The 144,179-nt window shown below is 51.1% G+C and overlaps 2 protein-coding genes across 2 annotated transcripts in view; both read left to right on the plus strand.

Moving 5' to 3' along the window:
- The first annotated feature begins 8,960 nt into the window (after positions 1 to 8,960).
- On the plus strand, positions 8,961 to 56,531 carry LOC141272637 (uncharacterized). Its single transcript, XM_073683557.1, has 11 exons — positions 8,961 to 9,097; positions 15,781 to 15,921; positions 16,028 to 16,210; positions 34,878 to 35,001; positions 49,123 to 49,220; positions 49,303 to 49,381; positions 49,483 to 49,580; positions 49,664 to 49,742; positions 49,841 to 49,920; positions 50,338 to 50,464; positions 54,072 to 56,531. The coding sequence occupies exons 2-11, from the start codon at positions 15,838 to 15,840 to the stop codon at positions 55,718 to 55,720; spliced, it is 2,601 nt and encodes an 866-aa protein (XP_073539658.1). The 5' UTR covers positions 8,961 to 9,097; positions 15,781 to 15,837; the 3' UTR covers positions 55,721 to 56,531.
- Positions 56,532 to 135,463: 78,932 nt separating this feature from the next.
- The window catches only part of LOC141272758 (uncharacterized), a 22,072-nt gene continuing 13,356 nt past the window's right edge, over positions 135,464 to 144,179 (plus strand). The window contains exon 1 of the mRNA XM_073683797.1: positions 135,464 to 135,592. The gene's annotated coding sequence lies outside the window, so the exon portion shown is untranslated. The remainder of the gene's footprint in view (positions 135,593 to 144,179) is intronic.

A 144,179-nucleotide genomic window follows, 5' to 3' on the forward strand; every position in this document is an offset into this window, starting at 1 on the left:
TTACAAAGTATAATGCCTCCTTTGTGTGCTCTAGAAGGTAAAACTGCCCCATGAAAAAATGTATGCCCTGTGCAAGTGCCCTAGAAAACAGTGTCCACATTTTGACCCATAGAAAGTAATAATGCCCCCTGTGTATCCCTTTTGACGGTCACAATACTCTGAGTGCTTCTATAACAATAATACTTCTTAAGTGTCCACTTAACATTTAATAATGTTCCCTAAGTCCCCCCATATACAGCTATATAGATACAGCATGATGCCTCCACAGCTCCCCTATACACACTATGATGCCCCCCAAGCAATATGATGACCCCACAGTAGCCCCCATGCTGCATAATGGCACCTTAGTAGCCCTTACACGTTATGAAGGCTGCCAAAGTAGTCCCCACTCTATAGGATGGCCCCCACACTGTATAATAGCCCCTTAGTAGCCTCCTAAGTACATGATGGCCCTACAATAGTTCCCACACTGCATGATGCCCCCACAATAGTCACCATGCTGTATGATTGCACCCGTAGTGGCCCCCAAGCTGTATTATGGTCCCCTTTGTAACATCCACTCTTTATGAGGACCCCCTTAGTAGCCCCCACAATGCTTGAGGGTCTATTTCGTAGCCCCACTCTGTATGAGGGTCTCCTTAGTAGCCCCCTCTATGCATAAGGGCCCCTTTAGTAGCCTTCTCACTATATGAGAGCCACCGTAGTAGCTCCCACACTGTATGATGACCCCATTAGTAGTCCACACTCATGGGCCTCACACAATATTAAAATAAGAAAGAAAGATACTCGCCTAACCTCGTCCACTGACAGCGGCAAGACCTGGACGGACCAATGCGGAGATATCGCTCTGGGACACGCACAAGATGTCAGAGTCCTAGTGAGATGACATAAAATCACGTCTGCCAGGACCTGCCATTCTGCAGGCCCCAGGTGTGAAGCAACCAATGGCCCAAGGAATGAAGAGCTGTAGTGCAGTAAGACCATGTCTTACTGATCTGCAGAGTTTAACTGTATTAATGGTTGCGGTCGATCCAGGTGGGCCCCTCCAACCCACACTACTGGGCGTTCGTTCAATGGCTGTGGAAGGTTCATGTACATAGGACATCTGTGCCCTAAGGTTTCCAATGTGCCAAGTCCTCTCTTATAATGCACCTTCTCGCGTGCTTCACCATCAACCTTGTGCCCAGCCGGAACTGAGGCTTTGTGGATCCACTGTTATGTTCTGCTACCAAAGCTAAGGAAAGAGAGGAGATCTGTCCCTACTATAAGACTCAGCTGAATCCCTACGATGTAACAGGGAACCTGATCCTGCGATCAGACCTGCTAAAGTCCTAATCTAGTCTGTACGAAGACCTATAGATGTGGGGAGGGAATCCCTACAAGTACTAAGGACTGGGAGGAATATGGGACACCTCCTAACAGAAATAGTAGCAGACAGACGAACAAACGAAATAGATAGAACATAGAGGTCCGTAGACCAAGCAAACTAACAGAGTTAGATACAGAGCACAGGCTAGCTAGAAAGTAGATATACAATGAAGTCCAGCAAAGCCAGAAGGGCGGAGCAGGATTAAATAGGCCAACAAAGTCATGTGACCAGCAAAGGAAAAAAAACCTAACAGCAAGGTTCTAACATCCACATCACAAGTGGAGCATAATAGAATCCTAAGACCATGAATTCCAAAGGTGCACTGGCTACAACACCATTGCCATGGGATATGGACGATTTGATTGGACTGTTTTTTTTCAACTTGCTATCAGCTATCAAGAGGCAAAGGAATGCTAATGGAATGGACGGGGAGAATTTCAAAACACAGTTGATTGACCTTGACTGAAAAGTTAGAGCTCCCCACCCCCATGACTGAATCCCAAGGTATGTGGTGCAAACATCAAAGTCTAAAAAGTGATTTGTGCGCTAAATACTGGGACACTTTACTTGAGACAAACATGTTAGTGATGCAATAGGCATCACTAACAAGACACTGGGGGCAGCTTAATAGCCATGAAGGACGTGTCAGGTTCCCTTCAAACAATGATCTGGGGGGGGACTCGGGAACGTAATGTCGTGGTAGCCCCTTCCAAGAAAAGCTAATTTGGGTTGAGATACAAACGATCTCCAGATCTGCCATTATTTGTTCAAATTAAATAAAAAAAAAACATGATGCAACGGAGAAGTCCTTGAAATCTGGCTCTGTCCAGTTTCCTTCTGTTATAAAGAAAGCTTAACACAAATACACCTCTATATTAGAGACAACACACTGTGTTACTACTTTTATGAATAACATTTATGAAGCTAATACTAAAATACAAAATTATCAAAGATATATAGGTAGATTTAATTGTCTAAATAATAATCAAAGCAAAGTATAAATATTGACTATAACACTATGCATATGGGTTGGAAAATGTGGCGTCAGCATCTCTGCCTCCTGCCCAGCAGAGACGCCGATCCACTTACCGCCGCAACCCCAGTCCGGCGTCTTTCACCTCTCTGTCTCACTCCCTCGCTGCGTGTGCCCGAGGTGCATGCCCGAGCGTGCGCGCTCCCTGCCTCTTAACTGGGCCTCACGCGCCGTCCTAAAATGTCCCCGGAGGACTTCTCTTATTTAAGGCACCTCTTCCAAAATGGAGGTGCATGTGCAAAGTTGTTGTTAGTGTTCTTACACTTTCTCCAGCCCTCAGGCTCCAGTGTTGTACCGCCAGCCTATCAGCCGTGCCCGCCAGCCTGTCTATCAGTCATGCCCGCCAGCCTATCTGCCGTGCCCGCCAGCCTGTCTATCAGCCATGTCCACCTGTCAGTCTGCCAGCCAAGCCTGCCTGTCTATCTGCGCTGCCTACCAGCCGTGCTCATCTGCTGTGCCTGTCGGCTTCAGCTGTCAGTCCCATGGGAGTCGCCTGCTCTCACACGATGTCGGTCCCAGAGTGGCACCTGATCCACCTTCCCGCTCCCTCCTTGGGTCATGGAGTCGACTAAGCCGCCGTAGGCCGGGTAGGCACTTAGTTACGTCCCTCTGGTCCCTCCTTGTAACACAGCACAGTGGTTCCACCACCCGGACCCGTAACAGTTTGCACAGAACATGGAATCCGGTGGCTCCCAGGCTCCCCCGCTTTCAGACCTGTACCAAGAGTTCTCCCGCCAGAGATCTCAACAGGATACAATCCAGTCCTATCTACGGACTGTTAACTCCCCCTTGGATGCACTGTCCACCCTGGCAGTACCTCAACATAGTAGTGGCGTGGTACCCAACTCAGGACCTGGATTTTCTGCTCCACCACGCTTCGGCGGTGATCCCGCTCTATGTTTGGGCTTCATCAACCAGTGCATGCTGCACTTTGAGCTCCTGGCTCATCAGTTCGCTTCTGACTGGGCTAAAGTGGCATTCATCATGTCTCATCTCACCGGAGAAGCGTTGGCGTGACTCAACCCCCTATGGGAGAGAAGGGATCCTCTGGTGTCTAACCTCCAGGCTTTTCTTGCGGCCTTCCGGAGGGTTTTCGATGAGCCTGGCCGCACATCTTCTACTGCCTCCTCTCTTCTTCGTCTACGCCAAGGAAACCTCACAGTGGGCCTGTACGCTGTGTGTTTCCGTACCCTCGCGTCCGAACTAGCCTCGAACAATGAGGCCCTGGTGTCTACCTTTTGGGAGGGCCTTTCTGGGGCGGATCAATGACGAACTGGCCAGTCGTGACATTCAAACCTCTCTGGACGACCTGGTGTCCTTGGCCACACGGATCGACATCAGGTTCCAGGAGCGTCCTAAGGAGGTGATCCGTGAGAGAAAATCTCTGCGCCTAGCACCAACCTTCCGAAGGCCAGTCTCTCAACAAGCCTCTGCCTCGGCATCCACCGCAGAGGCTATGCAGATAGACCAGATCAAGATGGTCAAGTCTCGCCAGGCGGTCCGCCGCACCGAGGGAGGATATTTTTACTGTGGCAGCTCGGAGCATCTAATCTGCTCTCGTACAGAGAGACCGGGAAACTCCCGTGCCTATGATCGCTTGGAGAGGTCGTCCTGGGCAAAAAAAAATTTCTCTCCATCCTTGACTCTGTATCGATAACCTGTGGTAAGATACATTTTTTCAAGACTGCCTATCTGGATTCCGGTGCCGCAGGGAACCTGATCCAACAGGCCATTGTGGAGCAGTATCAGATCCCTATTCAACAACTTTCAGATCCATTAGCGGTTTCTTCGGTGGATGGGAGACCCCTTTCAGAGTCCATCTTGTTCAATAGGAATGCTACACTCAGAGAAAATCTACTTCTACATGCTGTCCGGCCTCTCTCACTCTATACTGTTTGGACTGCCCTGGCTTCAGACATACGAGCCGGTTTTGGATTGGAGTTCGGGTGAGGTGCTCGTTGGGGCCAAGAGTGTCACAAGACCTGCTTGGTTCGTGTCTGTCCTGCTCGACCTCCGTCCATTCCAGCTAATTTGCCTGGTTTGCTGACACCGTACTGGTCAGACTGACGTCTTTGACAAGAAGGAGGCTGAGACACTACCTCCTCGTAGGCCGTATGACTGTCCTATCGACCTCATTCCTGGTGCTTCTCCACCCCAAGGTCGAATTTACCCCGTCATTGGCCGAGACCCGTGCCATGTCCGAATACATCGAAGAGAATCTTGCTAGGGGACTTATTCAGAAATCCATCTCTCCGGCTGAAGGATTCTTCTTCGTTGAGTCGCCCTTGTATTGACTATAGGGACCTAAATCAGATTACTATTAAAAACAAGTATCTTCTGCCTCTCTTCTCCTAGTTGTTTGATCGCCTTAAAGGCGCCAAGGTCTTTACTAAGCTCGATCTCGGTGGCATATTCAACCTGATCCAGATTTGCCAGGGGGGCGAGTGGAAGACAGCATTCAACACATGGGATGGCCACTACGAGTATCGCGTGATGCCCTTCGGACTCTACAACGCACCAGCAGTCTTCCAAGAACTGGTGAATGACATCTTCCGAGATCTTCTATATTCACATGTGGTAGTGTACCTGGATGATATCCTGGTGTTCTCTTCTGATCAGCCCTCACATCGAAGAGACGTTCGACAGTTATTGCAGAGACTATCATGAAGAATCTTCTATATGCCAAATTCAAGAAATGCGTTTTTGAACAGACTTCTCTTCCCTTCCTGGGATACATTATCTCAGAAACCGGGCTAAAGATGGATCCCGAGAAAGTGTCTGCCGTTCTAAAGTGGCCCCGATCTGAGGGGTTGAAGACTATTCAGCGGTTTCTAGGGCTCGCTAATTATTACCGCCTGTTCATTCCTCATTTTCCTCCCGGACTGCTCCCATATCCGACCTGACCCACAAAGGGGTTAATCCCAAGGAATGGACTCCCGAGGCGGAAAGTGCCTTTGTATCCTTGAAACAAGTATTCTCTTCTGCCCCGGTGCTTCACCGTCTTGACTGTAACAAGCAGTTCTTCCTGGAGGTTGACGCGTCTTCCTCTGGGGCCAGAGCAATTCTCACCCAGAAGTCCTCGTCCGGGCGAATGGTGACCTGCAGCTTCTTTTCCAAGCTCTTCACTCCTTCAGAGTGCAATTATTCCATTGGAGATCGTGAACTGCTTGACATCAAACTGGCGCTGGAGGAGTGGCGGTTCTTGCTGGAGGGGACCTTCCATCCGGTGGTCATCTACACGGACCACAAGAATCTCGCCTACTTGCAGTCCGCTCAACGACTTAATCCTCGTTAGGCCAGATGGTCTTTGTTCTTTGCTCGCTTCATCTTTACTCTCAACTTCCGTCCAGGAGACAAGAATATTAAGGCAAACACGCTCTCCCGATCTTCCCTGTCTACCGACCAAGAGGAGGAGCCTTTACACATCATTGAGCCCTCCAGAATATTGACTGTCACCCTTTTTACCTGTCTCATCTTCCTCCTGGTAAGACCTTTGTGGCACCTCCAGATAGGAGGAGGATCTTACTCTGGGGTCATTCGTCCAAACTGGCAGGTCATGCCGGTCAGAGGAAGATGCTTCTGCTAATTTCCCGATATTATTGGTGGCCGACCCTGCGCAAGTACGTCGCGGATTTTGTCTCTGCTTGCTCTTCCTGTGCCCGAAACAAGATGCCTAGGCAGCTTCCGACTGGTCAACTTCTTTTTCTACCTGTGCTTTCCACTCCGTGGCAACATATTGCAATGGATTTCATCACGGATCTTCCTGTATCGACCAATTGTACTGTCATTTGGGTGGTCACTGACCACTTTTCCAAGATGGCTCACTTCATTCCCTTGCCGAGTCTTCCTTCTGCGCCAGTGCTGGCTAAAGACTTTATTCTTCACATCTTCTGCCTCCATGGCCTACCTCTTCATATTGTCTCAGATAGAGGAGTTCAGTTTACTTCTCGCTTCTGGAGAGCCACGTGTAAGCTGCTGAATGTCACATTGGATTTCTCTTCGGCTTATCATCCTCAGTCCAATGGTCAGGTTGAGTGTATCAATCAGATCCTCACTAGCTTCCTTCGGCACTTCGTCAACGCTCACCATAGCGACTGGGTGGAGCGTCTGCCTTGGGCTGAATTTTCCTACAATAACCATGTTAGTGAATCCTCAGCCAAATCTCCGTTCTTTGTGGTATATGGACAGCATCCCAATATTCCGTTTCCGGTTTTCACTTCTGTTGACAATCCTGCTGCGGAGTCTCTCATCTAAGAGTTTTCTGTGATTTGGGAGGACACTAAAACTGCGCTGCTGCAGTCCTCTCAGTGGATGAAGAGACATGCCGACGAGAGACATCTGGACCCGCCTTTATTCTGTCCGGGGGACAAGGTCTGACTATCCTCCAAGTATGTTCGTCTCAAGATACCTTCATACTAGTTGGGTCCACAGTTCATTGGTCCTTTCGAGATTCGGAGCCAAATAAATCCAGTGGCATACAAGTTGAAACTCCCTCCCTCGTTATGGATCCCAAATTCTTTTCACATGTCTCTCCTCAAGCCTGTAGTCCTCAATTCCTTCTCTGATGATCCTGATACCACTCCAGCTCTAGTCTCCACTGAGGATGTTTTTGAGGTAGAGAGCATTTTGGCTACCAAAAGGGTAAGAGGAAAGACTTTCTTTCTTGTGGATTGGAAGTGGTTTGGCCCTGAGGCGAGGTCATGGGAGCCCAGGGAGAACATTCATGCTCCTCTTCTTCTGGAGAAATTTCTTGTGGGCTGAATAATAATCTTTTTATTTATATAGCGCAAACATATACCGCAGCTCTTTACAATTCAGACAATTTACAGACATTATTGGCACTGTCCCCATTGGGGCTCACAATCTACATTCCCTATCAGTATGTCTTTCAAGTGTGGGAAGAAACCAGAGACCCCGGAGGAAACCCACGCAAACATGGCGAGAACATACAAACTCCTTGCAGATGTTGTCCTTGGTGGGATTTGAACCCAGGACTCCAGTGCTGCAAGGCTGCAGTGCTAACCACTCCGGCGTCCTCCACCTCTCCGTCTGAAGTGACCTTTGAGTATTAAAACTTTTATTTCTTTCATACAGTGTCCCCAGCCAGAGAAATGTTTTCCCACAGGTGTGTACAGTTCATTCTTAATTGTGTGTCTGTGTAAATTCATTCTCGTTTGCAGTTTTTGCATCGTTTCTCCAATATAAACTCCTTCGTCTGAATTTACAGACACACAATTAAGAATGAACTGTACACACCTGTGGGAAAACATTTCTCTGGCCGGGGACACTGTATGAAAGATATAAAAGTTTTAATACTAAAAGGTCACTTCAGAGGCAACAGAGAAAGAAAAATTTGGGAATTCAAATTGATAAGAATGTTCAGTTCACTGACAACAGGACTAAATCTAACACCTGGGTTTATGACTCACTACATGGACACAATTCACACCTTCAGATAATTAAACATTCCCAAGGCCTCTCATTTTGCAACCAAAAAACTAATTTGATGTCCCTACCTTATCAGTAGGAAGCATCACAACTTAAGCCTCATGAACAAATGTCTTGTTGTAACATCTCTCAAATGTTGTGTCTTTTGTCCTATGAATTCATTTGTAATCTTGCCTGACGAAGGAGCCTCTGTGCTCTGAAAGCTTGCACATACAGTACAGACCAAAAGTTTGGACACACCTTCTCATTTAAAGATTTTTCTGCATTTTCCTGACTTTGAAAATTGTACATTCACACTGAAGGCATCAAAACTATGAATTACCACATGTGGAATTACATACTTAACAAAAAAGTGTGAAACAACTGAAAATATGTCTTATATTCTAGGTTCTTCACAGTAGCCCCCTTTTGCTTTGATGACTGCTTTGCACACTCTTGGCATTCTCTTGATGAGCTTCAAAAGGTAGTCACCGGAAATGGTCTTCACTTCACAGGTGTGCCCTGTCAGGTTTAATAAGTGGGATTTCTTGCCTTATAAATGGGGTTGGGACCATCAGTTGTGTTGTGCAGAAGTCAGGTGGATACACAGCTGATAGTCCTACTGAATAGACTGTTAGAATTTGTATTATGGCAAGAAAAAAGCAGCTAAGTAAAGAAAAACGTGGTGTGTCCAAACTTTTGGTCTGTACTGTATATATATATATATATTATTATTTTTTTTTTCTGGTTACCCAATAAAGGTATCACTCTGAGAATACTTTTGTCATTTTTGGCATAAAAGTATTTACATAGATTTATTTTCCTGGCTAACACGGTAACACACTACAACTTAATATTGTACATCATTAAAAAATTATGGAAAATTCTGTAGGGCTCACAAACTTCCAAACAACGTTGTACATAGCTCTCTACATATAGAGAACAGATAGATGTGCATCTCCTGCAAACATTTCCCTGAAAAATGGCTGATAACAAAGAAATCAAGACAGCTCCGCCCCCTGATCACATGGCGGTGACGTCACCACAGGTCCTTCACCACTTCTCTCCTGAGCTCCGCCCCCTGATCACATGGCGGTGACGTCCCACAGGTCCTTCACCAACTCTCTCCTGAGCTCCGCCCCCTGATCACATGGCGGTGACGTCACCACAGGTCCTCCCGCTCTCAGTGCAGCAGCTCCGTCCTGGTTGTGCGCAGCTCTTGCTCTCTGGTATCAGCCAGCAGCAGGTTTCCGCTTCCCGCCATTCCGGTGAGATTACAGGGAGGGTTTGTGGTGAATCTGTGAGAGGAGAGTGTGGGGTGAGATCAGAGCTGTTCCTGTGGAGGCTCCTGCTCCATGTGACTGCGGCTCCTCAGTGTTGTATGGGGGATGTGCAGCGGCTCCTCCTCACCTCACCGCCCCCGCTGGAGGTGGAGTTACCACGGTGACCGTCCCCCGCTGGAGGTGGAGTTACCACGGTGACCGTCCCCCGCTGGAGGTGGAGTTACCACGGTGACCGTCCCCCGCTGGAGGTGGAGTTACCACGGTGACCGTCCCCCGCTGGAGGTGGAGTTACCACGGTGACCGTCCCCCGCTGGAGGTGGAGTTACCACGGTGACCGTCCCCTGCTGGAGGTGGAGTTACCACGGTGACCGTCCCCCGCTGGAGGTGGAGTTACCACGGTGACCGTCCCCCGCTGGAGGTGGAGTTACCACGGTGACCGTCCCCCGCTGGAGATGGAGTTACCACGGTGACCGCCCCCGCTGGAGGTGGAGTTACCACGGTGACCGTCCCCCGCTGGAGATGGAGTTACCACGGTGACCGTCCCCCGCTGGAGGTGGAGTTACCACAGTGACTGGCCTTTGTAGACGAGGCTGAACATGACAGGTCAGATCGGGAGCATATCAAATCCATAGAACCTTAGTTACAGGATCCATCGCTCGTGGTTGGTGACGTCTTGTAGATGTGATCGGAGCTTTAGTTACAGGATCTATCGGTCGTGGTCGGTGACGTCTTGTCGATGTGATCGGAGCCTTACTTACAGGATCCATCGCTCTTGGTCGGTGACATCTTGTAGATGTGATCGGAGCCTTAGTTACAGGATCCATCTGTCGTGGTCGGTGACGTCTTGTAGATGTGATCGGAGCCTTAGTTACAAGATCCATCGGTCGTGGTCGGTGACGTCTTGTAGATGTGATCGGAGCCTTAGTTACAGGATCCATCGCTCGTGGTCGGTGACGTCTTGTAGATTTGATCGGAGCCTTAGTTACAGGATCCATCGGTCACGGTCGGTGACGTCTTGTAGATGTGATCGGAGCCTTAGTTACAGGATCCATCTGTCGTAGTCGGTGACGTCTTGTAGATGTGATCGGAGCCTTAGTTACAGGATCCATCGGTCGTGGTCGGTGACGTCTTGTAGATGTGATCGGAGCCTTAGTTACAGGATCCATCGCTCGTGGTTGGTAACGTCTTGTAGATTTGATCGGAGCCTTAGTTACAGGATCCATCGCTCGTGGTCGGTGACGTCTTGTAGATTTGATCGGAGCCTTAGTTACAGGATCCATCGGTTGTGGTCGGTGACGTCTTGTAGATGTGATCGGAGCCTTAGTTACAGGATCCATCGGTCGTGGTCGGTGACGTCTTGTAGATGTGATCGGAGCCTTAGTTACAGGATCCATCGCTCGTGGTTGGTGACGTCTTGTAGATTTGATCGGAGCCTTAGTTACAGGATCCATCGCTCGTGGTCGGTGACGTCTTCTAGATGTGATTGGAGCCTTACTTACAGGATCCATCGCTCGTGGTTGGTGACGTCTTGTAGATTTGATCGGAGCCTTAGTTACAGGATCCATCGGTCGTGGTGAGTGTCGTCTTCTAGATGTGATCGGAGCCTTAGTTACAGGATCCATCGCTCGTGGTCGGTGATGTCTTGTAGATGTGATCGGAGCCTTAGTTACAGGATCCATCGCTCGTGGTCGGTGACGTCTTCTAGATGTGATCGGAGCCTTAGTTACAGGATCCATCGCTCGTGGTCGGTGACGTCTTCTAGATGTGATCGGAGCCTTAGTTACAGGATCCATCGGTTGTGGTCGGTGACGTCTTGTAGATGTGATCGGAGCCTTAGTTACAGGATCCATCGGTCGTGGTCGGTGACGTCTTGTAGATGTGATCGGAGCCTTAGTTACAGGATCCATCGCTCGTGGTCGGTGACGTCTTGTAGATTTGATCGGAGCCTTAGTTACAGGATCCATCGGTTGTGGTCGGTGACGTCTTGTAGATGTGATCGGAGCCTTAGTTACAGGATCCATCGGTCGTGGTCGGTGACGTCTTGTAGATGTGATCGGAGCCTTAGTTACAGGATCCATCGCTCGTGGTTGGTGACGTCTTGTAGATTTGATCGGAGCCTTAGTTACAGGATCCATCGCTCGTGGTCGGTGACGTCTTCTAGATGTGATTGGAGCCTTACTTACAGGATCCATCGCTCGTGCTTGGTGACGTCTTGTAGATTTGATCGGAGCCTTAGTTACAGGATCCATCGGTCGTGGTGAGTGTCGTCTTCTAGATGTGATCGGAGCCTTAGTTACAGGATCCATCGGTCGTGGTCGGTGATGTCTTGTAGATGTGATCGGAGCCTTAGTTACAGGATCCATCGGTCGTGGTCGGTGACGTCTTGTAGATGTGATCGGAGCCTTAGTTACAGGATCCATCTGTCGTAGTCGGTGACGTCTTGTAGATGTGATCGGAGCCTTAGTTACAGGATCCATCGGTCGTGGTCGGTGACGTCTTGTAGATGTAATCGGAGCCTTAGTTACAGGATCCATCGGTCACGGTCGGTGACGTCTTGTAGATGTGATCGGAGCCTTAGTTGCAGGATCCATCTGTCGTAGTCGGTGACGTCTTGTAGATGTGATCGGAGCCTTAGTTACAGGATCCATCGGTCGTGGTCGGTGACGTCTTGTAGATGTGATCGGAGCCTTAGTTACAGGATCCATCGCTCGTGGTTGGTGACGTCTTGTAGATTTGATCGGAGCCTTAGTTACAGGATCCATCGCTCGTGGTCGGTGACGTCTTGTAGATTTGATCGGAGCCTTAGTTACAGGATCCATCGGTTGTGGTCGGTGACGTCTTGTAGATGTGATCGGAGCCTTAGTTACAGGATCCATCGGTCGTGGTCGGTGACGTCTTGTAGATGTGATCGGAGCCTTAGTTACAGGATCCATCGCTCGTGGTTGGTGACGTCTTGTAGATTTGATCGGAGCCTTAGTTACAGGATCCATCGCTCGTGGTCGGTGACGTCTTCTAGATGTGATTGGAGCCTTACTTACAGGATCCATCGCTCGTGGTTGGTGACGTCTTGTAGATTTGATCGGAGCCTTAGTTACAGGATCCATCGGTCGTGGTGAGTGTCGTCTTCTAGATGTGATCGGAGCCTTAGTTACAGGATCCATCGGTCGTGGTCGGTGATGTCTTGTAGATGTGATCGGAGCCTTAGTTACAGGATCCATCGCTCGTGGTCGGTGACGTCTTCTAGATGTGATCGGAGCCTTAGTTACAGGATCCATCGCTCGTGGTCGGTGACGTCTTCTAGATGTGATCGGAGCCTTAGTTACAGGATCCATCGGTTGTGGTCGGTGACGTCTTGTAGATGTGATCGGAGCCTTAGTTACAGGATCCATCGGTCGTGGTCGGTGACGTCTTGTAGATGTGATCGGAGCCTTAGTTACAGGATCCATCGCTCGTGGTTAGTGACGTCTTGTAGATTTGATCGGAGCCTTAGTTACAGGATCCATCGCTCGTGGTTGGTGACGTCTTGTAGATTTGATCGGAGCCTTAGTTACAGGATCCATCGCTCGTGGTCGGTGACGTCTTGTAGATTTGATCGGAGCCTTAGTTACAGGATCCATCGGTTGTGGTCGGTGACGTCTTGTAGATGTGATCGGAGCCTTAGTTACAGGATCCATCGGTCGTGGTCGGTGACGTCTTGTAGATGTGATCGGAGCCTTAGTTACAGGATCCATCGCTCGTGGTTGGTGACGTCTTGTAGATTTGATCGGAGCCTTAGTTACAGGATCCATCGCTCGTGGTCGGTGACGTCTTCTAGATGTGATTGGAGCCTTACTTACAGGATCCATCGCTCGTGCTTGGTGACGTCTTGTAGATTTGATCGGAGCCTTAGTTACAGGATCCATCGGTCGTGGTGAGTGTCGTCTTCTAGATGTGATCGGAGCCTTAGTTACAGGATCCATCGGTCGTGGTCGGTGATGTCTTGTAGATGTGATCGGAGCCTTAGTTACAGGATCCATCGGTCGTGGTCGGTGACGTCTTGTAGATGTGATCGGAGCCTTAGTTACAGGATCCATCTGTCGTAGTCGGTGACGTCTTGTAGATGTGATCGGAGCCTTAGTTACAGGATCCATCGGTCGTGGTCGGTGACGTCTTGTAGATGTAATCGGAGCCTTAGTTACAGGATCCATCGGTCACGGTCGGTGACGTCTTGTAGATGTGATCGGAGCCTTAGTTACAGGATCCATCTGTCGTAGTCGGTGACGTCTTGTAGATGTGATCGGAGCCTTAGTTACAGGATCCATCGGTCGTGGTCGGTGACGTCTTGTAGATGTGATCGGAGCCTTAGTTACAGGATCCATCGCTCGTGGTTGGTGACGTCTTGTAGATTTGATCGGAGCCTTAGTTACAGGATCCATCGCTCGTGGTCGGTGACGTCTTGTAGATTTGATCGGAGCCTTAGTTACAGGATCCATCGGTTGTGGTCGGTGACGTCTTGTAGATGTGATCGGAGCCTTAGTTACAGGATCCATCGGTCGTGGTCGGTGACGTCTTGTAGATGTGATCGGAGCCTTAGTTACAGGATCCATCGCTCGTGGTTGGTGACGTCTTGTAGATTTGATCGGAGCCTTAGTTACAGGATCCATCGCTCATGGTCGGTGACGTCTTCTAGATGTGATTGGAGCCTTACTTACAGGATCCATCGCTCGTGGTTGGTGACGTCTTGTAGATTTGATCGGAGCCTTAGTTACAGGATCCATCGGTCGTGGTGAGTGTCGTCTTCTAGATGTGATCGGAGCCTTAGTTACAGGATCCATCGGTCGTGGTCGGTGACGTCTTCTAGATGTGATCGGAGCCTTAGTTACAGGATCCATCGCTCGTGGTCGGTGACGTCTTCTAGATGTGATCGGAGCCTTAGTTACAGGATCCATCGGTTGTGGTCGGTGACGTCTTGTAGATGTGATCGGAGCCTTAGTTACAGGATCCATCGGTCGTGGTCGGTGACGTCTTGTAGATGTGATCGGAGCCTTAGTTACAGGATCCATCGCTCGTGGTTGGTGACGTCTTGTAGATTTGATCGGAGCCTTAGTTACAGGATCCATCGCTCGTGGTTGGTGACGTCTTGTAGATTTGATCGGAGCCTTAGTTACAGGATCCATCGCTCGTGGTCGGTGACGTCTTGTAGATTTGATCGGAGCCTTAGTTACAGGATCCATCGGTTGTGGTCGGTGACGTCTTGTAGATGTGATCGGAGCCTTAGTTACAGGATCCATCGGTCGTGGTCGGTGACGTCTTGTAGATGTGATCGGAGCCTTAGTTACAGGATCCATCGCTCGTGGTTGGTGACGTCTTGTAGATTTGATCGGAGCCTTAGTTACAGGATCCATCGCTCGTGGTCGGTGACGTCTTCTAGATGTGATTGGAGCCTTATTTACAGGATCCATCGCTCGTGGTTGGTGACGTCTTGTAGATTTGATCGGAGCCTTAGTTACAGGATCCATCGGTCGTGGTGAGTGTCGTCTTCTAGATGTGATCGGAGCCTTAGTTACAGGATCCATCGGTCGTGGTTGGTGACGTCTTGTAGATGTGATCGGAGCCTTAGTTACAGGATCCATCGGTCGTGGTGAGTGTCGTCTTCTAGATGTGATCGGAGCCTTGGTTACTGGACCCATCGCTCGTGGTTGGTGACGTCTTATAGATGTGATGGGAGCCTTAGTTACAGGATTCATCGGTCGTGGTCGGTGACGTCTTGTAGATGTGATCGGAGCCTTAGTTACAGGATCCATCGCTCGTGGTCGGTGACGTCTTCTAGATGTGATCGGAGCCTTAGTTACAGGATCCATCGCTCGTGGTCGGTGACGTCTTCTAGATGTGATCGGAGCCTTAGTTACAGGATCCATCGGTTGTGGTCGGTGATGTCTTGTAGATGTGATCGGAGCCTTAGTTACAGGATCCATCGGTCGTGGTTGGTGACGTCTTGTAGATGTGATCGGAGCCTTAGTTACTGAATCCATCGCTCGTGGTTGGTGACGTCTTATAGATGTGATCGGAGCCTTAGTTACAGGATCCATCGCTTGTGGTTGGTGACGTCTTGTAGATGTGATCGGAGCCTTAGTTACAGGATCCATCGATCGTGGTCGGTGACGTCTTGTAGATGTGATTGGAGCCTTAGTTACAGGATTCATCGGTCGTGGTCGGTGACGTCTTGTAGATGTGATCGGAGCCTTAGTTACAGGATCCATCGCTCGTGGTTGGTGACGTCTTGTAGATGTGATAGGAGCCTTAGTTACAGGATCCATCGGTCGTGGTCGGTGACGTCTTGTAGATGTGATCGAAGCCTTAGTTACAGGATCCATCAGTCGGTGACGTCTTGTAGATGTGATCGGAGCCTTAGTTACAGGATCCATTGGTCGTGGTCGGTGGCGTCTTTTGTAGATGTGATCGGGTCCTTAGTTACAGGATCCATCGGTCGTGGTCGGTGACGTCTTGTAGATGTGATCGGAGCCTTAGTTACAGGATCAATCAGTCGTGGTCGGTGACGTCTTGTAGATGTGATCGAAGCCTTAGTTACAGGATCGGAGAACCTGCTTCTCTCGCTGCTCAGTGACTGCGGTTCTTTATCTCACGTTATATTGTCCCCTGTGATCTCCATCTTCTCCTTTATCATGAAGACGTCTGCAGAACGAGATCCCTCCAGCTGATCCAGTTTTCATCCCTTCTTTTCCTGAATGACCCCAAAGATGGATGAGGATGAGACCACCAGAAGATTATTACACTTCACCCTGGAGATCATCTCCCTGCTGAGCGGAGAGGTAACTCCTCTACATTTCTATCAGTAGGATTTTTACCAGCATTTTATTATACAGCTGAGATTTAGTGTTTTGCGATATTTTCCTAAGTGTCTCTCTCCATACACAGAATTACACAATAGTGAGGAAGACATCGGGGGAGGGTGTGACTCCCATCATCCATCTCCAGGAGTCAGGAGGGCGGAGCCCGGGCCCCATCACAGAGCCTCCCCCGCACCCCACAATACATGAGAGGAAGAAGAAGAAGATCCTAGAGCTCAGCAACAAGATGATTGAGCTGCTGGGCGGAGAGGTGACTGCTGGGACATTATACAGGACAGCACTGGAGGATTCTGGGTGATGACCGGAGAGGTGACTGCTGGGACATTATACAGGGCAGCACTGGAGGATTCTGGGTGATGAGCGGAGAGGTGACTGCTGGGACATTATACAGGGCAGCACTGGAGGATTCTGGGTGATGAGCAGAGAGGTGACTGCTGGGACATTATACAGGACGGCACTGGAGGATTCTGGGTGATGAGCGGAGAGGTGACTGCTGGGACATTATACAATACAGCACTGGAGGATTCTGGGTGATGACCGGAGAGGTGACTGCTGGGACATTATACTGGACGGCACTGGAGGATTCTGGGTGATGACCGGAGAGGTGACTGCTGGGACATTATACAGGGCAGCACTGGAGGATTCTGGGTGATGAGCGGAGAGGTGACTGCTGGGACATTATACAGGGCAGCACTGGAGGATTCTGGGTGATGAGCGGAGAGGTGACTGCTGGGACATTATACAGGACAGCACTGGAGGATTCTGGGTGATGAGCGGAGAGGTGACTGCTGGGACATTATACAAGACGGCACTGGAGGATTCTGGGTGATGAGCGGAGAGGTAACTGCTGGGACATTATGCTGGGACATTATACTGGACCACACTGGAGGATTCTGGGTGATGAGCGGAGAGGTGACTGCTGGGACATTATACGGGACAGCACTGGAGGATTCTGGGTGATGACCGGAGAGGTGACTGCTGGGACATTATACAGGACAGCACTGGAGGATTCTGGGTGATGAGCGGAGAGTTGACTGCTGGGACATTATGCAGGACAGCACTGGAGGATTCTGGGTGATGAGAGGAGAGTTGACTGCTGGGACAATATACAGGACATCACTGGAGGATTCTGGGTGATGAGCGGAGAGGTGACTGCTGGGACATTATACAGGACAGCACTGGAGGATTCTGGGTGATGACTGGAGAGGTGACTGCTGGGGCATTATACAGGAGAGCACTGGAGGATTCTGGGTGATGAGCGGAGAGGTGACTGCTGGGACATTATACAGGACAGCACTGGAGGATTCTGGGTGATGACTGGAGAGGTGACTGCTGGGGCATTATACAGGGAAGCACTGGAGGATTCTGGGTGATGAGCGGAGAGGTGACTGCTGGGACATTATACATGATAGCACTGGAGGATTCTGGGTGATGAGCGGAGAGGTGACTGCTGGGGCATTATACAGGGAAGCACTGGAGGATTCTGGGTGATGAGCGGAGAGGTGACTGCTGGGACATTATACATGATAGCACTGGAGGATTCTGGGTGATGAGCGGAGAGGTGACTGCTGGGAAATTATACAGGACAGCACTGGAGGATTCTGGGTGATGAGGGGAGAGGTGACTTCTGGGACATTATACAGGGAAGAACTGGAGGATTCTGGGTGATGAGCGGAGAGGTGACTGCTGGGACATTATACATGATAGCACTGGAGGATTCTGGGTGATGAGCGGAGAGGTGACTGCTGGGGCATTATACAGGGAAGCACTGGAGGATTCTGGGTGATGAGCGGAGAGGTGACTGCTGGGACATTATACATGATAGCACTGGAGGATTCTGGGTGATGAGCGGAGAGGTGACTGCTGGGACATTATACCGGACAGCACTGGAGGATTCTGGGTGATGAGGGGAGAGGTGACTTCTGGGACATTATACAGGACAGCACTGGAGGATTCTGGGTGATGAGCCGAGAGGTGACTGCTGGGACATTATACTGGACAGCACTGGAGGATTCTGGGTGATGAGCCGAGAGGTGACTGCTGGGACATTATACAGGACAGCACTGGAGGATTCTGGGTGCTGAGCGGAGAGGTGACTGCTGGGACATTATACAGGACAGCACTGGAGGATTCTGGGTGATGAGCGGAGAGGTGACTGCTGGGACATTATACAGGACGGCACTGGAGGATTCTGGGTGATGACCGGAGAGGTGACTGCTGGGACATTATACACAACAGCACTGGAGGATTCTGGGTGATGACCGGAGAGGTGACTGCTGGGACATTATACAGGACAGCACTGGAGGACTCTGGGTGATGAGCGGAGAGTTGACTGCTGGGACATTATACAGGACAGCACTGGAGGATTCTGGGTGATGAGCGGAGAGTTGACTGCTGGGACATTATACAGGACATCACTGGAGGATTCTGGGTGATGACTGGAGAGGTGACTGCTGGGACATTATACAGGACAGCACTGGAGGATTCTGGGTGATGACTGGAGAGGTGACTGCTGGGGCATTATACAGGACAGCACTGGAGGATTCTGGGTGATGAGCGGAGAGTTGACTGCTGGGACATTATACAGGACAGCACTGGAGGATTCTGGGTGATGAGGGGAGAGTTGACTGCTGGGACATTATACAGGACATCACTGGAGGATTCTGGGTGATGAGCGGAGAGGTGACTGCTGGGACATTACACAGGACGGCACTGGAGGATTCTGGGTGATGAGCAGAGAGGTAACTGCTGGGACATTATACTGGACCACACTGGAGGATTCTGGGTGATGAGCGGAGAGGTGACTGCTGGGACATTATACGGGACAGCACTGGAGGATTCTGGGTGATGACCGGAGAGGTGACTGCTGGGACATTATACGGGACAGCACTGGAGGGTTCTGGGTGATGAGCGGAGAGTTGACTGCTGGGACATTATGCAGGACAGCACTGGAGGATTCTGGGTGATGAGAGGAGAGTTGACTGCTGGGACATTATACAGGACATCACTGGAGGATTCTGGGTGATGAGCGGAGAGGTGACTGCTGGGACATTATACAGGACAGCACTGGAGGATTCTGGGTGATGACTGGAGAGGTGACTGCTGGGGCATTATACAGGAGAGCACTGGAGGATTCTGGGTGATGAGCGGAGAGGTGACTGCTGGGACATTATACAGGAGAGCACTGGAGGATTCTGGGTGATGAGCGGAGAGGTGACTGGTGGGACATTATACAGGACAGCACTGGAGGATTCTGGGTGATGACTGGAGAGGTGACTGCTGGGGCATTATACAGGGAAGCACTGGAGGATTCTGGGTGATGAGCGGAGAGGTGACTGCTGGGACATTATACATGATAGCACTGGAGGATTCTGGGTGATGAGCGGAGAGGTGACTGCTGGGAAATTATACAGGACAGCACTGGAGGATGCTGGGTGATGAGGGGAGAGGTGACTTCTGGGACATTATACAGGGAAGAACTGGAGGATTCTGGGTGATGAGCGGAGAGGTGACTGCTGGGACATTATACATGATAGCACTGGAGGATTCTGGGTGATGAGCGGAGAGGTGACTGCTGGGGCATTATACAGGGAAGCACTGGAGGATTCTGGGTGATGAGCGGAGAGGTGACTGCTGGGACATTATACCGGACAGCACTGGAGGATTCTGGGTGATGAGGGGAGAGGTGACTTCTGGGACATTATACAGGACAGCACTGGAGGATTCTGGGTGATGAGCCGAGAGGTGACTGCTGGGACATTATACAGGAGAGCACTGGAGGATTCTGGGTGATGAGCGGAGAGGTGACTGGTGGGACATTATACAGGACAGCACTGGAGGATTCTGGGTGATGAGCGGAGAGGTGACTGCTGGGGCATTATACAGGGAAGCACTGGAGGATTCTGGGTGATGAGCGGAGAGGTGACTGCTGGGACATTATACATGATAGCACTGGAGGATTCTGGGTGATGAGCGGAGAGGTGACTGCTGGGAAATTATACAGGACATCACTGGAGGATGCTGGGTGATGAGGGGAGAGGTGACTTCTGGGACATTATACAGGGAAGAAATGGAGGATTCTGGGTGATGAGCGGAGAGGTGACTGCTGGGACATTATACATGATAGCACTGGAGGATTCTGGGTGATGAGCGGAGAGGTGACTGCTGGGGCATTATACAGGGAAGCACTGGAGGATTCTGGGTGATGAGCGGAGAGGTGACTGCTGGGACATTATACCGGACAGCACTGGAGGATTCTGGGTGATGAGGGGAGAGGTGACTTCTGGGACATTATACAGGACAGCACTGGAGGATTCTGGGTGATGAGCCGAGAGGTGACTGCTGGGACATTATACTGGACAGCACTGGAGGATTCTGGGTGATGAGCCGAGAGGTGACTGCTGGGACATTATACAGGACAGCACTGGAGGATTCTGGGTGCTGAGCGGAGAGGTGACTGCTGGGACATTATACAGGACAGCACTGGAGGTTTCTGGGTGATGAGCGGAGAGGTGACTGCTGGGACATTATACATGATAGCACTGGAGGATTCTGGGTGATGAGCGGAGAGGTGACTGCTGGGGCATTATACAGGGAAGCACTGGAGGATTCTGGGTGATGAGCGGAGAGGTGACTGCTGGGACATTATACCGGACAGCACTGGAGGATTCTGGGTGATGAGGGGAGAGGTGACTTCTGGGACATTATACAGGACAGCACTGGAGGATTCTGGGTGATGAGCCGAGAGGTGACTGCTGGGACATTATACTGGACAGCACTGGAGGATTCTGGGTGATGAGCCGAGAGGTGACTGCTGGGACATTATACAGGACAGCACTGGAGGATTCTGGGTGCTGAGCGGAGAGGTGACTGCTGGGACATTATACAGGACAGCACTGGAGGTTTCTGGGTGATGAGCGGAGAGGTGACTGCTGGGACATTATACAGGACGGCACTGGAGGATTCTGGGTGATGACCGGAGAGGTGACTGCTGGGACATTATACACAACAGCACTGGAGGATTCTGGGTGATGACCGGAGAGGTGACTGCTGGGACATTATACAGGACAGCACTGGAGGATTCTGGGTGATGACTGGAGAGGTGACTGCTGGGACATTATACAGGACAGCACTGGAGGATTCTGGGTGATGAGGGGAGAGTTGACTGCTGGGACATTATACAGGACATCACTGGAGGATTCTGGGTGATGAGCGGAGAGGTGACTGCTGGGACATTATACAGGACGGCACTGGAGGATTCTGGGTGATGAGCAGAGAGGTAACTGCTGGGACATTATACTGGACCACACTGGAGGATTCTGGGTGATGAGCGGAGAGGTGACTGCTGGGACATTATACGGGACAGCACTGGAGGATTCTGGGTGATGACCGGAGAGTTGACTGCTGGGACATTATACAGGACATCACTGGAGGATTCTGGGTGATGAGCGGAGAGGTGACTGCTGGGACATTATACAGGACAGCACTGGAGGATTCTGGGTGATGACTGGAGAGGTGACTGCTGGGGCATTATACAGGAGAGCACTGGAGGATTCTGGGTGATGAGCGGAGAGGTGACTGCTGGGACATTATACAGGAGAGCACTGGAGGATTCTGGGTGATGAGCGGAGAGGTGACTGGTGGGACATTATACAGGAAAGCACTGGAGGATTCTGGGTGATGACTGGAGAGGTGACTGCTGGGGCATTATACAGGGAAGCACTGGAGGATTCTGGGTGATGAGCGGAGAGGTGACTGCTGGGACATTATACATGATAGCACTGGAGGATTCTGGGTGATGAGCGGAGAGGTGACTGCTGGGAAATTATACAGGACAGCACTGGAGGATGCTGGGTGATGAGGGGAGAGGTGACTTCTGGGACATTATACAGGGAAGAACTGGAGGATTCTGGGTGATGAGCGGAGAGGTGACTGCTGGGACATTATACATGATAGCACTGGAGGATTCTGGGTGATGAGCGGAGAGGTGACTGCTGGGGCATTATACAGGGAAGCACTGGAGGATTCTGGGTGATGAGCGGAGAGGTGACTGCTGGGACATTATACCGGACAGCACTGGAGGATTCTGGGTGATGAGGGGAGAGGTGACTTCTGGGACATTATACAGGACAGCACTGGAGGATTCTGGGTGATGAGCCGAGAGGTGACTGCTGGGACATTATACAGGAGAGCACTGGAGGATTCTGGGTGATGAGCGGAGAGGTGACTGGTGGGACATTATACAGGACAGCACTGGAGGATTCTGGGTGATGAGCGGAGAGGTGACTGCTGGGGCATTATACAGGGAAGCACTGGAGGATTCTGGGTGATGAGCGGAGAGGTGACTGCTGGGACATTATACATGATAGCACTGGAGGATTCTGGGTGATGAGCGGAGAGGTGACTGCTGGGAAATTATACAGGACAGCACTGGAGGATGCTGGGTGATGAGGGGAGAGGTGACTTCTGGGACATTATACAGGGAAGAACTGGAGGATTCTGGGTGATGAGCGGAGAGGTGACTGCTGGGACATTATACATGATAGCACTGGAGGATTCTGGGTGATGAGCGGAGAGGTGACTGCTGGGGCATTATACAGGGAAGCACTGGAGGATTCTGGGTGATGAGCGGAGAGGTGACTGCTGGGACATTATACCGGACAGCACTGGAGGATTCTGGGTGATGAGGGGAGAGGTGACTTCTGGGACATTATACAGGACAGCACTGGAGGATTCTGGGTGATGAGCCGAGAGGTGACTGCTGGGACATTATACTGGACAGCACTGGAGGATTCTGGGTGATGAGCCGAGAGGTGACTGCTGGGACATTATACAGGACAGCACTGGAGGATTCTGGGTGCTGAGCGGAGAGGTGACTGCTGGGACATTATACAGGACAGCACTGGAGGTTTCTGGGTGATGAGCGGAGAGGTGACTGCTGGGACATTATACAGGACGGCACTGGAGGATTCTGGGTGATGACCGGAGAGGTGACTGCTGGGACATTATACACAACAGCACTGGAGGATTCTGGGTGATGACCGGAGAGGTGACTGCTGGGACATTATACAGGACAGCACTGGAGGATTCTGGGTGATGACTGGAGCGGTGACTGCTGGGACATTATACAGGACAGCACTGGAGGATTCTGGGTGATGAGCGGAGAGGTGACTGCTGGGACATTATACAGGATGGCACTAGAGGATTCTGGGTGATGAGCGGAGAGGTGACTGCTGGGACATTATACAGGACAGCACTGGAGGATTCTGGGTGATGAGCGGAGAGGTGACTGCTGGACATTATACAGGACAGCACTGGAGGATTCTGGGTGATGAGCGGAGAGGTGACTGCTGGGACATTATACAGGACTGCACTGGAGGATTCTGGGTGATGACCGGAGAGGTGACTGCTGGGACATTATACGGGACAGCACTGGAGGATTCTGGGTGATGAGCAGAGAGTTGACTGCTGGGACATTATACAGGACAGCACTGGAGGATTCTGGGTGATGAGCGGAGAGTTGACTGCTGGGACATTATACAGGACGTCACTGGAGGATTCTGGGTGATGAGCGGAGAGGTGACTGCTGGGACATTATACAGGATCGCACTGGAGGATTCTGGGTGATGACTGGAGAGGTGACTGCTGGGGCATTATACAGGACAGCACTGGAGGATTCTGGGTGATGAGCGGAGAGGTGACTGCTGGGACATTATACAGGACTGCACTGGAGTATTCTGGGTGATGACCGGAGAGGTGACTGCTGGGACATTATACGGGACAGCACTGGAGAATTCTGGGTGATGACCGGAGAGGTGACTGCTGGGACATTATACTGGACAGCACTGGAGGATTCTGGGTGATGAGCGGAAAGTTGACTGCTGGGACATTATACAGGACAGCACTGGAGGATTCTGGGTGATGAGCGGAGAGTTGACTGCTGGGACATTATACAGGACATCACTGGAGGATTCTGGGTGATGAGCGGAGAGGTGACTGCTGGGACATTATACAGGACAGCAGTGGAGGATTCTGGGTGATGACTGGAGAGGTGACTGCTGGGGCATTATACAAGACAGCACTGGAGGATTCTGGGTGATGAGCGGAGAGGTGGCTGCTGGGACATTATCCAGGACAGCACTGGAGGATTCTGGGTGATGACTGCAGAGGTGACTGCTGGGGCATTATACAGGGAAGCACTGGAGGATTCTGGGTGATGATCGGAGAGGTGACTGCTGGGACATTATACATGATAGCACTGGAGGATTCTGAGTGATGAGCGGAGAGGTGACTGCTGGGGCATTATACAGGGAAGCACTGGAGGATTCTGGGTGATGAGCGGAGAGGTGACTGCTGGGACATTATACATGATAGCACTGGAGGCTTCTGGGTGATGAGCGGAGAGGTGACTGCTGGGAAATTATACAGGACAGCACTGGAGGATTCTGGGTGATGATCGGAGAGGTGACTGCTGGGACATTATACAGGACAGCACTGGAGGATTCTGGGTGATGACCGGAGAGGTGACTGCTGGGACATTATACAGGACAGCACTGGAGGATTCTGGGTGATGAGAGGAGAGGTGACTGCTGGGACATTATACAGGACAGCACTGGAGGATTCTGGGTGATGAGCGGAGAGGTGACTGCTGGGACATTATACAGGACAGCACTGGAGGATTCTGGGTGATGACCGGAGAGGTGACTGCTGGGACATTATACAGGACGGCACTGGAGGATTCTGGGTGATGACCGGAGAGGTGACTGCTGGGACATTATACAGGACAGCACTGGAGGATTCTGGGTGATGAGCGGAGAGGTAACTGCTGGGACATTATACAGGACAGCACTGGAGGATTCTGGGTGATGACCGGAGAGGTGACTGCTGGGACATTATACAGGACAGCAGTGGAGGATTCTGGGTGATGACTGGAGAGGTGACTGCTGGGGCATTATACAAGACAGCACTGGAGGATTCTGGGTGATGACTGCAGAGGTGACTGCTGGGGCATTATACAGGGAAGCACTGGAGGATTCTGGGTGATGATCGGAGAGGTGACTGCTGGGACATTATACATGATAGCACTGGAGGATTCTGAGTGATGAGCGGAGAGGTGACTGCTGGGGCATTATACAGGGAAGCACTGGAGGATTCTGGGTGATGAGCGGAGAGGTGACTGCTGGGACATTATACATGATAGCACTGGAGGATTCTGGGTGATGAGCGGAGAGTTGACTGCTGGGACATTATACAGGACATCACTGGAGGATTCTGGGTGATGAGCGGAGAGGTGGCTGCTGGGACATTATCCAGGACAGCACTGGAGGATTCTGGGTGATGACTGCAGAGGTGACTGCTGGGGCATTATACAGGGAAGCACTGGAGGATTCTGGGTGATGATCGGAGAGGTGACTGCTGGGACATTATACATGATAGCACTGGAGGATTCTGAGTGATGAGCGGAGAGGTGACTGCTGGGGCATTATACAGGGAAGCACTGGAGGATTCTGGGTGATGAGCGGAGAGGTGACTGCTGGGACATTATACATGATAGCACTGGAGGCTTCTGGGTGATGAGCGGAGAGGTGACTGCTGGGAAATTATACAGGACAGCACTGGAGGATTCTGGGTGATGATCGGAGAGGTGACTGCTGGGACATTATACAGGACAGCACTGGAGGATTCTGGGTGATGAGCGGAGAGGTGACTGCTGGGACATTATACAGGACAGCACTGGAGGATTCTGGGTGATGAGCGGAGAGGTGACTGCTGGGACATTATACAGGACAGCACTGGAGGATTCTGGGTGATGAGCGGAGAGGTGACTGCTGGGACATTATACAGGACGGCACTGGAGGATTCTGGGTGATGACCGGAGAGATGACTGCTGGGACATTATACAGGACGGCACTGGAGGATTCTGGGTGGTGAGCGGAGAGGTGACTGCTGGGACATTATAGAGGACGGCACTGGAGGATGCTGGGGGATGAGCGGAGAGGTGACTGCTGGGACATTATACAGGACGGCACTGGAGGATTCTGGGTGATGACCGGAGAGGAGACTGCTGGGACATTATACAGGACGGCACTGGAGTATTCTGGGTGATGAGCGGAGAGGTGACTGCTGGAACATTATACAGGACAGCACTGGAGGATTCTGGGTGATGAGCGGAGAGGTGACTGCTTGGACATTATCCAGGACAGCACTGGAGGATTCTGGGTGATGAGCGGAGAGGTGACTGCTGGGACATTATACAGGACAGCACTGGAGGATTCTGGGTGATGACCGGAGAGGTGACTGCTGGGACATTATACAGGATAGCACTGGAGGATTCTGGGTGATGACCGGAGAGGTGACTGCTGGGACATTATACAGGACGGCACTGGAGGATTGTGGGTGATGAGCGGAGAGGTGACTGCTGGGACATTATACAGGACAGCACTGGAGGATTCTGGGTGATGACCGGAGAGGTGACTGCTGGGACATTATACAGGACAGCACTGGAGGATTCTGGGTGATGACCGGAGAGGTGACTGCTGGGACATTATACAGGACAGCAGTGGAGGATTCTGGGTGATGACCGGAGAGTTGACTGCTGGGACATTATACAGGACAGCACTGGAGGATTCTGGATGATGAGCGGAGAGGTGACTGCTGGGACATTATACATGATAGCACTGGAGGATTCTGGGTGATGAGTGGAGAGGTGACTGCTGGGAAATTATACAGGACATTACTGGAGGATTCTGGGTGATGAGCGGAGAGGTGACTTCTAGGACATTATACAGGACAGCACTGGAGGATTCTGGGTGATGAGCGGAGAGGTGACTGCTGGGACATTATACAGGACTGCACTGGAGGATTCTGGGTGATGACCGGAGAGGTGACTGCTGGGACATTATACGGGACAGCACTGGAGGATTCTGGGTGATGACCGGAGAGGTGACTGCTGGGACATTATACAGGACAGCACTGGAGGATTCTGGGTGATGAGCGGAGAGGTGACTGCTGGGGCATTATACAGGGAAGCACTAGAGGATTCTGGGTGATGAGCGGAGAGGTGACTGCTGGGACATTATACATGATAGCACTGGAGGATTCTGGGTGATGAGCGGAGAGGTGACTGCTGGGAAATTATACAGGACAGCACTGGAGGATTCTGGGTGATGATCGGAGAGGTGTCTGCTGGGACATCATACAGGACAGAACTGGAGGATGCTGGGTGATGACCGGAGAGGTGACTGCTGGGACATTATACAGGACAGCACTGGAGGATTCTGGGTGATGAGAGGAGAGGTGACTGCTGGGACATTATACAGGACAGCACTGGAGGATTCTGGGTGATGAGCGGAGAGGTGACTGCTGGGACATTATACAGGACAGCAGTGGAGGATTCTGGGTGATGAGCCGAGAGGTGACTGCTGGGACATTATACAGGACGGCACTGGAGGATTCTAGGTGATGAGCGGAGAGGTGACTGCTGGGACATTATACAGGACGGCACTGGGGGATTCTGGGTGATGACCGGAGAGGTGACTGCTGGAACATTATACAGGACGGCACTGGAGGATTCTAGGTGATGAGCGGAGAGGTGACTGCTGGGACATTATACAGGACGGCACTGGAGGATTCTGGGTGATGACCGGAGAGGTGACTGCTGGGACATTATACAGAACAGCATTGGAGGATTCTGGGTGATGACCGGAGAGGTGACTGCTGGGACATTATACAGGACGGCACTGGGGGTTTCTGGGTGATGAGCGGAGAGGTGACTGCTGGGACATTATACAGGACGGCACTGGAGGATTCAGGGTGATGACCGGAGAGGTGACTGCTGGGACATTATACAGGACAGCACTGGAGGATTCTGGGTGATGAGTGGAGAGGTGACTGCTGGGACATTATACAGGACAGTACTGGAGGATTCTGGGTGATGAGCGGAGCGGTGACTGCTGGGACATTATACAGGACGGCACTGGAGGATTCTGGGTGATGAGCGGAGAGGTGACTGCTGGGACATTATACAGGACGGCACTGGAGGATTCTGGGTGATGAGCGGAGCTGTGACTGCTGGGACATTATACAGGACGGCACTGGAGGATTCTGGGTGATGAGCGGAGAGGTGACTGCTGGGACATTATACAGGACGGCACTGGAGGATTCTGGGTGATGAGCGGAGAGGTGACTGCTGGGACATTATACAGGACAGCACTGGAGGATTCTGGGTGATGAGCGGAGAGGTGACTGCTGGGACATTATACAGGACAGCACTGGAGGATTCTGGGTGATGACCGGAGAGGTGACTGCTGGGACATTATACAGGACGGCACTGGAGGATTCTGGGTGATGACCGGAGAGGTGACTGCTGGGACATTATACAGGACAGCACTGGAGGATTCTGGGTGATGACCGGAGAGGTGACTGCTGGGACATTATACAGGACAGCACTGGAGGATTCTGGGTGATGATCGGAGAGGTGACTGCTGGGACATTATACAGGACAGCACTGGAGGATTCTGGGTGATGACCGGAGAGGTGACTGCTGGGACATTATACAGGACAGCACTGGAGGATTCTGGGGGATGAGCGGAGAGGTGACTGCTGGGACATTATACAGGACAGCACTGGAGGATTCTGGGTGATGACCGGAGAGGTGACTGCTGGGACATTATACAGGACAGCACTGGAGGATTCTGGGTGATGAGCGGAGAGGTGACTGCTGGGACATTATACAGGACAGCACTGGAGGATTCTGGGTGATGAGCGGAGAGGTGACTGCTGGGACATTATACAGGACGGCACTGGAGGATTCTGGGTGATGAGCGGAGAGGTGTCTGCTGGGACATTATACAGGACAGCACTGGAGGATTCTGGGTGATGAGCGGAGAGGTGACTGCTGGGACGTTATACAGGACAGCACTGGAGGATTCTGGGTGATGAGCGGAGAGGTGACTGCCTGGGACGTTATGCAGGACAGCACTGGAGGATTCTGGGTGATGAGCGGAGAGGTGACTGCTGGGACGTTATGCAGGACAGCACTGGAGGATTCTGGGTGATGAGCGGAGAGGTGACTGCTGGGACATTATACAGGACAGCACTGGAGGATTCTGGGTGATGAGCAGAGAGGTGACTGCTGGGACATTATACAGGACAGCACTGGAGGATTCTGGGTGATGACCGGAGAGGTGACTGCTGGGACATTATACAGGACCGCACTGGAGGATTCTGGGTGATGAGCGGAGAGGAGACTGCTGGGACATTATTCAGGGCAGCACTGGAGGATTCTGGGTGATGAGCGGAGAGGTGACTGCTGGGACATTATACAGGGCAGCACTGGAGGATTCTGGGTGATGAGCTTAGAGGTGACTGCTGGGACATTATACAGGATAGCACTGGAGGATTCTGGGTGATGACCGGAGAGGTGACTGCTGGGACATTATACAGAACGGCACTGGAGGATTCTGGGTGATGAGTGGAGAGGTGACTGCTGGGACATTATACAGGACGGTACTGGAGGATTCTGGGTGATGAGCGGAGAGGTGACTGCTGGGACATTATACAGGACAGCACTGGAGGATTCTGGGTGATGACCGGAGAGGTGACTACTGGGACATTATACAGGACAGCACTGGAGGATTCTGGGTGATGACCGGAGAGGTGACTGCTGGGACATTATACAGGACGGCACTGGAGGATTCTGGGTGATGACCGGAGAGGTGACTGCTGGGACATTATACAGGACAGCACTGGAGGATTCTGAGTGATGAGCGGAGAGGTGACTGCTGGGACATTATACAGGACGGCACTGGAGGATTCTGGGTGATGACCGGAGAGGTGACTGCTGGGACATTATACAGGACAGCACTGGAGTATTCTGGGTGATGACCGGAGAGGTTCCTGCTTGGACATTATACAGGACAGCACTGGAGGATTCTGGGTGATGACCGGAGAGGTGACTGCTGGGACATTATACAGGACAGCACTGGAGGATTTTGAGTGATGAGCGGAGAGGTGACTGCTGGGACATTATACAGGACAGCACTGGAGGATTCTGGGTGATGACTGGAGAGGTGACTACTGGGACATTATACAGGACGGTACTGGAGGATTCTGGGTGATGACCGGAGAGGTGACTGCTGGGACATTATACAGGACGGCACTGGAGGATTCTGGGTGATGACCGGAGAGGTGACTACTGGGACATTATACAGGACGGCACTGGAGGATTCTGGGTGATGACCGGAGAGGTGACTGCTGGGACATTATACAGGACAGCACTGGAGGATTCTGAGTGATGAGCGGAGAGGTGACTGCTGGGACATTATACAGGACAGCACTGGAGGATTCTGGGTGATGAGCGGGGAGGTGACTGCTGGGACATTATACAGGACGGCACTGGAGGATTCTGGGTGATGACCGGAGAGGTGACTGCTGGGACATTATACAGGTCAGCACTGGAGGATTCTGAGTGATGAGCGGGGAGGTGACTGCTGGGACATTATATCGGACAGCTCTGGAGGATTCTGGGTGATGAGCGGAGAGGTGACTGCTGGGACATTATACAGGACAGCACTGGAGGATTCTGGGTGATGAGCGGAGAGGTGACTGCTGGGACATTATACAGGACAGCACTGGAGGATTCTGGGTGATGACCGGAGAGGTGACTGCTGGGACATTATACAGGACAGCACTGGAGGATTCTGGGTGATGAGCGGAGAGGTGACTGCTGGGACATTATACAGGACAGCACTGGAGGATTCTGGGTGATGACCGGAGAGGTGACTGCTGGGACATTATACCGGACAGCTCTGGAGGATTCTGGGTGATGAGCGGAGAGGTGACTGCTGGGACATTATACAGGACAGCACTGGAGGATTCTGGGTGATGAGCGGAGAGGTGACTGCTGGGAAATTATACAGGACAGCACTGGAGGATTCTGGGTGATGAGCGGAGAGGTGACTGCTGGGACATTATACAGGACAGCACTGGAGGATTCTGGGTGATGAGCGGAGAGGTGACTGCTGGGACATTATGCAGGACAGCACTGGAGGATTCTGGGTGATGAGCGGAGAGGTGACTGCTGGGACATTATACAGGACAGCACTGGAGGATTCTGAGTGATGAGCGGAGAGGTGACTGCTGGGACATTATACAGGACAGCACTGGAGGATTCTGGGTGATGAGCGGGGAGGTGACTGCTGGGACATTATACAGGACGGCACTGGAGGATTCTGGGTGATGACCGGAGAGGTGACTGCTGGGACATTATACAGGACAGCACTGGAGGATTCTGAGTGATGAGCGGGGAGGTGACTGCTGGGACATTATACCGGACACCTCTGGAGGATTCTGGGTGATGAGCGGAGAGGTGACTGCTGGGACATTATACAGGACAGCACTGGAGGATTCTGGGTGATGAGCGGAGAGGTGACTGCTGGGACATTATACAGGACAGCACTGGAGGATTCTGGGTGATGAGCGGAGAGGTGACTGCTGGGACATTATACAGGACAGCACTGGAGGATTCTGGGTGATGACCGGAGAGGTGACTGCTGGGACATTATACAGGACAGCACTGGAGGATTCTGGGTGATGAGCGGAGAGGTGACTGCTGGGACATTATACAGGACAGCACTGGAGGATTCTGGGTGATGACCGGAGAGGTGACTGCTGGGACATTATACCGGACAGCTCTGGAGGATTCTGGGTGATGAGCGGAGAGGTGACTGCTGGGACATTATACAGGACAGCACTGGAGGATTCTGGGTGATGAGCGGAGAGGTGACTGCTGGGACATTATACAGGACAGCACTGGAGGATTCTGGGTGATGAGCGGAGAGGTGACTGCTGGGACATTATACAGGACAGCACTGGAGGATTCTGGGTGATGACCGGAGAGGTGACTGCTGGGACATTATACAGGACAGCACTGGAGGATTCTGGGTGATGATCGGAGAGGTGACTGCTGGGACATTATACAGGACAGCACTGGAGGATTCTGGGTGATGACCGGAGAGGTGACTGCTGGGACATTATACAGGACAGCACTGGAGGATTCTGGGGGATGAGCGGAGAGGTGACTGCTGGGACATTATACAGGACAGCACTGGAGGATTCTGGGTGATGACCGGAGAGGTGACTGCTGGGACATTATACAGGACAGCACTGGAGGATTCTGGGTGATGAGCGGAGAGGTGACTGCTGGGACATTATACAGGACAGCACTGGAGGATTCTGGGTGATGAGCGGAGAGGTGACTGCTGGGACATTATACAGGACGGCACTGGAGGATTCTGGGTGATGAGCGGAGAGGTGACTGCTGGGACATTATACAGGACGGCACTGGAGGATTCTGGGTGATGAGCGGAGAGGTGACTGCTGGGACATTATACAGGACAGCACTGGAGGATTCTGGGGGATGAGCGGAGAGGTGACTGCTGGGACATTATACAGGACGGCACTGGAGGATTCTGGGTGATGACTGGAGAGGTGACTGCTGGGACATTATACAGGACAGCACTGGAGGATTCTGGGTGATGAGCGGAAAGGTGACTGCTGGGACATTATACTGGATGGCACTGGAGGATTCTGGGTGATGAGCGGAGAGGTGACTGCTGGGACATTATACAGGATGGCACTGGAGGATTCTGGGTGATGAGCGGAGAGGTGACTGCTGGGACATAATACAGGTCGGCACTGGAGGATTCTGGGTGATGAGCGGAGAGGTGACTGCAGGGACATTATACAGGACGGCACTGGAGGATTCTGGGTGATGACCGGAGAGGTGACTGCTGGGACATAATACAGGTCGGCACTGGAGGATTCTGGGTGATGAGCGGAGAGGTGACTGCTGGGACATTATACAGGACGGCACTGGAGGATTCTGGGTGATGACCGGAGAGGTGACTGCTGGGACATTATACAGGACAGCACTGGAGGATTCTGGGTGATGAGAGGAGAGGTGACTGCTGGGACATTATACAGGACAGCACTGGAGGATTCTGGGTGATGAGCGGAGAGGTGACTGCTGGGACATTATACAGGACAGCACTGGAGGATTCTGAGTGATGACTGTAGAGGTGACTGCTGGGACATTATACAGGACGGCACTGGAGGATTCTGGGTGATGAGCGGAGAGGTGACTGCTGGGACATTATACAGGACAGCACTGGAGGATTCTGGGTGATGAGCGGAGAGGTGACTGCTGGGACATTATACAGGACAGCACTGGAGGACTCTGGGTGATGAGCGGAGAGGTGACTGCTGGGACATTATACAGGACATCACTGGAGGATTCTGAGTGATGAGCGGAGAGGTGACTGCTGGGACATTATACAGGACAGCACTGGAGGATTCTGGGTGATGAGCGGAGAGGTGACTGCTGGGACATTATACAGGACAGCACTGGAGGCTTCTGGGTGATGAGCGGAGAGGTGACTGCTGGGACATTATACAGGACAGCACTGGAGGATTCTGGGTGATGAGCGGAGAGGTGACTGCTGGGACATTATACAGGACAGCACTGGAGGATTCTGGGTGATGACCGGAGAGGTGACTACTGGGACATTATACAGGACAGCACTGGAGGATTCTGGGTGATGAGCGGAGAGGTGACTGCTGGGACATTATACAGGACAGCACTGGAGGATTCTGGGTGATGAGCGGAGAGGTGACTGCTGGGACATTATACAGGACAGCAGTGGAGGATTCTGGGTGATGAGCGGAGAGGTGACTGCTGGGACATTATAGAGGACAGCACTGGAGGATACTGGGTGATGACCGGAGAGGTGACTGCTGGGACATTATACAGGACAGCACTGGAGGATTCTGGGTGATGACCGGAGAAGTGACTGCTGGGACATTATACAGGACAGCACTGGAGGATTCTGGGTGATGAGCGGAGAGGTGACTGCTGGGACATTATACAGGACAGCACTGGAGGATTCTGGGTGATGACCGGAGAGGTGACTGCTGGGACATTATACAGGACAGCACTGGAGGATTCTGGGTGATGAGCGGAGAGGTGACTGCTGGGACATTATACAGGACAGCACTGGAGGATTCTGGGTGATGACCGGAGAGGTGACTGCTGGGACATTATACCGGACAGCTCTGGAGGATTCTGGGTGATGAGCGGAGAGGTGACTGCTGGGACATTATACAGGACAGCACTGGAGGATTCTGGGTGATTAGCGGAGAGGTGACTGCTGGGACATTATACAGGACAGCACTGGAGGATTCTGGGTGATGAGCGGAGAGGTGACTGCTGGGAAATTATACAGGACAGCACTGGAGGATTCTGGGTGATGAGCGGAGAGGTGACTGCTGGGACATTATACAGGACAGCACTGGAGGATTCTGGGTGATGAGCGGAGAGGTGACTGCTGGGACATTATACAGGACAGCACTGGAGGATTCTGGGTGATGAGCGGAGAGGTGACTGCTGGGACATTGTACAGGACAGCACTGGAGGATTCTGGGTGATTAGCGGAGAGGTGACTGCTGGGACATTATACAGGACAGCACTGGAGGATTCTGGGTGATGAGCGGAGAGGTGACTGCTGGGACATTGTACAGGACGGCACTGGAGGATTCTGGGTGATGACCGGAGAGGTGACTGCTGGGACATTATACAGGACAGCACTGGAGGATTCTGGGTGATTAGCGGAGAGGTGACTGCTGGGACATTATACAGGACAGCACTGGAGGATTCTGGGTGATGAGCGGAGAGGTGATTGCTGGGACATTGTACAGGACAGCACTGGAGGATTCTGGGTGATTAGCGGAGAGGTGACTGCTGGGACATTATACAGGACAGCACTGGAGGATTCTGGGTGATGACCGGAGAGGTGACTGCTGGGACATTATACAGAACAGCACTGGAGGATTCTGGGTGATGACGGTGTCGTTGTTGTCAGGTTCCTATAAGGTGTCAGGACGTCGCTGTCTATCTCTCCATGGAGGAGTGGGAGTATCTAGAAGGACACCAGGATCGGTACCAGGAGGTGATGATGGAGGAGCTCCGGCCTCTGACATCACCAGGTCAGCTGATATATATATCTATCTTTCTGCCTGTTACTCTGGGCGCTGGCTGCCATGTTGAAGCCTCGCTGTGTGTACATGGCCCTTAGTTCCGTCTATATATCCATTTAGCTCTGCAGGATTATTACACTGTGGATTGTGATCATTGTGTTTGGACGGATTTCCCGCCTCTGAGCTGTAGGAACTTGAATGCTGATTGGATGAAGCAGATCAGGTGATGTGTAATGAGGGGTGTGGCCTCGGGAAGCCCCGCCCTTTATCTGGGTGTGTAGAATTATTAAGAGCTTGTTTTCCTCAGGTAAAATGGACAAAAAAATAAATTTACCTGACTGACAAGTCGAAAAATTGTTGCAAGTCCTGAAGAGGGAAGCGGCAGCCATAGTTATTGGGGCGAACGCAGAGATACCAGAAGAATTACATGTGACGTGACCAGGAGCCATTACACTCCAGAGCTGCAGCCTCCCTGGAGGCCCGAAGTACAAGGAGCTCACAGACACGGCCGAGGGGAGGAGGCTGAGCCCGACCACCACTGAGCAAGACACAGAAGTACAAGGTGCTCAGAGACACAGCCGAGGGGAGGAGGCTGAGCCCGACCACCACTGAGCAAGACACAGAAGTACAAGGTGCTCAGAGACACGGCCGAGGGGAGGAGGCTGAGCCCGACCACCACTGAGCAAGACACAGAAGTACAAGGTGCTCAGAGACACAGCCGAGGGGAGGAGGCTGAGCCCGACCACCACTGAGCAAGACACAGAAGTACAAGGTGCTCAGAGACACGGCCGAGGGGAGGAGGCTGAGCCCGACCACCACTGAGCAAGACACAGAAGTACAAGGTGCTCAGAGACACGGCCGAGGGGAGGAGGCTGAGCCCGACCACCACTGAGCAAGACACAGAAGAACAAGGTGCTCAGAGACACGGCCGAGGGGAGGAGGCTGAGCCCGACCACCACTGAGCAAGACACAGAAGTACAAGGAGCTCACAGACACGGCCGAGGGGAGGAGGCTGAGCCCGACCACCACTGAGCAAGACACAGAAGTACAAGGTGCTCAGAGACACGGCCGAGGGGAGGAGGCTGAGCCCGACCACCACTGAGCAAGACACAGAAGTACAAGGTGCTCAGAGACACGGCCGAGGTGAGGAGGCTGAGCCCGACCACCACTGAGCAAGACACAGAAGAACAAGGTGCTCAGAGACACGGCCGAGGGGAGGAGGCTGAGCCCGACCACCACTGAGCAAGACACAGAAGTACAAGGAGCTCACAGACACGGCCGAGGGGAGGAGGCTGAGCCCGACCACCACTGAGCAAGACACAGAAGTACAAGGTGCTCAGAGACACTGCCGAGGGGAGGAGGCTGAGCCCGACCACCACTGAGCAAGACACAGAAGTACAAGGTGCTCAGAGACACGGCCGAGATGAGGAGGCTGAGCCCGACCACCTCTGAGCAAGACACAGAAGTACAAGGAGCTCACAGACACGGCCGAGGGGAGGAGGCTGAGCCCGACCACCACTGAGCAAGACACAGAAGTACAAGGTGCTCACAGACACGGCCGAGGGGAGGAGGCTGAGCCCGACCACCACTGAGCAAGACACAGAAGTACAAGGTGCCCAGAGACACGGCCGAGGTGAGGAGGCTGAGCCCGACCACCACTGAGCAAGACACAGAAGTACAAGGTGCTCAGAGACACGGCCGAGGTGAGGAGGCTGAGCCCAACCACCACTGAGCAAGACACAGAAGTACAAGGTGCTCAGAGACACGGCCGAGGTGAGGAGGCTGAGCCCGACCACCACTGAGCAAGACACAGAAGTACAAGGAGCTCACAGACACGGCCGAGGTGAGGAGGCTGAGCCCGACCACCACTGAGCAAGACACAGAAGTACAAGGTGCTCAGAGACACGGCCGAGGTGAGGAGGCTGAGCCCGACCACCTCTGAGCAAGACACAGAAGTACAAGGAGCTCACAGACACGGCCGAGGGGAGGAGGCTGAGCCCGACCACCACTGAGCAAGACACAGAAGTACAAGGTGCTCAGAGACACGGCCGAGGGGAGGAGGCTGAGCCCGACCACCACTGAGCAAGACACAGAAGTACAAGGTGCCCAGAGACACAGCCGAGGTGAGGAGGCTGAGCCCGACCACCTCTGAGCAAGACACAGAAGTACAAGGAGCTCACAGACACGGCCGAGGGGAGGAGGCTGAGCCCGACCACCACTGAGCAAGACACAGAAGTACAAGGTGCTCAGAGACACAGCCGAGGTGAGGAGGCTGAGCCCGACCACCTCTGAGCAAGACACAGAAGTACAAGGAGCTCACAGACACGGCCGAGGGGAGGAGGCTGAGCCCGACCACCACTGAGCAAGACACAGAAGTACAAGGTGCTCAGAGACACGGCCGAGGGGAGGAGGCTGAGCCCGACCACCACTGAGCAAGACACAGAAGTACAAGGTGCCCAGAGACACGGCCGAGGTGAGGAGGCTGAGCCCGACCACCACTGAGCAAGACACAGAAGTACAAGGTGCTCAGAGACACGGCCGAGGTGAGGAGGCTGAGCCCAACCACCACTGAGCAAGACACAGAAGTACAAGGTGCCCAGAGACACGGCCGAGGTGAGGAGGCTGAGCCCGACCACCACTGAGCAAGACACAGAAGTACAAGGTGCTCAGAAACATGGCCGAGGGGAGGAGGCTGAGCCCGACCACCACTGAGCAAGACACAGAAGTACAAGGTGCTCAGAGACACGGCCGAGGTGAGGAGGCTGAGCCCAACCACCACTGAGCAAGACACAGAAGTACAAGGTGCCCAGAGACACGGCCGAGGTGAGGAGGCTGAGCCCGACCACCACTGAGCAAGACACAGAAGTACAAGGTGCTCAGACACACGGCCGAGGTGAGGAGGCTGAGCTCAACCACCACTGAGCAAGACACAGAAGTACAAGGAGCTCACAGACACGGCCGAGGGGAGGAGGCTGAGCCCGACCACCACTGAGCAAGACACAGAAGTACAAGGAGCTCACAGACACGGCCGAGGGGAGGAGGCTGAGCCCGACCACCACTGAGCAAGACACAGAAGTACAAGGTGCTCAGAAACATGGCCGAGGGGAGGAGGCTGAGCCCGACCACCACTGAGCAAGACACAGAAGTACAAGGTGCTCAGAGACACGGCCGAGGTGAGGAGGCTGAGCCCAACCACCACTGAGCAAGACACAGAAGTACAAGGAGCTCACAGACACGGCCGAGGGGAGGAGGCTGAGCCCGACCACCACTGAGCAAGACACAGAAGTACAAGGAACTCACAGACACGGCCGAGGGGAGGAGGCTGAGCCCGACCACCACTGAGCAAGACACAGAAGTACAAGGTGCTCAGAAACATGGCCGAGGTGAGGAGGCTGAGCCCGACCACCACTGAGCAAGACACAGAAGTACAAGGTGCTCAGAGACACAGCCGAGGTGAGGAGGCTGAGCCCGACCACCTCTGAGCAAGACACAGAAGTACAAGGAGCTCACAGACACGGCCGAGGGGAGGAGGCTGAGCCCGACCACCACTGAGCAAGACACAGAAGTACAAGGTGCCCAGAGACACGGCCGAGGTGAGGAGGCTGAGCCCGACCACCACTGAGCAAGACACAGAAGTACAAGGTGCTCAGAGACACGGCCGAGGTGAGGAGGCTGAGCCCGACCACCACTGAGCAAGACACAGAAGTACAAGGTGCTCAGAGACACGGCCGAGGTGAGGAGGCTGAGCCCGACCACCACTGAGCAAGACACAGAAGTACAAGCTGCTCACAGACACGGCCGAGTGGAGGAGGCTGAGCCCGACCACCACTGAGCAAGACACAGAAGTACAAGGTGCTCAGAGACACAGCCGAGGTGAGGAGGCTGAGCCCGACCACCACTGAGCAAGACACAGAAGTACAAGGTGCTCAGAGACACGGCCGAGGTGAGGAGGCTGAGCCCGACCACCACTGAGCAAGACACAGAAGTACAAGGAGCTCACAGACACGGCCGAGGGGAGGAGGCTGAGCCCGACCACCACTGAGCAAGACACAGAAGTACAAGGTGCTCAGAGACACGGCCGAGGTGAGGAGGCTGAGCCCGACCACCACTGAGCAAGACACAGAAGTACAAGGTGCTCAGAGACATGGCCGAGGTGAGGAGGCTGAGCCCGACCACCACTGAGCAAGACACAGAAGTACAAGGTGCTCAGAGACACGGCCGAGGTGAGGAGGCTGAGCCCGACCACCACTGAGCAAGACACAGAAGTACAAGGTGCTCAGAGACATGGCCGAGGTGAGGAGGCTGAGCCCAACCACCACTGAGCAAGACACAGAAGAACAAGGTGCTCAGAGACACGGCCGAGGTGAGGAGGCTGAGCCCGACCACCACTGATCCAGAAACAGAAATACAAGGTGCTCAGAGACACGGCCGAGGTGAGGAGGTTGAGCCCGACCACCACTGAGCAAGACACAGAAGTACAAGGTGCTCATTGCTCAGAGACAAGGCCGAGGTGAGGAGGCTGAGCCCGACCACCACTGAGCAACACACAGAAGTACAAGGTGCTCAGAGACACGGCCGAGGTGAGGAGGCTGAGCCCGACCACCACTGAGCAAGACACAGAAGTACAAGGTGCTCAGAGACACGGCCGAGGTGAGGAGGCTGAGCCCGACCACCACTGAGCAAGACACAGAAGTACAAGGTGCTCAGAGACACGGCCGAGGTGAGGAGGCTGAGCCCGACCACCACTGAGCAAGACACAGAAGTACAAGGTGCTCAGAGACATGGCCGAGGTGAGGAGGCTGAGCCCGACCACCACTGAGCAAGACACAGAAGTACAAGGTGCACAGAGACACGGCCGAGGTGAGGAGGCTGAGCCCGACCACCACTGAGCAAGACACAGAAGTACAAGGTGCTCAGAGACACGGCCGAGGTGAGGAGGCTGAGCCCGACCACCACTGAGCAAGACACAGAAGTACAAGGTGCTCAGAGACATGGCCGAGGTGAGGAGGCTGAGCCCAACCACCACTGAGCAAGACACAGAAGAACAAGGTGCTCAGAGACACGGCCGAGGTGAGGAGGCTGAGCCCAACCACCACTGAGCAAAACACAGAAGAACAAGGTGCTCAGAGACACGGCCGAGGTGAGGAGGCTGAGCCCGACCACCACTGAGCAAGACACAGAAGTACAAGGTGCTCAGAGACACGGCCGAGGTGAGGAGGCTGAGCCCGACCACCACTGAGCAAGACACAGAAGTACAAGGTGCTCAGAGACACGGCCGAGGTGAGGAGGCTGAGCCCGACCACCACTGAGCAAGACACAGAAGAACAAGGTGCTCAGAGACACGGCCGAGGTGAGGAGGCTGAGCCCGACCACCACTGAGCAAGACACAGAAGTACAAGGTGCTCTGAGACACGGCCGAGGTGAGGAGGCTGAGCCCGACCACCACTGAGCAAGACACAGAAGTACAAGGTGCTCAGAGACACGGCCGAGGTGAGGAGGCTGAGCCCGACCACCACTGAGCAAGACACAGAAGTACAAGGTGTTCAGTGCTCAGAGACACGGCCGAGGTGAGGTGGCTTAGCCCGACCACTACTGAGGAAGACACAGAAGTACAAGGTGCTCAGTGCTCAGAGACATGGCCGAGGTGAGGAGGCTGAGCCCGACCACCACTGAGCATGACACAAAAGTACGAGGTGTTCAGTGCTCTGAGACACGGCCGAGGTGAGGAGGCCGAGCCCGACCACCACTGAGCAAGACACAGAAGTAAAAGGTGCTCAGAGACACGGCCGAGGTGAGGAGGCTGAGCCCGACCACCACTGAGCAAGACACAGAAGTACAAGGTGCTCAGAGACACGGCCGAGGTGAGGAGGCTGAGCCCAACCACCACTAAGCAAGACACAGAAGTACAAGGTGCTCAGAGCCACGGCCGAGGTGAGGAGGCTGAGCCCGACCACCACTGAGCAAGACACAGAAGAACAAGGTGCTCAGAGACATGGCCGAGGTGAGGAGGCTGAGCCCGACCACCACTGAGCAAGACACAGAAGTACAAGGTGCTCAGAGACACAGCCGAGGTGAGGAGGCTGAGCCCGACCAACACTGAGCAAGACACAGAAGTACAAGGTGTTCAGTGCTCAGAGACACAGCCGAGGTGAGGTGGCTGAGCCCGACCACTACTGAGCAAGACACAGAAGTACAAGGTGCTCAGTGCTCAGAGACATGGCCGAGGTGAGGAGGCTGAGCCCGACCACCACTGAGCATGACACAAAAGTACGAGGTGTTCAGTGCTCTGAGACACGGCCGCGGTGAGGAGGCCGAGCCCGACCACCACTGAGCAAGACACAGAAATAAAAGGTGCTCAGAGACATGGCCGAGGTGAAGAGGCTGAGCCCGACCACCACTGAGCCATACACAGAAGTACAAGGTGTTCAGTGCTCAGAGACACGGCCGAGGTGAGGTGGCTGAGCCCGACCACTACTGAGCAAGACACAGAAGTACAAGGTGCTCAGTGCTCAGAGACATGGCCGAGGTGAGGAGGCTGAGCCCGACCACCACTGAGCATGACACAAAAGTACGAGGTGTTCAGTGCTCTGAGACACGGCCGAGGTGAGGAGGCCGAGCCCGACCACCACTGAGCAAGACACAGAAGTAAAAGGTGCTCAGAGACATGGCCGAGGTGAAGAGACTGAGCCCGACCACCACTGAGCAAGACACAGAAGTACAAGGTGCTCAGAGACATGGCCGAGGTGAGGAGGCTGAGCCCGACCACCACTGAGCAAGACTCAGAAGTACAAGGTGCTCAGAGACACGGACGAGGTGAGGAGGCTGAGCCCGACCACCACTGAGCAAGACACAGAAGTACAAGGTGCTTAGTGCTCAGAAACACGGCCGAGGTGAGGAGGCTGAGCCCGACCACCACTGAGCATGACACAGAAGTACAAGGTGCTCAGAGACATGGCCGAGGTGAAGAGGCTGAGCCTGACTACCACTGAGCAAGACACAGAAGTACTAGGTGTTCAGTGCTCAGAGACACGGCCGAGGTGTGGAGGCTGAGCCGACCACCACTTAGAAAGACACAGAAGTACAAGGTGCTCAGAGACATGGCCGAGGTGAGGAGGCTGAGCCCGACCACCACTGAGCAAGACACAGAAGTACAAGGTGTTCAGTGCTCAGAGACATGGCCGAGGTGAGGAGGCCGAGCCGACCACCACTGAGCAAGACACAGAAGTACAAGGTGCTTAGAGACACGGCTGAGGTGAGGAGGCTGAGCCCGACCACCACTGAGCAAGACACAGAAGTACAAGGTGCTCAGAGACATTGCCGAGGTGAGGAGGCTGAGCCCAACCACCACTGAGCAAGACACAGAAGTACAAGGTGCTCAGAGACACGGCTGAGGTGAGGAGGCTGAGCCCGACCACCACTGAGCAAGACACAGAAGTACAAGGTGCTCAGAGACATGGCCGAGGTGAGGAGGCTGAGCCCAACCACCACTGAGCAAGACACAGAAGTACAAGGTGCTCAAAGACATGGCCGAGGTGAGAAGGCTGAGCCCGACCACCACTGAGCCAGACACAGAAGTACAAGGTGCTCAGAGACATGGCTGAGGTGAGGAGGCTGAGCCCGACCACCACTGAGCCAGACACAGAAGTACAAGATGCTCAGAGACACAGCCGAGGTGAGGAGGCTGAGCCCGACCACCACTGAGCAAGACACAGAAGTACAAGGTGCTCAGAGACACGGCCGAGGTGAGAAGGCTGAGCCCGACCACCACTGAGCAAGACACAGAAGTACAAGGTGTTCAGTGCTCAGAGACATGGCCAAGGTGAGGAGGCTGAGCCCGACCACCACTGAGCAAGACACAGAAGTACAAGGTGCTCAGACACATGGCCGAGGTGAGGAGGCTGAGCCCGACCACCACTGAGCAAGACACAGAAGTTCAAGGTGCTCAGAGACACGGCCGAGGTGAAGAGGTTAAGCCTGACCACCACTGAACAAGACACAGAAGTACAAGGTGCTCAGAGACATGGCCGAGGTGAGGAGGCTGAGCCCGACCACCACTGAGCAAGACACAGAAGTACAAGGTGTTCAGTGCTCAGAGACATGGCCGAGGTGAGGAGGCCGAGCCGACCACCACTGAGCAAGACACAGAAGTACAAGGTGCTCAGAGACACGGCCGAGGTGAGGAGGCTGAGCCCGACCACCACTGAGCAAGACACAGAAGTACAAGGTGCTCAGAGACATGGCCGAGGTGAGGAGGCTGAGCTCAACCACCACTGAGCAAGACACAGAAGTACAAGGTGCTCAGAGACACGGCTGAGGTGAGGAGGCTGAGCCCGACCACCACTGAGCAAGACACAGAAGTACAAGGTGCTCAGAGACATGGCCGAGGTGAGGAGGCTGAGCCCAACCACCACTGAGCAAGACACAGAAGTACAAGGTGCTCAGAGACATGGCCGAGGTGAGAAGGCTGAGCCCGACCACCACTGAGCCAGACACAGAAGTACAAGGTGCTCAGAGACATGGCTGAGGTGAGGAGGCTGAGCCCGACCACCACTGAGCCAGACACAGAAGTACAAGATGCTCAGAGACACAGCCGAGGTGAGGAGGCTGAGCCCGACCACCACTGAGCAAGACACAGAAGTACAAGGTGCTCAGAGACACGGCCGAGGTGAGAAGGGTGAGCCCGACCACCACTGAGCAAGACACAGAAGTACAAGGTGCTCAGACACATGGCCGAGGTGAGGAGGCTGAGCCCAACCACCACTGAGCAAGACACAGAAGTTCAAGGTGCTCAGAGACACGGCCGAGGTGAAGAGGTTAAGCCTGACCACCACTGAACAAGACACAGAAGTACAAAGGGTTCAGTGGATGGATGAGATGAGACGACTCTGGACGGAGCAGATAGATGGGCCGGGGCTGGTTCAGTACCGGGCACCGACCTCCACTTTCCTTCAGACGCCAGCTAGGTGGGGGTGGGCATTGCTATGGGTGGGGTTATTACAGAGGAGCTCATTGGAACTATTGGGACTGAATATAGACTCAAAATCAATTCCCAATCCTCCTGCCAGTGTTTAGAAGACACTCCACCAGTAGTACAGGAAAAAGTCATCATCTTTCAAGAAAACCAGGATTGTTCTGCAGGACAGGACTCCATCGCAGCATCGAAGTTTCCACTGCTCGGGGCCAGTAAAGGCCTTAAAGATGAAGAATAATGACTGTTGGACAAAGGATACCTAACAACTCCCACCTCTCTCAAAACATAACTTTTATTGAAAATAAATTGTATTTATTTTCTCTTGAGTTCTCCTTAAAGCGAGAGAGTGAACCGCCAACTGGCTACGCTATATTGTGTTATTAGACAGTATTAGTAGCAGAAATCCACAGTCTTCATTAAAAAATGATAGGCTGCTCAATCAAAGAAGATTTAATAATGTGTGTAGATCCGACCTCCCTGCATGTTTCACTGACAGACAGATAGAACAGCTTCATCAGGGGAATGAAGAGGCAATGATGAAGCTGTTCTACCAGTGAAACATGTACGGAAGTCTGTCCTGCACACATTGGTATATAATATTTGATTGAGCAGCTCATCAGTTTATAGTGAATGTGGTGGGGACTGCAGACCACCATGAATACCATCTATCGGAATGTGCACAAGACGACTTTTTCAGGTGGATTCTGAAAAAATGCGAATTAAACGCTGAAAAGAATGAACATGTACATTTCTATGTAAAAACGACTTACTGCTCACATGTTCAGTCTTTTAACTGCGCCAGGTTTCTAAAGACGCCAAGTAGTTAAAAGATGTTTACGACCATTCTTCGGGAGTTTTCCACTCCAATGAAACTCTATACTTGATAATAGAACTCAATGGGAAGACTAAAAAGATGCGTGCAAGCGTCTTTGCTTCAAAAACCACTAGCAGTTTTTTCATTGTTGATTAGAGTTCAAAAGAAATGTCTAGAAAACGCCAGTAAAATAGATGACCCAAAAACACTGGAAAAATGCACAAATACCACAGTGTAGCAGGTTCTCCTGCCTGAAGAAGATGTCGTGTGCACATACAGTAACACCACAGTGTAGCAGGTTCTCCCGCCTGAAGAAGATGTCGTGTGCACATACAGTAACACCACAGGGTAGGAGGTTCTCCTGCCTGAAGAAGATGTCGTGTGCACATAAAGTAATACCACAATGTAGCAGGTTCTCCCGCCTGAAGAAGATGTCGTGTGCACATACAGTAACACCACAGTGTAGCAGGTTCTCCCGCCTGAAGAAGATGTCGTGTGCACATACAGTAACACCACAGTGTAGCAGGTTCTCCCACCTGAAGAAGGTGTCGTGTGCACATACAGTAATACCACAATGTAGCAGGTTCTCCCGCCTGAAGAAGATGTCGTGTGCACATACAGTAACACCACAGTGTAGTAGGTTCTCCTGCCTGAAGAAGATGTCGTGTGCACATACAGTAACACCACAGTGTAGCAGGTTCTCCCGCCTGAAGAAGGTGTCGTGTGCACATACAGTAATACCACAATGTAGCAGGTTCTCCCGCCTGAAGAAGATGTCGTGTGCACATACAGTAATACCACAATGTAGCAGGTTCTCCCGCCTGAAGAAGATGTCGTGTGCACATACAGTAACACCACAGTGTAGTAGGTTCTCCTGCCTGAAGAAGATGTCGTGTGCACATACAGTAACACCACAGTGTAGCAGGTTCTCCCCCCTGAAGAAGATGTCGTGTGCACATACAGTAACACCACAGTGTAGCAGGTTCTCCCCCCTGAAGAAGGTGTCGTGTGCATATACAGTAACACCACAGTGTAGCAGGTTCTCCCCCCTGAAGAAGGTGTGGTGTGCACATAGAGTAATACCACAGTGTAGCAGGTTCTCCCGCCTGAAGAAGTCATGTGCACATACAGTAACACCACAGTATAGCAGGTTCTCCCCCCTGAAGATGTCGTGTGCACATACAGTAACACCACAGTGTAGTAGGTTCTCCCGCCTGAAGAAGGTGTCGTGTGCAAATACAGTAACACCACAGTGTAGCAGGTTCTCCCGCCTGAAGAAGGTGTCGTGTGCACATACAGTAATACCACAATGTAGCAGGTTCTCCCGCCTGAAGAAGGTGTCGTGTGCATATACAGTAACACCACAATGTAGCAGGTTCTCCCCCCTGAAGAAGGTGTGGTGTGCACATACAGTAATACCACAGTGTAGCAGGTTCTCCCGCCTGAAGAAGTCATGTGCACATACAGTAATACCACAGTGTAGGAGGTTCTCCTGCCTGAAGAAGGTGTCGTGTGCACATACAGTAACACCACAGTGTAGCAGGTTCTCCCGCCTGAAGAATGTGTCGTGTGCACATACAGTAACACCACAGTATAGCAGGTTCTCCCCCCTGAAGATGTTGTGTGCACATACAGTAACACCACAGTGTAGTAGGTTCTCCCGCCTGAAGAAGGTGTCGTGTGCAAATACAGTAACACCACAGTGTAGCAGGTTCTCTCGCCTGAAGAAGGTGTCGTGTGCACATACAGTAATACCACAGTGTAGCAGGTTCTCCCGCCTGAAGAAGGTGTCGTGTGCACATACAGTAATACCACAGTGTAGCAGGTTCTCCTGCCTGAAGAAGATGTCGTGTGCACATACAGTAATACCACAATGTAGTAGGTTCTCCTGCCTGAAGAAGATGTCGTGTGCACATACAGTAATACCACAGTGTAGCAGGTTCTCCTGCCTGAAGAAGGTGTCGTGTGCACATACAGTAACACCACAGTGTAGCAGGTTCTCCCGCCTGAAGAAGATGTCGTGTGCACATACAGCAATACCACAGTGTAGCAGGTTCCCCTGCCTGAAGAAGATGTCGTGTGCACATACAGTAACACCACAGTGTAGCAGGTTCTCCCCCCTGAAGAAGGTGTGGTGTGCACATACAGTAATACCACAGTGTAGCAGGTTCTCCCGCCTGAAGAAGTCATGTGCACATACAGTAATACCACAGTGTAGGAGGTTCTCCTGCCTGAAGAAGGTGTCGTGTGCACATACAGTAACACCACAGTGTAGCAGGTTCTCCCGCCTGAAGAATGTGTCGTGTGCACATACAGTAACACCACAGTATAGCAGGTTCTCCCCCCTGAAGATGTCGTGTGCACATACAGTAACACCACAGTATAGTAGGTTCTCCCGCCTTAAGAAGATGTCGTGTGCACATACAGTAACACCACAGTGTAGCAGGTTCTCCCGCCTGAAGAAGATGTCGTGTGCACATACAGTAACACCACAGTGTAGCAGGTTCTCCTGCCTGAAGAAGGTGTCGTGTGCAAATACAGTAACACCACAGTGTAGCAGGTTCTCCCGCCTGAAGAAGGTGTCTTGTGCAAATACAGTAATACCACAGTGTAGCAGGTTCTCCCGCCTGAAGAAGGTGTCGTGTGCACATACAGTAATACCACAGTGTAGCAGGTTCTCCCTCCTGAAGAAGGTGTCGTGTGCAAATACAGTAATACCACAGTGTAGCAGGTTCTCCTGCCTGAAGAAGATGTCGTGTGCACATACAGTAATACCACAATGTAGCAGGTTCTCCCGCCTGAAGAAGATGTCATGTGCACATACAGTAACACCACAGTGTAGCAGGTTCTCCTGCCTGAAGAAGGTGTCGTGTGCACATACAGTAACACCACAGTGTAGCAGGTTCTCCCGCCTGAAGAAGATGTCGTGTGCACATACAGCAATACCACAGTGTAGCAGGTTCTCCTGCCTGAAGAAGATGTCGTGTGCACATACAGTAACACCACAGTGTAGCAGGTTCTCCCGCCTGAAGAAGGTGTAGTGTGCACATACAGTAACACCACAGTGTAGCAGGTTCTCCCGCCTGAAGAAGATTTTGTGTGCACATACAGCAATACCACAGTGTAGCAGGTTCTCCTACCTGAAGAAGGTGTCGTGTGCACATACAGTAACACCACAGTGTAGCAGGTTCTCCCTCCTGAAGAAGATGTCGTGTGCATATACAGTAACACCACAGTGTAGCAGGTTCTCCTGCCTGAAGAAGATGTCGTGTGCACATACAGTAACACCACAGTGTAGCAGGTTCTCCTGCCTGAAGAAGGTGTCGTGTGCACATACAGTAACACCACAGTGTAGCAGGTACTCCTGCCTGAAGAAGGTGTCGTGTGCACAATCACATACAGTAACACCACAGTGTAGCAGGTTCTCCTGCCTGAAGAAGGTGTCGTGTGCATATACTGTAACACCACAGTGTAGCAGGTTCTCCCGCCTGAAGAAGGTGTCGTGTGCACATACAGTAACACCACAGTGTAGCAGGTACTCCTGCCTGAAGAAGGTGTCGTGTGCACAATCACATACAGTAACACCACAGTGTAGCAGGTTCTCCCCCCTGAAGAAGGTGTCGTGTGCATATACTGTAACACCACAGTGTAGCAGGTTCTCCCTCCTGAAGAAGGTGTCGTGTGCACATACAGTAACACCACAGTGTAGCAGGTTCTCCCTCCTGAAGAAGGTGTCGTGTGCACATACAGTAACACCACAGTGTAGCAGGTTCTCCCCCCTGAAGAAGGTGTCGTGTGCATATACTGTAACACCACAGTGTAGCAGGTTCTCCCTCCTGAAGAAGGTGTCGTGTGCACATACAGTAACACCACAGTGTAGCAGGTTCTCCCTCCTGAAGAAGGTGTCGTGTGCACATACAGTAACACCACAGTGTAGCAGGTTCTCTCTCCTGAAGAAGGTGTCGTGTGCACATACAGTAACACCACAGCGTAGCAGGTTCTGCTCTACCACAATGACCAATAGCTCGTCGGCGGCTTATTCTCTAAAATTTTTAAGAGAAATAGGGAAAATTTATTTTTTACTAATACAAGTTTGTTTGATAGGTAGAAGTTGTATGAATCCTTTGTCCAAGAGGGCATTTGTAGAAATATTATGATGAGGGCTTCCTGCCCGTCCATTTTCTCTCATAGGCCATTGGCCACATCAGGCCTGTACCCTAGACGGCCCTAGGACCTTCAGTTATGTAGGACCACAACACAGAAATACTGCTGCTGATAGAAGTTTCTGGTATATAGATATACAAGGGGATGTGTAGTCAGTCACTGTGTGGTTGTGTCTCCACAGATGGATCCAGGAGGAGAAATCCACCAGAGAGATGTCCCCGTCCTCTGTATCCCCAGGACTGTCCGGAGGAGAATCACAACATCCCGGAGAGTCATCAGGTAGATGACACTGAACCCCCACAACATCTGACCATGAAGTGATGGGACCTGACCTCATCTTACATTGTTCTTGTCTTTTTAGGATGAAGATCTGATTGATATTAAGGTTGAGGTTATCGATGAAGCAGAAGAGATGATGGATGTATGGGTCAATGAGCAGGGTGAGGAGGGGAGACTGACATGTCTATTCTGTGGTCACCTGCTACATCATCATCTCATCATCACATGACACAATCTATTCCGTCACTGTGTGTCTCCACAGATGGACTCATAGAAAAAGATCCACCAGAGAGATGTCCCCGTCCTCTGTATCCCCAGGACTGTCCAGAGGAGAATCACAACATCCCGGAGGATCATCAGGTAGATGACACTGAAGTCCCCACAACATCTGACCATGAAGTGATGGGACCGGAGCTCATCTTACATTTTTCTTCTCCTTTTAGGGTGAAGATCTGATCGATATTAAGGTTGAGATTATCGATGAAGCAGGAGAGACGATGGATGTATGGGCCGATCAGCAGGGTGAGGAGGGGAGACTGTCATGTCTGTTCTGTGGTCACCTACTACGACTTCCATCATCACATGACACAATCTATTCCATCACTTTGTGTTTCCTACAGATGGATCCAGGAGGAGAAATCCACCAGAGAGATGTCCCCGTCCTCTGTATCCCCAGGACTGTCCAGAGGACAATCATCAGGTAAATGTAGCTGAGCCCTGTATCTACAGTATATGGAGGGTTGGGGGCTTTTCTGATCCTGTAGTTATTGAGTTCATTGATTTTGGTGGTTTCTTATTTTTCCACTCGTCTCTTATATTGTACGTATTATATTGTCAAGAGAGGTCTGGACGCCTTTCTTGAGAACAATAAAATTACATCTTATGCTTAGTGATAGTTAATTAATCCAGGGATTTAATCTGACTGCCAGATTGGTGTCGGGAAGTGAATTTTTCCTCAATGATGTAAATTGGCCTATACCGCATGTTTTTTTTTTTGCCTTCCCCTGGATCAACGCTGCGGAATAGCTGCAGTGCACAAGAAATAGGCTGAACTGGATGGACGCTTGTCTTTTTTCGGCCTTATAAACTATGTAACTATGTTTATCTGATACATCAGTGGGAAGATCTGATTATTATTAAAGTGGAGGATGAGACAGAAGAAGAAGAAGAAGATGAGAGGATGAGGGAGGATCAGCCGTGTACAAGTGATGGGAAGGAGGAGATTCCGGTAAAGGTTTCCACAGGTGTGTAATATATAAGTAATTTTGCTACATACTGTATAGATGACACATGGGGCAGGAGTTATACATGGAGTCATGTACAGGGCAGGATATAAGGGAGCTGGGAACGCACGGAGACATCATCTACGAGGTCCTCTGTGGACCCTGCCTGCCCCAGTTACAAGTCCTTCCTTCATATTTGTGTCTTTCCTTTCACATTTTCCACCGGCTTCAGCTCTAAAGACCACAGTGACTTTTTTTTTTTTAATAAAAGTCACTATACGTGAGACCACCTTTAAGAGTCTGTGAGAAGCTTTTGAAGCGGCTTTAAAGATGTTTTTTGACTTCTTAGAAGCGTCTTTAACCTCTTAACAGGCCAATTTTGTGACATTACAAATTAAAACATTTTTTTTCATTGTCACATTTAATGAGTCTTAACATTTGTCATAATAATTAATGATAATAATGGAACACTAAAGTGCTTGGTATTCGAATCGAGCAGGTTGGACTCTCTGACGGGCTCGAATCGCGTAGCGAGTATAATGGAAGTCAGTGGGAAAAACAAGCATTTTTCTGGAAGACCCTAAACAGGAGAGCAAGGGGAAGACGCCTGGACGCATCTCTGAATCTCAGGTCGCTGCTGTAAACCCCTTAATAGCCGGGCCATCTCTCACCGAATCTCAGGTCGCTGCTGTAAACCCCTTAATAGCCGGGCCATCTCTCACCAAATCTCAGGTCGCTTCTGTAAACCCCTTAATAGCCGGGCCATCTCTCACCGTATTTCCCCGTCGCCTATGACTACAGTAGATGACATAGTAGAGGGGGAAATAAAACTACACCAGCCGGTAGTCACCGGTAAATGTCATCGTAACATTTTCCTACCTTGTCTGGGCATCTGGTGTGTGTGACATGGTCATATAGATCCTGTGTAATTCATGAAGGAGGGACTCTGAAACTCACAAAGCCTATGCGGACAATGTAAGAACTGCCAAAAATTAGAAGGAAGAGGGGCTCCTATACACCCTGTATTAGACATAAAGGAGGCCTCATACACATTATGTTAAAGGGCTTCCAAAAATTAGGAGAGACTGCAATACACCCTGGAAGACATGTACAGGAGGGCCTCAGAAAATATTTTTTTCCCATTTTTAAGGAGTGAGACTCATAGACTGGTAAAGCCTATGGTGTGGTATACATACATACCCCCCAAGGTATAAATGTTTTTCAACCTTTGCACTTGGTGCATAGGCTTTACCAGTCTAGGAGTCTCATGGGAGTCACCCTGTTATAGTGGAGGTGAAGGAGGAGAAGAAAAAGAAGAAACGGTGAGAAGGGGTGCATGGGAATACACCAGAAAAAAAGGAACATTTGAATTGGCTTTATGTGCCGCTGCTCTCATCTGGTGGTGTTGAGAAGTCTGGGCCAATCCAGGCCTTGTTCATTTTGATAAGGCCGGTTTCACAAGTCCAGATATTTCCGGTAACGGAAAAACCGGTACCGGAGATATCCGTGTGTCTGTGTGTGTTTTACTGTTGCATCCGTGTGCCGCATCAGGATCACACGGACAGGCGCCTGTGAATCAGTGTACAGTTAGCGCTGTTCCCAAGCGCTGATGCTGAACACTACCCTAATCATGGTTTCCTGCCGGCGCTGTGATCGGCACCAGCAGGGACCATGATGAGGGTAGTAGTGTCTGCTCCCGGTTTCCCCACCTGTAAAAATACGAATAAAATAATAAAATCCATGTACTCACCTCTCCTAGGTGTCCCTCGGTGTAATCCATGCTACCGCTGCCGCCAAGGAGCCGGGGAGAATGAGGCGGAGCTGCGCTCAGTGAGTGACAGGACACCGCTCATGAGCTGCAGCTCCAGAGAGGCTCATTCTCCCCAGCATCAGTGGTCGCATAGATGACAGCGGGGGACACCTAGGAGAGGTGAGTACATGGATTTTATTATTTTATTCTTATTTTTACAGGTGGTGACACCGGGAGCAGATACTACTACCCTCATCATGGTCCCTGCTGGTGCTGATCGCAGCACCAGCAGGAAACCATGGTGAGGGTAGTGTTCAGCACCGGCGCTTGGGAACAGCGCCATTCCCAGTTGCCGGTACGTGTCACACGTGTGGTACATTTTGCGGACCGTGTACCCGCAAAAAACAGACTTGTCTCTGTGTGGAGCACACACTGAGGTGTGCACAAACCCATTGTTTTTAATGGGTCTGCGTGTGTCAGTGTCTCCCGTACGTGTGGAAACTGTCACCACTCGTACCGGAGATACTGACGTGTGAAATAGCCCTAAGGGTCAGCCTGTCAGCATTTTCAGTTGACAGGCGGATGCACCTAACATAATACCCCCGGCGGCACTAAAAACCCGCTCTGACAAAATGCTAGTGGCAGGGCTGGCCATTTCCACTTGGTCCACATGCAAAACCTCCACTTTAATTGTAAGCAGCGAGCTTTTGAGTAGACAAACCCTAATTTGATTTCCTTGGCTTATCTTTAGGAGGTATCACCCATTCCACCTCATGAACAAATGTCCTGTTGTAATAACTCTTAAATGTTGTACTCTTGTCTTATTAATTCATTTATAAACCTGCCTGAAGAAGGAGCCTCTGTGCTCTGAAAGCTTGCAAATATATATATTTTCTCTGGTTAGCCAATAAAGGTATTACTCCGAGAATACTTTTGTCATTTTTTGGCATAAAACTATGTACCACAATATAATTTTTTTTTTTACTGTACATCACATTCTGTCTAAGGGTATGTTCACACAGTGCATAATTTTTGCTTAGAATTTTACCCGGCCTATTTTGTACATAAAATACAGTGTTTTACAGTATTAGCAAACTGAATGTGATTACTGAAGTCTTATGCACCTGGTGCTGTTGTTTTTGCACATTTCAACCATCATGGTGTTTTTTAAATTCTGCAGCATAACATTTTTTTTCAGCATTTTTGCAGCGTTGTTTTTAACTAATCACAAAAATAGAGAGTGAAGACAACGCAAAAATGTATAAAAACGTGCCAAAATGCTCATCTTGTACAGTGGTTTTCCTGTGAACATTCTGGTCTTTGGTGCAGGAAAAATCTGCTGCAATAACACCACATGTGAACAATACCCTAAAGGCTCGCTCTCAATTGCGATGATTAAATCGGACGAATGCAATCCGATGAAAAAAAATCGGATTGCATTCGTACCAATTTAATCCTATGATGGTGTGCTCAGTGGCGCGTATTTTTTTCGAATTGCGATCGGAGTGAAAAAAAAAAAAAATTGCGGCATGCTGGATTCGGATCTCACGCACCCATATAATCTGTGGGTGCATGTGAAACGTCGCACTGTACTCGGATGTCACCCGAATGCAGTGCGATTCCCGCCGATGCCGGCAACAGAGGAGATGGAGAAATTACTTTCTCAGTCGCCTACGCAGCCGCGCTGCGATCCTCTGTGCGAGAGGATCAGAGCACAACGCACAGACACTCTGCTCCCGCTCGCAGCAGACCAGGAGCCGAGTTTCATTAGCATGTCACATCGGATGCCATACGCTAGTGGGACCCCAGCTTAATAGTAATGTTATATCTACCTTGGATTGTGAAGAAACTTACAAAGTTCTTTTTTAATCCTTACAGAGAATGACGATAACTGTTCTGAGAGAAGCTTCATTTTATCGGCAAATTATAAATTAGAAGATGAAGATATGAAGCTGCACTCTTCAGAAGAAAATAGCAGCAGCCCTAATGTAAATTCAGGATTCAACATTACAGAGCTAATATATAATCCTCCTAATCCCGAGGAACCATCTCCTGACCAATCTCCGATTGTTACCACCAACATAGGTCAGAAAGGGGGCAAGGAGTTTAAATGTGGAAAACCTTTTACAAAAAGTTCAAGTTTTCAAACACACAGACATATTCAGAAAGGAGAGAAGCCATACTCTTGTTCAGAATGTGGGAAAAGCTTTAGAGATAAATCAAGTCTTGTTATACATGAAAGATGTCACACAGGGGAGAAGCCATTTTCGTGTTCAGAATGTGGGAAATGTTTTTCAGAAAAATCAAGTCTTGGTAAACATCAGAGAATTCATACAGGAGAGAAGCCGTATTCGTGTTCAGAATGTGGGAAATGTTTTTTAGAAAAATCAAGTCTTGGTAAACATCAGAGAATTCATACAGGAGAGAAGCCGTATTCATGCACAGAATGTGCGAATTGTTTTTCATTTCAATCAGATCTTGTTAAACATCAGAGAATTCACACAGGAGAGAAGCCGTACTTATGTTCAGAATGTGGGAAATGTTTTTCTGATAAATCAGGTTTAATAAAACATCGGAGAACTCACACCGGAGAGAAGCTATATTCATGTACAGAATGTGGGAAGTGCTTTACATGCAATTCATATCTTATTACACATCAAAGAATTCATACAGGAGAGAAGCCATATTCATGTTCAGAATGTGGGAAATGTTTTACACATCAATCAAAATATGTTCATCATCAAAGAACTCACACAGGAGAGAAGCCATATTCATGTACTGAATGTGGTAAAAGCTTTACAAGTAAATCATATCTTGTTAAACATCAGAGATTTCACACCGGAGAGAAACCATTTTCATGTTTAGAATGTGGGAAAGGTTTTTCAGATAAAGCTAGTCTTGTTAATCATCAAAGAATTCACACAGGAGAGAAGCTGTATTCATGTTCAGAATGTGGAAAATGTTTTACAGTTAAATCGTGTTTTGTCAAACACCAGAGAATTCACACAGGAGAGAAGCCGTATTCATGTTCAGAATGCGGGAAAAGTTTTTCAGATAAATCATATTTTGTTAAACATCAGAGGATTCACACAGGGGAGAAGCCGTATTCATGTTCAGTATGTGGAAAATGTTTTGTACATCCAACGGATCTTGTAAAACATCGGAGAATTCACACAGGAGAGAAGCCGTATTCATGTTCAGAATGCGGGAAATGTTTTGGAGATAAGTCACATCTTATTCGACATCAGAAAATTCACACAGGAGAGAAGCCATTTTCATGTTCTGAATGTGGGAAATGTTTTTCTTCTAAAGCGAGACTTCTTGATCATCATCGAAGTCACACTGGGGAGAAGCCATTTTCTTGCTCGTTTTGCGGGAAATGCTTTGCACTTAAATCAAATCTTGCTACACATGAGAGAATCCACACAGGAGAGAAGCCGTATTCATGTTCAGAATGTGGGAAACATTTTGCACATATGTCAAGTCTTGTTTACCATCGGAGATTACACAGAGTGGAAAAGGCGTAATTGTGTTGAGAATGTAGAAAGTGCTTTACAGAGATATTTGACCTTGTTAAACATCACAGAATTAAGGTGAAAGGCTGACTTCTTGTTTAGAAGTCAGGAAATGTTTTATTACTAACTCCAGACTACGGAAGTCATCAAAGGAGAGAAGCCTTTTTCATGCTGTATATGTGTAAAATGTTTTATAGGCTAATCAAACTTTGAAACTCCTGAAAGAATTCATATTGAGAGTAAACTATATCATTAGGTCATTCATAGATTCTTAGAGGGTTTTTTTTTTTTGGAGGAAGATTTAGCCTTAAAACTGCTAAAACACCAAAATGATATGTGATCGAAATATATAAAAACATTTTAGATTAAAGGAGAGGGGAAAAAAAATAACCTTATTTGTTTTCAAAGTAGTGAAGTTTCCATGAACCTTGCTGTTTATTACTGTATGATATGTGGGCATATCAGTACAGGTAGTCCTCGGGTTACGACGGCCTCGAGTTACGTCGTTTCGTGGTTACGACGCTTTATACGACGCTCATTCCTAGGTGTTACAGGGAGATCTTGGAGGAGAAGAAGATGGTCTCCTTCCAAACTAACCTGCAGCAGTACTTCAAGAAGGTAGAGAGGCCTGCAACAGATACTGTACCCTCTTGACTCAGCTGCCCCAGTATCTCCAGCACCTTCTGCAGCTTCCTCCCAATAAGTAAGCCTGTTCTCTCTTTGGAATTGTTATCTTTGTTTATGATAGTACTATACACTGTTTATTACTGTTACAGCACTACAGTACAGTATTTCATTATTAAACGTACTGTACTGCACAATATTTTACTGTACCTATGTTTATTGATAATTATGTAGGGTACTGTGTTAGGATAGGTGTTTGGATAGGCTAAGTGTTTGCAGTACTGTACTATTATTATGGTACGGTACTGTATGAACCTATGATCCGACTTACGTCAAAATTCGGTTGACGCCGCCGCGCAAGAACGGATCAACGTCGTAAGTCGAGGACTACCTGTATTCATCATCGTTCAAACATTAAAAAAATGATGAAATTGAACACAACAGTACAAAATCCATTGGGTATAGAGGATTAGATCAATTTATATTTACACTTTGCAGCTTTGTAGGTGGAATTTCTAAAACTGAAAATAGTCCTAAAACTCTGTGGGGTGATATTTTGGTGCATGCACATGGATTCTGTGGACTGAAAGAGACGTTGTGTTCGAGGTGAAGATTTGAGAATTTTTTTTATTCATTCTCATTTTTATTTTTTTTAGTCAAGTGAAAAAAATGAGAACTTGTATCCAATTACTCTTGAATATGCCAAGCAATATACCGTATTTTTCAAACTATAAGACGCACTCTTTTCCTTTAACAGTTTGGAGGAAAGTGTGGGGTGCATCTTATAGTCCGAATGTACGGTACCTTATAGTCTGGCTGTGGTTGGAGTAAGGTGGTGGTGGTGGTGGGGGGGCGGAGGAGCGGGTCACAGGAGGAAGCCGGCTGCTGCAGCTAACACTGTTCCTGCTGTTAAAGAAAATGAATATTCACTGCACCCAATGCCCATAGTCCCTCCCACCTCTATGCACTGAAGCCGGCATCTAGAGGTGGGCGGGACTATGGGAGTGAGGATCAGAGAATATTCATTCTCTTTAATAGCGGGCACACGTGATCGCCCGGCAGCTACAGTAGCAGACGGCTGCGGCTAACAGTGTGCAGTGTAAACAGGATGAATATTCACTGCTCCACATTACAATAGTTCCGGGAGTGGGGAGCACGCAGAGCTGACCTTTGCAAGTGAGGGCTCATGGCAGTGACGTCATGCGCTGCTTACAAATCAAGCAGGTCGGACGCTTGAACGGGCTCAACTCAAGTAACGAGTATAATGGAAGTCAATGGGAAACTCAAAGCATTTTTCTGGAAGACCCTACCCGGAAGGCTGGGGGAGGGGGGGGACATTCTTTCCTGTATAATGACTTGTATATAAGACAAAATTAAAAAGAGAAGGAAAAAGAAACCTGCCTCCTCCACCCCTTAATAGCAGGGCCATCTCTCACTGTATTTTCCCATTGCCTATGACTACAATAGATGACATAGCAGAGGGGGAAATAAAACTACACCTGTCGGTAGTCACCAGTAATTGTAATTTTAACATTTTGCTACCTTATCTGGGCTGTGGTGCGTGTGACATGGTCAGACAGATCCTGTTTCATTTATGAAGGAGGGACTCTGAAAGTCACAAAGCCTATGCAGAAAATGCAAGAACTGCCAAAGATTAGAAGGAAGAGGGACTCCGATACCCCCTGTATTAGACATAAAGGAGGCCTCATACATATTCTGTTACAATTGTTAGGTAGTGGGACTCCTAGACTCATAATGATCCTACATTTGAATTGGCTTTATGTTCTGCTGCTGTCATCCGGTGGGGTCGAGAAGTCTGGGCCAATTTAGCCCTTGTTCATTTTGAGTAAGGGCCGCCTGATGACCCTATAAATATTTTGAGTGAGGCCCGCATGATGACCCTGTTGATATGGTGGAGTAGGAGAACAAGAAAAAGAAGAAACCATGAACCGTATATTCTTATTTGGGTGGGAAGGGATGCATGCAAATTGTTATGATCTGCTACAAGTACTAAGGAAAGAAAGGGGAAAGCTGTACCTACAGTAAGACTAAGCTGAATCCCTACAATGTAGCGGGCAGCCTGTTCCTTGCGAACAGACCCGCCTTAGTCCTCAGCTAGTCCGAACGAAGACCTATAGCATAAGGGAAGGGGTCCCTAAAAGAACTAAGGACTGGAACAAAAATGAGACACCTCCTAAACAGAGAAGTTGTTGCAGAACACAAAAAGACAAACTGACAAAAAGGTACTAGAGGTCCCAGAAGGACCAAGCGAACTGACAGAGAAAGGCACCGAAGCACCAGGCTAGCAAAACAGTCAAACACTGAAGTCCAGCACCGCCAAAAGGGCGGAGCTGGAATATAAAGGCAGATGGTCACGTGGCCGCAAAACACAAGATGGAAAAAACAAACAAGAGGGTTCTAACACAAATTCACCAGAAAAAAAGAAAGATTTGAATTGGCTTTATGTTCCGCTGCTTTCATCCGGTAGGATTCAGAAGTCTGGGCCAATCCAGGCCTTGTTCATTTTGATAAGAGTTAGCCTGTCAGCATTCTCAGTTGACAGGTGGATGCACCTATCAGTTATTATGCCCCCGGTGGCACTAAAAACTGTCTCTGAGGCCACATGTCCAGCTTGGAGACCCAGTAGTTGTTGAGCACAGAGGCATCACTGAGGACGCTGGTACGGTCAATTAAGTACTCCTTCACCATCTTCCAAAGCATTTCCCTTCTTGTCAGACTACCCCGCGCATCAAGGCATGGGCGCTGGGAGGGCCTAATGAAACTGTCCCAGACCTTTGATAGTGTTCATCTCCCTCTGTTGGATCACCTGGTGTGTGTCTCCCTTGTCTCTCCTCCTTGGTTGTCCAAGCATCTATGACCTCTGCTGCCAGCCTTGTCAGATGGGAATTTGTTTTACTAATTGATTGACTAAGGCCTTCTGGTATGCCACCATTTTAGTAGCTCTCCAACGCAGGAAGGAGAGATGGAAAGTTCTCCTTGTAGCGTTGGTCGAGAAGAGTGAACAACCAGTAATAAGTTTTGGCCAAAATGCGTATAATGCGAGGGTCACAAGAAACGCAGCGGAACATAAAGTCAGCCTTCTGTGCCAGACTCCCAAAAGGAAAGACTTCCCTGTCCCCACCAGGAGGACGATTCTCCATCTCCTCTTCAGCCCATCCACACTGGACAGACAGAATGGGTAGAACCCTCTGTAACACAGGCAACCATCTCTTGTTCCTCCTCCTCATTATCACCCAATTAGCGCTGAGAAGAGGACATGAGGCTCGGCGCAGTAGTATCACCCTGTCTACTTTCTTCCTCCATCTCCCCCTGGTCCGCATGCAAAGCTTCCTCTTTAATTGTGAAAATAGCCTACAAAAGTAATGGAGTACTAGCCAAAATAACGTAAAAAATGAATACTTTATTAGTATAATTAACACACAGTAAAATCAATATTTTGATAAAAGAAGATGAAAAAGGAGAGAATCAGACAGGGCTACATAAACAGGTCAGACCCATAATATATACAGTGGGTACGGAAAGTATTCAGACCCCTTTAAATTTTTCACTCTTTGTTTCATTGCAGCCATTTGGTAAATTCTAAAAAGTTCATTTTTTTCTCATTAAAAGTACACTCTGCACCCCATCTTCACTGAAACCCCCCCCCCCCCCCCAGAAATATAGGAATGTCTGCAATTAAAAAAGAAAAACTGAAATATCACATGGTCATAAGTATTCAGACCCTTTGCTCAGCATTGAGTAGAAGCCCCCTTTTGAGCTAGTACAGCCAGGAGTCTTCTTGGGAATGATGCAACAAGTTTTTCACCCCTGGATTTGGGGATCCTCTGCTTTCTTCCTTGCAGATTCTCTCCAGTCCCGTCAGGTTGGATGGTGAACGTTGGTGGACAGCCATTTTCAGGTCTCTCCAGAGATGCTCAATTGGGTTTAGGTCAGGGCTCTGGCTGGGCCAGTCAAGAATGGTCACATCGTTGTTCTGAAGCCACTCCTTTGTTATTTTAGCTGTGTGCTTAGGGTCATTGTCTTGTTGGAAGGTGAACCTTCAGCCAAGTCTGAGGTCCAGAGCACTCTGGAAGAGGTTTTCATCCAGGATATCTCTGGTTGCAATTGAAGGAAACATGAATTGCGGCCAAGTACAGTCATGCTGTCCCTGCAGCTGAAAAACACTCCCATAGCATGATGCTGCCACCACCATGTTTCACTGTTGGGATTGTATTGGGCAGGTGATGAGCAGTGCCTGGTTTTCTCCACAGATACCACTTAGAACATTTTGGTGATAATTCTGTCTTCGTCTCATCAGATCAGAGAGTCTTATTTCTCAAGGCCTGACTGATGGAGGGCTGCAGTTATAGCTGACTTTGTGGAACTTTCTCCCATCTCCCTACTGCATCTCTGAAGTTCAGCCACAGTGATCTTGGGGTTCTTTTTTACCTCTTTCACCAAGGCTCTTCTCCCATGATTGCTCAGTTTGGCTGGACCAGGAAGACTTCTGGTGGTCCCAAACTTCTTCCATTTAAGGATTATGGAGGCCACTGTGCTCTTAGGAACCTTGAGTAATGCAGAAATTCTTTTGTAACCTTGGCCAGATCTGTGCCTTGCCATAATTCTGTCTCTGAGCTCCATGGGCAGTTCCTTTGAGCTCATGATTCTCATTTGGTCTGACATGCACTGTGAGCTGTGAGGTCTTATATAGACAGGTGTGTTTCTTTCCAAATCAAGTCCTATCAGTTTAATTAAACACAGCTGGACTCCAATGAAGGAGTAGAACCATCTCAAGGAGGATCACAATGAAATGGACAGCATGTGACTTAAATATGAGTGTCTGAGCAAAGGGGCTGAATACTTATGACCATGTGATATTTCAGTTTTTCTTTTTAATAAATTTGCAAAAATTTCTACATTTGTTTTTTTTTCAGTCAAGATGAGGTGCAGAGTGGACTTTAATGAGAAAAAAATTAACTTTTTACCAAATGGCTGCAATGAAACAAAGTGAGAAAATTAAAATGGGTCTGAATACTTTCAGTACCCACTGTAGTATATGCTATATAGGATTAACACATTTTATACATGAAATGGACAAAAATCCTACCTATATACACTGCTCAAAAAAATAAAGGGAGCACTTAAACAACAGAATATAACTCCAAGTAAATCAAACTTCTGTGAAATCAAACTGTCCACTTAGGAAGCAACACTGATTGACAGTCAATTTCACATGCTGTTGTGCAAATGGAATAGACAATAGATGGAAATTATTGGCAATTATCAAGACACCCTCAATAAAGGAGTGGTTCTGCAGGTGGGGACCACAGACCACATCTCAGTACCAATGCTTTCTGGGCTGATGTTTTGGTCACTTTTGAATGTTGGTTGTGCTTTCACACTCGTGGTAGCATGAGACAGACTCTACAACCCACAGAAGTTGCTCAGGTAGTGCAGCTCATCCAAGATGGCACATCAATGCGAACTGTGGCAAGGTGGTTTGCTGTGTCTGTCAGCGTAGTGTCCAGAGGCTGGAGACGCTACCTGGAGACAGGCCGGTACACCAGGAGACGTGGAGGGGGCCATAGGAGGGCAACAACCCAGCAGCACGACTGCTACCTCCGCCTTTGTGCAAGGAGGAACAGGAGGAGCACTGCCAAAGCCCTGCAAAATAACCTCCAGCAGGCAACAAATGTGCATGTGTCTGCTCAAACGGTTAGAAACCGACTCCATGAGGGTGGTATGAGGGCCCGACGTCCACAGATGGGGGTTGTGCTCACAGCCCAACACGGTGCAGGACGCTTGGCATTTGCCACAGAACACCAGGATTGGCAAAGTCGCCACTGGCACCCTGTGCTCTTCACAGATGAAAGCAGGTTCAGACTGAGCACATGTGACAGAGTCTGGAGACGCCGTGGAGAGCGATCTGCTGCCTGCAACATCCTTCAGCATGACCGGTTTGGCAGTGGGTCAGTAATGGTGTGGGTTGGCATTTCTTTGGAGGGCCGCACAGCCCTCCATGTGCTCGCCAGAGGTAGCCTGACTGCCATTAGGTACCGAGAAGAGATCCTCAGACCCCTTGTGAGACCATATGCGGGTGCGGTTAGCCCTGGGTTCCTCCTAATGGAGGACAATGCCAGACCTCATGTGGCTGGAGTGTGTCAGCTGTTCCTGCAAGATGAAGGCATTGAAGCTATGGACTGGCCGCCCGTTCCCCAGACCTGAATCCGATTGAGCACATCTGGGACATCATGTCTCACTCCATCCACCAACGTCACGTTGCACCACAGACTGTCCAGAGTTGGCGGATGCTTTAGTCCAGGTCTGGGATGAGATCCCACAAGAGACCATGCGCAACCTCATCAGGAGCATGCCCAGGCGTTGTAGGGAGGTCATACAGGCACGTGGAGGCCACACACAATACTCAGCCTCATCAAGAGCATGCCTAGGCGTTGTAGGGAGGTCATACAGGCACGTGGAGGCCACACACAATACTGAGCCTCATCAGGAGCATGCCCAGGCGTTGTAGGGAGGTCATACAGGCACGTGGAGGCCACACACAATACTCAACCTCATCAGGAGCATGCCCAGGCGTTGTAGGGAGGTCATACAGGCACGTGGAGGCCACACACAATACTCAGCCTCATCAGGAGCATGCCCAGGCATTGTAGGGAGGTCATACAGGCACGTGGAGGCCACACACGATACTGAGCCTCATCAGGAGCATGCCCAGGCGTTGTAGGGAGGTCATACAGGCACATGGAGGCCACACACAATACTCAACCTCATCAGGAGCATGCCCAGGCATTGTAGGGAGGTCATACAGGCACGTAGAGGCCACACACAATACTCAGCCTCATCAGGAGAATGCCCAGGCGTTGTAGGGAGGTCATATAGGCACGTGGAGGCCACACACAATACTCAGCCTCATCAGGAGCATGCCCAGGCGTTGTAGGGAGGTCATACAAGCACGTGGAGGCCACACACAATACTCAGCCTCATCAGGAGCATGCCCAGGTGTTGTAGGGAGGTCATACAGGCACGTGGAGGCCACACGCAATACTGAGCCTCATCAGGAGCATGCCCAGGCATTGTAGGGAGGTCATACAGGCACGTGGAGGCCACACACAATACTCAGCCTCATCAGGAGCATGCCCAGGCGTTGTAGGGAGGTCATACAGGCACGTGGAGGCCACACACAATACTCAGCCTCATCAGGAGCATGCCCAGGCGTTGTAGGGAGGTCATACAGACACGTGGAGGCCACACACAATAGTCAGCCTCATCAGGAGCATGCCTAGGCGTTGTAGGGAGGTCATACAAGCACGTGGAGGCCACACACAATACTGAGCCTCATCAGGAGCATGCCCAGGCGTTGTAGGGAGGTCATACAGGCACGTGGAGGCCACACACAATACTCAGCCTCATCAGGAGCATGCCCAGGCATTGTAGGGAGGTCATACAGGCACGTGGAGGCCACACACAATACTCAGCCTCATCAGGAGCATGCCCAGGCGTTGTAGGGAGGTCATACAGGCACGTGGAGGCCACACACAATACTCAGCCTCATCAGGAGCATGCCCAGGTGTTGTAGGCAGGTCATACAGGCACGTGGAGGCCACACACAATACTCAGCCTCATCAGGAGCATGCCCAGGCATTGTAGGGAGGTCATACAGGCACGTGGAGGCCACACACAATACTCAGCCTCATCAGGAGCATGCCCAGGCGTTGTAGGGAGGTCATACAGGCACGTGGAGGCCACACACAATACTCAGCCTCATCAGGAGCATGCCCAGGCGTTGTAGGGAGGTCATACAGGCACGTGGAGGCCACACACAATACTCAGCCTCATCAGGAGCATGCCCAGGCGTTGTAGGGAGGTCATACAGGCACGTGGAGGCCACACACAATACTCAGCCTCATCAGGAGCATGCCCAGGCGTTGTAGGGAGGTCATACAGGCACGTGGAGGCCACACACAATACTCAGCCTCATCAGGAGCATGCCCAGGCGTTGTAGGGAGGTCATACACGCACGTGGAGGCCACACACAATACTCAGCCTCATCAGGAGCATGCCCAGGCGTTGTAGGGAGGTCATACAGGCACGTGGAGGCCACACACAATACTCAGCCTCATCAGGAGCATGTCCAGGTGTTGTAGGGAGGTCATACAGGCACGTGGAGGCCACACACAATACTCAGCCTCATCAGGAGCATGCCCAGGCGTTGTAGGGAGGTCATACAGGCACGTGGAGGCCACACACAATACTCAGCCTCATCAGGAGCATGCCCAGGCATTGTAGGGAGGTCATACAGGCACGTGGAGGCCACACACAATACTCAGCCTCATCAGGAGCATGCCCAGGCGTTGTAGGGAGGTCATACAGGCACGTGGAGGCCACACACAATACTCAGCCTCATCAGGAGCATGCCCAGGTGTTGTAGGGAGGTCATACAGACACGTGGAGGCCACACACAATACTCAGCCTCATCAGGAGCATGCCCAGGCGTTGTAGGGAGGTCATACAGACACGTGGAGGCCACACACAATACTCAGCCTCATCAGGAGCATGCCCAGGCGTTGTAGGGAGGTCATACAGACACGTGGAGGCCACACACAATACTCAGCCTCATCAGGAGCATGCCCAGGCCTTGTAGGGAGGTCATACAGGCACGTGGAGGCCACACACAATACTCAGCCTCATCAGGAGCATGCCCAGGCGTTGTAGGGAGGTCATACAGGCACGTGGAGGCCACACACAATACTCAGCCTCATCAGGAGCATGCCCAGGTGTTGTAGGGAGGTCATACAGGCACGTGGAGGCCACACACAATACTCAGCCTCATCAGGAGCATGCCCAGGCATTGTAGGAAGGTCATACAGGCACGAGGAGGCCACACACAATACTGAGCCTCATCAGGAGCATGCCCAGGAGTTGTAGGGAGGTCATACAGGCACGTGGAGGCCACACACAATACTCAGCCTCATCAGGGGCATGCCCAGGCGTTGTAGGGAGGTCATACAGGCACGTGGAGGCCACACACAATACTCAGCCTCATCAGGAGCATGCCAAGGCGTTGTAGGGAGGTCATACAGGCACATGGAGGCCACACACAATACTCAGCCTCATCAGGAGCATGCTCTGGCGTTGTAGGGGGGTCATACAGGCACGTGGAGGCCACACACAATACTCAGCCTCATCAGGAGCATGCCTAGACGTTGTAGGGAGGTCATACAGGCACGTGGAGGCCACACACAATACTCAGCCTCATCAGGAGCATGCCCAGGCGTTGTAGGGGGGTCATACAGGCACGTGGAGGCCACACACAATACTCAGCCTCATCAGGAGCATGTCCAGGTGTTGTAGGGAGGTCAAACAGGCACGTGGAGGCCACACACAATACTCAGCCTCATCAGGAGCATGTCCAGGTGTTGTAGGGAGGTCATACAGGCACGTGGAGGCCACACACAATACTCAGCCTCATCAGGAGCATGCCCAGGCGTTGTAGGGAGGTCATACAGGCACGTGGAGGCCACACACAATACTCAGCCTCATCAGGAGCATGTCCAGGTGTTGTAGGGAGGTCATACAGGCACGTGAAGGCCACACACAATACTCAGCCTCATCAGAGGCATGCCCAGGCGTTGTAGGGAGGTCATACAGGCACGTGGAGGCCACACACAATACTCAGCCTCATCAGGAGCATGCCCAGACGTTGTAGGGAGGTCATATAGGCACGTGGAGGCCACACACAATACTCAGCCTCATCAGGAGCATGCCCAGGCGTTGTAGGGAGGCCATACAGGCATGTGGCGGCCACACACAATACTCAGCCTCATCAGGAGCATGCCCAGGCGTTGTATGGAGGTCATACCGGCACGTGGAGGCCACACACAATACTGAGCCTCATCAGGAGCATGCCCAGGCATTGTAGGGAGGTCATACAGGCACGTGGAGGCCACACACAATACTCAGCCTCATCAGGAGCATGCCCAGGCGTTGTAGGGAGGTCATACAGGCACGTGGAGGCCACACACAATACTCAGCCTCATCAGGAGCATGCCCAGGCATTGTAGGGAGGTCATACAGGCACGTGGAGGCCACACACAATACTCAGCCTCATCAGGAGCATGCCCAGACGTTGTAGGGGGGTCATACAGGCACGTGGAGGCCACCCACAATACTCAGCCTCATCAGGAGCATGCCCAGGCGTTGTAGGGAGGCCATACAGGCACGTGGCGGCCACACACAATACTCAGCCTCATCAGGAGCATGCCCAGGCGTTGTATGGAGGTCATACCGGCACGTGGAGGCCACACACAATACTGAGCCTCATCAGGAGCATGCCCAGGCATTGTAGGGAGGTCATACAGGCACGTGGAGGCCACACACAATACTCAGCCTCATCAGGAGCATGCCCAGGCGTTGTAGGGAGGTCATACAGGCACGTGGAGGCCACACACAATACTCAGCCTCATCAGGAGCATGCCCAGGCGTTGTAGGGAGGTCATACAGGCACGTGGAGGCCACACACAATACTCAGCCTCATCAGGAGCATGTCCAGGTGTTGTAGGGAGGTCATACAGGCACGTGGAGGCCACACACAATACTCAGCCTCATCAGGGGCATGCCCAGGCGTTGTAGGGAGGTCATACAGGCACGTGGAGGCCACACACAATACTCAGCCTCATCAGGAGCATGCCCAGACGCTGTAGGGAGGTCATACAGGCACGTGGAGGCCACACACAATACTCAGCCTCATCAGGAGCATGCCCAGGCGTTGTAGGGGGGTCATACAGGCACGTGGAGGCCATACACAATACTCAGCCTCATCAGGAGCATGCCCAGGCGTTGTAGGGAGGTCATACAGGCACGTGGAGGCCACACACAATACTCAGCCTCATCAGGAGCATGCCCAGGCATTGTAGGGAGGTCATACAGGCACGTGGAGGCCACACACGATACTGAGCCTCATCAGGAGCATGCCCAGGCGTTGTAGGGAGGTCATACAGGCACGTGGAGGCCACACACAATAATCAGCCTCATCAGGAGCATGCCCAGGCGTTGTAGGGAGGTCATACAGGCACGTGGAGGCCACACACAATATTCAGCCTCATCAGGAGCATGTCCAGGTGTTGTAGGGAGGTCATACAGGCACGAGGAGGCCACACACAATACTCAGCCTCATCAGGGGCATGCCCAGGCGTTGTAGGGAGGTCATACAGGCACGTGGAGGCCACACACAATACTCAGCCTCATCAGGAGCATGCCCAGACGTTGTAGGGAGGTCATATAGGCACGTGGAGGCCACACACAATACTCAGCCTCATCAGGAGCATGCCCAGGCGTTGTAGGGAGGCCATACAGGCACGTGGCGGCCACACACAATACTCAGCCTCATCAGGAGCATGCCCAGGCGTTGTATGGAGGTCATACCGGCACGTGGAGGCCACACACAATACTGAGCCTCATCAGGAGCATGCCCAGGCATTGTAGGGAGGTCATACAGGCACGTGGAGGCCACACACAATACTCAGCCTCATCAGGAGCATGCCCAGGCGTTGTAGGGAGGTCATACAGGCACGTGGAGGCCACACACAATACTCAGCCTCATCAGGAGCATGCCCAGGCATTGTAGGGAGGTCATACAGGCACGTGGAGGCCACACACAATACTCAGCCTCATCAGGAGCATGCCCAGACGTTGTAGGGGGGTCATACAGGCACGTGGAGGCCACCCACAATACTCAGCCTCATCAGGAGCATGCCCAGGCGTTGTAGGGAGGCCATACAGGCACGTGGCGGCCACACACAATACTCAGCCTCATCAGGAGCATGCCCAGGCGTTGTATGGAGGTCATACCGGCACGTGGAGGCCACACACAATACTGAGCCTCATCAGGAGCATGCCCAGGCATTGTAGGGAGGTCATACAGGCACGTGGAGGCCACACACAATACTCAGCCTCATCAGGAGCATGCCCAGGCGTTGTAGGGAGGTCATACAGGCACGTGGAGGCCACACACAATACTCAGCCTCATCAGGAGCATGCCCAGGCGTTGTAGGGAGGTCATACAGGCACGTGGAGGCCACACACAATACTCAGCCTCATCAGGAGCATGTCCAGGTGTTGTAGGGAGGTCATACAGGCACGTGGAGGCCACACACAATACTCAGCCTCATCAGGGGCATGCCCAGGTGTTGTAGGGAGGTCATACAGGCACGTGGAGGCCACACACAATACTCAGCCTCATCAGGAGCATGCCCAGGCGTTGTAAGGAGGTCATACAGGCACGTGGAGGCCACACACAATACTCAGCCTCATCAGGAGCATGCCCAGGCGTTGTAGTGAGGTCATACAGGCACGTGGAGACCACACACAATACTCAGCCTCATCAGGAGCATGCACAGGCGTTGTAGGGAGGTCATACAGGCACGTGGAGGCCACACACAATACTGAGCCTCATCAGGAGCATGCCCAGGCGTTGTAGGGAGGTCATACAGGCACGTGGAGGCCACACACAATACTCAGCCTCATCAGGAGCATGCCCAGGCGTTGTAGGGAGGTCATACAGGCACGTGGAGGCCACACACAATACTCAGCCTCATCAGGAGCATGCCCAGGCGTTGTAGGGAGGTCATACAGGCACGTGGAGGCCACACACAATACTCAGCCTCATCAGGAGCATGTCCAGGTGTTGTAGGGAGGTCATACAGGCACGTGGAGGCCACACACAATACTCAGCCTCATCAGGGGCATGCCCAGGCGTTGTAGGGAGGTCATACAGGCACGTGGAGGCCACACACAATACTCAGCCTCATCAGGAGCATGCCCAGACGTTGTAGGGAGGTCATACAGGCACGTGGAGGCCACACACAATACTCAACCTCATCAGGAGCATGCCCAGGCGTTGTAGGGGGGTCATACAGGCACGTGGAGGCCATACACAATACTCAGCCTCATCAGGAGCATGCCCAGGCGTTGTAGGGAGGTCATACAGGCACGTGGAGGCCACACACAATACTCAGCCTCATCAGGAGCATGCCCAGGCATTGTAGGGAGGTCATACAGGCACGTGGAGGCCACACACAATACTCAGCCTCATCAGGAGCATGCCCAGGCGTTGTAGGGAGGTCATACAGGCACGTGGAGGCCACACACAATACTCAGCCTCATCAGGAGCATGCCCAGGTGTTGTAGGGAGGTCATACAGGCACGTGGAGGCCACACACAATACTCAGCCTCATCAGGAGCATGCCCAGACGTTGTAGGGAGGTCATACAGGCACGTGGAGGCCACACACAATACTCAGCCTCATCAGGAGCATGCCCAGGCGTTGTAGGGAGGTCATACAGGCACGTGGAGGCCACACACAATACTCAGCCTCATCAGGAGCATGCCCAGGTGTTGTAGGGAGGTCATACAGGCACGTGGAGGCCACACACAATACTCAGCCTCATCAGGAGCATGCCCAGACGTTGTAGGGAGGTCATACAGGCACGTGGAGGCCACACACAATACTCAGCCTCATCAGGAGCATGCCCAGGCATTGTAGGGAGGTCATACAGGCACGTGGAGGCCACACACAATACTCAGCCTCATCAGGGGCATGCCCAGGCGTTGTAGGGAGGTCATACAGGCACGTGGAGGCCACACACAATACTCAGCCTCATCAGGAGCATGCCCAGGTGTTGTAGGGAGGTCATACAGGCACGTGGAGGCCACACACAGTACTCAGCCTCATCAGGAGCATGCCCAGGCGTTGTAGGGAGGTCATACAGGCACGTGGAGGCCACACACAATACTCAGCCTCATCAGGAGCATGCCCAGGCGTTGTAGGGAGGTCATACAGGCACGTGGAGGCCACACACAATACTCAGCCTCATCAGGAGCATGCCCAGACGTTGTAGGGAGGTCATACAGGCACGTGGAGGCCACACACAATACTCAGCCTCATCAGGAGCATGCCCAGGCGTTGTAGAGGGGTCATACAGGCACGTGGAGGCCATACACAATACTCAGCCTCATCAGGAGCATGCCCAGGCGTTGTAGGGAGGTCATACAGGCACGTGGAGGCCACACACAATACTCAGCCTCATCAGGAGCATGCCCAGGCATTGTAGGGAGGTCATACAGGCACGTGGAGGCCACACACAATACTCAGCCTCATCAGGAGCATGCCCAGGCGTTGTAGGGAGGTCATACAGGCACGTGGAGGCCACACACAATACTCAGCCTCATCAGGAGCATGCCCAGGCATTGTAGGGAGGTCATACAGGCACGTGGAGGCCACACACAATACTCAGCCTCATCAGGAGCATGCCCAGGCATTGTAGGGAGGTCATTCAGGCACGTGGAGGCCACACACAATACTGAGCCTCATCAGGAGCATGCCCAGGCGTTGTAGGGAGGTCATACAGGCTCGTGGAGGCCACACACAATACTCAGCCTCATCAGGAGCATGCCCAGGCGGTGTAGGGAGGTCATACAGGCACGTGGAGGCCACACACAATACTCAGCCTCATCAGGAGCATGCCCAGGTGCTGTAGGGAGGTCATACAGGTACGTGGAGGCCACACACAATACTCAGCCTCATCAGGAGCATGCCCAGGCGGTGTAGGGAGGTCATACAGGCACGTGGAGGCCACACACAATACTCAGCCTCATCAGGAGCATGCCCAGGTGCTGTAGGGAGGTCATACAGGCACGTAGAGGCCACACACAATACTCAGCCTCATCAGGAGCATGCCCAGGCGTTGTAGGGAGGTCATACAGGCACGTGGAGGCCACACACAATACTGAGCCTCATCAGGAGCATGCCCAGGCGTTGTAGGGAGGTCATTCAGGCACGTGGAGGCCACACACAATACTCAGCCTCATCAGGAGCATGCCCAGGCGTTGTAGGGAGGTCATACAGGCACGTGGAGGCCACACACAATACTGAGCCTCATCAGGAGCATGCCCAGGCGTTGTAGGGAGGTCATTCAGGCACGTGGAGGCCACACACAATACTGAGCCTCATCAGGAGCATGCCCAGGCGTTGTAGGGAGGTCATACTGACGCGCCCCCTGGGCCATATTCGTTAGTGGGAATATCCGGAGCCGGATCAGATGGGGGTTGTAGTCTTCCGAGTGGCTGTGACCCGGTCCGTGCCCAGGGTGTCAAACTCAGTTGTATGTGGCAGTCCTACAGATGTTATAAGTTCTTAATGTCGACTACGCCACCCGTTGTGTTGCGGTCACTATGGCCGCCACTGCAGCAGGGTCCGCTGAGGCTGATGGTGTAGGTGCAGCTTGTGATGGTATAACCCCCAACGGGTGGGGTATAGCCTCAGGGGATCAGGTGCAGAGGATGGGAGTTGTGGTGATGCAGTGTAGACGGCAATCAGAGACAGAGTCGGGTTATGCAGTTTAGGATGTTTTACTCACTGCTGATGTTCTGGTCACTCCAGCTTCGAGTGACCTCCCGAGCCGTGCTGCGTCCACCAGGTTCTGGATCCGGCCAACTCCCAAATAAGTCCGGAGCGTGACCCTGAGCTCTCCTTCAGTCCTTTCTCTGGCCGTCCCCACTATTGATCCACCCAGGTCCAGCTCCCTCGGGCCTTCTGTTGGGACACCCTTGGCCTTGGGTTCCCTGACCCTCCTCGTGGTATGCCTTCGTGGTGGATGTGGTGGGTGACCGTGGCAAACGCTGCCCACGGTCTCCGGTCTCTGGCTGGGGAATGTTTTTACCCCCACCAGCTTGGGTTCCGGTACCCTGATGCCGACTCTTCACCCGGGGATTTAGTTTGGGGTCTTAGAGTCCTTTTCTTCTGTGCCTCTGAGTCTCTCTCTCTCTCCTCTCTCACTCTGGGTCTCTCTTCTCCTCTGCTCCTGACTTTCTCTCTGCAACTGACCCTGTTCTTAGTTGGTGCCCACCTTATATACACCCTCTATGTGTGAGCTCAGGCGACCAGCACCCAATGAGCTCCTATCTTTACTCAGGCTGCTCCCCCTATCTGCCCCTACACTACTGGGATGTACCACCCCCCTCCCACTCCAGCCAGGAAAAAGACTCGGTCGTACCTGCACATTTCTAAGTGGGAGTACCGTCGGTCTGCTCCTCGGAAATGGGATGTGTGTAGTGCATGCAGCCTACCGAGCCCAGATCCACACTCCATCCTTACCCGGGAGTGGAATATCACACCTCTGGGTTGAGGTGCAATACCCCTGTAGCAGCCGAATCCTCAGGGTGCTACATTTCCCCCTGGTAAACCACAGCACGTCCTCGGGCTGTAAGACATAAACACCAAAACATACAAATTTTTATAAACATATAAAACATATAAAACATTATATAAATAACATATCTTAGCAGATAAAACTTTCTCGTCGTCTCAGGCTCCTCCTCCGGTCACTGTGCAACGTGTGACCGGGTAAAGTGCGACAGTCTCTCTAGAAAACTGGTTTTCCTATAAAACCGGTAGGGGGCGCTTTAGGACGCGCAACTATTTACAAGGGTATGGCCGCTCTCAGTCCTCGGCCAGTTAAGGAGGGGAAGGGAATGGCTGCTCACAGTCCTCAGCCTGTGGGATTAAGGGTAAACGGGTAAACAGTTCACTCAGCTGGTCCCAACGGGGACTATATTAGCAGCAGCAACAGTTTCAGTTTATGGTGCCCCGACGGGCAACTATATACAGCACCTGCTTCGCTGTACTTAACAACGGCGTCCTCCTGCTCTTTCTTTATTGTTACCTTCGACTCTAGTTTCAGACCCGTCCGGGTCCTCTTGTTCTTCCTCCTCACACCGCAGCTCTTCCTCCGTCAGACGATGCACATGGAGGGCGTAGGGTCCTTTGGCACACTTGTGCCGGGTAAAGGTGACCTCGTCCCCGATATAAAGGTCACGACCTCTGTGCCCCTCCGGCAGATGGGACTCCACATCTCTGCGCGTGACAAAGACGTCGCCGGGGGTGTTGTGGTCTCTGATGAAGCCCCACCCATGCTGCATGTTGAACTTAATTACAGTCCCGGTGGTGCGGGGACTGTGCGCTGCACGGGGGTCCCTCCTGGTTCGGCTCTTCTGCTCGGCGCTCCTTATTTGGGCCTGTTGTTCCCGGACCCGCCTCTCTCTCCGCTCCCTCGCAAACTCCTCGAGCTGCTGTCGGCAGCACGCAGCACGCTCCGCTGCAGCTGCCCTGGTTTCTTGAGTGAACCCCATTAGGTCTTCTCCGGTGGGGTCCCACTCAAATTGGGTCTCTTCAAGCGGGGGCGAGATCCTTATCACGGGCTTCGGAGCCGGAATCAGGGGTGCACACATGGCCCCAACTCTCCTCTGGTGCTCCAGTTCGTAATATTCCTGGGGCCAGATGAAAGGCTGCCCGTCCGGCCACGTGTGCTGGGCAAACAAGTCCTCTCCCAGACGCGGCACCCTCGGTTTTACGGGTGCGGGCGCGGTGGTGGTGGCGCCCGGGTTGCCCAGGCCTTGCGGCCAGGCCTGGGGCACCTGGAAGGTGAAGGGCACCGTTAGGACGGCGGCACCCTGGGCTACCTGGCCTTGCGGCCAGGCCGGAGGCTCCGCGGAGGTAGGGGGCGCTGTTGGTATTGCGGCGCCCGGGGGTACTGGGCCTTGCGACCAGGCTGGTGGTACTTCCTGCTTGGTCACGCTCGGGGTCGAGGCGTGTGACGTCACAGGGGGCGCGGCGGCGGCTTCCGGTTGGGGCCTAGTCTGCATCAGTGACATGGCGTTTTCGGGCACAGCAGGGGGACTTTCGGGCTCTGCGACGGGGAGCTGGGGCAGGTAAGCGGTGTCCTGGTTTGGGGTATAGACGTCCCCTTTACCTGCCTCCATGCGTTCGGCTCCCTTCTCGGCGCCGTCTCCGGCCTTGGGTCCTCCCGCGCCATCCTCAGAGGCGGTCTGTCTCCTCATCTTGGCTGGCGTGCTCCGGGTCTTGGTTTGCTGGGCCATCTCTCAGCTCCACTCCGCCAATGTCTCTCGCTGTACCCGGGCCATCCTCCGTGCGAGGCCCTCCAGGGCAGTTTGTGCACACTCCCGGTCTCGGGGGAGCTGTGCAAGGACCTCCACTAGGCCTAGTGGGGTCGCGGTTTCCAGCAGGCTCCTGACCAACGGGTCGGTGCTGCTCTGCTCTTCTTCCAGCAGGCTCCTGGCCAGCGGGCCGGTGCTGCTCTGCTCTCTCGCCATCTCCGGGTGAGATTCTCTGCTACTCCTCTCCAGGCTTCCTGCCTCCGGGTGCGCTCGCTCTAGACTGCTCCAGACGGCACCCATCTTCGTTCTTTTCTTTCGTCTCCTCCCCCTTCGAGGGCGGTCCCGGGACCACTGGGTGATTGTCAGCTCCAGGGGCTGTTCTTTCACGCTGACAGACACCTCTAGCATCACAGTCTCTGTTGGTGGGGGCGGTTTCCACTTTTGGCGCCATTTTCGGTCCTGGCCCACGATGGGAGGTGGCCTCTCGCCACCCTCTGGCACGCCCATAATGGCGTCCGCTCTTCCAAGGCGGGAAACCTTTGGAAATGGCGGGAATCGCTTCCCAGTGGCGGGAAACTCTGCAGATGGCGGGAAAAAGCTGTTAATGGCGGACAACCGGCGGGAATCGACTGGTGATGGGGTCCGATGGCGGGGACCCTCCGGAACCGGCAGGAGACTTCTTTTTGAGGTAAATTCGCACTTTTCTTCAGGCACGCAGTACCCGGGTGTTGCGGGCACGTAATCCTGCCGACTACGCCAAAGTTGACGCGCCCCCTGGGCCATATTCGTTAGTGGGAATATCCGGAGCCGGATCAGATGGGGGTTGTAGTCTTCCGAGTGGCTGTGACCCGGTCCGTGCCCAGGGTGTCAAACTCAGTTGTATGTGGCAGTCCTACAGATGTTATAAGTTCTTAATGTCGACTACGCCACCCGTTGTGTTGCGGTCACTATGGCCGCCACTGCAGCAGGGTCCGCTGAGGCTGATGGTGTAGGTGCAGCTTGTGATGGTATAACCCCCAACGGGTGGGGTATAGCCTCAGGGGATCAGGTGCAGAGGATGGGAGTTGTGGTGATGCAGTGTAGACGGCAATCAGAGACAGAGTCGGGTTATGCAGTTTAGGATGTTTTACTCACTGCTGATGTTCTGGTCACTCCAGCTTCGAGTGACCTCCCGAGCCGTGCTGCGTCCACCAGGTTCTGGATCCGGCCAACTCCCAAATAAGTCCGGAGCGTGACCCTGAGCTCTCCTTCAGTCCTTTCTCTGGCCGTCCCCACTATTGATCCACCCAGGTCCAGCTCCCTCGGGCCTTCTGTTGGGACACCCTTGGCCTTGGGTTCCCTGACCCTCCTCGTGGTATGCCTTCGTGGTGGATGTGGTGGGTGACCGTGGCAAACGCTGCCCACGGTCTCCGGTCTCTGGCTGGGGAATGTTTTTACCCCCACCAGCTTGGGTTCCGGTACCCTGATGCCGACTCTTCACCCGGGGATTTAGTTTGGGGTCTTAGAGTCCTTTTCTTCTGTGCCTCTGAGTCTCTCTCTCTCTCCTCTCTCACTCTGGGTCTCTCTTCTCCTCTGCTCCTGACTTTCTCTCTGCAACTGACCCTGTTCTTAGTTGGTGCCCACCTTATATACACCCTCTATGTGTGAGCTCAGGCGACCAGCACCCAATGAGCTCCTATCTTTACTCAGGCTGCTCCCCCTATCTGCCCCTACACTACTGGGATGTACCACCCCCCTCCCACTCCAGCCAGGAACAGACTCGGTCGTACCTGCACATTTCTAAGTGGGAGTACCGTCGGTCTGCTCCTCGGAAATGGGATGTGTGTAGTGCATGCAGCCTACCGAGCCCAGATCCACACTCCATCCTTACCCGGGAGTGGAATATCACACCTCTGGGTTGAGGTGCAATACCCCTGTAGCAGCCGAATCCTCAGGGTGCTACAATACAGGCACGTGGAGGTCACACACAATACTGAGCCTCATCAGGAGCATGCCCAGGCGTTGTAGGGAGGTCATACAGGCACGTGGAGGCCACACACAATACTCAGCCTCATCAGGAGCATGCCCAGGCGTTGTAGGGAGGTCATAGAGGCACGTGGAGGCCACACACAATACTCAGCCTCATCAGGAGCATGCCCAGGCGTTGTAGAGAGGTCATACAGGCACGTGGAGGCCACACACAATACTCAGCCTCATCAGGAGCATGCCCAGGCGTTGTAGGGAGGTCATACAGGCACGTGGAGGCCACACACAATACTCAGCCTCATCAGGAGCATGCCCAGGCGTTGTAGGGAGGTCATACAGGCATGTGGAGGCCACACACAATACTCAGCCTCATCAGGAGCATGCCCAGGCGTTGTAGGGAGGTCATACAGGCACGTGGAGGCCACACACAATACTCAGCCTCATCAGGAGCATGCCCAGGCGTTGTAGGGAGGTCATACAGGCACGTGGAGGCCACACACAATACTGAGCCTCATCAGGAGCATGCCCAGGCGTTGTAGGGAGGTCATACAGGCACGTGGAGGCCACACACAATACTCAGCCTCATCAGGAGCATGCCCGGGCATTGTAGGGAGGTCATACAGGCACGTGGAGGCCACACACAATACTGAGCCTCATCAGGAGCGTGCCCAGGCGTTGTAGGGAGGTTATACAGGCACGTGGAGGCCACACACAATACTCAGCCTCATCAGGAGCATGCCCAGGCGTTGTAGGGGGGTCATACAGGCACGTGGAGGCCACACACAATACTCAGCCTCATCAGGAGCATGCCCAGGCATTGTAGGGAGGTCATACAGGCACGTGGAGGCCACATACAATACTCAGCCTCATCAGGAGCATGCCCAGGCGTTGTAGGGAGGTCATACAGGCACGTGGAGGCCACACAATACTGAGCCTCATCAGGAGCATGCCCAGGCATTGTAGGGAGGTCATACAGGCACGTGGAGGCCACACACAATACTCAGCCTCATCAGGAGCATGCCCAGGCATTGTAGGGAGGTCATACAGGCACGTGGAGGCCACACACAATACTCAGCCTCATCAGGAGCATGCCCAGGCATTGTAGGGAGGTCATACAGGCACGTGGAGGCCACACACAATACTCAGCCTCATCAGGAGCATGCCCAGGCGTTGTAGGGAGGTCATACAGGCACGTGGAGGCCACACACAATACTCAGCCTCATCAGGAGCATGCCCAGGCATTGTAGGGAGGTCATACAGGCACGTGGAGGCCACACACAATACTCAGCCTCATCAGGAGCATGCCCAGGCATTGTAGGGAGGTCATACAGGCACGTGGAGGCCACACACAATACTCAGCCTCATCAGGAGCATGCCCAGGCGTTGTAGGGAGGTCATACAGGCACGTGGAGGCCACACACAATACTCAGCCTCATCAGGAGCATGCCCAGGCATTGTAGGGAGGTCATACAGGCACGTGGAGGCCACACACAATACTCAGCCTCATCAGGAGCATGCCCAGGCATTGTAGGGAGGTCATACAGGCACGTGGAGGCCACACACAATACTCAGCCTCATCAGGAGCATGCCCAGGCGTTGTAGGGAGGTCATACAGGCACGTGGAGGCCACACACAATACTCAGCCTCATCAGGAGCATGCCCAGGCATTGTAGGGAGGTCATACAGGCACGTGGAGGCCACACACAATACTCAGCCTCATCAGGAGCATGCCCAGGCGTTGTAGGGAGGTCATACAGGCACGTGGAGGCCACACACAATACTCAGCCTCATCAGGAGCACGCCCAGGCGTTGTAGGGAGGTCATACAGGCATGTGGAGGCCACACACAATACTCAGCCTCATTGTGACTTGTTTTAAGGACATTACATCACAGTTGGATCGGCCTGTAGTGTGTTTTTCCACTTTAATTTTGGGGGTGACTCCACATCCAGGCCTCCATTGGTTAATAAATGTGATTTCCATTGATGATTTTTGTGTGATTTTGTTGTCAGCACATTCAGCTTCTACAGAACAAAGTATTCAATGAGAAGATTTCATCATTCAGATCTAGGAGGGGGGATTTCAGGGGTCCCTTTATTTTTTGAGCCGTGTATATTGTAATGATGACCCTATTTAGTGGAGAATGGAGATACACTGCACACATTTATCCTATTGCATTGAATGTATACCATATATAAAATTCTTCAATATAGGGAGGAAGCATATGCGAAATGCGTGTCAGGGACCTTCTCTGGGCCACTATACAGGGCTTGTACTCCTTTCCATTTATTATCATCCTGATTGTCAGCATTGCAATCCTGGGTAGTATAATATGTGTTAATCCTATGTAGTATATACTATATTTTGCATTCTATATATTATGAGTCTGACCTGTTTATGTAGCCCTGTCTGATGATCTCCTTTTTGATATTGATTTTACTGTGTGTTAATTACACTATTTTGGCTAGTACTCCATTGCTTTTGTAGGTTATTTTGATTGATAGGAGAGCCCTTAATTCTCTGGTTTTATAGGATTAACTCTTTAATTGTGAGCAGCGAGCGTTTGAGTAAATATAGAAGGATGGTTACGCTGATTATGGCGCCATCGCCGCTCACCATCTGGGTTGATTCTTCAAAGTTTTGGAGAACCTCACAGAGGTCAGATATCCATGCCCACTCGTCGGTTGTTATGTGCGGAGGCTGACCGGAATACCGACGGGCATGTTGTAGCTGGTATTCAACTACTGCCCTCTGCTGCTCACAAAGCCGTGCCAACATATGCAATTTGGAGTTCCAGTGCGTGGTCACGTCACGCACCCGTCGGGGAGCCAGCACTAATAATCGCTGCTGCAGAACAGCCAGACCCTCGGCAGCTGTAGGAGACTTGTGGAAATGGGTGCATACACGGCGTACCTTCTCAAGTAGCTCAGGCAAAATTGGTTAGGGTTTTCAGAAACTGCTGAACCACTAACTTGAGCACATGGGCCAGACATGGTATGTGTGCGAGCTTGCGAAGCTTCAGAGTCGCCGCCAGGTTACGGCGATCATCACACACGACCATGCCTGGTTGTAGGTTCAGCGGTGGCAGCCGCAGAACGGTCTGGTCCGTTATACTTTTCAACAACTCTGCGGCGGTGCGTGGTTTGTCACCTAAACAAATTTGTTTCAGCAGAGCCGGTTGCAGCTTCATCGGGGCAGTGTTTCCAGCTTGCGACTGATATGGATGACAGTTCGAATATGGAGGAGGAGGAAGGGGTGTAGGAGTTGGAGGAAACCCTGATGGAACTAGGGCTCGCAATCTTTGGCATCGGTAGCACATGTGCCATCCCAGGGTCATGCCCTGTGCCAGCCTCCACTAGGTTCACCCAGTGTGCCATCAGGAAAAATGTAGCGTCCCTGGCCACAAGCACTTGTCCACGTGTCGGTCGTTAAGTGGACTTTTCCAGTAATTGTGTTGGTCAGGGCACGGGTGATACTATGGGACACATGCTGGTGTAAGGCGGGAAAAATAGTGGAGACTGGGGACCAAGTACCGAGGGACGGCTGCTGCCATGAGGTTGCGGAAAGCCTTTGTCTACAAACCTAAATGACAATATTTCCATGACAAGCAGCCTGGAAATGTGCCTGTTTAGTGGTTGATTGTAGCGTCGGCATCCCTGCCTCCTGCTAGGCAGGGACGCCGTTCCCCTCACCTCTCCGCTCCGTGCCCCGCGTCCTCCTCCCGCTCTGCTGGCAGCGCGCACTGCTTCCCGGTCACTGTGCTTAGGGCGCGCGCGCTCCCTCTCTCTTAAAGGGGCCGCGCGCGCCGTCCTAAGGAGTCCCCGGCCAATGGCCGGAGGATCTCACCATATATAAGGCACCTCCTCCAAAATGGAGGTGCCCGAGCAATGTTGTTCCAAAGCCTTTCAACTCTGCTTCAGCCCTCAGGTCCCGTTGCCAGCTTGTTTTCCAGTGCTGTCTACCTGCTTGCAATCCTGCGGTCCGACAATCTGCCTACCAGCATCTGCCAGTCTGTCTATGGATCAGTCCGCCTGCGGACCAGGAAGCACCTGCCCGATACCTGCCTGATACCTGCCTGATACCTGTCTACCTGCTTGCAATCCTGCGGTCCGACAGTTTGCCTACCAGCACCTGCCAGTCTGTCTATGGATCAGTCCGCCCGCGGACCAGGAAGCACCAGCCAGATACCTGCCTGATACCTGACTTCCTGCCAGCCTGTCCAGAGACTCTTACCCGCTCACCTGGGAGCGCTCACCTGCTACCCGCCTGCTAGCCTACCTGGAGGCTTAGCCGTCACTTGCTGTGACCACCTGCCTGTCCAGAGACTCTTACCCTGCTGTCACTTGCCGTGACCACCTGCCTGTCCAGAGACTCTTATCCTGCTGTCACTTGCCGTGACCACCTGCCTGTCGAGAGACTGTTACCGTGCTGTCACTTGCCGTGACCACCCACCTGTCTAGAGACTCTTATCCTGCTGTCACTTGCCGTGACCACCCGCCTGTCGAGAGACTGTCCCCGTCACTTGCCGTGACCTCCTGCCCTTCTACCCAGAGACTATCCCTGTCACTTGAAGTGACTGCCTGCCCGCTTTCCCTGGGAGCCACCCGCTTCCTTACAAGGACTGCCCCTTTGTATAGTAGCTTAGAGGTTCCACCTCCCAGACCCGTTACAGTTTGCTCGGGCCATGGAACCCGGTGGCCCCCAAGCTCCCTCGCTCTCGGACCTATGTCATGTACTATCCCGTCAGCGGTCCCAACAGGACTCCATCTTGGGCCACCTGCGTAGTGTTAACTCCCACCTGGACACACTGACCGCCTCATCGGGAGCTGCTTCCACCCGCACAACTACTACTCCGGCAGCGCCGCTGCCCATCAACACCATGGCATCCCTTTCCAGTCCACGCCTTTCCGCCCCGCATCGTTTTGGTGGAGATCCCGGCCTGGCACGAGGCTTCATTAACCAGTGCACCCTGCACTTTGAACTTTTGGCATACCAGTTCACCACTGACCGAGCCAAGGTGGCCTTCATCATGTCCCATCTCACTGGAGAGGCACTGGCTTGGCTAAATCCTCTATGGGAGAGAGGAGACCCCCTGGTATCCAACCTGCCAGCCTTTCTCACGGCCTTCCGGAAAGTCTTCGACGAACCAGGCCGAAAGACCTCATCCGCCTCATCTCTGCTACGCCTCCGTCAAGGGAGTCTCACCGTGGGCCAATATGCCATATGGTTCCGTACCCTTGCTTCCGAGCTTGCCTGGGATAATGAGGCACTGGTTTCCGTCTTCTGGGAGGGCCTGTCCGGCCGGATTAAAGATGAACTTGCCGGTCGGGACATTCCTACCACTCTCGATGACTTAGTGACACTTGCCACCCGGATTGACATCCGGTTCCAGGAGCGCACCAAAGAGGTCACCCGTGAGAGGAGGTTTCCACGCCTTGCTCCTACTTTTCTGAATCCCGTCTCTTCCTCTGTAACTCCCCGGGCGCACTCGCCAGAGCCCATGCAGGTCGACCAAACCAAGATGGTCAAAACCCGTCAAGAGTCTCGCCGTGCCGAGGGGAGCTGTTTCTACTGTGGTAGTAAGGAGCACCGGATCCGTTCCTGTCCGGAGAGGTCGGGAAACGCCTGTGTCTAGGATCGCTCAGAGAGGTCGTCCTAGACAAAAATAAATCCTCTCCTTCTCTGATGCTGTCGGTCTCTATCATCTGCGGGGAGAACCGTTACTTTGAACTTGCTCAACTTGATTCTGGAGCTGCCGGAAATCTCATTTCTCAGTCCCTGGTAGAGAAATACCGCATTCCCACCAAACCTCTGGCTGTACCCTTATCTGTCGCCTCCGTGGATGGGGGTCTCTTACCGCATCCCATCCAACTCATCACCGAATCCATAACTCTGCAGGTGGGAATGCTGCACTCTAAGAGCATCTTCTTCCATGTTCTGCCTGGACTCTCTCACGCCCTCTTGCTAGGCCTACCTTGGCTCCAGAGACATGCACCCGTGCTTGATTGGCAGACCGGAGAAGTCCTTCGCTGGGGGCAGGACTGCCATAAAACTTGTTTAGTTCCCGTTCGTCCTGCCCGTCCTTCTCCTACCCCAGCCAATCTACCCGGCCTACCGGTTCCATATTGGTCTTATGCGGACGTCTTTAACAAAAGAGAAGCAGAGACATTACCCCCTCATAGACCATACGATTGCCCAATCGACCTGATACCCGGCGCTACTCCTCCCCGTGGGCGTATTTACCCTTTGTCCGCTGCTGAAACCCGGTCCATGTCTGAATATATCGAGGAGAATCTGGCCCGGGGATTTATCCGGAAATCTACCTCCCCGGCGGGAGCAGGCTTCTTCTTCGTCAAAAAGAAAGACGGCTCACTCCGTCCCTGTATAGACTATAGAGGCCTTAACCAGATCACGGTGAAAAATAAATACCCCCTTCTGCTCATTCCTGAATTATTTGACCGTCTGAGGGGTGCTAGAATCTTCACCAAGCTGGATCTCCGTGGGGGGTATAACCTGGTCCGTATCCGTCAGGGGGATGAATGGAAGACGGCATTCAACACCCGGGACGGCCACTATGGATACATCGTAATGCCCTTCGGTCTCTGTAATGCTCCCGCCGTCTTTCAAGAGTTGGTCAATGACATCTTCCGTGACCTTCTCTACTCCTGCGTGGTGGTGTACCTGGACGACATCTTGGTCTTCTCTCCGGATCTTCCCACACTCCGGAGGGACGTTCGTCAGGTCCTGCTCAGGCTCAGGCAGAACCACCTCTACGCAAAATATGAGAAGTGCCTCTTTGAGCAGATCTCGCTTCCATTTCTGGGCTACATAATCTCTCAGACCGGCCTACGAATGGATCCTGAGAAACTGTCTGCCATCCAGAAGTGGCCCCGACCGGAGGGGTTGAAGGCTATTCAGCGGTTCCTGGGCTTCGCCAACTACTACTGCCTCTTCATTCCGCACTTCTCTTCCCGGACTGCCCCTATCTCTGCGCTCACCCGTAAGGGCGCTAATCCCAAAGAATGGCCGCCCGAAGCAGAGGAGGCCTTCCTTTCCTTGAAACAAGCTTTCTCCTCCGCCCCTGTGCTGCATCGTCTGGACGGCAACAAAGAATTCTTCCTAGAAGTAGACGCTTCCTCCTCCGGAGCGGTACTCACCCAAAAGTCGTCTTCCGGAAGAATGGTAACCTACGGCTTCTTCTCCAAACTCTTCTCCTCTTCTGAGCGCAATTATTCTATAGGAGACCGAGAATTATTAGCCATTAAGCTGGCACTGGAGGAGTGGCGTTACCTGCTCGAGGGGGCTCTTCACCCGGTAATAATTTACACGGACCACAAGAACTTGGCTTACCTCCAGAGTGCCCAGAGACTTAACCCGCGCCAAGCCCGGTGGTCCTTGTGCTACGCCCGCTTTGATTTCATTCTTCATTTTCGCCCGGCAGACAAAAACATCAAAGCTGATGCCTTGTCCCGATCCTTTGTGGTCTCTGATCTAGAGGAGGAGCCTAAGCACATCATCGACCCCGCCAAAGTAATGCAGGTGGCCCCCGTGAATCTAAATCGTCTTCCACCCGGTAAGACGTTCGTAACAGTACCTGATCGTGAGAAGGTCCTACACTGGGGACATTCGTCTAAGATAGCTGGCCCTGCTGGTCAGAAAAAGACCCTCCAGCTTATTACCCGGCCTTACTGGTGGCCTACCCTGCACAAGGACGTAATAGACTTTGTTTCAGCCTGTGCGTCCTGCGCCCGCAACAAGGTTCCTAGACACCTGCCAGCCGGCCGCCTCCTGCCTCTTCCTGTACCTGCTGCCCCGTGGCAGTGTGGCACCCCAGGGGTCTGGTTTCACACAGTAATGTAATGTTATGTCTGAGAGCAGGTGGGAGGTCCTTTGGTCAGGGATCCTGTGCATGCCACACCTCCTGCCCAGTCTTGGGAGGGGAAGAACTTCCCCTATATAAACCCGGGGCTGAGGCAGGGTGAGGAGTAGAGGAGAGTAGAGACAAGAAACAGTCACAGGAAGAAACAGCAGAAGCTCAGTGGGAGCAATACTACTACAAGTCAGGGGCTGGCAGCTGCAGAGCTCGCCCTGACTGAGAAGCTTTCTTACCGGACCCGGCGTCCGAGGCTGTGGGGACTAACTCTTACCCAGCAGCAGAAGCCGACCGGCAGGGGATTTCAGGTCCTCAGGCCCAGAAACCCGAAGGCACGGTCACACGCGTGGGACCAGCGCCGCCATCGTGGAGCGGAAGCCATTAGAAGGCCCCGAGTCACCGGCCATACGGGTGAGCACCACACGGTACACTCAGGGACGTGGGCTACTTATATCCGCTTCTAGCAAGGTAGCCAGAAGAGTACAGTCAGTTTGGGAGGCCTACAACTCCGCCTGGCCAGGGAAGATCCCATCTGCTCAAGGACTGACCAGGCCCCGTTCGCTAGCAAGTACTCCGGGAGGGTCTATCGTTGTTACCAGTAAAGACCCTGAATTACACCGCACCGTCTCTGAGTGGTTCCTGCTACCCTCATCTTCCACGTCGGCTGCCCTGAGGCCATACCCCTCCCGTTGGGGGTTATACTATCACGCTGCACAATTCTACACCGGCCTCAGCGGTCTGCCCTGCAGCGGCAGCTCCATAGCTGCAAATCAACGGGTGGCGTAGTCGACACTCAAATAACATCTATCAAGACTGCCACACACTGAGTTGACTCCCTGGGCACGGACCGGGTCCCCGCCACTCGGAGACTACAACCCTCATCTGATCCGGTTCCGGGTAAGCCCCCGTGCGCGAGACGCTGCGCGACACAGCAGGCCCAGGGGCGCGTCAGCAGCATATAGCCATGGACTTTATAACGGACCTCCCTGTCTCTGCCGGTTGTACGGTCATTTGGGTGGTCGCTGACCGCTTTTCTAAGATGGCTCACTTCATTCCCCTGCCGGGCCTCCCGTCTGCATCGGAGTTGGCTAAAGACTTTATCCATCATATTTTCCGTCTTCATGGTATTCCTCTCCACATCGTATCTGATCGAGGAGTTCAGTTCACCTCTCGCTTCTGGCGAGCCATGTGTAAATTGCTGGGGGTCACCTTGGACTTCTCTTCTGCTTATCACCCACAGTCAAATGGTCAAGTAGAGCGGATCAACCAAATTTTAACCAGTTACCTCCGGCACTTTGTTAATGCTCACCATTCCGACTGGGTGGATCTTTTACCGTGGGCCGAATTTTCCTACAATAATCACGAGAGCGAATCTTCCTCCAAATCCCCATTTTTTATAGTCTACGGTCAGCATCCTCGGATCCCGTTTCCCGTCTTCACCTCGGTGGACAATCCGGCTGCGGAATCTCTTGTTAGCGAATTTTCCTCCATTTGGGAAAGTACCAGATCCGCACTTCTTCAGTCATCCGAGCGGATGAAAAAACAGGCTGACAAAAGACGTCTGGATCCGCCACAATTCCGTCCTGGAGATAAAGTCTGGCTCTCGTCCAAATATGTCCGGCTCAAGATTTCTTCCTACAAGTTAAGGCCTCGGTTCATCAGCCCACTGGAAGTTATCAAACAAATCAACCCGGTGGCCTATAAATTGAAACTCCCGGCCAACTTGCGGATCCCTAACTCCTTCCATGTATCTCTACTCAAACCCGTTGTACTTAACTCTTTTTCCAAGTCTACAGGTACGCCTCCTGCTCCGGTTTCCGCTGAAAACGAGTTTGAGGTAGAGAACATTCTGGCCACCAAAAGGGTAAGAGGAAAGACCTTTTTTCTAGTGGATTGGAAGGGGTTTGGTCCTGAGGAGAGAACGTGGGAGCCCCGGGAGAACATCCATGCCCCTCTCATCCTTGATAAATTTCTCTCTGGCCTAAAAAAGGGGGGGCCTAAAGGGGGGGTACTGTAGCGTCGGCATCCCTGCCTCCTGCTAGGCAGGGACGCCGTTCCCCTCACCTCTCCGCTCCGTGCCCGGCGTCCTCCTCCCGCTCTGCTGGCAGCGCGCGCTGCTTCCCGGTCACTGTGCTTAGGGCGCGCGCGCGCGCGCTCCCTCTCTATTAAAGGGGCCGCACGCGCTGTCCTAAGGAGTCCCCGGCCAATGGCCGGAGGCTCTCACCATATATAAGGCACCTCCTCCAAAATGGAGGTGCCCGAGCAATGTTGTTGCAAAGCCTTTCAACTCTGCTTCAGCCCTCAGGTCCCATTGCCAGCTTGTTTTCCAGTGCTGTCTACCTGCTTGCAATCCTGCGGTCCGACAGTCTGCCTACCAGCACCTGCCAGTCTGTCTATGGATCAGTCCGCCCGCGGACCAGGAAGCACCTGCCAGATACCTGCCTGATACCTGCCTTCCTGCCAGCCTGTCCAGAGACTCTTACCCGCTCACCTGGGAGCGCTCACCTGCTACCCGCCTGCTAGCCTACCTGGAGGCTTAGCCATCACTTGCTGTGACCACCTGCCTGTCCAGAGACTCTTACCCTGCTGTCACTTGCTGTGACCACCTGCCTGTCCAGAGACTCTTACCCTGCTGTCACTTGCCGTGACCACCCGCCTGTCGAGAGACTGTCCCCGTCACTTGCCGTGACCTCCTGCCCTTCTACCCAGAGACTATCCCTGTCACTTGACGTGACTGCCTGCCTGCTTTTCCTGGGAGCCACCCGCTTCCTTACAAGGACTGCCCCTTTGTATAGTAGCTTAGAGGTTCCACCTCCCAGACCCGTTACATTGGGCCTGTGGGTGGGTGGCTGGGTATCTGCATTTGCGTTCCAAGGCCTGGGTTAGGGACAGCTGAACGCTGCGCTGGGACAATGACTTGAACGTGGTTGCTGATGGTACTTGCGAATGTGCAACGACAGATACAGGGCAGGAGGCATCCGTGCCTGCGTCCTTGACAGGGGATTGGCAATCAAGTAGCCCAGAGGAAGAGGCAGTGGTGTCACCCGCAGACACAGATTGTGAACCCAGGCATTTGGCCCACCTAGTAGGGTGCTTTGATATGTGCCTGAGCATGCTGGTAGTGGTCATGGTATGGGTCAGGCTGGTAATAGTCAGGTCACTGCTGCCATTTGCTTTTGGGGGTGTGTAAGTGTATGAGCACGACACTTACACACCTCACATTCGGCAGGCCCTGAGCATAAGAGACTGCAGGTGGACGGCGACCCCATCTCTTATATTGAGGCTGCTTCTCCTGCCTCTAGCTGTGACCTGGGCTGTCCAGGTCACAGCTGTGGGAGGAAATCATGGCCATCTTTATGTAGCCCGCAGTGTATGCTGTGGGCTCTACTGTCCTCCTGTCATTGCACACACTGCTCAGTACATTCAATGACAGGAGCTGGTGGGGAGGTGCCGGGGAGCAGAGGTTCCGGGTGAGCTGAGTATCAGCAGGGAGCGGTAATCGCAGCCTGTCATCAGTATTACAGTACAGGCTGCGATCACCGTTCACCACCAACCTGTTCAGAGCACAGCAGGGAAGACATCACGCTGCTGTGCTCTGAACACACTGACACAAAAGTGGACACGGCCCTGCGTGGGAAGAGAAGTACAAGCGTTTATTGTTTTTTTTTACTATTCATTGAATATATGGAGGGCCATATAACAGGATAGGGGCCATTTACCAGGACAGAGGAACATACACCAGGATGGGGGCCATATACTAGGATGGGGAACAGATATCAGGATGGGGCCATATACCAGGATGCACTATATGGGGTCATTATACTGTGGGGTACTATATGGGGCCATTATACTGTGGAGCACTATGTGGGACCACTATACAGAGGGCAGCGTGACTCGGCAACGCTGATGAGTGATATAGTTACTGATGTCACGCACTAACAGAGCATCAGCGTTTTCTTCTGGCATGGCTAGGGGACATCCTCTTCACCATAGGTTATCAACCAAAAGTATGTGGACAGTCACCTAGACAGGGGGCGTGTGGGAAAACACGTCTAAATATGCCTAAAATAGCATAAACTAATAAAATAATCATCCAATCAAGCTCAGGTAACTATAACATCATTTCCAAGCTGAGGAAAATGATTGGCTGAAGCGGTCACAGTAATGATGGTGTTAAATAATCAAATATTGATTTCTAATCTCAATTTTGTACTGGATAGATTACATCAGCCACATGGAAGGATTTGTTGACATACCATATGTTATTTCTGTTCAGGTAGATCCTAGTGCCGTATATATGGAAAACAGGTGCTATGTGGGACATATATAACCCACGTAAGACACAGGGGGGTAGCACTACATCAGGCTGAAGGAGCAGATGACATGTAGGCCCAGACACATGTGCTCGACACCGACAGACGCAACCTACCATTCTAATTAAGGACGATCTCTTTGTAACTACTTCACCTATTTTATATTTTGCTGCAATTATTCTTTTTGATGAACAATCGAATGAACCTCTACATTTTTTTTATAAGAATTATCGTCATGTGTTCTCTGACGTATCGCATCTGGTAAGAAGTCCTGTATAAATAAATATACAAAATAAGTATATTTAAACAGATGGATGTGATGTCCCTGTGACTGGAGATGTGAACCAGGAATACAAGGCGTTTTAATAGGCAAGCAATACATATTTTATTCCATTTTATTCTTTTTCCCCCCATTTATTTATTTTTTTTTAATCGGAAACAACCCCTTTAAGCAACTTCTGCACTATTGCAATAAATCTTTCTTTCGCTAAAGACCCCCATGACTGCCCCCCACAAATTATGTTGGTGAGGAGAAAAATTCAAGCTTGCTGACAGGGGATAAGCAGCTGACAGATGGCTTCCAGTAACTTACTCTACTCCTCCCAATAAAGACACATGCATGTTCAGCCGAGCAGGAGGGATTTTCGGAGGGTTAGCCATTGGCTAAGAGTTCAGCTGGCAGTTTCCCAAGTTGTATGGGCACCTTAAAGGGGGACGCCTCACCATTAATGGTTATAAGTGAGAAGTGTTTGTAAAAAAAGCAAGCAACTTTGCAATTTTTATCTTCTTTGAAATCCTCTCCACTCTCAAGAACGTAGGGATTTATTCGTATTATCTAATGCTTCTTGCACAAGTTGCCGACCACCTGCAGCTTAGCAGTGTGGCTGAGCATGCGCATTGTTTGCAAGCACTTTTCAACGGAGAACTGAAAGCAACAATAAAGTGCCGTAATGCACAATCCAGCCAACAGCATTGGAAAGCGCAAAGGTCGGGTGAGCAGCGCAACCGTTCTGCTTGTTTGAACGGTCACTCTTCATGAGCGCACCACACCCCTGTCAATCAGAAAGCCTGGCGGTGGGGTAACGGTGTGCTCCTGAAGAAGTAACCTGAGAGCAACCCTTTAGGCCACATACACATAGTCAGTATTTGGTGAGTTTTTTTAGCTCAGTATTTGTAAGCCAATGTAGCACCCTGAGGATTCGGCTGCTACAGGGGTATTGCACCTCAACCCAGAGGTGTGGTATTCCACTCCCGGGTAAGGATGGAGTGTGGAACTGAGCTCAGAAAGCTGCATGCACTACACACATCCCATTTCCGAGGAACAGACCAACGGTACTCCCACTTAGAAATGTGCAGGTACGACCGAGTCTGTTCCTGGCTGGAGTGGGGGGGGGGGGTGGTACATCCCAGTAGTGTAGGGGCAGATAGGGGGAGCAGCCTGGGTAAAGATAGGAGCTCATTGGGTGCTGGTCACCTGAGCTCACACATAGAGGGAGTATTTAAGGTGGGCACCATCTAAGATCAGGGTCAGTCTGTGAGAAGTCAGTCAGTCTGTCAGAGTGTAACCTGAAGAGAGCAGAGGAGAAGAGCAGCTCCAAGCCCAGAGAGAGTGAGAGTGGAGCAAGAAAGACCCAGAGGGGGAAACAGAAGGAACTCTGAGAACCCACATACAAACACAGGGTGAAGAGTTGGCAAAAGGGTACCGGATCCCAAACTGGTGGGGGCTAAAGCACACCTCAGCCAGAGACCGGAGGCCGTGGGCAGGATCTGCCACGGCCACCCACCACATCCACCCTGAAGGCAAACCACGTGTAGGGTCAGGGAACCCAAGGCCAAGGGTTTCCCAACAGAAGGCCCGAGGGAGCTGGACCTAGGTGGATCCCTGGTGGGGACGGCCAGAAGACAGGACAGGAAGGAGGGCTCAGGGTCACGCTCCGGACTTGCTTGGGGGTTGGCTGAATCCAGGACCTGGTGGACGCAGCACGGCTCGGGTGGTCACTTGAAGCTGGAGTGACCGGAACATCAGCAGTAAGTAAATACCCTAAACTGCACAACCCGACTCTGTCTTTAATTATCATCTATGCTGCACCACCACAACCCCCATCCTCTGCACCTGACCCCCTGAGGCTATACCCCACCCGTTGGGGGTTATACTATCAAAAGCTGCACCAACACCATCAGCCTCAGCGGACCCTGCTGCAGCGGCGGCCGTAGTGACCGCAATACAACGGGTGGCGTAGTCGACATAAAGAACTTTATAACATCTGTAGGACTGCCACATACTCTGAGCTTGACACCCTGGGCACGGACCGGGTCACTGCCACTCGGCGACTACAACTCCCATCTGATCCGGCTCCGGGTATTCCCCTAAAGAATATGGCCCAGGGGGTGCGTCAACTTTGGCGTAGTCGGCAGGATTACGTGCCCACAACAACCGGGTACTGCGTGCCTGAAGAAAAGAACGAGTTTACCTCAAAAAGAAGTCTCCTGCCGGTTCCGGAGGGTCCCCGCCATCGGACTCCATCACAGGTCGATTCCCGCCGGTTGTCCGCCATTAACAGCTTTTTCCCGCCATCTGCAGAGTTTCCCGCCACTGGGAGACGATTCCCGCCATTTCCAAAGGTTTCCCGCCTTGTCAGAGCGGACGCCATTATGGGCGTGCCAGAGGGTGGCAAGAGGCCACCTCCCATCGTGGGCCAGGACCGAAAATGGCGCCAAAAGTGGAAACCGCCCCCACCAACAGAGACTGTGATGCTAGAGGTGTCTGTCAGCGTGAAAGAACTGCCCCTGGAGCTGACAATCACCAAGTGGCCCCGGAACCGCCCTCGAAGTGGGAGGACTGAGAAGAAGAGAGCAAAGATGGGTGTCGCCTGGAGCAGTCTGGAGAGAGCGCACCTGGAGACAAGAAGCCTGGAGCAGAGTCCAGAAAGAGCCTACCCGGAGATGGAGGGAGAGCCAGGCAGCACCGACCCAGCGGTCAGGAGCCTGATGCGGGCCGCCACTCCAGGCAGCACCGACCCAGTGGTCAGGAGCCTGTTGCCGGTCGCCACTCCAGAAGGCCTGCTGGAGACAACGAGAGGAGAGCAGAGCAGCACCGACCCGTTGGTCAGGAGCCTGCTAGAAGCAACGACTCCACTAGGCTTAGTGGAGGTCTTGGCACAGCTCCCCCGAGACCGGGAGTGTGCACAGACCGCGTTGGAGGGCCTCGCACAGAGGTTGGCCCGGGTGCAGCGAGAGACGTTGGCGCAGTGGAGCCGAGAGATGGCCCAGCGGACCGAGACTCGTCAGCGGAGCACGCCACCCGAGACGAGGAGACAGACCGCCTCTGAGGATGGCGCAGGAGGACTCAAGGCCGGAGACGGCGCCGAGAAGGGAGCCGAACGAAAGGAGGCAGGTAAAGGGGACGTTTCTACCCCAAACCGGGAAACCGCGTACCTGCCCCAGCTCCCCGTCGCAGAGCCCGAAGTACCCCCTGCCGTGCCCGTAACCGCAACGTCACCGCCACAGACTAGGCCTCAACCGGAAGCCGCAGCCGCGACCCCTGTGACGTCACACGCCTCGACCCCGAGCGTGACCAAGCAGGAAGTACCACCAGCCTGGTCGCAAGGCCTAGTACCCCCGGGCGCCGCAATACCAACAGCGCCCCCTACCTCCGCGGAGCCACCGGCCTGGTCGCAGGGCCAAGTAGCCCAGGGCGCCGCCGTCCTTACGGTGCCCTTCACTTTCCAGGTGCCCCAGGCCTGGCCGCAAGGCCTGGGCAACCCGGGCGCCACCACCACCGCGCCCATAAAACCAAGAGTGCCGCATCTGGGAGAAGATCTGTTTGCCCAGCATACGTGCCCGAACGGGTCTGAAACTGAAACTGTCCACAAAGAAAGAGCAGGAGGACGTCGTCGTTGAGTACGGCAGAGTAGAAGCTGTATATAGTTACCCGTAGGGGTACCAAAGAAACTGTTGCTGATAATATAGTCCCCGTTGGGACCAGCAAGTGTGAACTGTTTACCCGTTTATCCCTTAAATCCCACTGACCGAGGACTGAGAGCGGTCATTCCTCCCTAATACCTGGCCGAGGACTGAGAGCGGCCATATCCCTTGTAAATAGTTGCGCGTCCTAAAGCGCCCCCTACTGGTTTTATAGGAAAGCCACGAGTTCCAAAGACTGTCGCACTTTACCCGGTCACACGTTGCACAGTGACCGGAGGAGGAGCCAGAGGCGACGAGAATGTTATTAATATGAAAAGTTTTATGATGATGCTGATATATATATGGTATTTTATATGTTTTTATTATGTTGTTTATATGAAAAAAAAAAAATGTATGTTTTGGTGTTTCATATCTTACAGCCCGAGGACGTGCTGTGGTTTACCAGGGGGGAATGTAGCACCCTGAGGATTCGGCTGCTACAGGGGTATTGCACCTCAACCCAGAGGTGTGGTATTCCACTCCCGGGTAAGGATGGAGTGTGGAACTGAGCTCAGAAAGCTGCATGCACTACACACATCCCATTTCCGAGGAACAGACCAACGGTACTCCCACTTAGAAATGTGCAGGTACGACCGAGTCTGTTCCTGGCTGGAGTGGGAGGGGGGTGGTACATCCCAGTAGTGTAGGGGCAGATAGGGGGAGCAGCCTGGGTAAAGATAGGAGCTCATTGGGTGCTGGTCACCTGAGCTCACACATAGAGGGAGTATTTAAGGTGGGCACCATCTAAGATCAGGGTCAGTCTGTGAGAAGTCAGTCAGTCTGTCAGAGTGTAACCTGAAGAGAGCAGAGGAGAAGAGCAGCTCCAAGCCCAGAGAGAGTGAGAGTGGAGCAAGAAAGACCCAGAGGGGGAAACAGAAGGAACTCTGAGAACCCACATACAAACACAGGGTGAAGAGTTGGCAAAAGGGTACCGGATCCCAAACTGGTGGGGGCTAAAGCACACCTCAGCCAGAGACCGGAGGCCGTGGGCAGGATCTGCCACGGCCACCCACCACATCCACCCTGAAGGCAAACCACGTGTAGGGTCAGGGAACCCAAGGCCAAGGGTTTCCCAACAGAAGGCCCGAGGGAGCTGGACCTAGGTGGATCCCTGGTGGGGACGGCCAGAAGACAGGACAGGAAGGAGGGCTCAGGGTCACGCTCCGGACTTGCTTGGGGGTTGGCTGAATCCAGGACCTGGTGGACGCAGCACGGCTCGGGTGGTCACTTGAAGCTGGAGTGACCGGAACATCAGCAGTAAGTAAATACCCTAAACTGCACAACCCGACTCTGTCTTTAATTATCATCTATGCTGCACCACCACAACCCCCATCCTCTGCACCTGACCCCCTGAGGCTATACCCCACCCGTTGGGGGTTATACTATCAAAAGCTGCACCAACACCATCAGCCTCAGCGGACCCTGCTGCAGCGGCGGCCGTAGTGACCGCAATACAACGGGTGGCGTAGTCGACATAAAGAACTTTATAACATCTGTAGGACTGCCACATACTCTGAGCTTGACACCCTGGGCACGGACCGGGTCACTGCCACTCGGCGACTACAACTCCCATCTGATCCGGCTCCGGGTATTCCCCTAAAGAATATGGCCCAGGGGGTGCGTCACCAAAACCAGGAGTAGGTGATAGAAACACGTCACCAATTTTGTATTTATTATACTTTTCCTCCAATTGTTCCACTCCTGGTTTTGGCTTACAGATACTGATGTAAAATACTGACCAAATACTGAACGTGTGAACATGGCCTTAAGCTTGTTTACAACTGGTGTACCAATAAACGTTATGGCCAATTACCTATGAAACACCATTCCTTCTCGAAAGACATTGCTGCTGTAAACAGGTCTCTGAGCAAAAGCAGCTTTACCTAGCCAGAAGCGGCCCGCCTATTGAGGGCGAACCACTGCGGGGGCAGGAGAAGGCCATCTGGTTATTTAGTCTAGAGATAATACACATTAAATTAGAATAGGACTTGTGCAGCCGACTCGCTGGGCGATGCAGGGTCGCCTCCCCACTGCAGCACCAGCGACGTAGAGCAGACGGAGGAGTATGCCTGGGGGGACACAATAATAAGGTGGCGGCCCTCGAAACTGTATTGCAATAGTAAACAGTCTCTTTTGTTTAGGAGAAGTTCCTTTAATGTAATATACAAGCTTTCCTAGGAACGCCTTTCACGATAATCATGTCGTGTAAACGGGCTGCCGATCCCAAAAGATCATCGTTCTCAGCGATGCATCGTTCGGTGTAAACAGGACTTGCACTGTCGAGGACCGTGGCTAGAGACTGTAAAGTAGATAACACGAGGGGGTAGTGGAGAACAAAACCCACACACCAACCATGCAACAGAAAGAAAATGCACGGGGGCGCTCACTGTCACTTACACTTACCAAGGTGAAATGATGGAAGCCTCTTGTTAAAAGGAATCTGTCAGCTGGAGCAACCCTCTGCCCCCTTTTATTTAAAATAATCCCTGGAGGCAGATTCTCATGCAAATCAGTGTCCGGCCCATAGCCTGGAACAGTTCATTTATACAGTACAGACCAAAAGTTTGGACACACCTTCTCATTTAAAGATTTTTCTGTATTTTCATGACTATGGAAATTGTACATTCACACTGAAGGCATCAAAACTATGAATTACCACATGTGGAATTATATACTTACCAAAAAAGTGTGAAACCACTGAAAATATGTCTTATATTCTAGGTTCTTCACAGTAGCCACCTTTTGCCCTTGATGACTGCTTTGCGCACTCTTGGCATTCTGTTGATGAGCTTCAAGAGGTAGTCACCGGAAATGGTCTTCCAACAATCTTGAAGGAGTTCCCAGAGATGCTTAGCACTTGTTGGCTCTTTTGCCTTCACTCTGCGGTCCAGCTCACCCCAAACCATCTCGATTGGGTTCAGGTCTGGTGACTGTGGAGGCCAGGTCATCTGGCGTAGCACCCCATCACTCTCCTTCTTGGTCAAATAGCCCTTACACAGCCTGGAGGTGTTTGGGGTCATTGTCCTGTTGAAAAATAAATGATGGTCCAACTAAACGCAAACCGGATGGAATAGCATGCCGCTGCAAGATGCTGTGGTAGCCATGCTGGTTCAGTATGCCTTCAATTTTGAATAAATCCCCAACAGTGTCACCAGCAGAGCACCATCACACCTCCTCCTCCATGCTTCACGGTGGGAACCAGGCATGTAGAGTCCATCCGTTCACCTTTTCTGCGTCGCACAAAGACACGGTGGTTGGAACCAAAGATCTCAAATTTGGACTCATCAGACCAAAGCACAGATTTCCACTGGTCTAATGTCCATTTCTTGTGTTCTTTAGCCCAAACAAGTCTCTTCTGCTTGTTGCCTGTCCTTAGCAGTGGTTTCCTAGCAGCTATTTTACCATGAAGGCCTGCTGCACAAAGTCTCCTCTTAACAGTTGTTGTAGAGATGTGTCAGCTGCTAGAACTCTGTGTGGCATTGACCTGGTCTCTAATCTGAGCTGCTGTTAACCTGCGATTTCTGAGGCTGGTGACTCGGATAAACTTATCCTCAGAAGCAGAGGTGACTCTTGGTCTTCCCTTCCTGGGGCGGTCCTCATGTGAGCCAGTTTTTTGTAGCGCTTGATTGTTTTTGCAACTGCACTTGGGGACACTTTCAAAGTTTTCCCAATTTTTCGCACTGACTGACCTTCATTTCTTAAAGTAATGATGGCCACTTGTTTTTCTTTACTTAGAATTAGTATTATGGCAAGAAAAAAGCAGCTAACAGTGTATTCAGTAGAACTATCAGCTGTGTATCCACCAGACTTCTGCACAACACAACTGATGGTCCCAACCCCATTTATAAGGCAAGAAATCCCACTTATTAACCCTGACAGGGCACACCTGTGAAGTGAAAACCATTTCCAGTGACTACCTCTTGAAGCTCATCAAGAGAATGCCAAGAGTGTGCAAAGCAGTCATCAAAGCAAAAGGTGGCTACTGTGAAGAACCTAGAATATAAGACATATTTTCAGTTGTTTCACACTTTTTTGTTAAGTATATAATTCCACATGTGTTAATTCATAGTTTTGATGCCTTCAGTGTGAATGTACAATTTTCATAGTCAAGAAAATACAGAAAAATCTTTAAATGAGAATGTGAGTCCAAACTTTTGGTCTGTACTGTATATGAGAAAAATGTGGATTTCTCTGGAATAAGATCGGATCGCAGATATCAAGGTATCACATTATTCAGCTTTCTATGACTTACACGCCTATATAGACGGCTTAGGAGTCCTGATCCTACTGACAGATTCCCTTTAAAAGTTTGGTTACACATTCCTGTACACTTCATTCAAAGTTCTCACCGAAGCCAAAAAACAGGAAGCTTGAGATAAATGGGATGAAGCGAGCAATCGTACATAAATCACAGCCTGAAGAAAAATTACACATCTTCATATTGTTCGTTATGTGATTCATTTTAAAGGGGGTCGCCTGGTGAAAACAAGGGAACAGGTGACATAACACTGATCGGTCTGGCTGGAACCTGCATCGATCAGAAGAATGGGGAATTTTATTGGGGCGGCAGGTTAGAAGCCCCTCTGCCGCCCCATTCATTTTCTAGGGAGCTGCCGGTAAAAGCCGAGCACAGGGCTCGACAGCACCCTAGGAAATGAATGAAGTGGCGGTCCGGCATTGGCCCTGCCACTGCATTTTATAAGTTCGCCATCAATCGGTACAAGTCTCAGCATTCTGACCACCCCCGATCCAAAAGGTATCAATTATCCTGAGGAGTGGTGAGGACTTCTTTTCACTGGACAACCCATTTAGTCCCTTCACGCTGCGGCCCTTTTCGCGCTTTCATTTTTTGCTCCCCTTCTTCCCAGAGGCATAATTTATTTATTTTTGTGTCAATATGGCCGTGTGAGGGCTTGTTTTTTGCGGGACAAGTTGTACTCTTGAACGACACTATTGGTTTTACCATCTCGTGTACTGGAAAACAGGAAAAAAAATCCAAGTGCGGTGAAATTGCAAAAAAAAGTGCAATTCCACAGTTGTTTTTTGTTTGTTTTTTTTACCACGTTCACTAAATGTTAGAAATGGCCTGCCATTATTATTCTCCAGGTCATTACGAGTTCACAGACACCAAACATGTAGAAGTTCTTTTTATATTTGTGTGGTAAAAAAAATAAAAATAAATAAATAATCCAAAATTTGTTTAAAAAAAAGTCGCCATTTTCTGAGACCTGTAGAGTTTCCTTTTTTCGGGATCTGGGGCCGGGTGAGGGCTTATTTTTCACGTGCGGGAGGTGACGTTTTTTTATTGATACCATTTTGGGGTAGATCTGATGTTATGATTCCCCTTCTCCAGACTCAAGTTCTATATGGCGTACGGCCAAAGCCCCATTTCTTACCATGAAACGCGTCACCGCCCTATTTACTTTTATCCGGGTTCTATTGATTCCCTCATTTGATCGGGCCCCTCGCCAGACTTGTCGTGGAACAATGTCGGACCAAATTACCAAAACCTTTGGAAACATTGCCCACAATCTCAGTATATCAAATTTGATGTCCTTTATGAGTTCCCTACAAGACCTCTTACCCAGGTCATTTCCCCCTAAATGTAGCACCAGCAAATCAGGGACCCGATCAAGCCTCACAAAGTGATGGAATTCAGCCAGGAGTTGCCGCCACACCATTCCCCGTTTCCCAATCCACCGTAGAATGGCTTCATCATCCAAGAATCCTAACTGATGACCGGTCGGCCTCACCGCTGCCCTTAGTGCAGCCCAAAAGACAAAAGAACGGCCCATGATCCATACGAGCCGGGGACCTTCATCTGTGAAGTCAAACATAATACAAATCTAAGAAACGGTAACATCTAACAAGAACTCGGAACATTCTCTTGATTACAACCAAGCCGGGCGTATATAAGACCTAAACCGTATGGATTCCCACCGTCCCACCTCTATTCTATCTAAATATAAATTCACGTCCTCTTTTGAGAGACCCCCACTGACGAATCTTGATGGGCTAACCAACTCACCCAAGCGTAAGGCCCCGAAAAAAGCCAGAGAAAAAGCTAGCCGAAATAGTCCGATCTCCCATGGGAACTTACATACTGACGCGAGAAGCTGCCCCAGTGTTAACAATAGTCCATATGATATGGGCCGCCTCCAATCTCTCACCTTCCAACCCTTCCTCCAACCTTTTAGTGCTTGGCGAACCAATATCGCTTTGGTTACGTCCGGAAGACCCCTTATTTTAAAGCCAAAGGCCAAACCTGCCATGACATTTATTTTTGGCACCGACCAACCTTCCTCCCAGCAATGACCAACCAATAATAATAATAATAATAATAATAATAATAATAGGCTGTTGCTCTCTAAAGGGTCACCCATAGCAAATTTCCATTCCTCCCACAACTGCCAAGCGACCTCATATGACGACCAGGTCCTCATAGATAATGATTGACCGATCAGATTCCTTACAGCTCGAAGGGAAGATTCCATAGTTCTGGTGGGCATACCAAACCTGTCGATGACGCCTGAGGTGCCAGCAACCGGAAGTAATCCCACTGCGAATGAGAAATAGCATTGACGATTGGATTTAAAGGAACCAACCTGAACTCCGTCACTATCCACATGTTCAACGATAAACTCATTAGCACCAGCCTTTGCAATACTTTCACCACCAATGGCGATGCGGCCGACAGAATTGATAGTAGACACTACCCCTTGGTTCTCGCAGGAAAAAGATTTTTTTGTTCTGAAAATAATCTCTCCATAGAGCTAAAGAGACCACAATGGGGAAAAGGTTGATCAATGTACAGTGCCTTGTGAAAGGATTTGGCCCCCTTGAACTTTTCTACCTTTTGCCACATTTCTGGCTTCAAACATAAAGATATAAAATTCTAATTTTTTTGGGAAGAATCAACAACAAGTGGGATACAATCATGAAGTGGAACGAAATTTATTGGATATTTTAAACTTTTTAAAAAAATTAAAAACTGAAAAGTGGGGCGTGCAATATTATTCGGCCCTCTTGAGTTAATACTTTGTAGCGCCACCTTTTGCTGCGATTACAGCTGCCAGTCGCTTGGGGTATGTATCTATCAGTTTTGCACATCAAGAGGCTGAAATTCTTGCCCATTCTTCCTTGCAAAACAGCTCGAGCTCAGTGAGGTTGGATGGAGGGCGTTTGTGAACAGCAGTTTTCTGCTCTTTCCACAGATTCTCGATTGGGTTCAGGTCTGGACTTTGTCTTGGCCATTCTAACACCTGGATACGTTTATTTTTGAACCATTCCATTGTAGATTTTGCTTTAGGTTTGGGATCATTGTCTTGTTGGAAGATAAATCTCCGTTCCAGTCTCAGGTCTTTTGCAGACTCCAACAGGTTTTCTTCCAGAATGGTTCTGTATTTGGCTCCGTCCATCTTCCCATCAATTTTAACCATCTTCCCTGTTCCTGCTGAAGAAAAGCAGGCCCAAACCATGATGCTGCCACCACCATGTTTGACAGTGGGGATGGTGTTTTGAGGGTGATGAGCTGTGTTGCTTTTACGCCAAACATATCATTTTGCATTGTGGCCAAAAAGTTTGATTTTGACCAGAGCACCTTATTCCACATGTTTGGTGCGTCTCCCAGGTGGCTTGTGGCAAACTTCAAACGAGACTTTTTATGGATATCTTTGAGAAATGGCTTTCTTCTTGCCACTCTTCCATAAAGGCCAGATTTGTGCAGTGTACGACTGATTGTTGTCCAATGGACCGACTCTCCCACCTCAGCTGTAGATCTCTGCAGTTCATCCAGAGTGATCATCGGCCTTTTGGCTGCATCCCTGATCAGTCTTTTCCTTGTTCGAGATGAAAGTTTAGAGGGACAGCCGGGTTTTGGTAGATTTGCAGTGGTCTGATACTCCTTCCATTTCAATATGATCGCTTGCACAGTGCTCCTTGAGATGTTTAAAACTTGGGAAATCTTTTTGTATACAAATCCGGCTTTAAACTTCGCCACAACAGTATCTCGGACCTGCCTGGTGGGTTCCTTGGTCTTCATGATGCTCTCTGCACTTGAAACAGAAGCCTGAGACTATCAGAGCAGGTGAAGTTACAGAGACTTGATTACACACATGTAGATTCTATTTATCAATACCCATTACCAGTCATTTAGGACAACATTGGATCATTGAGAGATCCTCACTGAACTTCTGGAGTAAGTTTGCTGCACTGAAAGTAAAGGGGCAGAATAATATTGCACGCCCCACTTTTCATTTTTTTTAAAAAATGTAAAATATCCAATAACTTTCGTTCCACTTCACAATTGTGTCCCACTTGTTGTTGATTCTTCTAAAAAAAATTAGAATTTTATATTTTTATGTTTGAAGCTAGAGATGTGGCAAAAGGTAGAAAAGTTCAAGGGGGCCAAATACTTTCACAAGGCACTGTATGATTACTCAACAGGTTCCGGTCACGCCATGTTGCTGGCCATTTTTCCCTCAATCCAACTGCCTCGGAAAAAGATGGCAAAACCAGGCTGTCCAGACACATCCATGAACAATTCCAATTCGTTGGCATTCACCACCAGAGCAATCCAAACCGACTTGCCGTTATAGGTCTCCAAAAACCGAGCCTAAACTCCCAAGTCGTCCCGCAACCTAATGAAGTGAAGAGGTGATTTTGCTCCTGCCGTCGCTAATGACAAACGCCTACAAAATGCCCTGCCCATTGGCATAATACGGCACGCAAAATTCAATTTCCAGAGAAGAGACTGTAATTCACGCAATGTAATTTTATGCAGCTTTCTAACTCTAGACACCTCTTCCAACGAATCAACTACCTTATCAGCGGGTAGCCTACAATCCATTTTGCCTTTATCAATTAAAATCCCGATAAAACTCAAAGACGTCACTGAACCCACGGTCTTTTCAACTGCCAAAGGCACTCCAAACTTCTTAGCCACGCTCTCCATTGTATGCCATAACACAGAACAGACGGGAGAATTAGCAGGACCAACATACAAAAAAATCATCCAAATAATGGATGCAGGAATTTAGTCCAGAAACATCCCTAACAACCCATTCGAGAAAGGTGCTAAAAGTTTCAAAGTACGCACAGGACAGCGAGCAACCCATTGGGAGACACCGTTCTACTAAAAAGCTGCCGTTCCAAGAGCAACCCAATAGGTGCATGCTTTCCGGGTGTACTGGTAACAGTCTAAAAGCCGCCTCTATGTCAGTCTTTGCCAATAATGCACCTCTAACAAAAAACCAGACCCAACTAACTGCCATGTCGAAGGAAGTATAACTCACCGAACACAAATCCGGATCAATACCATCATTCACCGATGTGCCTTTTGGAAAGGAGAGGTGATGAATTAGCCTGTATTTACCCAGTTCCTTTTTTGGGACGATGCCTAACGGAGACACCCGCAATTTTTTATGGGCTTTGAAACGAAAGGACCAGCCATTCTCCCTAAAGCTACCTCTTTTGCCAATTTTTCCACAACCACCTCAGGAAACTAACGTGGATTTTACATTTTTGCATCAAATTGAACTTTGCTATCGATAAACGGTATCCTAAAACCAACTTCAAAACCTTCTATTAGTGAGGCCGCCGCCATTTCCAGGTATCTACTTAGGAATAGCTGCATCTCTGCCAGTCGCACCGGTGTCACCCCTCTTTTCACTACCCTCGTTGCTTCTGAACTTTCCCACTCTGAAACATTTGGATGCGCTATGGCTACCACCGCATGAGGAGCAGTCGTGTTTAAATTTACATTTATTTCCAAATTTACAAGATCTTTTCATTGAAGAGGAAACGTAACCCTTTTTGAACAGCTGCCGAGTGTCCCGTCTGGCCGAGACCGCCGCTGCTCCCGAGAAATGACTGATTAGTTTGCCCACTCCTACTCGGCGCCCATTACCCTCAGCCATAAGGCAATATCCTTATGGTCCCAACGGATACTGGATCGCACCGCTTTCCTCTGATGAAACTGTTCGTCATAATGTAGCCACCCTTGTCCCACGTACACCCTATATGCCTCCCTGATTGCATCAATGTAGCAAAAAAGCCCCGAACAATTTTCTGGAGCTTTTTCGCCTATAAGACTGGCTAGTATCGCAAACGCTTGTAACCAGTTCGTAAAGGTCCGTGGTATCAGACGGTACCTTAGTTTTTCTTCATCCTCTGTTTTGGAATCATCCTTTCTAGTCCTGTCTAGGTTAAAAAGTTCCAATGGAAGTAACGAGAATATTTCTACATATTCCCTCTTCCATATTTTTTCCCTCACCTCGGACTTCAAAATGTGCCCCCAAAGGCGCCTCAAAACAAACATACTTCCCCTTTTGCCATATCGTCTAGCCTTATATTGTCATCTTTGTCCTTGACGCCCTTGCCCCCCACAGCCTGTGTTGTTCCCGATACCCCCGTGCTAGATTGACTCGTTGACAAATTTCCTCCCCCTGCGCCCACAGTATTAGAGCCCCTTAAAAACTCCATGTTACTGCAGCCCATCCCGCTATGTCCCAACTGGGCCGACTGAAAATTACCCAACCATGCAGGGGTAGGCGACACTATGCCCTGTGACGCATTAGTCCCCGTCCCCAGTAGTAAAGCTAAATCCCTTAAACCCTGCATCAACATACCAATACCCCCGCCAACCTCCCCAGAAATGTCCTGACTGTTAAATGCCAAAGAAGGTAACGGGGGCCTGAAAGGAAAACTTTGCGATGACTCACCTGGCTGCCTAGGTGCTGTGAACCCAGCAGCCGCTGATCCTGAATCCTGATGCCGATGACCCCCATCCGATGCTTGCTGACTACAGTGTGTCGTGAGCGGGAGACCTGAAGGGCCAGCAGCTTTCTGCCCCGCTAACATCTCCGGTTCTGACCCTACATCTTGTGGGGAGTGCGCCGACCAATGGCTGCGGCCAGCCTGGCTAATGCCATGAACGGCCATTATGACAGATAAGGGGGCTGGTCCAGCACTGTGCTGCCCGTATGCTGATGCCACCTCCGCGTGTCCGCCGCAGCCTGTCCCCCCTTCAGCAGAGCCAGCCGCCTGCATGTAACGTTCTGATTGACGGCCGCCGTGGCCGCATTGTGGGCGGAGCTGGCCGGATCCTGACCGCCCGCTGCTGAAGCTATTTCCCCTGCAGCCCGGACCGCCAGAGGATGGGCGGAGCCGACCGCACAATCGTCGCCGCTCCCACACTGAGAGGCCCCCAGGTAAGGCCCCCATCCTCGTGCTCTCCTCACCTCGTTGTGCCGAGCAGGCCCCCGCCGCGGCCTGGGGTCTGCCGAATCTGGTCCCGCTGACTTGCCGCATCGCGATGTAGCGGAGGAGGCTGATACCTCCTCCTGTTGCAGGTCCCCGTGTGAAGGTGGATTCCTCCCGGAGCGTGAAGTACGGGCCGCAGTAGTGCGGGCCCTACTCCCGACCGGATGGGTCCCAAGAGGGGCTCCTGACTCGCTGCCGGACCCTGGGGGTTTCCTCAGGACTAAGGCGCGCCGGAGACCTAGTCCTCCGGCCAGCGTGGTTCAGGAGCTGGTGAGGCATTACCAGCTCCAGTACCCCCAAGCAGGCTTTGAACTTATGCCTGCAGCCAATCCGTGCCATTTAACTCAGCAGCGTCCTGCGGCATCCCATCAATGGCTTCCATAATGCTAAAGATAATGTGTATGGGATGATGGCAACCTAAAATGGAAGCCAAATCCCAAATGGCCGTCCCTTATAAACCCCACTCCTTCCCTACATGTGCCTCTGCCCTCAAAATACCCTCCCCTATATTCTACACCAACCAAATTAAATATAATTACCTTGCCCAAACAATAGTCACACCCCACCTCGGCAGGCCCTCTCCCCTTTATCCCGCCCTAACCCTGTCATGCCGGCCTCCCTCTGAAGCCAGGGGCTGAGTACGGCCTTTCTTTCACTTTGCTGGCAAAAAAATTGCAACAAATCTACAATGTGTGCACAGGTCCTTACAAAGTAAATCAACATACAAATTAACTGCAAAAGTATCTCTCAAATAGAGTTAGTCATCCCCCAAAAAATGCAAATTCAGCTACTTAAATCATTTACATAGGGGACTATAGGCTCCTATAAAAATTATAATCAGCGTAGTTCTAGATAAATGCTCTTTTAATCCAACTAATGGCACGTTGTTACACCAATGTATTGACGCGCTATTACGTCCTCAGATTTGCATCTCCCCGATCGTAATTGACAGAGATGACTCTCACAGTGTGGGTGCGAGCATGCTCTGACCTCCAGCTCCCCTCTGAAGCTGCCGCTACACTTCCGGACTCCTTCGGTGTCAGTGCGCAATAACACGGATCTGCGTCTAGGGAGCGCTTGCTGTGAGAAAACAAGCAGTGACAAGCAAGGTCAGGGACAGTAAACCCGAGGATGTACAGTGCAGCGATACATTGACCTCGCCATGCCATTTTTTGAGCCCCAAATTCAGGGGCGATTTTTTTTTTTTTTTTCCTGGTGCTCAGTTTTTATGACAAAGATGCAAATCTCCTGCATAGACAATAAATTAGAAAATCATAAATTGACTGGAAATCACAAGTTGTAAAGATTAACCGTTCAGCCAGCAGCCCTGATCCCCCGGAGCCGCTCCATCCCCGGTGGCGTCAGCTTGGCCCATGGACCAGTGCACAATGTAGAACTTTTCTTGTGCCAGCAAGTGACAGAGATTGTGCATTAAAGGGGTTTGCTGACTGCTTATTATTTACATTTTTTCACTCTCAGGTTTTAGCCAGTGTGAACATGCTCCTACACAGCATACACACCAATCCAGTTCACTTAGTGCAGGTCAGGGTGCGGCCGCCCCTTTCTTTCCGCTGGACATTATGTTTCTATGGCTTCCCATTGCTGGGTGTCCATAGTCGGATCCTGGTCCTCCTTGGCCCTTATTCACATTGAGGTCATTTTTGACATGTTAAGGTTTTAATACTAGAGGTTAGGACCATCCTGATTGGGTACACCTTGACGTGGTGGGATGGCTTTTACGCTTTTTTTTTTCCAAGTATTTACTAAGCGCCTTACTTTGTTTATATGCACTATAGCTTTTTTACTTACTAATAGCAGCGTATATGTTCATTTTGTTTCCATCTTAGGTTTTGCTTACTTAATAGCTAAGCCAGGCCCCTTCTCTGCCATTGCAAACATATAGAAAGAGAATGGGACTTGCTTAGCTGCCAAAATAAGGAATCACATCAAACACTTCTTCGCACATGCTGACCCAGGACTGTCTGATGTCAAGCACAGGACCAGAAGCCAGGACCAGGGATGGAGGAGCTGCTAGAGAATAAGGGCACCTGATGTAATAGAAATATATTAGTAAGCTTTAGAATTTACTATTGTTAGAAATATACAGTCTGCAGCTTACATTGTATCTCCATGTTACTTGCAATGCTCTGCAGCTAATCACTGGTATATAAACAGTACAGACCAAAAGTTTGGACACACCTTCTCATTTTAAGATTTTTCTGTATTTTCATGACTTTGAAAATTGTACATTCACACTGAAGGCATCAAAACTATGAATTACCACATGTGGAATTATATACTTAACAAAAAAGTGTGAAACAACTGAAAATATGTCTTATATTCTAGGGTCTTCAAAGTAGCCACCTTTTGCTTTGATGACTGCTTTGCACACTCTTGGCATTCTCTTGATGAGCTTCAAGAGGTAGTCACGGGTAATGGTTTTCACTTCACAGGTGTGCCCTGTCAGGTATAATAAGGGGGATTTCTTGCCTTATAAATGGGGTTGGGACCATCAGTTGTGTTGTGCAGAAGTCAGGTGGATACACAGCTGATAGTCCTACTGAATAGACTGTTAGAATTTGTATTATGGCAAGAAAAAAGCAGCTAAGTAAAGAAAAACGAGTGGCCATCATTACTTTAAGAAATGAAGGTCAGTCAGTGTGAAAAATTGGGCAAACTTTGAAAGTGTCCCCAAGTGTAGTTGCAAAAACCATCAAGCACTACAAAGAAACTGGCTCACATGAGGACCATCCCAGGAAAGGAAGACCAAGAGTCACCTCTGCTTCTGAGGATAAGTTTATCCGAGTCACCAGCCTCAAAAATCGCAGGTTAACAGCAGCTCAGATTAGAGACCAGGTCAATGCCACACAGAGTTCTAGCAGCAGACACATCTCTACAACAACTGTTAAGAGGAGACTTTGTGCAGCAGGCCTTCATGGTAAAATAGCTGCTAGGAAACCACTGCTAAGGACAGGGAACAAGCAGAAGAGACTTGTTTGGCCTAAAGAACACAAAGAATGGACATTAGACCAGTGGAAATCTTACTTCTTACATTACATGAGTGATATCCATTGTAAATTCTACAATAGCTCAGAAACCGGCGAATCCCTCCATACAGAATACTGGCCCCCATATAACGCTCCATACAGAATACTGGCCCCATTATAATGCTCCATACAGGATACTGGCCCCATTATAATGCTCCATACAGGATACTGGTGTTACGCACATGCCCGGACTGACTGGCGTGAGCGTGGTTAGTGATCCCACTTGACCATGAACCGAGGAGTGCCTGGAGGGGAGTGACAAAGTATCAACTCCGTCGGACTAAGGTCACACGGCGTCTCAGTCGACTCCGTGAACCAGGGAGGAACCGAGCAGAGGTACCAGGTGCTACTCCAGGTCAGACCCCAGTCACAGCTGTTGACCCACACTGGGGAATGCAGGAACAGGCAGGTTAGGCTGGCATACAGACAGGTGAGTACTGGCAGGCACGGCTGGTGTGCAGACAGGTGAGTACTGGCAGACTGGGATACAGGAGCAAAACCCGCAGGTGCGGTAAACAAGCAGAGCAGGAGCAAAACCCGCAGGTGCGGTAAACAAGCAGAGCAGGAGCAAAACCCGCAGGTGCAGTAAACAAGCAGAACAGGAGCAAAACCCGCAGGTGCAGTAAACAAGCAGAGCAGGAGCAAAACCCGCAGGTGCGGTAAACAAGCAGAGCAGGAGCAAAACCCGCAGGTGCGGTAGACAAGCAGAGCAGAGCAAAACCCGCAGGTGCGGTAGACAAGCAGAGGAAATACACACAAGGTACTTACAATGAAGTAGCGAGTGGACACTAAACTCACAAACAGAAGTACAGAGACAACGAGTTGGAGTTAGGTGCAGGTTCAGAAACTGCAGGAAAAGGGAAGATACGGACATAGAGACAAACAAGTAACGGGCTAGGACACTGTTCAGACAGGAACGAGCCTGGGAACTCAGCCCCCAGGGTGGCGGAAACAGACAAGATACAGGACAGGACCTGGCAACTCAGTTGCACAGAACACACTGAAAGAAAGTGTTGCTCAGGCACCTCCTACTGGGTGGAGGGGGTTTAAGTATCCAGTGACTCACAGCAATAGGCTGGGGACGCATTAGGACTGTGCACACAGTAACTATAAGAAACAAGCAGTAACAGTGCCGCCGCCCTAAGCAATCAGACAAGAGACATGCACACAGCAGGTACTGGAGCAAAGTGTGCAGCCTGGACTGATAAGCAAGATGGCGGTCTTGCATGGTGGGAGGTGGTAAGCCATGCCAGCACGCCACCAGGGATGTTACAACTGGCCCCTATATAACGCTCCATACAGGATACTGGCCCCCATATAATGCTCCACACAGGATACTGGCCCACATATAATGCTCCACACACGATACTGGCCCCCATATAATGCTCCACACACGATACTGGCCCCTATATAATGCTCCACACACACGATACTGGCCCCTATATAACGCTCCACACAGGATACTGGCCCCTATATAACGCTCCATACAGGATACTAGCCCCCATATAATGCTCCATTCAGGCAGCCCCCCCCCCCATAATGCCTCATGCAGGCTGTTCCCCCCTTATAATGCCCAATGCAGGATGTCACCCCCCTTATAATGCCCCATGCAGGGTATCACTCCCCCCCCCATATAATGCCCCATGCAGGATGTCACACACACCCCTCCCTTATGATGCCCCATGCAGGATGTCACTCCCCCCCCTTATAATGCCCCATGCAGGGTATCACTTCTCCCCCCCCCCATATAATGCCCCATGCATTATGTCACTCCCCGCTCCCTTATAATGCCCCATGCAGTATGTCACTCCCCCCTCCCTTATAATGCCCCATGCAGTATGTCACTCCCCCTCCCTTATAATGCCCCATGCAGTATGTCACTCCCCCCTCCCTTATAATGCCCCATGCAGTATGTCACTCTCCCCTTCCCTTATAATGCCCCATGCCTCCATACATTTAAATAAAAAAAGAAAAAATCTAATTCTCTCCTCACCTGCTGCCGCTGCTTTGGACTCCGGCGTCTTCCCGCTCTGCGCTGTGTAAAGAGCGGGAAGACGTTACCGTGCCCTCTGACCTGAGACGTCACAGTCAGAGGACGCGGAAGAGACCGGAGCTGCTGCGGAGGCACGGGGAGAGGTAAGTATTGTTGCTAAGGGCCCCGGCAGCCGGCGAAAGCGGGGGAGAGCGGACGCTGACCCCGCTCTCCTCCGCTCATAGGTCCCATAGCGTGGCAGGGTGCCCGAGGGTGAGTGGGCCCCCCTGCCTGCTCAGGGCCCTGGCACTTGCTCGAGTGCTGGCGCCGGCCCTGCTCGGCGGGCTCAGAGTTCACACCCGCAGGGACCGATCCAGTAGCGCTAGTGCTGCGGCGATGGCGTGCGTGCCCACCGGGAGGGCTCTGCGTGCCCCCCCTGGCACGTGTGCCATAGTCTAGGACAGTGCTGGTGAACCTATCATATCCGTCACTCCTCTTTAGTCAGTAAAGACACTGGCCTCTTATCACCAAGTCAGGTGGAGGACTTATGGATCAGAGGGTCTATGACCCTCCCTGTGCATGGTATCCGTACTCACCGGACTTCAGTGGAGATGTTTGATTCCGGCTCGAAGGACCAAGTTGACAGGAGTAATTCTCTTTACCAATGGAATACCAGAGACATCTGAGGTCACAGTATAAGTTTCTGTAATGCACACGCCCGGACTGACTGGCGTGTGCGTGTTTAGTGATCCCACTGGACCATGAACCGGAGAGTGCCTGGAGGGGCGTAACTAAGTATCTGCCCGATCCGACCAAGGTCGCACGACGGCATACGACGCCAGTGCACCAGGGAGGAACCGAGCAGAGGGACCAGGTGCTACTCCAGGTCAGACCCCGGACACGGCTGTTGACCCACACCGGGGAATACAGGAACAGGCAGGTTCGGCTGGCACCCTGACTGGAGTATAGGCAGGCACGACTGGTATGAAGGCAGGCGGGTATGCAGGCAGGGGGTACAGGCAAGCACGGCTAGAGTGCAGACAGGGAGGCACTAGCAGGTTGGAGCACAGACCGGATAGGACCCACTACAGACTGGGGCTCAGGAACAGAACCGCAGATGCGGTGGACAAACACAGCAGAGTGAGGCCGCCCAGAGTGGTGAGCAAGAGCAGGGCAGGACGAGACTGCCGGAGCAGCGAGCAAAGGGTCAGAGCAGAGCGAGACTGCCGGAGCAGCGAGCAAAGGGCCAGAGCAGAGCGAGACTGCCGGAGCAGCGAGCAAAGGGCCAGAGCAGAGTGAGACTGCCGGAGCAGCGAGCAAAGGGTCAGAGCAGAGCGAGACTGCCGGAGCAGTGAGCAAAGCAGACCAGACCAGAGCGGAAACCGCAGGAGTGGTGAGCAAGGCAGAGCAGGGCGGAAACCGCAAGAGCGGTGAGCAAGGCAGAGCAGGGCTAGAACCGCCGGAGAGGTGAGCAAGGCAGAGCAGGGCTAGAACCGCCGGAGCGGTGAGCAAGGCAGAGCAGGGCTAGAACCGCCGGAGCGGTGAGCAAGGCAGAGCAGAGGGGACAGGGCTCTGTTCACATGGAACAGACAGGTAGGGAAAGGCAGAACCAGATACACATAAGATACTTACAATGAAGTAGCGAGTGGACTCTAAACTCACAAACGGAAGTACAGCGGCAACGAGTAGGAGTTAGGTGCAGGTTCAGACTCTGCAGAAAAAGGGAAGGTACAGACATAAAAAAAACAGGAAACAGGTTAGGAGACAGTTCAGACAGGAATAGTACAGCAACAAAATACAGGAACGAGCCAAGGTAAAGCCAAGTGCTGGTTCAGACAATGCAGGAGAAAGGGAAAGTATGGACAGAGAGAAAAATAGGAAGCAGGTTAGGAGACAGTTCAGACAGGAACTGTACTGCAACAAATACAGGAGCGAGTATGGGTATGCGGCCCTCAGACGGAGGGACGAACAGGCTAGGAGCGTGTTCAGACAAGCCTGGAAATACAGCCTCCAGGAAAGGCAGAAAGACAGCTGGCTAGAGAGCACAGACAGGACTCAGTTCAGACACGGAAACTGATACCGCAAGGCAGGAAACAGACAGGACCTGGCACATCAGTGACAAGAAGCCAACTGACAGAACAAGATGCTCAGGCATGGATTCCAAGGAGGAGCTGGTTTAAATACCAGGTTACAGACAGCAATAGGCTGAGGACGCATTAGGGGTGTGTCTGCAGCAGCTACAAGAAACAGGAAGTTTGGCGGGCGTCGCCCAAAGCAGCCAGAGCAGAGCAAAGCAGACAGTATGGAAAGAAGCCAGAGTGGCAGTCTGGACTGGAAATCAAGTGCGCGCTCTTGCACAGTGGGAGATGGACCACTATGCAAGGACACCGCCAGGTATGTTACAGTACCCCCCCCCTTACGCCCCCTCTTCTTCAGGCCTGCCAGAATCTTCCGCAGAGAATTTGAGGGCCAATCCTTCTTTTCAAGGAGATTACTTCTACTGTCCACAGGAAAAGACAAAACTGGTCTCATCTGGGTAGCTAGGATGCTACCTCCTATCCAGCCATCCTCAGCACCAGACGAAACGGGTGGAGTACCAGGAACAGCACACAAGGAAGTCTCTCTCCACTTATTATCAGGTAGCACCCCAGAGGGTTCAGGAGACAGCTGGAAGTCCTCCGCCGGGTTGGAGGGGTGCAGAGACTCGGGGGTAACCTCTGCTTCGGGGTACATCTTGTCAAACTCACAGGATGAAATGGGCGAGGTATCAGGTACAAGGTGTAGAAACGTCACTGTCCCTTTGTTATCTGGTGGTACCCCGGAGGATTCAGGAAACAACTAGAGGTCCTCCGCCGGGTCGGAGGAGTGCAGAGACTCGGGGGTAACCTCTGCTTCGGAGTACACTAGGTCGGACTCACTGGACGAAGCGGGTGAGGTATCAGGTGCAGAGTATAGGAAAGTCTCTGTCCATTCGCTACCAGGTAGCACCCCGAAGGGTTCAGGAGACAACTAGAGGTCCTCCGGCTGGTCGGAGGGGTGTAGAGACTCGGGGGTAACCTCTGCTTTGGAGTACACTAGGTCGGACTCACTGGACGAAGCGGACGAGGTATCAGGTACCGGGTGTACGGAAGTCTCTCTCCATTTGTCATCAAGTGGTATCCCGGAGGATTCAGGAGGCAACAGGGGGTCCACCTGTGTGGATACTGGGTGGGCAGCAGTCTCTTCGGGCAGGAGAACTGGTGAGCTACCCACGCACATTACCCGTCGGGGCTGCTCCGGGATACTGGGAAATGAAGCTTCAGCAGGGATTTTAAGGTTGGGATCAGGAGGTCTTTGGGAGGACAGACCCTGGCGTGACGGCTTGCCTCTACGCCTAGCACATCTGGACTGCCTCTTGAGGTTGGGAGAAGTATTCCGGAGAGCGTAGTCATCCTGTGTGGATTCTGGGTGGGCAGTAGTCTCTTCGGGCAGGAGGACTAGTGCGCTACCCACACACATTACCCATCGGGGCTGCTCCGGGATATTGGGAAGTGAAGCTTCAGCAGGGGCTTCCGGGTTAGGGTCATCAAAGACCATTAGAAAGGCCACCAGGAAGGCCTGCAGGTCCAGGACGATAGGATCCTGTGCGTCCCATAGGGGGGTGATCCATTTCAAGGTATCACCCGCTAGGTAAGACATCATGAATCCCACCTTAACCCGATCGGTGGGAAAATAAAGAGGGTAGAACTTGAAGAGTAGCATGCATTGCTCCACAAATGCACCACTTTGTCTTGGATTCCCATAGTACCGTGGCGGATCCGCAGGAACGAGTGCAGAAAGCTCCATCTGGACGGGTGCGTAATTCGCCTGGAACTCAGCTTGCAGCAAAAAAAAAAAAAATTCTTCTAGATGCACGTATTCGCTGGAAAACGTCTCAGAGAGCGAAGGCCGTGGGGCTCAACGGGAACCATGGCCTGAGCATGCTGTAATGCACACGCCCGGACTGACTGGCGTGTGCGTGTTTAGTGATCCCACTGGACCATGAACCGGAGAGTGCCTGGAGGGGCGTAACCAAATATCTGCCCGATCCGACCAAGGTCGCACGACGGCATACGACGCCAGTGCACCAGGGAGGAACCGAGCAGAGGGACCAGGTGCTACTCCAGGTCAGACCACGGACACGGCTGTTGACCCACACCGGGGAATACAGGAACAGGCAGGTTCGGCTGGCACCCTGACTGGAGTATAGGCAGGCACGACTGGTATGAAGGCAGGCGGGTATGCAGGCAGGGGGTACAGGCAAGCACGACTAGAGTGCAGACAGGGAGGCACTAGCAGGTTGGAGCACAGACGGGATAGGACCCAGTACAGACTGGGACTCAGGAACACAACCGCAGATGCGGTGGACAAACACAGCAGAGTGAGGCCGCCCAGAGCGGTGAGCAAGAGTAGAGCAGGATGAGGCCGCCTGGAGCGGTGAGCAAAGGGTCAGAGCAGAGCGAGACTGCCGGAGCAGCGAGCAAAGGGTCAGAGCAGAGCGAGACTGCCGGAGCAGCGAGCAAAGGGCCAGAGCAGAGCGAGACTGCCGGAGCAGCGAGCAAAGGGCCAGAGCAGAGCGAGACTGCCGGAGCAGCGAGCAAAGGGCCAGAGCAGAGCGAGACTGCCGGAGCAGCGAGCAAAGGGCCAGAGCAGAGCGAGACTGCCGGAGCAGCGAGCAAAGGGCCAGAGCAGAGCGAGACTGCCGGAGCAGCGAGCAAAGGGCCAGAGCAGAGCGAGACTGCCGGAGCAGCGAGCAAAGGGCCAGAGCAGAGCGAGACTGCCGGAGTAGCAAGCAAAGGGTCAGAGCAGAGCGAGACTGCCGGAGCAGTGAGCAAAGCAGAGCGAGACTGCCGGAGCAGCGAGCAAAGCAGAGCGAGACTGCCGGAGCAGCGAGCAAAGGGTCAGAGCAGAGCAAGACTGCCGGAGCAGCAAGCAAAGGGTCAGAGCAGAGCGAGACTGCCGGAGCAGTGAGCAAAGCAGAGCGAGACTGCCGGAGCAGCAAGCAAAGGGTCAGAGCAGAGCGAGACTGCCAGAGCAGTGAGCAAAGCAGAGCGAGACTGCCGGAGCAGTGGGCAAAGCAGAGCAGGGCTAGAACCGCCGGAGCGGTGAGCAAGGCAGAGCAGGGCTAGAACCGCCGGAGCGGTGAGCAAGGCAGAGCAGAGCGGAAACCGCAAGAGCGGTGAGCAAGGCTGAGCAGAGCGGAAACCGCAAGAGCGGTGAGCAAGGCTGAGCAGAGCGGAAACCGCAAGAGCGGTGAGCAAGGCTGAGCAGGGCTAGAACCGCTGGAGCGTTGAGCAAGGCAGAGCAGGGCTAGAACCGCCGGAGCGGTGAGCAAGGCAGAGCAGGGCTAGAACCGCCAGAGCGGTGAGCAAGGCTGAGCAGAGGGGACAGGGCTCTGTTCACAAGGAACAGACAGGAAGGGAAAGGCAGAACCAGATACACATAAGATACTTACAATGAAGTAGCGAGTGGACTCTAAACTCACAAACGGAAGTACAGCGACAACGAGTAGGAGTTAGGTGCAGGTTCAGACTCTGCAGAAAAAGGGAAGGTACAGACATAAAGAAAAACAGGAAACAGGTTAGGAGACAGTTCAGACAGGAATAGTACAGCAACAAAATACAGGAACGAGCCAAGGTAAAGCCAAGTGCTGGTTCAGACAATGCAGGAGAAAGGGAAGGTACGGACAGAGAGAAACAGGAAGCAGGTTAGGAGACAGTTCAGACAGGAACTGTACTGCAACAAATACAGGAGCGAGTCTGGGTATGCGGCCCCCAGAGGGCGGGACGAACAGGCTAGGAGCGTGTTCAGACAAGCCTGGAAATACAGCCTCCAGGAAAGGCAGAAAGACAGCTGGCTAGAGAGCACAGACAGGACTCAGTTCAGACACGGTAACGGATACCGCAAGGCAGGAAACATAGACAGGACCTGGCACATCAGTGACAAGAAGCCAACTGACAGAACAAGATGCTCAGGCATGGATTCCAAGGAGGAGCTGGTTTAAATACCAGGTGACAGACAGCAATAGGCTGAGGACGCATTAGGGGTGTGTCTGCAGAAGCTACAAGAAACAGGAAGTTCGGCGGGCATCGCCCTAAGCAGCCAGAGCAGAGCAAAGCAGACAGTATGGAAAGAAGCCAGAGTGGCAGTCTGGACTGGAAATCAAGTGCGCGCTCTTGCACAGTGGGAGATGGACCACTATGCAAGGACGCCGCCAGGTATGTTACAGTTTCTTTTATTACTTGTCAACAAGGAGACAAGTGGGTGGTCGGCAGGTTGTATGAAACTAATACATTTCAAACAATCTTATATAAGAAAAATCCTAGGTGTCATTAATAATTGATAGTTTGACAGATGTTTGTCGAATTAGGAATATTTTTTGAAAAAATGGGAACAGAGTTATTTGATGCTCTCCTCATTTTTGGAATCTGATTTTGGAAACACTACTCGTAAAGAGATGGCGAAAGTAGTTGTGTTTTTTTTATAGTACTGTTGCAAAAAACACTAAATGGTCCTGAAAAATTATAATCTTTGTCTTACAAATGGAAAGTTAATGGCTGATGCCAATTAATTTGCCAGACTAAGAAAAACACCAGCCCTGAGAATTTTTTTTTTTTTTTTATTTTATTTTTTTTGGGGGGGGGGGGGGGTCTAGAAATGGCAACGAGAAGGCTGATGCAATATACTAATTTGCAAAAGTACTATAAAACACACACCAGGCCTGAAAAATTATTTTTGGGGCCTACTAATAGCAATGAGACTACTGATGCCAATTATTGATTTCTCAGACTAATTATTATGATTATTTATGTAGCACCAATGATTCCATGGTGCTGTACATAAGAACTAATAGATGTAAATACTTTAATGCCCAAAAATTACAAAAGTATTCTCGGATGATACCTTTTTATTGGCTAACCAGAGAAAATATATATTTGCAAGCTTTCCGGGCACAGAGGCTCTTTCACTGGTAAACCAGCCTGAAGAAGGAGCCTCTGTGCTCTGAAAGCTTGCAAATATATATTTTCTCTGGTTAGCCAATAAAAATGTATTTGCAAGCTTTCAGAGCACAGAGGCTCCTTCTTCAGGCTGGTTTACCAGTGAAAGAGCCTCTGTGCCCGGAAAGCTTGCAAATATATATTTTCTCTGGTTAGCCAATAAAAAGGTATCATCCGAGAATACTTTTGTAATTTTTGGGCATTAAAGTATTTACATCGATTTTTCTGGCCAAAGACAGTACCACAATATAGCTTTGTATTGTACATCAGACTAATAGAAAACACACAGCGGCTTAAATTAACAGTACTCCCGCAGGCGGAGGAGGCAGAGTACACACAGCGGCTTAAATTAATAGTACTCCCGCAGGCGGAGGAGGCAGAGTACACACAGCGGCTTAAATTAATAGTACTCCCGCAGGCGGAGGAGGCAGAGTACACACAGCGGCTTAAATTAATAGTACTCCCGCAGGCGGAGGAGGCAGAGTACACACAGCGGCTTAAATTAACAGTACTCCCGCAGGCGGAGGAGGCAGAGTACACACAGCGGCTTAAATTAACAGTACTCCCGCAGGCGGAGGAGGCAGAGTACACACAGCGGCTTAAATTAACAGTACTCCCGCAGGCGGAGGAGGCAGAGTACACACAGCGGCTTAAATTAACAGTACTCCCGCAGGCGGAGGAGGCAGAGTACACACAGCGGCTTAAATTAACAGTACTCCCACAGGCGGAGGAGGCAGAGTACACACAGCGGCTTAAATTAACAGTACTCCCGCAGGCGGAGGAGGCAGAGTACACACAGCGGCTTTTAGCACACAAAGGGGTTGCAGAGTACACACAGTTGTGTTTGCAGAGTGCACAGTCACTATCTGTCCCTCTCTCCAGCTGCGTCCTATCCCTACACTAATGAGAGCATAATGGCGTCGGCACTCAGGATCCAGCCTTTATACTGGCTGGGTCACGTGCTGCACTGGCCAATCACAGCCATGCCAATACTTAGCATGGCTCCTGAAATGCCCACAGTCTAAAACTTGTTGATAGGCTGCAGTGCAGCCTTTCAACAAGCTTTATTAGACGGGCGAACCTGAACAGGACATACAATTAAATGTCTGGGTTCGGTACCGGACACGTATGAACCCCGAACTTTCAGGTTCAGGTTAACTCATCCCTATTCATAAGTGATCTTGTATAATAGTATTACTGGTCAGGTTGCTACTCGGAAGCTTAGATACGCTGGGTAACGATCCGTGTGAAGCTGTAATGAACTCAGCTGCCCAGATATGCGGTCAGAAATCTCCATACGGTAGATAGTGATGGAGACTCACCTAACAAGATCCTGGGAGAGGTGTAATATAGACCTGCGAAACACTGACTCTACTTGGAAAAATCTCCCCTTTCTTTACTACCCAATGTACTATAGTTAGGCATAACCACCTGTTAGAAGATCTTGATAAGTGTAATTTGCACAACATTTGCTCACAAGTACATTTTCTTAGCCCGTCCACAGTAGAATTTTGTTTTTGTTTTTTTAGTAAAATTAGCAGAAATATTTTTTTTATACTTCTGTTTAATACACTTTCCTATAAATTTTACACAAAAGAATTGAAAAATGTATATAAAAATCACTGCCCTAACAAAAAAATTAAATTCAAACAAATATATAACTACTGTAACTTATTCATGGTGTCATTATCCCATGAAGCTTCACGTCATTAAATACTACCCACTCAGCAGACTCCATTATAGTCATTGGTGACTAAGCCCGGTCCCTTTCCGAGACTTTCACTTTCAGCAGTGATGGAACAGTCACATAAATCTACTGACTTCACAAAGTTCCATAAACAACTGACTGCAGCTATTGAGAATCAGTTGTGGTCGGCTTTGACTACAATATACGGGTGTATTTTTTTTTTTTGATAATTTTACATACGTTTTTTTTTGAATAATTGCCCTGTTGTGGTCTTCTGACAACATGGGTTTCAGAGGGAAAAGGAAGAGAAAAAAGAAAGAGTCTGGGAAGGAAACAGACAACACCAGATGGACAAGTCATTGCAAATAACCAGGAACTTCCAAAAGGTTAAGAAGAAGGACCCCAAGAAATCTGGGCAGGTTGGTCAAGTATTACCGGACAATGAGGGGACTGAGAATATTTCCTTCTTTAAAAACGGTACAAAACAAACGTGGCAAGCTTGTGGTATACATCAGAAAATCGAGCCGATAATATTCTGAAAAAAACTGAGTACAAAAGAGGAAAAGAGCGACTGGGTCCAGCCTGGATCATTACCACGAAAGGCAATAAAACTATAGCAGAAGAGGAAGGAAGTGGGATAAAAAGGAAACCGGAAGATGCAGCCACCATTCAAGAGGACATGTCAGGTGAATGTAGTGGCTCCAAATAATGACCTGGTGTCCCTCTCACCAGGGATAAGTTTATCTTCCATAGTATACTTGGAGAAGGGAGTTATGGAAAGGTTATACTGGCCACTGATAAGATAAGTAAAGAAAGTTTGGCCCTTAAAATCATAAAGAAAAAAAGCCTAATCTCCTACCCTGAATGCCTTGTAGAATGTAGGGTATGCCAACATTCAGGTGGATGCTCCTGACTGAGGTGCCCCGATATGAGGGGTTAATGTTCCTGTTCCCATATCCCCTGCTCTTGCCTCCTGGCCAATATTTCCCCATTTCCTGTTCTCCTCCCATCCTATCTCCCTATAAAACCCCCTATCCTTGCAAGTCTCTCCTCACGTGAGACTCCGAGGCTTGTTGTCTGCTGGTGAGAGAATGGAGATTATGTCTGACACTTTAGCTGAAGCTGTTCGGGGACAGGATCAGAAGGGAAGGTAATTCCTGGCTCACCTACATCCTTGGTGAGACGGACACTTGCCCTTCCGAGACTCGAGCGATCCCCGCTGGCGGCCCACACAACGAGTCCGCCCGTTGAACCCCTTAAGCCCCAGCGACGCATCATCACAGGGAGCATGAGCTGCAGTGGTGGCCACGTCCACCCGCTGGAACTTACTTCACGTGGCGGCTGCAAGCCTTCACTGTCCCGAAGGCAACACAATGCCGCCATCTTGTGCCCCATTCCCCAGCGGTTACTTCCTGCGGCTGCTGCATGCTTCTATTGTCCTGAGGGTACCGCAGAGCCGCCATCTTGTGCCTCATTCCCCTCTCTCCTGACACCACCTCAGCCTGCTCATCAAGCTATGGGAGGTCAGGCAAGCTGCAGCTCTTCCTCTGTAGAGGAAGCTGCAAGTACTACACAGCCCCCTGCTGCAGCCTGTGTCTCACAAGTTCCCCCTCCAGCATATGAGGCTTCACATGCACTTAAGATGCAGCTATGCCACCACAACGTCCAACTCCTTTGCAAATGTTTCCTGACCTCCTCATTTTGGCCGCAGCACCTCCAGTTTTCTCTGGCCCCATTATGTCATCTGTTTCTAATACTGGAGTCTGTGTGGGTGCAGGATCCCCGGCCCAGATTAGTCGCCATCATGGGCGCTGATTTTTCATCCCCATCAACCTTCCGCAGTCCCGTTCGGCGCAGACGATGCGGCAGGTCTCATACCAGGCACAGCAGACACTCATCACGTTGCTCCAGATCCTTTAGGAGGAGCTATCGCTCTAGATCTTCACGTTGGCGTTCTCCGTCATCCATGGAAGAGTCGTCAGGCGACTCGGTGAGTACTCAGGCGTTCACACCATCGGTCAAGACGTCATCACAGGTCACTGCCGTCCTGACGGTATGGACGGTCCCGGTTCCTCCCGTTCAACAAGGTTTGCCATGAGTACTAATATTCAAGTAGTGAGAGTATTAATATTTGAGTGTTCGGGTGAGGGGGGGGGGGGAGGGGGGTGCAAAGGTAGTAGCAGCTCTCTCTTCCAACAGAAAAATCCTAGTTAACTCCCTTTTATTAGGACAGAATCTCCTGGCTCAAAGAGACCCACCCCCCTCTCATGTATACACAAGGATGCATTCTGCTCATTTAGATGTAGAAGCTCTCAATAAGATTTGGTCTATTGAGTATGTAGACACTTGATCTTCGGTATCCACTGACCAACATACAGTAGATAAAGCAGATCGAGTGGCAGATAGCATCCTTTGGTCTACGATCTTAAGGTCTAAAACAATGAATAATTGGCTCCAGGCCATTTTTGCAATGGACTGCGTTATGGGTCAAAAGCAAACAGAGTGTTGCTCCGAGTTGCTCATTTATCTCGATACCCTTTATAACACCTACAAAGCTCATGGGGGTAGCACCTGGTGGCACTATGACGAGGAATTCTTAACGCGTTTGGCCCTGCAGCCAAATTTGGGTTGGGGTGTAAAAGCCACAGACACGTGGCTTAGACTAATGATGGCCCAGAAGGCCTCAACTTCCCTTCAGTTAACAGCCCCTGGTCCCACCACCGGCACTGGGTCAGTGGCTGCCCGCAGACCAGGCTCATGCTGACTCTTTCACATAGGCCACTGCCTCCACCCCCCCCCCCCAGACTTTGTAAATACAGGCATGAGTGCTCCACTTGCGGAGGCCCCCGTGCAGCTGTTAAATGCCCCTGTCACTCCACAAAGTTACCAACAAAGCCCCCAGTCAGTCCGACAATTATTACCCCAGTTAGCGTATCCGCGATGGGGCCGTGACTCAACCAGTACCCCTATAAAGAAGCAATAGCCCAATTAAGTTTCACTTTCAGTAGACTTCCGCTCTTTGATTCAAGCCTAAAATGAGGATTTCCCTCATATCCTGTCTGTGAAGTTACAGAAAGAAATATTCTGGGGTAGAATAGGAGGTCCTTTTTCAACCCTCCCCTTTCACAACTTATGGGTTTCTCCGCTAGGTATGGTTCCAAAGAAGGAATGTGGAAAGTTCCTCTTAATGCATCACCTTTCTAACCTTAAGGGTTCTTCAGTGAAAGACGGTATTCCCGAAAGTGACGCATCGATCACTTAGGTTTCTTTTGGCAGAGCTGTCGCGGGTCAGGGGGCCTTAATGGCAAAAATTGAGTCGGCTTTTGCCGGTACACCCAGACTGCCATCACCTCTTGGATTGCTTTGTGGATGGTCAATACTACTACGATATCTGTCTTCCCATGGGATGCTCAATTTCTTGTTATTATTTTTAGTTATTCAGCTCCTTCCTTGTGTGGGTCATTAAGTATGAGACGGGTTCCTTTTCCATCATTCACTATATTGACGACTTCCTGTTTGTAGTGACATGGGGTTCTACGTCATGACAATTTTTGTTGGACACCTTCTGTTCTTTCATGTCATTTTTGGTGTCCCTCTCTCCAGCAAAACAAAAAAACTGTTGGTGCAGTGACTACTTTATCTTGCTTAGGTATCGAAATTGATCAGTTAGCAATGGTTTTCCGTCTCTCTGAAGAAAAGATTTTGATATTGCTATCTGAGGGTTTTTTTTGCAGTTCGAATCGTCACTCTTCGACAGATGCAGTCTCCATTGGGCCTTCTAGTCTTTGCAAGCCGGGTCATGCCCATGGGCAGAATTTTTTCCAGCCGTATGTCCCGTTCTACTAGAGGTATAAAGCTTCCTTATCATTAGATCCGCATTACCCCCTTCCCCACCCTCCTCCGTTGTGTGCTTATCTGGCCGATTGGAGAGAGTTCCTCTTTTCTTATAATGGCCACACTTGTTTCCAGTCGGCAGAAACATCTAATGAGGATTTGTCCCCTTTCTCTGATGCTGCAGGTTCCTCCGGTTTTGGCGTCATTTTCGGAGATCAGTGGTGTGCTGAAAAGTGTCCGGAGTCTTGGCACTCCAGGAGATGGGTAAAAAACAAAAACAAAAAAAAAAAAAACACAAAACCTCACATTGTTGGAATTGTTTCTTATCGTCATTGCCATTTCCATACGGGGCCCCTATTTGAGCCACAAACACATTTGTTTCTGGTCTGACAACATGAGCGTCATTCATGTCATTAATCATTTAGCATCCTTGTCCATTCCAGTGATAAACATTTTAATACCAAAAACCTGATTAAGTTTATGATTCAACGTTTCGGGCACGCCATATTTTAGGTTACAATAATGTTGTTGCTAACTTTCTCGTTTTGATTGGCAGAAATTCCATCAGATGTGTCACAGTGCCCAAACGGAGGGGCATCCATGCCCACCAATCGTGTGGGAGGTGGTGTAAAACACCTGATGTCACTGGTAAGATCTTTGGATGGTCCCATCGACATGGCAATCCTATGGTAAGGCCTAGAATGAGTGGTATGTGTTTGTAGGTGACAAACCTGTCTGTTCATCTGATTTGACTCACTTAGAAGTCACTATACAATATTTGCTTCACCTTCATGGTAAGGGTGTGTCGGGATCAGTTGCTCAGAGTCGTTTATCAGATTTAGCCTTTCACTTTCAGCTTTGGGAAAGGGTAGATATTACAAAGTTTTTAATCATATGCTGGGTCATTAGGGGCTGGAGAAGGCGTCATGTCCGAGAGGAGAGCAGACGGCCTACTTCTTTCAAATTAGCTTAAGCATCTTATTGAGTGCACCCCTTACCTCTGCTCCTCTCCTTTCAAGATGGCTCTTTTTCAGCTGCCTTTGGTCTTGCATTTTTTGGAGCCTTTCGAGTTAGCTTCTTTAGCCATGTCTTCGAAATGATGATGTTTCCTTGTGTGATGGAGGCTTGCGTATCCGCATCCATAAGTCTAAGACAGACCCATCCGGCACTGGTTCATAGGTTCCCTTATTTTCTATTCCTGGTCCGATCTGCCCGCTAACCTTAATTAACAATTACCTACAGTACAGGCGCACCTTGATCATTCATTTTTATCTTATGTAGACAGTTCTCCTATTACAAAATTCCAATTTCAATCTCTTCTACGTAAGGGTCTGTTGTTGCTAGGGCTACCCCCCCAAGGACTTTGGTACCCATTCGTTCAGGATTAAGGCCGCTCCGGAATCTCCACATGCTAGTTTATCCAACTCTGAAATTCAACGAATTGGCAGATGGTGCTCTTCTAGGTATATCAGACAAGATTTGTTGCTTTAGTAACATAGTTTTCCTCCTGGGTGGTTCCAGACCTACAATGTGGATTCTCGGTCATTCTTATATTTTTTGGGCAGCCCAAAGAGCGGAGAGTTGTCCAGGATAAAGAGAACTTGGTTTTCAGGGTTTGGAGGTTTTCTGGAAGGGTGTCTGAGGTTTAACCTGGTCTCAAGTCTTACCGGAAGCCGTTAGGATCACACAGGCTGCCTCTTTTCCTAACATCCTGGTTCTCCATGTGGGTGGGAATGACCTCTACTCTTTTCGTTTAGTGGCGCTGCCCATGACGATGCGGTCCGATGTGGACAAGTTCCACGGCTTCATCTCGGGAGCTAGCGCTGGTTTGGTCGGAGGTCATTCCTCGGGTCGCTTGGCAGGGTGCTAGGGAGGTGGCGGCTGTTGAGCGTTCTTGGCAATGATCAGATGTCACGTTTCATGCGATATTGTTGTTCGACACTGACAGCTTGAAGGGGATAATTCCCTGCTCATGCTTACCAAAGGTGTGCATCTAACTGAGATTAGCTTTGACATTTTCCTTTCCAGCCTTCAAGATGGCATGAACAGGCTTTGTTATTAATGGGTGGGGGTTGGAGCGCAGTTTAGTTAGTACGCTTCTCCTTGGCTGTCAATTTTGTAATTCTGATGTTTTTCCGGTACGAAGGTTGATTTTTGCTGGGAGTCCGGCTGTTCACTTAATGTTTTGTATAAATAAATGTTATACCAGGCCAAAAGGTGCCTTAACGTGCCACACCTTTTATGCTGTGACCGACCTCTATCCATTAAAAGAAAAGAGTTTTCTGGTTATTTATGTATGTATGTGATTTATTCATGGGAACTTTGATTATTTTGGTGTACTTGGGCATCAGTGCACCTGGACTTAAAACCGGATAACATCTGCTGAGCAGCGACGGCCAAAGTCCAAAATTTGTAATTTCTAAAGGAGTTTGACGATAGATTTAGTGACAGAGATTGCAGTGGAACATCTAGATATGGCGTCAGAAATGATCATGGGATACTTTCATGATGCAGGTGTAGACTGGTTCGCCTTCAGTGTCATAGTCTACAACATGATTCTCCAAGACTCACCATTTTCAGGAGACACTACTGAAGAGATTGAGAGTAACGTCATGTACCATGAACCATCATATGAAGACCTCACTGACCATGCTGCTGTTGACATTACGTCCAGACTCCTCTACAAAGACCATTCTATCTGGCTAGAGGTAAATGGGAAAATCAGAAATCAGCCCTTCTTTTCAAATCCATACTGGACAGACAGGAAAAACACCATCTCCAGTTATAATAGGAAAGGACATCAATTTCAACACCGTGCAGTGAAGACCTGAACCAGACAATTCCTGCTGAAGAACAGAGGGTTTTTACTAGTTTTCCATTTGTGGCCCCTATGAGCACAAGTTACCACTAAGAGGCGAAATAACATCATACCATCTAATCCTCCTGTTTCTTAACTTAAGATCATCTACTACAGTTCATTTATTGCCGCACCATCAGATACCACCACCTACACTCAAAACACTAACATCATCATGTCTCATGTCATCAGATTGGCAGGCCAGCCATGCTTCTTACTGAAGAACATTCTCCCACATCTTCCGGTTACCCCCACTTCTTTATCTGAGGGGTAAAGTTGCTGCTCCACTGCCAACCTGCTCGGTGCCAACGTGACCACTGGCAGTCTGCTCGGTGCCAACTGGGATGGAGAAATATGCAGCAACGAGCCTCCTGTTCTCCCCTGACAATGCCTGATCACACGTCTGCATGTGCTACATCAGGAGCTATGGACTATGCCCAACAAGGACTAAGGTGCTCCATTGGACTGATTAGTGAATATCTGACAAACTGTACATTCAGACAATTGCATGTTAAAATTATCTTAATGTCAAATTTGTCTCCATATTGTTGGTTCACTGAACACAATAACTTTGGCTATGGAATCATCCAGCCTAATGATCATACATACAAGTCTACCAGGAACTCAAATGACCATCCATGGTTCCTGCAGAGGATACTATATGACTTTAGAGCAATGGTTGCCTGTGCTGCGCTGATTACTACAGCTAACGTCAAGTATTTGTGAACTGAAGGACATTCCCTCCGACGTATACATACCTATAACTCGGGTAATACATACCGTAGTCCTACTGAGGCTATGGAGAAGAAACTATTCCCAAAGCGAGAGGCCAACACCAGCTAGCCATCACCACTCCCCTGAGGAACCACCAGAGGAGAAATCATAATGCAGCAATAACTTCAGTGCAGAAACATAAAAAAAAAAGTCACATTGAAATACTGCGTGGTATTTAACTCTTCAGCCTCTTTTCATGATGTCCTCAGCATGCAAAAGTTGGTGAAAGGTCTTCTTTAAGAAAGAAATAAAATATATATGTAGTGAGATTGCTCCCATCCCATTATCCTATAAATCTCATCAGCAGAGTAAGCACTTAGATCTTACATGAGGTTATAGAGGTAAGATCCTTGAAAGCTGCATCCAGGGCCGTGGAGTCAGTAAGACAAAACTCCGACTGCACGGCCCTGGCTACGTCATAGTCTGACAGCTCTGATAAGGACCAATTACACATCCATGAATATGAAGGACGACAGCAATACAAGTGTCAGAGTCCTGAAAACTCATCATCTGAATATGCCGCCAAGGTAGGGCACCAATTACAGGTCCATTTTCTCATTAGCCAAAAAAAGCATAAAATATTGCAGTGTTTGGACAATAGTGAAAGAAAGCAGCCTGTCAATCATCGCTATGGGGGCAGACGGAGCGCAGACTCCTAGCCATCATCCTGCTGCATTCTGCTATCAGACAAAGGTTTTTTGTGCCATTTTGGTTCCCAGGAATATTGAGCCGTTATGTTCAGATGACAATCTCCATTCCCACCCCAGTGCCCTTGGTGGTGTCAGCATCCAGTCTCTGGTCACTTAGCGGAGTTCCTACCATCTTGGTAACAGGTAAATCCGGCTGCTCCCTTCTATTTCTTTTTTAGTCCATTTCACTTATTTGAAATGAATGAGAAATGTAAGAAATAATTTGGGTTTAATGTTTAGGATCAGAAAGCGAAGCTCAGACTAAAGTCATAATGGGCTAGTCCCACCTACAGGAGGCGTTACTTGGAGGGATAGAACCATCGCTTTATAATGCGATCGCAATATGGGACATCTCTGGATTACTTACATTAATAATATATAAACATGTGTTTATTCGTAAGACAGAAAAGCATCATCATGCCGAATGCAGAAAGTGAGACGTTACCCGGACTGGAAAGAAAGTATTTTCAGAAAATGATCATCGACTGTGCAGAGTGTTTCATCTTATATACAGAAAATTATTACAATCATAAATCGAAGATCAGAGCATATCTCACAACAACATGATGTTATAGACAGCAAGGGTGAGGGCTACATTAACAGGAGAACTTTTCATGATCACAACCACAGTGTAAAGGAACAATACTGCAACCAGTGCTCCGACATAGACCAGGGTAGTAGACGTAATGAGGTTCAACTATTTTAACTTAAATGGGTCGTCGGCCTTCGAGTACAAGTCTGCAGTTACACTACGCGTGCGGTGCGGTGAGGATTGTCCGTGCTGGCGTCAGGAGCAGGTGATTTGCATATGTCCAGCTACATTCCAACTAGACATGTCTGGAGCACACGTCTAGTTGGCATGGGTCCGAATGTATGCAAATCACATACTTGCAGTCACATGCCCACTGCTCCCGGGGCCGTCACCGTAGAATCCTCACAGTGCACAGTGTGCGTAATGTCAGGGTTCACAAGTCTACAGTCTTGTACCCTAAGGCTGGACAACTCCTTTAAAAGAGAAATTGCTGCAATTTTTATTTTTGTAATTGTGACCTGGACTCCCTCCCTGGGCTGTCCAGGACACAGCTGTGGGAGGAGATTGGCACCATTTTTGTTAACCCACAGCCCAAACTGCGGGCTACACTTTCACCCTGTCACTGCTCAGTGCTCAGCGTGCTGGTCTGGGAGTGATGACAGGGGATGCGGGGAGCGGAGGTGCTGGATGAGGTGGGTATCAGCGGTGGGGAGCGGGGGATCACAGCCTGACATCAGTAGTACAATACAAAGCTGCAGATCACCGCCATGTTCAGAACACAGCAGAGAAATCATCACACTGCTGTGCTCTGAACACTGACATAGCTCTGCTATATCACTGTAAACTGACATAACAGCTGTGTATATAATGCCCATCATGGTGACTGTGCGGGGGGCCCATTATACTGTACGGAGGACTGTGCGGGGGCCTATTATACTGTACAGAGGACTATGCGGGGGCCCATTATACTGTACAGAGGACTATGCGGGGGCCCATTATACTGTACGGAGATCTATGTGGTGCCCATTATACTGCACAGAGGACTCTGCGGGGCCCATTATACTGTACGGAGAACTATGCGGGGGCCCATTATACTGTACGGAGGACTATGCGGGGGCCATTATTCTGTACGGAGGACTATGCGGTGCCCATTATACTGTACGGAGGACTATGCGGTGCCCATTATACTGTACGGAGGACTATGCGGGGGCCCATTATACTGTACGGAGGACTATGTGGTGCCCATTATACTGTACAGAGAACTATGCGGTGCCCATTTTACTGTACGGAGGACTATGCGGTGCCCATTATACTGTACGGAGAACTATGTGGGGGCCCATTATACTGTACGGAGAACTATGTGGTGCCCATTATACTGTACGGAGAACTATGCGGGGGCCCATTATACTGTACGGAGGACTATGCGGTGCCCATTATACTGTACGGAGGACTATGCGGGGGCCCATTATACTGTACGGAGGACTATGCGGTGCCCATTTTACTGTACGGAGGACTATGCGGTGCCCATTATACTGTACGGAGAACTATGCGGGGGCCCATTATACTGTACGGAGAACTATGTGGTGCCCATTATACTGTACGGAGAACTATGCGGGGGCCCATTATACTGTACGGAGGACTATGCGGGGGCCATTATTCTGTACGGAGGACTATGCGGTGCCCATTATTCTGTACGGAGGACTATGCGGGGCCCATTATTCTGTACGGAGGACTATGCGGGGCCCATTATTCTGTACGGAGGACTATGTGGGGCCCGTTACACTATTGCTCCCTTAGACATGTGCAACTTTGCTCTGTCCACTTCTGTGGGAGCGGTGGTGTAATGTGTGACACGCCCCCCCCCCGTCCACTTCTATGGGAATAGTAATATAGTGGATGGAGCGGGGTCACACATTACATACATTAGATACTGCGTATCTAATCCCATCCTGTGTGATACACTGCACTGAGCTCAATATCTAATCCCATCATGAGATACACTACACTTAGCCCTGTATCTAATCGCGTACATGATACACTCCATGTATCTAATCCCAGTTTCTGATACGGCGAGCAGCATAAACTATCAGAATCGGTGCACTGTTGCTGACACGGTCCACGTGATGCCTCCACACTGGGATCCTAAACTTCATCCTTTCTTATCTTTTTACAAACTCCCAGAAGGGAGGAGGGGATGACATCACACCCATGTGACCAGACCCCGCCCACATTCACTGCAGTCCTAATATGAGCTAGTTGTACACTAGGTTTTCATGGAAAATTTCAGCAGCTGCTCCCCCTAGTGTTTACAAGTGGAAATATCAAACCTTTTAAAAAAAATAATTCATATTTTACTTCATTAAAAACAAATGATAATATTTTAATTTTGCTAAAAAATATATATTAATACTTTAATTTTTTCCAATTCATGTAAAAACATTTTTGGATGGCGCTGTCCATTTAAAAGGGTTGAAAAAAAAAAATTGTGATTTTTCATAATTGTTTTTTTTAATATATACAGTGCATTGTGAAAGTATTTGGCCCCCTTGAACTTTTCTACCTTTTGCCACATTTCTGGCTTCAAACATAAAGATATAAAATTCTAATTTTTTTGGGAAGAATCAACAACAAGTGGGACACAATCGTAAAGTGGAACGAAATTTATTGGATGTTTTAAACTTTAACAAATTAAAAACTGAAAAGTGGGGCGTGCAATATTATTCGCCCCCCTTGAGTTAATACTTTGTAGCGCCACCTTTTGTTGCGATTACAGCTGCACGTCGCTTGGGGTATGTCTCTATCAGTTTTGCACATCGAGAGGCTGAAATTCTTGCCCATTCTTCCTTTCAAAACAGCTCGAGCTCATTGAGGTTGGATGGAGGGCGTTTGTGAACAGCAGTTTTCAGCTCTTTCCACAGATTCTCGATTGGATTCAGGTCTGGACTTTGTCTTGGCCATTCTAACACCTGGATACGTTCATTTTTGAACCATTCCATTGTAGATTTTGCTTTATGTTTGGGATCATTGTCTTGTTGGAAGATAAATCTCCGTCCCAGTCTCGGGTCTTTTGCAGACTCCACCCGGTTTTCTTCCAGAATGGTTCTGTATTTGGCTCCGTCCATCTTCCCATCAATTTTAACCATCTTCCCTGTCCCTGCTGAAGAAAAGCAGCCCCAAACCATGATGCTGCCACCACCATATTTGACAGTGGGGATGGTGTTTTGAGGGTGATCAGCGGTGTTGCTTTTACGCCAAACATATCGTTTTGCATTGTGGCCAAAAAGTTTGATTTTGGTTTCATCTGAGCAGAGCACCTTATTCCACATGCTTGGTGTCTCCCAGGTGGCTTGTGGCAAACTTCAAACGAGACTTTTTATGTATATCTTTGAGAAATGGCTTTCTTTTTGCCACTCTTCCATAAAGGCCAGATTTGTGCAATGTAAGACTGATTGTTGTCCTATGGACAGACTCTCCCACCTCAGCTGTAGATCTCTGCAGTTCATCCAGAGTGATCATCGGCCTTTTGGCTGCATCTCTGATCAGTCTTCTCCTTGTTCGAGATGAAAGTTTAGAGGGACGGTGGGGTCTTGGTAGATTTGCAGTGGTCTGATACTCCTTCCATTTCAATATGATCACTTGCACAGTGCTCCTTGAGATGTTTAAAACTTGGGAAATCTTTTTGTATCCAAATCCGGCTTTAAACTTTGCCACAACAGTATCTCAGAGCTGCCTGGTGTGTTCCTTGGTCTTCATGATGCTCTCTGCACTTGAAACAGAACCCAGAGACTATCACAGAGCAGGTGCATTTATACCGAGACTTGATTACACACAGGTGGATCCTATTTATCATTACCAGTCATTTAGGACAACATTGGATCATTCAGAGATCCGCACTGAACTTCTGCACTGAAAGTAAAGGGGCCGAATAATATTGCACGCCCCACTTTTCAGTTTTTAATTTTTAAAAAAGCTTAAAATATCCAATAAATTTCGTTCCACTTCACGATTTTCTTATATAATAAGAAAATAAATAAATAACTTTGGCGGAAGAGCAGAGATTGGACTGCAGGGGACGGGATGAAGCTCTTTTCTCTGGTGAAGACCCTTCACACCGTTTGTGAAGAATGATCGTCCGGAGAAGAGAAGGTGACGCTGCCATGAGTCCTGTGCCTGCCTGCAACAAAGCCTCCCGAGACCACTAATGTGCAGGGACTTCTCATCCATGGAGGGGGTCACTCACACTGTGCGGGGGCTTCTCATCCATGGAGGGGATCACTCACACTGTGCGGGGGCTTCTCATCCATGGAGGGGATCACTCACAATGTGCAGGGACTTCACATCCTTTGAGGGGATCACTCACAATGTGCGGGGGCCTCTCATCCATGGAGGGGGTCACTCACAATGTGCGGGGGCTTCTCATCCATGGAGGGGGTCACTCACAATGTGTGGGGGCTTCTCATCCATGGAGGGGATCACTCACAATGTGTGGGGGCTTCTCATCCATGGAGGGGCTCACTCACAATGTGCTGGGGGCTTCTCATCCATGGAGGGGATCACTCACAATGTGCGGGGGCTTCTCATCCATGGAGGGGATCACTCACAATGTGCAGGGACTTCTCATCCTTTGAGGGGATCACTCACAATGTGCGGGGGCTTCTCATCCATGGAGGGGGTCACTCACAATGTGCGGGGGCTTCTCATCCATGGAGGGGGTCACTCACAATGTGTGGGGGCTTCTCATCCATGGAGGGGATCACTCACAATGTGTGGGGGCTTCTCATCCATGGAGGGGCTCACTCACAATGTGCTGGGGGCTTCTCATCCATGGAGGGGATCACTCACAATGTGCGGGGGCTTCTCATCCATGGAGGGGATCACTCACAATGTGCAGGGACTTCTCATCCTTTGAGGGGATCACTCACAATGTGCGGGGGCTTCTCATCCATGGAGGGGGTCACTCACAATGTGCGGGGGCTTCTCATCCATGGAGGGGGTCACTCACAATGTGTGGGGGCTTCTCATCCATGGAGGGGATCACTCACAATGTGTGGGGGCTTCTCATCCATGGAGGGGCTCACTCACAATGTGCTGGGGGCTTCTCATCCATGGAGGGGATCACTCACAATGTGCGGGGGCTTCTCATCCATGGAGGGGGTCACTCACAATGTGCGGGGGCTTCTCATCCATGGAGGGGGTCACTCACAATGTGCGGGGGCTTCTCATCCATGGAGGGGATCACTCACAATGTGCGGGGGCTTCTCATCCATGGAGGGGATCACTCACAATGTGCAGGGGCTTCTCATCCATGGAGGGGCTCACTCACAATGTGCTGGGGGCTTCTCATCCATGGAGGGGATCACTCACAATGTGTGGGGGCTTCTCATCCATGGAGGGGCTCACTCACAATGTGCTGGGGGCTTCTCATCCATGGAGGGGGTCACTCACAATGTGTGGGGGCTTCTCATCCATGGAGGGGATCACTCACAATGTGTGGGGGCTTCTCATCCATGGAGGGGCTCACTCACAATGTGCTAGGGGCTTCTCATCCATGGAGGGGATCACTCACAATGTGCGGGGGCTTCTCATCCATGGAGGGGGTCACTCACAATGTGCGGGGGCTTCTCATCCATGGAGGGGGTCACTCACAATGTGCTGGGGGCTTCTCATCCATGGAGGGGATCACTCACAATGTGCGGGGGCTTCTCATCCATGGAGGGGGTCACTCACAATGTGCGGGGGCTTCTCATCCATGGAGGGGGTCACTCACAATGTGCGGGGGCTTCTCATCCATGGAGGGGATCACTCACAATGTGTGTAGGCTTCTCATCCATGGAGGGGCTCACTCACAATGTGCTGGGGGCTTCTCATCCATGGAGGGGGTCACTCACAATGTGTGGGGGCTTCTCATCCATGGAGGGGATCACTCACAATGTGTGGGGGCTTCTCATCCATGGAGGGGCTCACTCACAATGTGCTGGGGGCTTCTCATCCATGGAGGGGATCACTCACAATGTGCGGGGGCTTCTCATCCATGGAGGGGGTCACTCACAATGTGCGGGGGCTTCTCATCCATGGAGGGGGTCACTCACAATGTGCGGGGGCTTCTCATCCATGGAGGGGATCACTCACAATGTGTGTAGGCTTCTCATCCATGGAGGGGCTCACTCACAATGTGCTGGGGGCTTCTCATCCATGGAGGGGATCACTCACAATGTGCTGGGGGCTTCTCATCCATGGAGGGGATCACTCACAATGTGTGGGGGCTTCTCATCCATGGAGGGGCTCACTCACAATGTGCTGGGGGCTTCTCATCCATGGAGGGGGTCACTCACAATGTGTGGGGGCTTCTCATCCATGGAGGGGATCACTCACAATGTGTGGGGGCTTCTCATCCATGGAGGGGCTCACTCACAATGTGCTGGGGGCTTCTCATCCATGGAGGGGATCACTCACAATGTGCGGGGGCTTCTCATCCATGGAGGGGGTCACTCACAATGTGCGGGGGCTTCTCATCCATGGAGGGGGTCACTCACAATGTGCTGGGGGCTTCTCATCCATGGAGGGGATCACTCACAATGTGCGGGGGCTTCTCATCCATGGAGGGGGTCACTCACAATGTGCGGGGGCTTCTCATCCATGGAGGGGGTCACTCACAATGTGCGGGGGCTTCTCATCCATGGAGGGGATCACTCACAATGTGTGTAGGCTTCTCATCCATGGAGGGGCTCACTCACAATGTGCTGGGGGCTTCTCATCCATGGAGGGGGTCACTCACAATGTGTGGGGGCTTCTCATCCATGGAGGGGATCACTCACAATGTGTGGGGGCTTCTCATCCATGGAGGGGCTCACTCACAATGTGCTGGGGGCTTCTCATCCATGGAGGGGATCACTCACAATGTGCGGGGGCTTCTCATCCATGGAGGGGGTCACTCACAATGTGCGGGGGCTTCTCATCCATGGAGGGGGTCACTCACAATGTGCGGGGGCTTCTCATCCATGGAGGGGATCACTCACAATGTGTGTAGGCTTCTCATCCATGGAGGGGCTCACTCACAATGTGCTGGGGGCTTCTCATCCATGGAGGGGATCACTCACAATGTGTGGGGGCTTCTCATCCATGGAGGGGCTCACTCACAATGTGCTGGGGGCTTCTCATCCATGGAGGGGGTCACTCACAATGTGTGGGGGCTTCTCATCCATGGAGGGGATCACTCACAATGTGTGGGGGCTTCTCATCCATGGAGGGGCTCACTCACAATGTGCTGGGGGCTTCTCATCCATGGAGGGGATCACTCACAATGTGCGGGGGCTTCTCATCCATGGAGGGGGTCACTCACAATGTGCGGGGGCTTCTCATCCATGGAGGGGGTCACTCACAATGTGCGGGGGCTTCTCATCCATGGAGGGGATCACTCACAATGTGTGTAGGCTTCTCATCCATGGAGGGGATCACTCACAATGTGCGGGGGCTTCTCATCCATGGAGGGGGTCACTCACAATGTGCGGGGGCTTCTCATACATGGAGGGGGTCACTCACAATGTGTGGGGGCTTCTCATCCATGGAGGGGGTCACTCACACTGTGCGGGGGCTTCTCATCCATGGAGGGGATTACTCACAATGTGTGGAGGCTTCTCATCCATGGAGGGGATCACTCACAATGTGTGGAGGCTTCTCATCCATGGAGGGGATCACTCACAATGTGCGGGGGCTTCTCAACCATGGAGGGGGTCACTCACAATGTGCGGGGGCTTCTCATCCATGGAGGGGGTCACTCACAATGTGTGGGGGCTTCTCATCCATGGAGGGGGATCACTCACACTGTGCGGGGGCTTCTCATCCATGGAGGGGATCACTCACAATGTGTGGGGGCTTCTCATCCATGGAGGGGGTCACTCACAATGTGCGGGGGCTTCTCATCCATGGAGGGGGTCACTCACAATGTGCGGGGGCTTCTCATCCATGGAGGGGATCACTTACACTGTGCGGGGGCTTCTCATCCATGGAGGGGGTCACTCACAATGTGCGGGGGCTTCTCATCCATGGAGAGGATCACTTACACTGTGCGGGGGCTTCTCATCCATGGAGGGGGTCACTCACAATGTGTGGAGGCTTCTCATCCATGGAGGGGATCACTTACACTGTGCGGGGGCTTCTCATCCATGGAGGGGGTCACTCACAATGTGCGGGGGCTTCTCATCCATGGAGGGGGTCACTCACAATGTGTGGGGGCTTCTCATCCATGGAGGGGGTCACTCACAATGTGCGGGGGCTTCTCATCCATGGAGGGGGTCACTCACAATGTGTGGAGGCTTCTCATCCATGGAGGGGATCACTTACACTGTGCGGGGGCTTCTCATCCATGGAGGGGGTCACTCACAATGTGCGGGGGCTTCTCATCCATGGAGGGGGTCACTCACAATGTGCGGAGGCTTCTCATCCATGGAGGGGCTCACTCACAATGTGTGGGGGCTTCTCATCCATGGAGGGGGTCACTCACAATGTGCGGGGGCTTCTCATCCATGGAGGGGGTCACTCACAATGTGCGGAGGCTTCTCATCCATGGAGGGGGTCACTCACAATGTGTGGGGGCTTCTCATCCATGGAGGGGGTCACTCACAATGTGCGGGGGCTTCTCATCCATGGAGGGGGTCACTCACAATGTGCGGGGGCATCTCATCCATGGAGGGGGTCACTCACAATGTGCGGAGGCTTCTCATCCATGGAGGGGGTCACTCACAATGTGCGGGGGCTTCTCATCCATGGAGGGGATCACTCACAATGTGCGGGGGCTTCTCATCCATGGAGGGGATCACTCACAATGTGCGGGGGCTTCTCATCCATGGAGGGGGTCACTTACACTGGGGCAGTGCTGGGAATGTTGCGGCGTCACGGAAATTTTGTGGATTTGTAAATAAGTGTAAAAACTTCAGTAACGTTTATAATTGTTCGTCAGTCACCAGAGAAACAGGCGAGGAAAAGAGCGAAAACCAAAACCCGTGCCAGCCCCAGAGCTGTAGATCTATAGACACAGCTAAATACAGAGGTGAGAGTGATGGCTGATAACAGAGAGTAAGAGACCCGACCACCAGACCGGAGGAATCTGCTGCACTGCTGGAGCAGAGGGGATGAGGAGCTGATCACATGATCGTGACGTCACCACAGGTTCTTCACCACCTCTCCTGAGCTCCGCCCCCTGATCACATGGCGGTGACGTCACCACAGGTTCTTCACCACTTCTCTCCCAAAGCCCCGCCCCCCTGATCACATGGCGATGACGTCACCACAGGTCCGTCACAACTTCTCTCCTGAGCCCCGCCCCCTGATCACATGGCGGTGACGTCACCACAGGTCCTTCACCACCTCTCTCCTGAGCTCCGCCCCCTGATCACATGGCGGTGACGTCACCACAGGTCCTCCCGCTCTCAGTGCAGCAGCTCCGTCCTGGTTGTGCGCAGCTCTTGCTCTCTGGTATCAGCCAGCAGCAGGTTTCCGCTTCCCGCCATTCCGGTGAGATTACAGGGAGGGTTTGTGGTGAATCTGTGAGAGGAGAGTGTGGGGTGAGATCAGAGCTGTTCCTGTGGAGGCTCCTGCTCCATGTGACTGCGGCTCCTCAGTGTTGTATGGGGGATGTGCAGCGGCTCCTCCTCACCTCACCGCCCCCGCTGGAGGTGGAGTTACCACGGTGACCGTCCCCCGCTGGAGGTGGAGTTACCACGGTGACCGTCCCCCGCTGGAGGTGGAGTTACCACGGTGACCGTCCCCCGCTGAAGGTGGAGTTACCACGGTGACCGTCCCCCGCTGGAGGTGGAGTTACCGCGGTGACCGTCCCCCGCTGGAGGTGGAGTTACCGCGGTGACCGTCCCCCGCTGGAGGTGGAGTTACCACGGTGACCGTCCCCCGCTGGAGGTGGAGTTACCACGGTGACCGTCCCCCGCTGGAGGTGGAGTTACCACGGTGACCGTCCCCCGCTGGAGGTGGAGTTACCACGGTGACCGTCCCCCGCTGGAGGTGGAGTTACCACGGTGACCGTCCCCCGCTGGAGGTGGAGTAACCACGGTGACCGTCCCCCGCTGGAGGTGGAGTAACCACGGTGACCGTCCTTCGCTGGAGGTGGAGTTACCACGGTGACCGTCCCCCGCTGGAGGTGGAGTTACCACGGTGACCGTCCCCCGCTGGAGGTGGAGTTACCACGGTGACCGTCCCCCGCTGGAGGTGGAGTTACCACGGTGACCGTCCCCCGCTGGAGGTGGAGTTACCACGGTGACCGTCCCCCGCTGGAGGTGGAGTTACCACGGTGACCGTCCCCCGCTGGAGGTGGAGTTACCACGGTGACCGTCCCCCGCTGGAGGTGGAGTAACCACGGTGACCGTCCCCCGCTGGAGGTGGAGTAACCACGGTGACCGTCCCCCGCTGGAGGTGGAGTAACCACAGGGACCGTCCCCCGCTGGAGGTGGAGTTACCACGGTGACCGCCCCCCGCTGGAGGTGGAGTTACCACGGTGACCGCCCCCCGCTGGAGGTGGAGTTACCACGGTGACCGTCCCCCGCTGGAGGTGGAGTTACCACGGTGACCGTCCCCCGCTGGAGGTGGAGTTACCACGGTGACCGTCCCCCGCTGGAGGTGGAGTTACCACGGTGACCGTCCCCCGCTGGAGGTGGAGTTACCACGGTGACCGTCCCCCGCTGGAGGTGGAGTTACCACGGTGACCGTCCCCGCTGGAGGTGGAGTTACCACGGTGACCGCCCCCGCTGGAGGTGGAGTTACCACGGTGACCGTCCCCCGCTGGAGGTGGAGTTACCACGGTGACCGCCCCCGCTGGAGGTGGAGTTACCACGGTGACCGCCCCCGCTGGAGGTGGAGTTACCACGGTGACCGCCCCCGCTGAAGGTGGAGTTACCACGGTGACCGTCCCCCGCTGGAGGTGGAGTTACCACGGTGACCGCCCCCGCTGGAGGTGGAGTTACCACGGTGACCGCCCCCGCTGGAGGTGGAGTTACCACGGTGACCGCCCCCGCTGGAGGTGGAGTTACCACGGTGACCGACCCCCGCTGGAGGTGGAGTTACCACGGTGACCGACCCCCGCTGGAGGTGGAGTTACCACGGTCACCGACCCCCGCTGGAGGTGTAGTTACCACGGTGACCGTCCCCCGCTGGAGGTGGAGTTACCACGGTGACCGCCCCCGCTGGAGGTGTAGTTACCACGGTCACCGACCCCCGCTGGAGGTGTAGTTACCACGGTGACCGTCCCCCGCTGGAGGTGGAGTTACCACGGTGACCGTCCCCCGCTGGAGGTGGAGTTACCACGGTGACCGCCCCCGCTGGAGGTGTAGTTACCACGGTCACCGACCCCCGCTGGAGGTGTAGTTACCACGGTCACCGACCCCCGCTGGAGGTGGAGTTACCACGGTGACCGCCCCCGCTGGAGGTGTAGTTACCACGGTCACCGACCCCGCTGGAGGTGTAGTTACCACGGTGACCGTCCCCCGCTGGAGGTGGAGTTACCACGGTGACCGACCCCGCTGGAGATGGAGTTACCACGGTGACCGACCCCCGCTGGAGGTGTTGTTACCACGGTGACCGTCCCCCGCTGGAGGTGGAGTTACCACGGTGACCGCCCCCGCTGGAGGTGGAGTTACCACGGTGACCGACCCCCGCTGGAGGTGGAGTTACCACGGTGACCGCCCCCGCTGGAGGTGGAGTTACCACTGTCACCGACCCCCGCTGGAGGTGTTGTTACCACGGTGACCGACCTCCGCTAGAGGTGTAGTTACCACAGGTCCTCCAGCTCTCAGTGCGGCAGCTCCGTCATGGTTGTGTGCAGCTCTTGCTCTCTGTTATCAGCCAGCAGCAGGTTTCCGCTTCCCGCCATTCCGGTGAGATTACAGGGAGGGGTTGGTGGAGTTTTGGTGCTTTCCGGTCTCTGTGCTTCCTCAATCTCTTAATTAACCCCTTCCCCTCCTCTGCCGTCAGGTGTGGTTCTCAGTGCCGCCATCATTGTACCTTCCTCTGTGGCTTGTCTGATGCGGTGTAGTAGAGGTCTCATACATACAGTGGTGAGGAGTTGTGGCTCTCAGTGCCGCCATCATTGTACCTTCCTCTGTGGATTGTCTGATGCGGTGTAGTAGAGGTCTCATACGTACAGTGGTGAGGAGTTGTGGCTCTCAGTGCCGCCATCATTGTACCTTCCTCTGTGGCTTGTCTGATGCGGTGTAGTAGAGGCCTCATACATACAGTGGTGAGGAGTTGTGGCTCTCAGTGCCGCCATCATTGTACCTTCCTCTGTGGCTTGTCTGATGCGGTGTAGTAGAGGTCTCATATTTACAGTGGTGAGGAGTTGTGGCTCTCAGTGCCGCCATCATGTTTCCTTCCTCTGTGAATTGTGCGGCCTCTCCTCTCCGGCAGCGTACATACAGCGGTGTGGAGGTGTTCGCCCCTTCCTGATTTCTTATCCTCCTACAGGGCCCTGTGAGGGAGTGCTGCCCCCGACCACACATCACCTGTGGGTTATCACCTCCTTGTGAGGTGCAGCTTCTGGGCCATGTGCGGATAATGGCTCTCACTGTGGTTCACTGGAGTCACAAAGCTTTAGAAATGGCTTTATAACCTTTTCCAGACTGATAGATCTCAATTACTTGGTTTCTCATTTGTTCTTGAATTTCTTTGGCTCGCAGCATGATGTTTAGCTTTTGAGGATCTTTTGGTCTACTTCACTTTGTCAGGCAGGTCCTATTTAAGTGATGTTTTGATTGAGAACAGGTGTGGCAGTAATCAGCCCTGTGTGTGGCGAGGAAAAGTGAACTCAGCGTCCCAAAGATGTTAAACCACAGCTAATTTATGTTTTAAGGAGGGGGGGCAATCACTTTTTCATACAGGGCCCTGTAGGTTTGGATTTCTTTTTACTTAATGATAAAGACCTTCATTTATAAACTGCATTTTGTGTTTACTTGTGTTATCTTTGTCTAGTATTTAAAGCGCACCTGTCAGCAGGATTGTGCTTAGTAAACTACATACACTGTCGGGTGGGCGACATTACACTGATTAAAATGGTACCTTGGTTGATGAAATCTGTCCTGTGGTTCTTGTGTAATCTTTACTTTCAGTTTGGAGATAATGATATGCCCGTGCTCCTGGGCGACCTGTGGGGGGCGCTCTATCTGGTGCGCTGCTTACATAGTCACCTGTATGCTCCTATGGGAGCTCACTGTGCCTTCACTGACCTGCCGCCTATGTTACATAATGCATCTAGTGCAGGGCTAGGTAATAGGAGGCCGGTCAGTGAACGATCCGTGAGCTGCCATAAGAGCATACAGCTGAATATGTAAGCAGAGCACCAGATAGAGCACCCCCCACAGGCCGCCCCGGAGCACGAGCATATCATTATCTCCAAACTGAAAGTAAAGATTACACAAGAACCACAGGAAGGATTTCATCACCAGGTATCATATTAATCAGTGTAATGTCGCCCACGTGACAGTGTATGTGGTTACTGAGCACAATCCTGCTGACAGCTGCGCTTTAAGTGTCACAAACATGCAAAACAATAAGAAATCAGGGAAAGGGCAAACACTTTCACACCACTGAAGTCAAAGAAAGTTAGAGAAGTCGGCTCGTGTGGTAAAGAATTTGCTGTGAGTTGACAATATGGGAGAAGAGCCGGCAGTCGCGCATTAATGCTCAATACTGTGTGTGATCAGAGCACATGGCGGGTACAGCGGGAGCAGACATGAAGAAGAAGCCAGACGGAGAAAGTGACACCACACAGAATTAGCACTTACCTGGATGTAGGGCCCTGCGGGCATGGATGAATCCTATAGGGCGCTGTATAGTGTCTAGCATATAGGTTAATAAGACGCCAAACTGGGATTTAAATGGGCCCGGTCATGTGACACAAGGCTTGTCAATGGGCGGGACAAGGGGATTGTCAGAGGGATACGGCCAATCAAGTGAGCTGTAACGAGTCATGTGAAAAGGGCCCTGCAGGTCTGAAGCATGTTACCTGGGAGCACAACCGATGTTTTATTTTCTGCCTTTTTAATTTTCGTGCTGTTGTGTCCAACCACTTTTGTGCCTTTTATACTTCTGGATTAATAAATCAAGTATTTTAAGAAGATGTGAATGCTGGCTATTGTTGTGTCATGTGACGTTGATGGGCGAGCCTGGTTGTTACATGATGTGATGCGCAACATCAATGACGCTCATAGTGGGACGCATCATCGGAGCGTTGTGAGAGACGCGGTGTGAAGGAGGCGTAAGGGACGCTGTATGTGTGAATGGGGGCTGTGTGATGTATTGGTAGAGGTAAATGAGGCCATGGGAAGAAGGGAATGTGGTAGACAAAGGACAAGAATGGAGAATGTGAGGGGTAGAATGAATATCTGGCATGAACCTCTGTAAGGAGTAATAATGTATGAAGCTTGGACCTAGGAGTAAGATGGAAGTGTAGAATAAATAGCTAGATATATACGGATGTCTAAGAAAAAAATCAGGGTATGATGAGTGTGAGGAATATATGAGATAGATAGAATTATGGTGTACATAAGATGTGACGGAAATGTGAATAATTATGGGGTCAAATGTACCATAAATAAATGGATATGACATATAGGTAGATCTGTACGAGGAAAGAGAGGGGGAAGGGAGGAGAAAAAGAGAGGAGGAGAAGGAGAGAAATGAGGGGAGGATGTGAGCCGCTGTACTTACCTGGTCAGGGGTAGCGTCAATTGATCTTGAAAGAAAAAGGATTAAAAGGGGCATACAGCAATGACCAATGAAACCATAGATAATGAGTGAGTACAGAGTGTCGGTATTAGATTATCAGCTTTTCTTCCCGGTTGAGCCCTAATGGTGCCATAGATTGTAGAGTGTGAATCCAAAAGGATTCCCGCTGTCTGAGTGACTTGTAGTCCTCGGCCCTCCTAAGTCTATGGACCTGTTCAATTACCTGATGTCTAAGCTGGGCTGCAGAATATCTCACTTCTTGAAGTGTGCAGGTAATGGGAGCCATGTCTTGCCACATCGTATTGTAGACTTATGACTAGAAATTCTGTCCCTGATGTGTTTGGGTAGTTTCTCAGATGGGTGGTCGGTGACGTCTTGTAGATGTGATCGGAGCCTTAGTTACAGGATCCATCGGTCGTGGTTGGTGATGTCTTGTAGATGTGATCGGAGCCTTAGTTATAGGATCCATCGGTCGTGGTCGATGACGTCTTGTAGATGTGATCGGAGCCTTAGTTACAGGATCCATCGGTCATGGTCGGTGACGTCTTGTAGATGTGATCGGAGCCTTAGTTACAGGATCCATCGGTCGTGGTCGGTGACGTCTTGTAGATGTGATCGGAGCCTTAGTTACAGGATCCATCGGTCGTGGTCGTTGACGTCTTGTAGATGTGATTGGAGCCTTAGTTACAGGATCCATAGGTCGTGGTCGGTGACGTCTTGTAGATGTGATCGGAGCCTTAGTTACAGGATCCATCGGTCGTGGTTGGTGATGTCTTGTAGATGTGATCGGAGCCTTAGTTATAGGATCCATCGGTCGTGGTCGGTGACGTCTTGTAGATGTGATCGGAGCCTTAGTTACAGGATCCATCGGTCGTGGTTGGTGACGTCTTCATAGAATCATAGAATGGTAGAGTTGGAAGGGACCTCCTGGGTCATCTGGTCCAACCCCCTGCTCAAAGCAGGATTCACTAAATCATCTCAGACAGATGTCTGTCCAGCCTCTGTTTGAAGACGTCCATTGAAGGGGAACTCACCACCTCTCGTGGCAGCCTGTTCCACTCATTAATCACCCTAACTGTCAAAAAGTTTTTTCTAATATCTAATCTGTGTCTCCTCCCATTTAGTTTCATCCCATTGCTTCTAGTCTTTCCTTGTGCAAATGAGAATAAAGATGATCCTTCTACAATGTGACAGCCCTTGACATATTTGTAGACAGCTATTAAGTCTCCTCTCAGTCTTCTTTTTTGCAAGCTAAACATTCCCAAATCCTGCAACCGTTCCTCATAGGACATAGTTTGCAGACCAGTCACCATTCTGGTCGCTCTTCTCTGAACTTGCTCCAGTTTGTCTATGTCTTTTTTAAAATGTGGTGCCCAAAACTGTACACAGTATTCCAGATGAGGTCTGACCAAAGAGGAGTAAAGACCGATAATGACTTCACGTGATCTAGACTGTATGCTTCTGTTAATACATCCCAGAATTGTATTTGCCTTTTTTGCTGCTGCATCACACTGTTGACTCATGTTCAGTCTATGATCTATTAGTATACCTAAGTCTTTTTCACATTTACTGTTGCTTAGCTCTATTCCTCCCATTCTGTATATGCTTTTTCATTTTTATTGCCCAGATGTAGTACTTTGCATTTTTCCCTGTTAAAAACCATTCTGTTGGTTGCTGCCCACTGCTCCAGTTTATTTAGGTCTTTTTGAATCCTCTCTCTCTCTTCTCTAGTATTAGCTATCCCTCCTAGCTTTGTGTCATCAGCAAATTTAATCAGTTTACCCTCAATTCCTTCATCTAAATCATTGATAAAGATGTTGAACAATACAGGTCCCAGGACGGAGCCCTGTGGTACCCCACTTGAGACATTCATCCAGCTGGATGTGAAGCCATTTACAACCACCCTTTGAGTCCGATCACTAAGCCAGTTATGAATCCACCTAACAGTTGCCTGGTCCATTGCATACTTGGTCATTTTTTCAATAAGGATGGTGTGAGATACTTTGTCAAATGCTTTGCTGAAGTCAAGATATACTATATCTACAGCATTTCCCTGATCCACCCAGTCAGTGATTCTGTCATAGAAGGAAATTAAGTTAGTCTGACATGACTTGTTAGTTACAAACCCATGCTGACTCTGGTTAATCACTTCATTCTTATCCATGTACTTACATACATGTTGTTTAATAATTTGTTCAAAGATCTTTCCTGGTATAGAAGTCAGACTCACCGGCCTATAGTTCCCTGGGTCCACCTTCTTCCCCTTTTTGAAGATAGGAACAACATTTGCTCTTCTCCAGTCTTCTGGGACTTCTCCTGTTCTCCAAGAATTTTCAAAGATTATGGAGAGTGGTTCTAAAATTTCTTCTACGATCTCCTTCAGTACTCTGGGGTGTAATTCATCTGGACCTGGAGACTTGAACTCATTTATGTTAGCTAAATATTCCCTCACAATCTTTCTGTTTACAGATAACTTGGATTCTTCTATTCCTTTGAAAGGACAGTGAAGATCAGTTGATGTTACATTTTCTTTCTGAGAGAAAACAGATGCAAAATAGGAATTAAAAAGTTCGGCCTTCTCAACATCCTCTCTTACCATTTCTCCATTTTCATCCTGTAAAAATCCTATAGCATCTTTGACTTTTCTTTTACTTTTGACATACCCCCAAAATTCTTTTTTATTGCTTTTGACATATCTTGCAAGCCTTAATTCATTGTCAGCTTTAGCTAACCTGATACGTGCCCTACAGGATCTGCAGACTGCATTATAATCTTCTTTAGATATGCCTCCCTCTTTCCATTTAATAAACATTTCTTTCTTTCTTTTTAGCATGTGTTTAAGTTCTGTGTTCATCCATCCTGGTTTCCTTAAATGCTTCCCATTCTTCCTACTTTTCGGGATTGTTAACGATTGTGCTTTGAGAATCTCATTTTTAAAAATTTCCCATCCTTCCTGGACCTTTTTGTCCTTAAGGACATCCAGCCATTGGATCCCTCCTATTCTCTTTCTGAGTCTCTTAAAATCTGCCTTTCTAAAATCTAACCTTGAAGTTTGAGTCTTCACATGTCTTCCTCCTCTAGTTATCCAAAATTCTATAATAGCATGATCGCTGCCTCCTAGGGTCCCAGCCACCTTTACCTCCTCAACCATTTCCTCCCTGTTTATAAGGATTAGATCCAAAGTAGCAGATCCCCTTGTTTTCTCCCCTACCTTTTGGAAGATAAAGTTGTCAGCAAGAGAGGATAAGAATTTGCTTGACCTGTTGGTTTTACTTGAGAGAGATTCCCAACAAATGTCTGGATAGTTGAAATCTCCCATGACCACTACGTCATATTTTTTGGAGAACTTGGTCATTTGATACATAAAGAGTTCATC

The sequence above is a fragment of the Phyllobates terribilis genome, unplaced genomic scaffold (assembly GCF_046119375.1).
Source record: "Phyllobates terribilis strain yellow unplaced genomic scaffold, ASM4611937v1 Scaffold_1__5_contigs__length_1240528914, whole genome shotgun sequence".
Lineage (NCBI taxonomy): Eukaryota > Metazoa > Chordata > Amphibia > Anura > Dendrobatidae > Phyllobates > Phyllobates terribilis.

Bases quoted from the DNA above. Each gene is read 5' to 3' on its own strand.
- LOC141272637 (XM_073683557.1), top strand. From the start codon at position 15,838: ATGACCCCAAAGATGGATGAGGATGAGACCACCAGAAGATTATTACAC. The intron at 15,922-16,027 runs GTAACTCCTCTA...CTCCATACACAG, and splicing joins TCTCCCTGCTGAGCGGAGAG to AATTACACAATAGTGAGGAA. The intron at 49,221-49,302 runs GTAGATGACACT...TTGTCTTTTTAG, and splicing joins ACATCCCGGAGAGTCATCAG to GATGAAGATCTGATTGATAT.